This window comes from Ipomoea nil, unplaced genomic scaffold (genome assembly GCF_001879475.1).
Source record: "Ipomoea nil cultivar Tokyo-kokei standard unplaced genomic scaffold, Asagao_1.1 scaffold2926, whole genome shotgun sequence".
Taxonomy (NCBI): Eukaryota; Viridiplantae; Streptophyta; class Magnoliopsida; order Solanales; family Convolvulaceae; genus Ipomoea; species Ipomoea nil.
Genome location: NW_017619354.1, coordinates 3,778,509 through 3,920,184, shown reverse-complemented (window position 1 = coordinate 3,920,184; position 141,676 = coordinate 3,778,509). Strand labels below are relative to the sequence as shown.

At 33.3% G+C, this 141,676-nt stretch overlaps 16 protein-coding genes across 33 annotated transcripts in view; 8 read left to right on the top strand and 8 right to left on the bottom strand.

Moving 5' to 3' along the window:
- LOC109162048 overlaps window positions 1–5,890 on the bottom strand; it is a 6,335-nt gene extending 445 nt beyond the window's left edge. Inside the window, exons 1-5 of one of the 2 annotated variants that reach the window (XM_019310693.1) lie at window positions 5,344–5,890; window positions 4,460–4,513; window positions 3,100–3,337; window positions 2,114–2,909; window positions 1–1,921 (exon numbers count right to left, since the gene is read on the bottom strand). The exon at window positions 1–1,921 is cut by the window's left edge and continues 445 nt beyond it. In XM_019310693.1, coding sequence (XP_019166238.1) covers window positions 1–1,921; window positions 2,114–2,909; window positions 3,100–3,333 — 2,951 coding nt within the window. In that variant the 5' untranslated portion in view covers window positions 3,334–3,337; window positions 4,460–4,513; window positions 5,344–5,890. The remainder of the gene's footprint in view (window positions 1,922–2,113; window positions 2,910–3,099; window positions 3,338–4,459; window positions 4,514–5,343) is intronic. The other variant, XM_019310692.1, reaches the window with a different exon arrangement.
- Window positions 5,891–24,470: 18,580 nt separating this feature from the next.
- LOC109162072 (cell division topological specificity factor homolog, chloroplastic-like) lies at window positions 24,471–27,907 on the top strand. 2 transcript variants are annotated; one of them, XM_019310731.1, is made up of 2 exons: window positions 24,471–24,730; window positions 27,026–27,907. In XM_019310731.1, exons 1-2 carry the CDS (start codon window positions 24,626–24,628, stop codon window positions 27,632–27,634), a joined length of 714 nt encoding a protein of 237 aa, XP_019166276.1. In that variant the 5' UTR covers window positions 24,471–24,625; the 3' UTR covers window positions 27,635–27,907. The 2 variants fall into 2 exon arrangements, with proteins under 2 accessions (XP_019166276.1, XP_019166277.1); XM_019310732.1 differs by having other exon boundaries at window positions 24,471–24,732; window positions 27,052–27,907.
- Window positions 27,908–30,991: 3,084 nt separating this feature from the next.
- On the top strand, window positions 30,992–33,100 carry LOC109162073 (eukaryotic translation initiation factor 5A-2-like). Its single transcript, XM_019310733.1, has 5 exons — window positions 30,992–31,220; window positions 31,997–32,119; window positions 32,244–32,300; window positions 32,416–32,490; window positions 32,737–33,100. The coding sequence occupies exons 1-5, from the start codon at window positions 31,098–31,100 to the stop codon at window positions 32,839–32,841; spliced, it is 483 nt and encodes a 160-aa protein (XP_019166278.1). The 5' UTR covers window positions 30,992–31,097; the 3' UTR covers window positions 32,842–33,100.
- An 860-nt stretch (window positions 33,101–33,960) lies between these two features.
- Window positions 33,961–37,853, bottom strand: LOC109162071 (glutamate 5-kinase). Of its 3 annotated transcripts, none has more exons than XM_019310728.1 (12): window positions 37,743–37,853; window positions 37,026–37,256; window positions 36,718–36,815; window positions 36,463–36,505; window positions 36,235–36,296; window positions 36,041–36,097; window positions 35,547–35,582; window positions 35,401–35,478; window positions 34,933–34,999; window positions 34,636–34,698; window positions 34,372–34,472; window positions 33,961–34,259 (listed from the first exon to the last, which is right to left on the bottom strand). In XM_019310728.1, the coding sequence occupies exons 1-12, from the start codon at window positions 37,786–37,788 to the stop codon at window positions 34,164–34,166; spliced, it is 978 nt and encodes a 325-aa protein (XP_019166273.1). In that variant the 5' UTR covers window positions 37,789–37,853; the 3' UTR covers window positions 33,961–34,163. The 3 variants fall into 3 exon arrangements, with proteins under 3 accessions (XP_019166273.1, XP_019166274.1, XP_019166275.1); XM_019310729.1 differs by having other exon boundaries at window positions 37,026–37,146; window positions 37,743–37,849; XM_019310730.1 differs by lacking the exon at window positions 33,961–34,259 and having other exon boundaries at window positions 34,423–34,517.
- Window positions 37,854–44,132: 6,279 nt separating this feature from the next.
- LOC109161579 lies at window positions 44,133–47,502 on the bottom strand. 8 transcript variants are annotated; one of them, XM_019310033.1, is made up of 12 exons: window positions 47,383–47,502; window positions 46,659–46,662; window positions 46,551–46,607; window positions 46,145–46,461; window positions 45,985–46,068; window positions 45,784–45,870; window positions 45,545–45,680; window positions 45,293–45,455; window positions 45,075–45,203; window positions 44,765–44,959; window positions 44,550–44,672; window positions 44,133–44,421 (listed from the first exon to the last, which is right to left on the bottom strand). In XM_019310033.1, exons 4-12 carry the CDS (start codon window positions 46,383–46,385, stop codon window positions 44,314–44,316), a joined length of 1,266 nt encoding a protein of 421 aa, XP_019165578.1. In that variant the 5' UTR covers window positions 46,386–46,461; window positions 46,551–46,607; window positions 46,659–46,662; window positions 47,383–47,502; the 3' UTR covers window positions 44,133–44,313. The 8 variants fall into 8 exon arrangements, with proteins under 8 accessions (XP_019165578.1, XP_019165580.1, XP_019165581.1 ...); XM_019310035.1 differs by lacking the exon at window positions 46,659–46,662 and having other exon boundaries at window positions 46,551–46,606; window positions 47,383–47,497; XM_019310036.1 differs by lacking the exon at window positions 46,659–46,662 and having other exon boundaries at window positions 46,145–46,455; window positions 46,551–46,606; window positions 47,383–47,497.
- Window positions 47,503–63,192: 15,690 nt separating this feature from the next.
- LOC109161838 (probable protein S-acyltransferase 22) lies at window positions 63,193–68,887 on the top strand. Of its 2 annotated transcripts, none has more exons than XM_019310372.1 (9): window positions 63,193–63,755; window positions 63,873–63,986; window positions 64,865–65,242; window positions 65,476–65,544; window positions 65,677–65,748; window positions 66,490–66,618; window positions 66,774–66,854; window positions 66,937–67,119; window positions 67,766–68,887. In XM_019310372.1, the coding sequence occupies exons 1-9, from the start codon at window positions 63,714–63,716 to the stop codon at window positions 68,501–68,503; spliced, it is 1,806 nt and encodes a 601-aa protein (XP_019165917.1). In that variant the 5' UTR covers window positions 63,193–63,713; the 3' UTR covers window positions 68,504–68,887. The 2 variants fall into 2 exon arrangements, with proteins under 2 accessions (XP_019165917.1, XP_019165918.1); XM_019310373.1 differs by having other exon boundaries at window positions 63,195–63,755; window positions 67,769–68,887.
- Window positions 68,888–70,350: 1,463 nt separating this feature from the next.
- Window positions 70,351–73,451, top strand: LOC109161840 (26S proteasome non-ATPase regulatory subunit 11 homolog). Of its 2 annotated transcripts, none has more exons than XM_019310374.1 (2): window positions 70,351–70,533; window positions 72,024–73,451. In XM_019310374.1, exon 2 carries the CDS (start codon window positions 72,049–72,051, stop codon window positions 73,318–73,320), a length of 1,272 nt encoding a protein of 423 aa, XP_019165919.1. In that variant the 5' UTR covers window positions 70,351–70,533; window positions 72,024–72,048; the 3' UTR covers window positions 73,321–73,451. The 2 variants fall into 2 exon arrangements, with proteins under 2 accessions (XP_019165919.1, XP_019165920.1); XM_019310375.1 differs by having other exon boundaries at window positions 70,388–70,533; window positions 72,019–73,451.
- A 532-nt stretch (window positions 73,452–73,983) lies between these two features.
- Window positions 73,984–78,848, top strand: LOC109161841 (serine/threonine-protein kinase STY17-like). The gene is made up of 11 exons (XM_019310376.1): window positions 73,984–74,392; window positions 75,595–75,669; window positions 76,193–76,309; window positions 76,569–76,663; window positions 77,068–77,188; window positions 77,252–77,331; window positions 77,435–77,494; window positions 77,770–77,891; window positions 77,994–78,079; window positions 78,163–78,278; window positions 78,504–78,848. Exons 1-11 carry the CDS (start codon window positions 74,099–74,101, stop codon window positions 78,592–78,594), a joined length of 1,257 nt encoding a protein of 418 aa, XP_019165921.1. The 5' UTR covers window positions 73,984–74,098; the 3' UTR covers window positions 78,595–78,848.
- Window positions 78,849–78,935: 87 nt separating this feature from the next.
- Window positions 78,936–80,917, bottom strand: LOC109161844 (transmembrane emp24 domain-containing protein p24delta9). The gene is made up of 4 exons (XM_019310379.1): window positions 80,632–80,917; window positions 80,103–80,312; window positions 79,413–79,489; window positions 78,936–79,324 (listed from the first exon to the last, which is right to left on the bottom strand). Exons 1-4 carry the CDS (start codon window positions 80,839–80,841, stop codon window positions 79,180–79,182), a joined length of 642 nt encoding a protein of 213 aa, XP_019165924.1. The 5' UTR covers window positions 80,842–80,917; the 3' UTR covers window positions 78,936–79,179.
- Window positions 80,918–82,140: 1,223 nt separating this feature from the next.
- LOC109161846 lies at window positions 82,141–85,324 on the bottom strand. 3 transcript variants are annotated; one of them, XR_002050964.1, is made up of 4 exons: window positions 84,956–85,324; window positions 82,949–83,022; window positions 82,326–82,540; window positions 82,141–82,279 (listed from the first exon to the last, which is right to left on the bottom strand). XR_002050964.1 is itself a non-coding variant. In XM_019310381.1 (3 exons), the coding sequence occupies exons 1-3, from the start codon at window positions 85,214–85,216 to the stop codon at window positions 82,471–82,473; spliced, it is 405 nt and encodes a 134-aa protein (XP_019165926.1). In that variant the 5' UTR covers window positions 85,217–85,324; the 3' UTR covers window positions 82,141–82,470. The 3 variants fall into 3 exon arrangements, 1 of the variants encoding a protein (XP_019165926.1); XR_002050965.1 differs by having other exon boundaries at window positions 82,332–82,540; XM_019310381.1 differs by having other exon boundaries at window positions 82,141–82,540.
- Window positions 85,325–85,452: 128 nt separating this feature from the next.
- On the top strand, window positions 85,453–88,155 carry LOC109161845. Its single transcript, XM_019310380.1, has 4 exons — window positions 85,453–85,637; window positions 85,776–85,898; window positions 87,489–87,591; window positions 87,681–88,155. The coding sequence occupies exons 1-4, from the start codon at window positions 85,543–85,545 to the stop codon at window positions 87,921–87,923; spliced, it is 564 nt and encodes a 187-aa protein (XP_019165925.1). The 5' UTR covers window positions 85,453–85,542; the 3' UTR covers window positions 87,924–88,155.
- Window positions 88,156–88,561: 406 nt separating this feature from the next.
- LOC109161842 (mitochondrial uncoupling protein 3) lies at window positions 88,562–91,068 on the bottom strand. The gene is made up of 2 exons (XM_019310378.1): window positions 90,610–91,068; window positions 88,562–89,241 (listed from the first exon to the last, which is right to left on the bottom strand). Exons 1-2 carry the CDS (start codon window positions 90,985–90,987, stop codon window positions 88,699–88,701), a joined length of 921 nt encoding a protein of 306 aa, XP_019165923.1. The 5' UTR covers window positions 90,988–91,068; the 3' UTR covers window positions 88,562–88,698.
- Window positions 91,069–101,027: 9,959 nt separating this feature from the next.
- LOC109162178 (NAC transcription factor 29-like) lies at window positions 101,028–102,420 on the top strand. The gene is made up of 3 exons (XM_019310910.1): window positions 101,028–101,373; window positions 101,466–101,746; window positions 101,845–102,420. The coding sequence occupies exons 1-3, from the start codon at window positions 101,205–101,207 to the stop codon at window positions 102,241–102,243; spliced, it is 849 nt and encodes a 282-aa protein (XP_019166455.1). The 5' UTR covers window positions 101,028–101,204; the 3' UTR covers window positions 102,244–102,420.
- A 12,833-nt stretch (window positions 102,421–115,253) lies between these two features.
- Window positions 115,254–116,167, top strand: LOC109162068 (photosynthetic NDH subunit of lumenal location 2, chloroplastic). The gene is made up of 2 exons (XM_019310725.1): window positions 115,254–115,878; window positions 115,986–116,167. Exons 1-2 carry the CDS (start codon window positions 115,381–115,383, stop codon window positions 116,082–116,084), a joined length of 597 nt encoding a protein of 198 aa, XP_019166270.1. The 5' UTR covers window positions 115,254–115,380; the 3' UTR covers window positions 116,085–116,167.
- A 51-nt stretch (window positions 116,168–116,218) lies between these two features.
- LOC109162069 (casparian strip membrane protein 2-like) lies at window positions 116,219–117,620 on the bottom strand. The gene is made up of 3 exons (XM_019310726.1): window positions 116,917–117,620; window positions 116,640–116,763; window positions 116,219–116,530 (listed from the first exon to the last, which is right to left on the bottom strand). The coding sequence occupies exons 1-3, from the start codon at window positions 117,144–117,146 to the stop codon at window positions 116,312–116,314; spliced, it is 573 nt and encodes a 190-aa protein (XP_019166271.1). The 5' UTR covers window positions 117,147–117,620; the 3' UTR covers window positions 116,219–116,311.
- Window positions 117,621–123,738: 6,118 nt separating this feature from the next.
- On the bottom strand, window positions 123,739–127,595 carry LOC109162067 (KH domain-containing protein At4g18375). 3 transcript variants are annotated; one of them, XM_019310722.1, is made up of 8 exons: window positions 127,421–127,595; window positions 126,246–126,835; window positions 125,724–126,119; window positions 125,375–125,629; window positions 124,753–125,010; window positions 124,505–124,569; window positions 124,284–124,356; window positions 123,739–124,092 (listed from the first exon to the last, which is right to left on the bottom strand). In XM_019310722.1, exons 2-7 carry the CDS (start codon window positions 126,822–126,824, stop codon window positions 124,308–124,310), a joined length of 1,602 nt encoding a protein of 533 aa, XP_019166267.1. In that variant the 5' UTR covers window positions 126,825–126,835; window positions 127,421–127,595; the 3' UTR covers window positions 123,739–124,092; window positions 124,284–124,307. The 3 variants fall into 3 exon arrangements, with proteins under 3 accessions (XP_019166267.1, XP_019166268.1, XP_019166269.1); XM_019310723.1 differs by having other exon boundaries at window positions 127,443–127,579; XM_019310724.1 differs by lacking the exon at window positions 124,284–124,356.
- Between the last annotated feature and the right edge of the window lie 14,081 nt (window positions 127,596–141,676).

Here is a 141,676-nt window from a genome sequence, read left to right as displayed (position 1 = left end):
GGTGGTTCAGTTTCAACAACCATAATTCGTCGTCTTCCCCTAGCACTCAGACTTCTGGTCCCATTTCTTCTGGTGAATCCACACGTCTGAGGACTCATCAGCCTTCCGAATGTCTGGAAGTCTTCAGACACTTCGTGCCTCGACAAGGAAGTCAAACTAGGTAGGATGTCCCTTTGAAAGTCCCTCCGTTGCCTTCCCCTCCTTGCCTGGCCCCTTCGGGTTCGAGTTGGTGCCAAATGCTCACCTGCATCTTCCATGTTTAGATCTTCAGGAATAAAAGGCTTGGGCATGTATTCTTCCTCCTTAGTCTCTGTTAGTTGCAATGTCATCGCCTCAAAATAATCTATTCCCTCGTAGGAAAAATGCTGCTCATTAAGCACACCACCCTTGCCTCTAATTTCTTTGCCTGAATTCAGCTTGAGTTCATCGGCAAGAGAAGAGACTACATCAACGAACCACGAAAGTGTTTCTGCAAAAGGATCTTCAGATGGATTCTCTGTCGGAATGCACTGACCAGATGACATGGCAACTATTGTTTCAGCTGCAGTCCAGGTTACTTCATCGTCTGCCTTCTCAGTTTTGTGCTCAGGCAATTGCAAAGATGTCTCGTGTTGGTTATTTTCTTGTATGGGCGGATTATCTTCCTCCGAGTCCAAAACAACAGGAGCTTCCAAATCTATGTCCAATATGACCCTTGTCTTTACATTATCGCTTGCGACCGATGGTCCTAATGCATCATCTTCCTCGGTAATACATGAGTTTAAATCAAAATGATTTCGCATGCCAGCAGGTTCTGAATCCAACCCTTTCCCTGCAAAAAGTGGTTCTGGGACTGCCATTTCGTCAGACTCATCATCAATTGAAAGGTCACAAGCCACATTGATATCAATCATGCCCTTCTTTTCATTTCGGAGGAGCTCTCCTTCAGCTGAGGAACAAATGGTTGCTGAAGTAGAAATACGCGAAGATGACTCATGTTTGGAAGCAAAAGGAATTTCAAGAATCGGAACCCCTAGAATTTTTTTAGCACGTGGAGTCTCTCCCACTTCCTTGGCCTCCATAGTTCTCTCACTCTGACAGGAGGCCTCATTGGCATGCTTTGAATTGTTACTCTGGCAAAAAGGTGGATTCGGAGAGGATTGAATGAAGCCAAAATCAGAGTTTGGTATCCTACCCGTGTTTTTACAAACCGGCTTATCTTTAAGCCAACACAATATTGATGCACTCTCTCCAAGCTTATCTTTATTGTCAACCAACTCTTCATCTTCCTTACCGATGGCCTCATTCAAATCAAAACCTTTTGTGGACTTTGAATCCATAAAATTGGAGCTTACAAGAAGCTTCTCATCATGCCAATGGTTAGTAGAGCGTGCAGATGACATATAATCACCCCTACTATTCTTCATATTGTTTAAAAAATTTGAAGGTAAGCAAGTAGATTGATCCCTCAACCTAGAAGATCCATGGGCGAACCCATTCCTGAGCAGAACATCACTGCTCAAACCTGGATTCACCTCCCTAGAACTGCCATTGATGTTGTCCCCAATGGATGTGTGGGTGTTTTCAGAAAGCCGCATTTCCAAGGATGTTGATGAGTTCAGACAAGGGTTTTTATGAAATGATGATGCCACTTTCTGAGTGACACTACTCGTTGACTTTCCCCAAGCTGATACAGAATGTGAGCATGAATTAGCAAGTGGTTCCACACAACTGTTATTGGAGTTGTCATGATTTTTCTCAAAGGTTGGTAAACCACAACCTGTCTTCCCTCTCCACATGTCACCCCTAATACCATGAGTTGGATGAATTCCAGGATGTTGCTGAGCTCTGCCTTGTATACCTTCAGCTGGATGGCAATGCATGTATGACTTATTTTTTTCAAGACCCTCCAGTGCTTGACTTTGGTTTTTCTTAACGTGACCTGCAAAATGAACAAAGACCCCATACATACTGTAATACACTAATACCAAGGACCCGAAAAAGAAGCTATAGTTTTAGCATAGTACTATTCTATGTGAAGAGATGAAAATTTATTTTTGACTGCTTTGTTGTGTACATATTTCATAAAGTTCCCCATTTGATCAGAGAAAGGCATCGTAATAAAAGGTATTACCTGCTTCATATGTGTATGGGAGCAATCCTCTCTGTTTTCCCTGGCTCTCTGCAGATAGATTACTTAAAAATCCGTTACCATAATGACAGTTCTGGATCCCTTCTCTTGATGAAGCCAATAACGGATTTGATTTACCAATAAAACTTGAGCTTTTAGCCTCTGTGTGATTAGTGTCATGGCTAAAAAAACTAACAGGTGATTGAGTGGTTGCTTCATCAAGCTGGGCAGGTTCATTGAGATCAGCCAACTTATTTCCACTTCTTAGACATAAATTGGATGTTAAAGCATCTTTTCGGCAATCAGTTGCTCCATGGCCATCAAGAAACAACTTCACACTACTCTCATGAGTATTCTTAGAGTTTCCAGGATGAAAAGATTCTTTGGAATCATGCAAGTGTTCTCCCTCTTCAGTATCAACGTACTTGTATGCTGGGAGCTCAAGATCAAACAACTTTTTACACACCTTTGATGGTCTAGAATCCAACACTTCACCGTGTTTTGATGAACACCCGTTTTGCAATGGAATTCGACCAGACTGTATGTCATTTCCCTTTGTACAGCTTAGGGGAGAGTTAACAATGTCAGTGCTAGACGCAGCTGGCCTAGCATATCCGGAATTTACGAAAGGAAAGCAAGTGTTTTGCCATTTCCAAGCATATTCTGATGGCATTTGTGAACCTAGGATGCTAGATGAAGATGATGGCTCCATTGGCATCCAATGTTTATTAAGTTCCCTTCTTTTAGCATCTTCCATCATGTCCCTTTGGATTCTGTAAAGTCTATGGAGTTCTGAAACCTGGGAGCAGAATCTCGAATAATTAAGTTTATCCAGCAAAAGTCCTTAGACACAAGGAAAAAGACTTCTAAAAAGGAAGCGCTCATTAGATAATAATGAGACAGATACCAGCATGACAACCAAAAGCTAGATCAAATAATAACAGTTATTAAAATAAATAAATAAACAGAGGAAACAACTGGAAATATACTTGATTCTTGAAAACAGCCTCATGTTCAATCATTTTCTGCTTTACTGAATCCTTCTCATAATCAGAATTTGCATCTGTTATGGTCCTTGGCATGAAACCATTACAATATTGCCCATTTATTAAGGTTCTATCGCTGTAATAAAATGGCCAATTATTGCTGCTAGCATTCCCGTTGAGGTCTCTCATGTGGTGATAAACTGGAAAGTGGTCCTTATTCTGCACTTGGATTCCCATACTCCTGCATGAATCAAAACCAAAATGAAGTACTCCGTACTTTTTTTTTTTTTTAATCTCGACTGATCTGTAATGAAGACTAGTTAGTTTGATTACTTGAAAATAATAAGCAAAGAGAAGACAAGGCATTCCTAGGATAATTCTTGTATGACATCAATATCTATTGGCAGCGACCACAGAAAACCATTACTGTTGTTAATTTTATCACAACTTTGGGAGAAAGGAACATAAAGAACACAACTACATTGGTATATTATATTATAAGAAAGTAAAAAAGTAGGTTATTTAACAATTATGTGTACCATAGTTAGATTAAAATACGGTAACTTGGAATTATAGGAAATGAAAAGCTCCTATATACTTACTTTTATATTGAGTCTCCCTTATTTGTTAGAGGAAAGTAGAGATGAAAGAACAATAATCCAAAAACAGTCGAAGATAAATCAAACACAAGTGAGAAAAAGAATAAAACAGAATTAAGCAACAAAACACACCCCTTGCCGGCTAATAGTGGACTTCATAGATGCAGAAGCAACATCAAAAAAGAATAAAGAAAAAACATATGATCCAAGACCTTGCTCAACAAAATGAGAAAGAAGAATGCCCTGTTTACTCCCCCGACCTCCCTCCCAAAAATAATATCTTATTGAATGAAGTATAACCCGCATCTAACAAAGTAAATCCTAATGGTATGAACCTAATTATTTGCACATTTTCCTCAAAAGAAGAGCACTTCATGTAGACTCCGAATTTCACTAAGCCAATCTGTAGCACAGAAATCACTCTATGAATTGATAATTTATGTTATCAATTCATGCATTTTCCTTTACAAGAATCCAAGGACCTACTATACCAAGTTACCAACACATCATCCTCAAGTTATCATCAGACCTTGGTTAAGACAATCATAAACATCCACAGGAATTCGGAGTTATCTTGCTTTGTTAAAGCATTAATCACCACATAACAACAATTATTACCACTTCAACTAAACAAGTTCAAAGATAAGTATAGTCCTACTCTTCATTGATTAGGAATTAAACTTATCCATACACCATCAAATAGAATAATAGACTTTAGCTTTTATTCTCTCAGTTGATAAGTACCATCAAATAGTTATAATCACCTAAGGTAGATAAGGCAGCAATCTGCAGATAACCGTTGCAGCAAAAATAAATCTCTGTTGTTTCTCACGAAGAAGTAAGGACTCATTAATACTTAAATCCAAGGTTCTCCCTATAAAAATAAATGCAGGTCACCTTCAATGGTTTGAAAATGTAGTATAGATTTGGCGGCATTTTCCATTGCTAGACATTTCATAGGAAGGTGGGCATGAAAAATCAAACTACCAAGATAACTGGGATAAAGTCCAAATGTTAAATCCAATTGAGAGCTTCGAAGAGGCTCCTTTATTGGAAATAAGCACCTTAATTTGACCAAAACCACTTGCTCTTATAGGTAATATAATCAGTGTAACCAGCAATAATCAAAACCATAGAATAACAATAAAATAAACAACCAAATAGCGTTATTCATAGTTAGAAGCACCATTACACAGGTTGCTTACTACAGTTAAAATGATAAAATCCTTTATGAGGAAGGAAATTCTATTAAAAGAAAAAACACTTCCTCTTCAGGGATAAGTCCATTAAATAAAGGCTTAAAAGATCCCAAGTAGTAAACACCACTTAGCAAATCCAAGAATTGGTCACATCTGCAGATATACATTACCAGTAAGTAAACTACAGTATATAAATACAGGAAATGGACCACCAGTTTACCTCCTCAAAATTTATATGATAAAATAATCTCAAACTACCAAGATTAAGCAAAGCATTAATTAGAAAAAATACAAAAATAAATAAACAGTTCTGAATATAATAACTTAAAGAACCACAGAATTATCAATTGATGCCAATTATATAAACAAGAATTCCCTGTTCAGTATGTAATAGTCAAATTAAATAAATCTACAGATTAAGAAAATGACCCACAAATATATAAGTTTACCTTAAACTCACATCTTGAAACCATCTCTGCTCATGACCCTCCTCCAATGGATTAAAACATTGAATAGAGAATGGAGAATTCAGAGCCCCATACGGGCACTAGGCAGGACAAAAAACGAACAGAGAAGAAAAGGCAAAATAGAAAAACAAAAATATACGGATTACATAAAAATAAATAAAAGTAAAAGAGCAAAAGCAGAAAATTTTTAATAATTAGGGAATAAAAACAAGGAAAGGAGAAAGTGGGTTGTTTGGTAACACCATTGAAGAGCTCAGATCCTCATGGAGAAAAGAAAAAAAAAAAAAAAAACTGAAGAAAAGAATTAGAGATTTCGATCTGATGGGACCGGTGTCTCACTCTCTCTCTCCCTCTCTAAACCAATGCTCTTCCCTTTTTAGAGAGAGAAAGAGAAGAGAGTGAGGGATCCCATATTAAGAAGAAAACCTTTCGCACAAACAAACGACCTTCTAAGAACCTCTTTTATTCTATGCTTCCTTCTCTGATGTCAATCTTTCTCAGCAACTATACACTTCACCTCTGAGCTATGAAACAAGATTTTTCCTCTGCTATTCTATATAACTAACGTCACATAAAAGTATTAATACCTGGATGGATTAGAGAATGTTGATAAAATTAAATTTATTTATGATATTTTAATATTAAAATTATATTTTATTCATTTATTTAGAAAGTATTGATAAAAATTATAATTTTGACTTTTTAAATGAGAATCATGTTTTATTTACTTGATTGAGATAATGAGTAAAGATTAAAACTTGTGATATTTTAATACGAAAATCATGTTCTATAGCACGGAATAAATCGCATTAAAAAACTATAATCGGATAAGATAATTCAAATTACCTATAGGTTATAGTTATCTAACTCAAATTACTGAGATCGAAAGACTAATTTGTTAAAAGTTGAATTTTAAAATTTTACAACTACAAAATTAATAATTCAAGAAAGTTGACTGGAGTTGCCCTAATATGCCTTTATTTTATATTATATTATATTATATTATATTATATATATATATATATATATATATATATATATATATATATATATATGACTATAACATTAACGTGTTTGCGCAATTATTAATTGTGTAGGTAATTTATTTTCGTTTTTTCTTTTTGTCTTTTTTTTTCAGTCGATCAATATAGAATAGAATATATTATGTAACGTAACTATATATATATTTTATAAATAGCAAAATAGCATTTGTTCTTTACACTGATTACACATGTCATACATCATGAAACTTAATGGCTTTTGACCGAAATAAATAAATGAAAATAATTTTGAACTTTTTAGATTGAAAATTCAACTCCTATATCAATGGGTGAAATTCATCATTGCTGGTATGATTTACATATATTTATGAATGTTTAAACTTTTAATTTACTGCTTTCATTCTTTAGAAATTCATTTTTTTTAAGTTTTGAAAATATAAATCATGTGTAATTTAATGCAATAAACGTTACCTATATAAAAAATGTTATCAAATTTTATTTGTTAGACATAATTGTAAATAATTTACAAGAAATTTAAAAATAATATAAAGAATCAGAATACTTATGTGCATCGTTTGATACGATTATACAAAAAGCTAATACAAATATTGTTTGTATATTTAAAATATAATTATCACATAACAATATGTTCACTTCAGGAAAAAAATTGGTTTGAACAATGAAAAGTAACAAGGGATTTGTCTAGCTTCTACCTACCTTTCGTGCAGATATTGTTATTGAAAAATTAAAATATTCATATCATATAATATTAGCTTTCTTAATATTCCCCATGTCTCATTTTATTTGTCCTACTTATTATTTATTGATCAAACTAATTATTTCTTTTTTTAGTATTTTATACTTATTTTTGAATTTGATTTTTTGTGTTTAATAATACTTTTAGTGTAGTTTCTAAATATATAAATTTTGTATACTAATACTAAACTTAATATTATGAAAAATTAGCCATAGAGGTGAAACTTTGGAAGAATGACTAGGAATCGAATCTCACCAGCGGCAGTGTGAGAGCAACCTCTCAAAGTGAGGGGGGTTCCTTGTGCGCAATGAGCACCGGTCTAGCCTCTGCGGTTTATGTTCAGTTGAGTTACCATGATTTACATCCTTCCAAATACTCTGTCGGGTCGAGGTGTGAGGGACCCTTAAGGTTGGGGTTCAGCCTTTTGGAAGAATATTATGAAAAATTAAATTAAAAACAATTTCAGTCAAACCTCATTAACCGAACCGGGCACATAAATTGGGACGGAGGGAATATATAAATAATAAGAAAACAACGTTTTTAGTCCATGAATTTTTTCACTTTTAAAAATATGGTTCATATGAATTGATTTAAACATATTTACTCTCTTAATTATTTATTATGTTTCACTTTCAATTTCTAATGTTATATAATTATCAAACCCTATTAGCAATCTCTTTTTTATGATATTATTTTTTTCATTTAGAATAAATTTGTATGGTTAAAGTTTCATCATGTCACCATGAATGTAATTTTAAAAAAGTGATAACTTCATATGTTAATGAAATTTGATAATTATATAATGATATGGACTACAAATGCAACATTATGAATAATATAATAAGGGGCTAGTTTTACTTTTTTTTTTTTTTTGAATGCTACTAGCTCTATTAGATTGTAGTATCTGTTCATATACTTTCTCAACCTATTGAAACACAAAGAGCCAATAACACCTCCACTGAGGCTTGAACTCACAACCTTCCAAATGAAAGTCCAACCCGGATACCATTAGACCACATAGTCCTAGTGGGCTAGTTTTACTTAAATTAACTTACATTGATTAAATATTTAAAAGTAAAACAATTTAGGAGCGAACAATATTATCTTTTTCTAACCAATAATAATAATAATAATAATAATAATAATAATAATAATAATAATAATAATAATAATAATAATAATAAGCGTTTGGTTGGAGGGAGTTTAAATTCACTTCCCACTTAATTTCAAAGGTCATAAAATTCCTTAGTTTGGTTGGAATGAATTGCAATTCTCTCGTTTTTATGGAATTAAAATCTCATGTCCCCCTGGTATTTTAATTTATGGGATTTTAGGAAGAAAAAAAGTTAGTGATGAGACAAAATTATCTCTCATTTTTTAAACTTAAAATTAATACCACAACAATAATTGGCATTTTGGACTTTATACTACTTATTCCCTTTCAATTCCCATGTATATGAAACACTGGAATTAAAATTCCCAGTAATTATATTCTCGTAAACCAAACACTGGTATTTAAATTCTCATTTTATTTCCAGTAATTCATCCCCATAGAATTGTAATTCATTTCCCACGTAATTCCCCCTTTCAACCACACGCCCGGTAATAATACGGAGTATAATTAACACTAATAATACGGAGTATAATTAACAATGAATGTATGTTGTAGCTATCAATATCTATGCGTATTGATTGTACACGCCTTCATTATAGTCCTAACAACAAACACGTACACCCAACTTGACAACATTGTAAGCTAGTTGTTAATTATGAATATTAGTATTATAATCTTCCCATTAGTGGGGCTTAATTATATTAATTATCTCTCTTTTCCTTGCAGGCATACTTTATATTGATTCTTCTTTTGCTTTTAAATTAACACCCAAAAAAGGTCAAAGACATTCAATTTCAACATTAATTTTCTTAAAACTTTTTACAAAAATTTAAGATTCTTTTAAGATGAGGGAAAACAACCGTCACTATTCGATTGTATAAGTACACTAAGGGTGTGTTTGGAAACCTGGAAAATGAGTTCTGGAAATCATTTTCCAAGTTTCCATTGTTTGGATGTGTCTGGAAAATCAAGTCAACGGAAATCATTTTCCGTTGACTTTGGAAAATAGGCTCATTTTGGAGGAAAATGACTTCCCCTTTTTTTGAGGGGAAGTCATTTTCCAACTTTTACACCAACATCACACCACCACCAACATCATCAACACCATACCACCGCAACCACTACCACCACCAACACCATCAACACCATATCACCACCACCACCACCATACCACCGCAACCATTGTCGCCGCCACCACCACCGCCACCACCACTACCACCACCGCTGCCGCCACCACCACCACTATACCATCGCAACCACTGTCGCCGCCACCACCACCACCATCACACCACCACTACCACCACCGCCGCCGCCACCACCACCATACCATCGACGCCGCCACCGTTGCCGCCATACCACCGTCACCGCCACCACCACCACCACCATACCACCGCAACCACCGTTACCACCACACCACCACCATCACACTGCCGCCGCCGCCGCCGCCACCACGACCACGACCATACCACCGCAGCCGCCACCACCACCATACCACCGCAACCACCGTCGCCGCCACCACCACCACCATCACCATACCACCGCAACCACCGTCGCCGCCACCACACCACCACTGCCACTGCCGTCATACCACCACCAGTTGTTATTATTATTATTATTGTTATTATTATTATTATTATTATTATTATTATTATTACTATTACTATTATTATTATATAACAAATAACACAACTACCACTACACCACCACCACCATAATATTTTTGATATATTATTAGTTTTTTTATTATATTTAAAATTATTATTATATTATTATATTATTATATTATTATATTATTATATATTATTATACATGTTGTAATATTCGAAATAAAATAATTAAAATGTTTAATTATACAATTCTACTCATTTTCCAGAAAATGAACCAAACACACAAAAACAGTTTTCCAGAATGCAACCAAACACTGGAAAGGAAAATGTTTTCCGGAAAATGACTCATTTTCCAGAAAACATTTTCCAGAAGTCATTTTCCTGCTTTCCAAACGGACCCTAAATGAATCTCGTATTGTGACTTTAGTTTCCTTATTGCATGTATTGTGGTCCACACAACTAAACACATAAAGTACATCATTCTAATTTATTAAAATATATTATTATAACACATAAAGTACATGTTTCTAACTCATAAAATACATTATATATCTTACATCATAAATTTTATTATTCTAATATATTTTTTTTTTTTTGGTAGGGAGAAGGGGCCAAAGGCCCCCGAGTAGGAAAAAGAAAAAAATTAAGCTACTCTTAGCATTGTCACACCGTTCACGTCTAACACGTATTCAATTTGGGAAGGAACTTCGAACTTAAAATATTTCATATGGAAAGTAACTTCGCCTAATATGTTTAAAACTCGGATCTTATTATTATCTTGGAAATTCCTTTTTTCTTTGGGGGGGGGGGGGGGTAATGGTGAACTGGTGAAGAGCAAATTGTAAGTAAAATTGGAATTAAGGTAGATTTAGGGGAGGGTGGAAGGATTTATGATGGTAATTATTATTGTGTAAAGGTTTCTTCCAAAAAAAAATAAAATTTATTGTGTAAAGGGTGAGTGATTGGTTGATGTGTCTTGATTTCTTATACATAATAAAAATATTACATATATTCCTATTTTATATTTTAAATTTTATTTTAACACTTAAAATATTAATGTAGACACTTTAATAAGAGTCTACAAAAAAATAATTATCAGAACCCCTCATCAGCGAGTAAATTTGAGAGAGTAAAATTTGGAAATACATGTAATAGAACTCTATACAGAAAATATAAGTTGAGAGGCAGGTACTTGTGACATTGTAGCGTACAAACTTCGAAGCATGTGTGGGTATGATAGATACGATCATATCATCATAGAGGAAATTTCAATTTTGGTCCTATGACTATAGGGGTCTGGTTAATTTCAGTCTCTGACTTTTAAAAGTGTCAATTTAGTACCTTGACTATGCAATTTTTATCAACTTTGGTTACTCCGACCAAATTTCACCGGAAAATATTAATGGTTAAAAAATTGAGGGTATTTTAGTCTTTTTGCATGTATTGTTTCTTTCTCCCCATTTCTTTCCAATATCCGGCCTTCAACCGCATATTCTTTTAGCCCTCTTCTGACAACCCATCAGGACATTCATCTTTCCAAAAAAATGCTAATGACTATAGATTCTTTAACACAGTTAAGAAATGCTCATGTGCTGCTCTCCATCCTCTCTTGCAACTTCCTTTTAGTCTTCTCAATAGCTTCTTCTAAACTCTGCATCTGGCATATGAGTGTGCATTTCAGTGCTGTTCGCCTGTTCAACTTTTTTTTTCTGGGTTTAAATTTTGGATAATAAATGACATTGATGAAATAACTAAGGGCATATTTGTCTTTTTCCTAATACTCAATTAGTTATGATAGTTATCCTTGTAATAAAAGGTAGTGTTGACTGCTTAACTGTTTTTCAATTCAATTCAAGCTTCATTTTTTCTTTCCCTGTTCTGTAAACATGAGCACTACTGTACTGAAATTCCAGATTCATCTTTTATGCTTCCAGTGTGTGTTCTAGTATTGTTCTTGCATATTTCATCATGGTATCAGAGCGGAATCGCACCTACGCTGCTGCTGTGATGATGGAGGAGGCTGAAAACAATAATCCAACGGAGAATACGGCAGGATCTTCGAATCAAGCTACCACGAACCCTAATCAGCGAGTGGAAGAGTTTGACGATCCGTTGTATCTCCACACAACGGAGAATCTGAACTTGAATCTGGTCTCTCCGCTTCTAACCGAGCTCAACTACACTTCCTGGAGCAGATCGATGAGGATCGCTCTGGAAGTGAAAAATAAATTCGGATTCGCCATTGATGCCATTCCGATTCCAAATGAAACTGATCCTAGGATTGCATCGTGGAGGAGATGCAACCGCATCGTTTCTTCCTGGATCCTTCGATCGATTAGCCCTGGAATCGCAGACAGTGTTATGTATTTTGATAAAGCCTCCGATATTTGGAAAGCTCTTGAGAAGAGGTATTCTCAATCGGATCCTCATAAAATAGCTGAGATCCATAATGAGATATTCAAGCTTGTTCAAGGGAGCATGACAGTGAACGAATACTTCACAAAAAGCAATGCTCTATGGCAGCAAATGAATTCTCTAAGGCCTCTGTTGTTGTGCGAATGTGTACCGAGATGCTCGTGCACACTTGTTAGCCGGATGCAAAAGCAAAGAAATGAAGATCAAGTAATAAGATTCTTGGAGGGACTGAACGAAGAATATGAGACTATCAAGTCCGGAGTTCTAGTGATGGATCCCATCCCGGAAGTAGAGAAGGTTCTTAATATGGCTCTCAAAGTGGAGAGGAAGATTAGAGGAACTATTAGTCAAAGAAGCAGTGAGTTTGTCCAGGCTTGTGCTGTTCAGAATGATGCAGAGCAGGAACAGCCACTTGTAGCAGCTGCTAATCTCAACAATAAGAAGAAGTTCAATGCAAATGGAGGGAAAAGTGTGCCTAAATGTACCTTCTGTGGTATGAATGGTCACACGATCGAGAAATGTTACAAAAAGCATGGATATCCTCCCGGATGGATAGCAGGCTATAAGACTAAGAATAAGCAGTACCAAGGCATACAGCAGACTTCAAATGCCTCAGTGAATCAAGTTGGGGAAACAGGTATATCTGCTGATCAGTTTCAAAAATTGTTGTTCCTTTTGCAGAATCAAAACAAAGAAAATCAGTCTCCAAGTAGTGCTGTTGTAACAGTGACTAGTCCTGGAATCAGATCAGATTTCAGAAGCTCTGAGGGAATACATGGAGAAGGTAGCTTTACTTATAATCCCTCTGTTAGTGCTGTTTTGAATTCCCATACCATTTGGATATTAGATTCAGGTGCCACTGATCACATCACTTGCTCTTTAGACTACCTTGAAAAATATCATAGAATCCATGGATTGACTGTCAAGCTCCCAAATGGTGGGACAGTGAGGGTTACTCATATAGGAGAAATCAGGCTTGATGAAAATATAATACTGCAGAATGTGTTGTTCATTCCATCATTTGCCTTTAACATTATTTCTGCTAGTAAACTGACTAAAGAGTCCAATTGTAAGCTTGTTATGGGGGCTGATTCATGTGCGATTCAGGGAACTCATGGAGTAATGGATGGTTTTGCTAAGCAAAAGGATGGTCTGTATCTGCTAGAAGATCCTCCCATAAAAAGGAAAAATGAGACTGTAAGCAGAAGTGATGATATTCATTGCAATAGTGTAACAGTTGAGATATGGCATAGTAGACTAGGTCACTATCCTGTCAGCAAAATACCTTTTTTGAATGGAATAAAGTCTGTTGCTATCAATAAAAATGTTGATTTTGTTTGTGATGCTTGTCATTTTGGTAAACATAAGAGGTCTAATTTCCCTGTTAGTACTTCTAGAGCTGAGAAAAGCTTTGATTTGTTGCACATGGATGTGTGGGGTCCTTTTAATGTGGCATCTTTGAAAGGAGAGCATTATTTTCTCACCATAGTTGATGATTTTAGTAGATTCACCTGGCTGCATTTGATGAAAAATAAGTCAGAAGTTAAAGCTAAATTCCAAGGTTTTTATAACTATGTGTCTACTCAGTTTGCAACCAAAATCAAGACGGTGAGAACAGATAATGGGACTGAGTTTTTTATGGGAGCTTTTCTAGATGAAAAAGGAATTGTTCATCAGAAATCATGTTCCTATACCCCACAACAGAATGGGATAGCAGAGAGGAAACATCAACATATCTTAAACATAGCTAGAACCTTGAAATTTCATGCAGGGTTGCCTATTGAATTCTGGGGACACTGTGTGCTACATGCTACTTTTCTCATTAATAGACTACCTTCTGAGGTCCTTAGTGGGAGGACTCCTTTTGAGATGTTGACTGGAAAATGTGTGGATTATGGGCAGATGAGATCATTTGGTTGCTTATGTTTTGGGGCAACCATTTCACAAGGAAGAAATAAGATGCAGACTAGGGCAAGGAAGTGTATATTTTTGGGCTATCCGGCAAATGTAAAGGGTTATATCTTGTTTGACATTATTGATAAAGTTGCTTTCATATCAAGGGATGTTAATTTCTTTGAAAGAACATATCCTTTCAAAAAACATGATTTAGGAGCTGACTTGGAAAGTGGTGACAGTCATGTTCTCAACCCCTCATTACCCTTAATCCCCACAAATTCAGAAATCATTTTTGAATACAATGAGAACAGAAATCCAGAGGTTGATGTTGATCAGGTTATTGCCAGACAGACTGTACACTCCACTGAGCAGATTGATGAGCCAGTTCTTGAATCTGTTGAGTTGAGTAATGCAGGCCATAATGAGTTGATTGTTGACCATCATTCTCCACAGAATCCAGAAAACCATATGCATCTCAGAAGATCCACCAGACAAAGACAAGCATCCACTAAGTTGCAGGATTATTATTGTCATAACATGGTGGGAAACAGCTCAGGTATGAGGACCTCCCCCTATCCCATAAGTAAGTTCATTTCTTATGACACATTACCATCTGATTATAAAGCCTGCATTGCCTCTATTACCACCACACATGAACCACAGTCTTATAGTGAAGCTGTGCAGTTTGAACCTTGGAAGCAAGCTATGAATTCTGAAATAGAGGCATTGGTTAACAATAATACCTGGATTTTGGTAGATCTACCTCAAGGCAAAACACCAATTGGTTGTAGATGGGTTTATAAAGTAAAACACAAAGCTGATGGGTCAATTGAGAGGTACAAGGCAAGATTAGTTGCAAAAGGTTACACTCAACAGTTGGGAGTGGACTATTTTGAGACCTTTTCTCCTGTAGCTAGGATGACAACCATCAAAACCTTCCTAGCCATAGCAGTAGCCAAAGATTGGGATGTTCAGCAGCTTGACATCAACAATGCTTTTTTACATGGGGATCTAGATGAGGAAGTCTATATGGTTCTCCCTCCAGGATTTAGAAGTGATAAGCCTAATCAAGTCTGTAAGTTGTTGAGGTCTTTATATGGTTTAAGACAGGCTAGTAGACAATGGAATGCTAAACTCACAAAGGTATTGCAAAACTATGGTTTCCAACAATCCACTGCTGATCCATCACTGTTTACCAAATCTACAACTGATTCTTACCTTGCTTTGCTTGTATATGTAGATGATATCCTTGTGGCAGGTACAAACTCTAACCAGATCCAGGAATTGAAGCATTTGTTGAACACATCTTTTAAGATGAAGGATCTGGGAAAACTGAATTATTTCCTGGGGATTGAAGCTTTGAGAACTCCAGATGGCCTCACTCTGTGCCAAAGAAAGTATGCCTTAGAAATTCTTGAGGAAAGTGGTTTTTTGGATGCCAAACCTGCTAAGACTCCATGCATCACAGGACAGAAGCTTACCAGTCTTGAAGGGAAGTTGCTTGACAATCCTGAGAATTACAGGAAGTTGATTGGAAAGCTCTTGTATTTAACCAATACAAGACCTGATATCACCTTTGCTGTCCAACAGTTAAGCCAGTTTGTAGATGCACCAAGAAATCTTCATTTGGTTGCAGCTCACAGGGTATTGAGATACATTAAGGGATCACCAGGCAAGGGATTGTTCTATGCTTCCAAGTCCCAAATCAAACTCCAAGGTTTTTCTGATTCAGATTGGGCTACTTGTGCTGATACTAGGAAGTCCATCACTGGGTTCTGCATTTATCTTGGGAATTCCCTCATCTCCTGGAAAGCCAAGAAACAAGCTACTATATCAAGATCTTCTTCTGAAGCTGAATATAGAGCCCTTGCCTCCACAGTGTGTGAAATTCAGTGGCTCATCTATTTACTAGCAGATTTGAGAGCACCTTCAACTAGTCATGTTACTGTTTTTTGTGACAATCGATCTGCTATTGCTATAGGGGAGAACCATGTGTTTCATGAGCGTACGAAACACATCGAAATCGATTGTCATGTGGTAAAACAAAAGGTTAATGAAGGGGTGATTAAGTTGATGAATATCCCTTCAAATTAGCAGGTGGCAGATGGTTTTACTAAGGCCTTACCCAAGCCTTTGTTTGATATTTTCCATGATAAGCTTGGCCTTCATGACATTCACGCTCCAGCTTACGGGGGGGGGGGGGTGATGAAATAACTAAGGGCATACTTGTCTTTTTCCTAATACTCAGTTAGTTATGATAGTTATCCTTGTAATAAAAGGCAGTGTTGACTGCTTAACTGTTTTTCAATTCAATTCAAGCTTCATTTTTTCTTTCCCTGTTCTGTAAACATGAGCACTACTGTACTGAAATTCCAGATTCATCTTTTATGCTTCCAGTGTGTGTTCTAGTATTGTTCTTGCATATTTCATCAGACATATTTACAGAAAAATTTGGAGACAGTTGTTTACCTGCTGCCTGGCAAACCTGTTATGAATGAATAGCCCGCTAAACAGATCAAAGTTATCTTTTACAGTGCTCTCCTTCACCCGAAGGCCATGAGGTTGGGTTGAATCTGGAACTGCCACTCCTCTACAGATCAGACAGAATCACAGAAAACAGTGTTAATTTAATTTAATTTAAGAAACAAACAGCGACCAAAATTGGGTATGTGACAGAATTAGTTGATTCCGGCGGTGGCAGCCGGGACGGTGGAGATTGAAGGCCGGATATCGGAAAGAAATGGGGAGAAAAAAACAATACATGCAAAAAGACTAAAAATACCCCCAATTTTTTACCATTAATATTTTCTGACGAAACTTGATTAGTTCAAACCGATTAATCCGACAACCCGACGGAGTTAGCACAAAATCGAACAAGCTGGCCCGATTGACATCCCTAATCATATATACCTACGTGGGTGCCTCTACAACGCATTAAAGCCTTCTAGGCCCCACCCTCCAAATATACTTTAAGAGTGTTTTTTTTTAAATAAACAAAAAAAATATTACTCCGTATTTAAAGTTTCGGAGTTTCAGGAAATAGTTGTGATATACATACTTATGGTCATTTATTAATTAAAATTACAATGTAATTTTTTTTTTGAAAATTAATGTATTATTTATTTAGTACACACTTTTATATAATAAAGATGAGTTTCTCTAGTCATTAAAAAATATTATTTATTCCTACAATTGACACCAAATGTGACAAAATATTACATCACGAACATGCATACAATTGGTGCATAAGGAGTGATTACTTATGAATGATAAATGTGTGTAGCATAATTTGTATTTTGAAGAAAATTTTATTATATGTCTCTACTTTTATTAATTTATATGTATTAGCTTTCCATATCAAGTATAAGCCTTGTGGTCGAGCGGCATAATTGTAGCTTCTAGCACGAAAAAAACTCTGATCAGATCTCGAGGAATCAGGCTTAGCAGTCAAAAAGAGGCCCACAGATCCCAGTGTGGTGGTGAAATGTGATATATATAGGGCTTGTTTGGTTAATGGCGGATTTGCCATTTTCAGCGTTTTGACTTCGGCCAAAACACTGAAAATATTGTTTGACAAATGGCGGTTTGGAGCGGCGGATTTGCTCCAAACCGCCAAGTTACAACACGCTGCTATTAGCAACGTGTTGCTATGGCGTTTTGGGGAAAGACCTTTCTTTCCCCAAAACGCCCCTATATTATATATATATATATATATATATAGAGAGAGAGAGAGAGAGGCGGGTGGGTTCAGGTGCGGCAGTGTCTTACGGTGCGGCGATTTCTTACGGTGCGGCAACACCAATAGTTCACCAAATATGCATCATCAACGTTAGGAAATACACCACACAAAACAGAGTAAACAGAGTCCTGCATCACCAAACACACACCATTAGGTGGGAGTAAAAACACCATACACTGTTCGGAAATACACCATTGGGGGTGGTGAGTTATATGGTGTATTTTTTTGAGTCTGTGGTGTATTTTGTGATGTTTTATTACATTTCATTGTGGTGTGTTTTTATTACACTGTTGGTGCATATTGTTAACACTGTTGGTATATTCTAGAATTCCGCCGCACCGCCGCACGGTAAGACCCCGCCGCATATGAACTTTATTCTATATATATATATATATATATATATATATATATATATATATATATATATATATATATATATATATATATATATATATATTTACTGCAATTTAATGCAATAAACGTTATCAAATTTTATTTGTTAGACATAAGAATAAATAATTTACAAGAAATTTAAAAATAATATAAATAATCAGAATACTTATGTGCATCGTTTGATACAATTATACAAAAAGCTAATACAAATATTGTTTGTATATTTAAATTTAAAATATAATTATCACATAACAACATATGCTGTTCGCTTCAGGAAAAAATTTTGTTTGAACAAATGAAAAGTAACAAGGGATTTGTCTAGATTCTACCTACCTTTCGTGCAGATATTGTTATTCAAAATTTAAAGATATTCATATCATATAATATTAGCTTTCGTAATACAAATAATAAGAAAACAACATTTTTAGCTCATGAATTTTTTTCACTTTTAAAAATATAATTCATGTTAATTGATTTAAACATATTTAGTCTCTTAATTGTTTATTATGTTTCACTTTCAATTTTTAATGTTATATAATTATCAAACCCTATCAGCAATCTCTTTTTTATGATGTTACTTTTTTCATTTAGAATAAATTTGTTTGGTTAAAGTTTCATCATGTCACCATGAACGTAATTTTTAATAGTGAATATTGGTTATAATAAATTATAAGTACCAGGACTATGTGGTCTAATGGTATCCGGGTTGAACTTTCAATTGGAAGATTATGAGTTCAAGCCTCTGTGGAGGCGTTATTGGTTCTTTGTGTTTCAGTAGGTTGAGAAAGTATATGAACAGATACTACAATGTAATAGAGCCAGTAACTTTCAAAAAAATTATAAAAGTAACTTCATATGTTAATGAAATTTGATAATTATATAACTATATGGACTACAAATGCAACAGTATGAATAACAAGGAGCTAATTTTACTTAAGTTAACTTACATTGATCAAATATTCAAAAGTAAAACAATTCAGGAACAAACAATATTGTTTTAATAATAATAATAATACGGAGTATAATTAACAATGAATGTATGCTGTAGCTATCAATATCTATGCGTATTGGTTGTACACGCCTTCATTATAGTCCTAACAACAAACACGTACACCCAACTTGACAACATTGTAAGCTAGTTGTTAATTATGAATATTGGTATTATAATCTTCCTTATGGAGAAAATTGAACTCGGAGTATGTAATTATATACGGGTCAATAATCTCCATAAAAAAGGATGAATGTGAAAGGAGGATGATTGCACGGAATCAATACATAAGAAATAAATAGGTAGGACACAAGATATTAACGTGGAAACCAATTAATACGGTGAAAACCACGAGCCTTTTGGGGCTAAGCCAAGCCGAAATCCACTAAGTTGTAGGTGTAGTACATGTACCATGAAATAGAAGGAAGAAGGCAAATTATGTTGTGCATCCGTATGCACCATGCATGGTGCATACGGATGCAAAAACGACGTCGTTTTAATAAAACGCACGTCTCCCCTTAAAAAAAAATCAGGTTCGATTCCCAGCAACAACATATGAACTAAAATTCCATAATCGATGAACTATAATTCCATAATCTAATCTATGAACTAAAAATTTCAGAATGAATGAACTAAAATTCCATAATCTATAAACTAAAATTTCAGAATCGATGAACTACAATTCAATAATCGATGAACTATAATTCCATAATCAATGAACTATAATTCCATAATCTATGAACTAAAATTCCAGAATGAATGAACAATATAATGTTGTTGCTGAGAATCGAACCTGAATTTTTTTTAAAGGGGAGACGCGCGTATGTTAATAAAACGGCGTCGTTTTGGCATCCGTATGCACCATGCATGGTGCATACGGATGCACAACATAACGATTGAAGGAAGAAGGTATAATATATCTAGGGAAGTTTAATATTTGAGACTGGTGTGAATTCCCTTTTCTGTAGCTAGCTCGGAGCCTTTATATAATATTATTTGTGTAGTTGCAACCTCCCCATTAAGGCCACGTAATGTTCCTATTTTCTTGGCCTGACTCTTTCTCCTCTGACTGCATCTTCCCTCCTAAATCATAATAACAATAATATAGCAATATTATATTATTCCATCATCAATAATAATAATAATAATAATAATAATAATAATAATAATAATAATAATAAGTCAAATGCCATTTTTACTCTCATATTTAACCGCCCTAACACTTATTTAACGGAGAAGGGGGAAAATAACCACTTCAAAAACAATTAAGGGGAATAAAGTGGTTACATAAACAACACATGGGGGAAATATATTATATGTAAACAACACAGGGGGGAAATGTGTCATTTTCCCATTAAATAATTGCTCAAAGTTACTAAACATGCCACATGGAAAGTTAAATAAATAAATTAAAACGAACCACCAACACAAAATATGGCACAAGGAAAGTGAAAAATGATGACCATCCATGTCTAGTCTAGTTAAGAAAAGTTGTTAAAATTTGTTGTGAATTCGTGATCCACACATTTTTTGACACACATATAATATTTTCATTGATTACTAGTCATATGAAAATGTGGTACCTATCACCATCAACTTCTTAAGTAATCCAAATCTCCAAAGACTTTTCTCATATGGTGCATTGTTTTTTTTATTTATTTTTTAAATATACATATATCTCAAATATATATTTTTAAATAAGTCTTAAATATACAATACATTTAAAAAAATTATTTAAAGTAATATTGCTACAACACTATAGGGTTCAAATCCTACACTAGAATTGAGAGATTTTAAATGATCATAGGAGACGAATACTCTTATGCACACACATAGTGTATAGGTAGGGGTGGGAACTTGGGGATTGGTAGAGCGATGAGCAATTTGGACAGGTGTTCTTACTGTATTGTAGTGTAAGATGAGATACATAATATATAATATTTTTAAGAATTGTCTTCTGTAAAATAGTTTCACACAAGTTCAACCGGAATCTAATTTAATTATGTGAATGGAGGAGGGGTAAACCCGAGATCAATATCTGATCCTAACTGAGCTGACGCCACTCAGAGTTCCCAATTCATCACTGCGGAGCATTTTCTGGATAGCCGTAGGAGGACTATCAAACCACGTAATCGTCATATTCTCGAATCTAATTTAATTAATTATGCATTTGGTATGTCTAAAAAAAAAAGAATATAAGAGCAAATTAAATCTGGTCCCCTATTGAATTGCATAGTCATTTCACGAGAAATGCGAGGCATTTTTCTAACTTGTTGAAGGTGTTGGTTAACTAGCGCCACTCGTGCAAGGGGCCTCTCCCTAATTAATACTATGTATCTATCAAACAAATTAATTGGCCTGAGGCCTGACAACTTCAACTCAACATTTATGCTCTCATGCTACATTTTTGTCTGTGCCATTATTTTATAATGTCACGCCATAATATGAACACTCGAGATGAAGTTCAAAGAGACAATAACATTTTTACGTGTTGAATAAGCAATTAATGAAAAGTTACTTATCAATACTAGATAACAGACTTTAAAAGGCACTTAATCTTATCATCATCTAAGAATCACAATGAATTCTTAAGATCATAAGATACCGTTGTACCATAAGATATTTGACAAAGCATATTTAAGTGTAACTTTCTATAAAATGACTTTTCTCCTCTCATTTTTTCCTTTTATGTAACTTATGTTCATCATGTTTACATAAATGGTCTCACCTCACTTACTTGCAATAAATATTAAAAAAATCTAATCAAATAGTGTCACGTCAAAAATAAAAATTAAGAAGAATGTGTAGCATTATTCATTAAAGTTTAATGGATGAAATTTTTTATTTAAAACTTGCTTCTTGAGAGAGTGTGGTTTGATTACTGCCACAAATATTAAAAATTTTGATTTTGATTTAACTCTTTGTGCTCATAAATGTATAATTTAATGTTAAATCTTATAACTTAATTTCTGGGAGGAGTTAATTACCAATTTGGTCCCTCGACTATGAAGATTTCACTACTTTGGTCCTCGACTTTTAAAATTGACCAATTGTATCCTCGACTATGTCTTTTTTACCCGAAATTGTCGTAACTGTTAGACATCCGTTAACTCGGTCATCACATTCATCATTTTCTTTGAAAGTTAATTACTGAAATGGTCCATTGACTATACTGAAATTACCAATTTAGTTCCGAATTAACGGATTTCTAACGATCAGGACCATTTTGGATAAAAAAAAACATAATCAAAGATTAAATTAAAAAATTTTAAAAATTGATGACCAAATTAGTGAAATTCTCATAATCATAAGACCAAATCGGTAATTAGCTCTTTCTGGAAGTGATATACACAAAACTCCGGAACCCCAAAAGCTTTCCCTTTCAAATCTCAAGGACGGAGGGGAGCCTATCAAAAATTGAGAAAATGCACTTGAATTGTATGTATGTGCAAGTTAGTAGGGTTTCACATCTATGACGGACGCAGGATCTATCCATGAAGATGTAGTGGGTCCCGCCTCCCTCCCTCCATCTCCAACACACTAAAACCCATCTGTCCCCTTCCTGTTCCTCGGATCTCTGCACTTCCACTCCCTTCCCAATTATGTCATCTCTGTACTTTATTATGCTATCATAATCTATCCCCCTTTTTGTCATTTTACTCCCTATTCCAACCTTAACTGGGCTGAGTAAGCCCAACAATTAAGCCCCCTCTCTCTCGGCAAATTATGCTGTGAAACCGTGTCCACCTTGTAAGGTGGGCACGACTTTAAAACTATTATAATTGTGAATATAGAGTTAAAAAATTATGAACACAGAGTTCTATAATTGTGAATATGAAGTTCAAAAACTATGAATATAAAATTTTATAATTATGAACATAGAGTTTTGTAATTATAAATATAGAGTTCAATAATTATGAATATGAAGTTCAAAATTATAAACATAGAGTTTTATAATTATAAACATAGAGTTCAGTAATTATGAACATGGAACCGTGTCCACCTTACAAGTGGACACAGTTCCACAACATAACAATTGCTCTCTCTCTCTCCATGCATTTTCATTCATTATTATCCATATTTCAAGGTCGTATATGTTCTATATTTTATCTATCTGTTGCAGCTTAAAGAATTAATACCTCACCACCGATGTTCGATCCTTAATTCAAGTGAAGAGTTTAATTTGCTGAAATGAAAATTTTTATAATGAGGAATTCTCAGATGGCATGTAATGATCTCTCCCATGTGGGAGGTCATGAGATCGAGTCTCAATGGGCATTGTTGACTCTGTGTGTAGTAATAGAGTTGTTGTTGACTCTTTGTGGTTTATTAGGTTGAGAAAGTATATTTGAATAGATACTACAATGTAATAGAGTCAACAACGTTAAAAAAAAAAAGATAAAATAGTGTAATTGGATATTAATGTATGTTATTATTGTTAATAAGATGCTAACTACACTTTTACATGTATTTATTCTTCCAAAAAGGTTGAACCCTAACCCTAAGTGTCTCCACATCCCGACCCGACACTTTTACATGTATTTATTTCATATGTGGATTGTGGTGGTGATCTGATTTAATGGATTTGAAATTTTTAAAGTAAACAATACAAAAGAAAAGAAAATCAAAATAACGAATGTGGTTGTATCCATTCAATAATTTCGCAACTATAAAATTCTCTTGCGTTCAAATCTAAAAGCTGAAAAATGACAGTCCTCATTTTAGAAGGATTTATCTCATAAAAGGTCCAAATATGGACACAAAACAACCATGATTATAAATTTATAATGCTACTGTAAGAAACATAACAGTTGTGATTGTCTATGTTTGATCTTTTTTACTTGTTTAATTGTTTTATAAATTTAAGATTAAAATTTGTTTAATTTATCAAACAAAACCACATCTTAAATAAATACCAGGTTAGATAGTGTCACATCAACATTACCTAATTGAATGGGTAATATTAGGAATTTAGGATTCAATTACATTATTTTATCAATTTAGGATGCCTCGTTAAAACTTTGTTCAGTTAAATTATCCAATTATACTATTTATTCGATTTAGGGACAAATTTAATTTTTTGTTCCCTAAATTATGCAACGTAATACGAATATGGAAACGACGCCGCTATGAAATTCACGACAAATGAATTTAGCCCTAAAATATGTGGTCAAAATCTAAAAGAAGAAATTCGAAACGACGTCGTAGGCCGGGAGTTAACGGGAGCAGGGCTCTACGGCCTCTGCTTTGAACTGCGAACTCTCTCACTCCAAGCTTCAACTAATGGCAGGCACCTGAAAGCTCCATTTCAAACCCTATCCTTCTTCACTGAACAAGAGATCCGATTTTGAAAAATGGAGATATCCGTAGGGTTGCGGGTCTCCGCCGCAATGACTCCATTTCCAAATAACCGTCTTCGCCGGAGCTCACAGCATTTTCATCTTCTTCCTCCTTCCAAGGTTTGTCTCTGACCCTTTTTATCCTTTGAGGTTTCAACTCAACTTCTTTTTCATTTTTCGGTTCCACGTTTCCTGTATTTTCTCTAATGCGAGTTATTTTAGCTTTATCTGTGAATTATTTGAGCTTTTCTTCAATTATATCTATGGTTTTGTCTGTTTAGAGGACGTTATTGGGATGCTTATGTTAAGCTTAGGTCAGTTTTATATTTTCTGACCAGTCCGAGACTTGAATTTGCATGCAACTGTTCCTGCCCTCTGGAATGATCACGATTTCTATCTCTAATACTTTTTCCCCTTAACTACTTGGAAGGAATTGTAAATTCAATGGAAGAAGGAATGAAAATATCGTTTCTTAAGATATAGTTAAATTCGATTATCAATTTCCTTCCAAGGTTCACACTGTTCCAATTTGCTGCAATTCCAGTATCAAACACAGCCTAAAAGTATGGAGGCAATGGTTTTGAGACTCGTAGTTTCTGTTGTTCATTTCTCATAAAAAAAGCAATTTATACAGTAGTTTCCCTGTCTCATTTTTTAGTCCACTCACTTAGCATTGCCTTCCATAGGACTAACTTATGCTTTTACTCCTTTTTCTTTCTGCCAAGTGCCACTAGAAGCATTGCTTTCCTCAATTAGTGTGCCCACTATAGACAACACTAAATGTAGTTCAGAGACTTGTGCAAAAAGTACAATACAGTTAGATATAGTTATAAAATTGTGATGTGAGTATTGTCTAATATAGGGATATAGTTGTGATGTGTGTTAGACATATACAAAATTATATACATGAATTTTACATGTAAAGGATAATGAAATCTAACCTTCATAGCTCAAGCAATATAGAATCTAATACGTCCACCATAGTTGATATCTTTGTGTTTGTGTTGCCTTTGGAATGGTAGGACTGCAGGGAGAGAGATGTTTTGTCCCACACTTAACTCAGAACTTTAGATGGCTTATTTTGCATTAACTAAGCAGTGAGAGACTGAGAGTACCAAGGAACTATATATGCTGTATCCCATTAATCTAGGCATGTATTTGGTAAACTAAATACAAAGTAACATTTAGTTATTCAGTCTGGCCAAACCTCTTAACAAGCATAGTTATTGCACCAAAAATCCTCTTAATTAATATATTATACAGGAAAATCTTACAATGTGAGCATTTTCTTGATCATATCCTAGTTAGTAGCATAATTTTTTGGTTCACCACGTCTCATGACTTTCACTTGGGCATAATTTCTCGTCTGTTTGCCAAATGGTGACCATTTGATGCTAAACCTGTTTATCTAAAGAGGATATGTTTTTCCAGATATATCGAAAAACATATCTCTACCTTGTAAAGACATGAAATGCATCTTAATGTGGAGGTTGGTAAGTTGAAGGTCAATTGAGACAAGGTTGGACAACTGTAGCAGCAATTTGTGCTTGCCAACTATATGCCGTAGTAATGCTTTTGTAAGGGAATCATTAAAGCAGAAGCTTTTTAAAAATGTAATGAATCCCATTTTTTTTGAAGATTCTTAGACATGTTTCCCTTATTAATAAAAGCTTTATGCTTGATTCTCTAGGTTAGTATACACACTGTGTGAACTCTACATTTAGGTCATGGAATGTGAGATTACCTTGGGACTTGGGTAATACTGTAATAGTATTACCTTCTTAGAGGTAATGTGAGATTATGAGGATGTAAGATTACCTTGTATGTTTAGTTGAGATTGTGTATATGTAATATTAACATGTTTAGTTGGGGTTATGTTTAATGTGGCTGTAATTTAAGATTATTGAGGTAATTACATAACTTAACTAAACAGATTATATAACATTACTATATTCATACTACCTAGGTTATATGAATATGGTAATGTTATATACTCCGTAACATTATTGAGGTAATCACATTACCTCAAATCTGATGTGGGGATAATCACATAATTTGAACTAAACAAGTTATATAACATTATCATACTCACACTATTTAGGTAATGTTAGATAACTTTAACTAAATCCCTCCTAAGGTTAACCTTAGTAAGAACTTTGTTCTCTATGCACTATAATATTTGCATCGTTTCTTCTATTCTTACATTTTTGGCTATTGCAGGAATGCATAAAACTTACTAACTTGTGACCTATTAGCACCAAATTGCTTTGTGTGAAACTATTGTTTAATTTGTTAATGCATGTTATGCTGACTTAATAATCCAAATTTTGTGTAGTGCGAGCATGCTTTAAGACTCAGTTGACATGTTTATGTTGCTATCATAGCTGACCCTTCACGATTCTGCTGCATTTGCAGATAGATTATAGTGTTTTCCTTAATGGTGGATATAGTGCTTCTGAGGTTGTGCCTATAAGGTCTCGTTCAGCACGTGATGGCCATAGTATGCACTGCTACTCTGAAAAACCGCTGGGGGAATATAGAATTTCCCCAAGTTCGTTGAGCCAGGAGTTTGATGACTTCTTCCTTAATGCCATAAATTTGAGCTTTCTTGAACGCTTAAACTTGGCTTGGAAGATAATGTTTCCATCATCACTGTCAAGGAGAAAGTCTAATGCAAACATTGCCAAGCAACGCCTGAAGATGATCCTATTCTCTGATCGTTGTGCAGTCAGTGATGAGGCGAAGCAGAAGATAGTAAGCAATGTCGTTAGCACTCTCTCAGATTATGTGGAGATAGAATCTCAGGATAAAGTTCAGCTGAATGTGTCTAGAGATCCAGAACTTGGGACAATCTACTCTGTAATGGTGCCAGTTCGCCGGGTGCGATCAGAATACCAAGAAGACGATCCATCCGGGACAATAACGAATACTGAGTACAAAGATAATGGAGAAAACTCCAGTTCTGTTGATGTCAGGTTTGATTTCTACATTCCAACTGATAATTCCAGTCATTTTAGTACATGACATTTCTACGTGCATGTGCCCGAACCTGAAGAGGTGAAAAGGATAAAAGAGCTGAACTTGCATGGGAACTATTCATTTTCCTAACGTTAGGTGCTGCTTTTTTACGGATGGATTGCTAGCTTTGTATATATCTTAATACTCCTATTCTGGTGTTGAAGAATTTGCTAATCGCTGATGACTGGTTTTCCACACTTTTTGCTTACATTATCCTGGCATATTATTCTAAGTGTTTCCACTTGCCTAATGGAGTCACTTTGTGTTCTTTTTGGAATATATTCTTGACTATTCTAGATATGTGAAATTTTCACAACCTCACAGGTACCCTTGAATATATTTTTTTTAGTAAAAAAAAAACATAAATTTATTTTATTTTTGATACTTATACTATGAAATATCAAAAGATGCAGGAGCACAGGTTATCTGTTTTTTTTAACGTGAAAAATGCTTCGTTTTATTTCCCAGTTTTGATAACAGGATGTTTGCATCATAGGGGTATATTAGAATGTGTTTCCGATTAATTGATTGATTCTTTAGGTTTATGTAAATCATATACTAGATATATTTGCCTTTTCGAAAGAAGTATATATTCCATAGAGATAAGAAAATTTTATTATAATAATGGATAATGATGAGATAAATGACAGTGATTGGCGGCGACGCCTGTGAATTGTGATGGCTCTCTATCAGACGTGATAAAGAAATTTGCGGTCCAAATTCAATGACATTTTTTTTTCTTTTTCATTTTCTTTGCCATCACTTTCGAGCCATCCAAACACAACATAAGCACGCCAATAAGTACTTTGCTTCTAGGATGGAAAAACTACTACTTATACGTCGAAAGGTTCTTAACGTGAATGGTTAAAATCACTTTCCTAGTTTCCTCCAAGCATTTTCCCAAGAATGAAAGGATGACTTCACGTATCCCTCTTAAAAAAGAATAATTGTACACTACTTTTCATCTAAAGTACTTATGCTTAAAAAAATTCCATATTCAGACATTTATCACTTATAGTCTAATATTTCATTTATAGAGACATAATAAGAGTTAATACCATATGAGGTCCTCCGAGTATAGTGGTTTTGTCACGTTTAGTCCTAAACTTTCAAATTAACCATCTGTGGTCCTTCAACTTTCAAATTTAACCATTCGCGGTCCAAGTTAACCACTCATGGTCCTTTAAGTTTTGAAATTTAACCAGCTATGGTCCTCTTGAAAGGACCATGGTTGGTTAAAATTTAATAGTTTAAGGACCATGGGTGGTTAACTTGGACCACGAATGGTTAAATTTGAAAGTCGAAGGACCACAGATGGTCAATTTGAAAGTTTAAGACTACATGTGGCAAAACTACTATACTCGGAGGACCTCATATGGTATTAACTCGACATAATAATATTCATTTTTTTAATGGATTTTTATATCCACAACAATTACTACGTATAAGTAGGGGTGTAAACAAATCAAATAAAAAAAAATCGACTCGTGAGTCGAATTAGAATACGAATTCGAATACGAATCCGAATTCGAATACTTTTTTCGATTCGAATATTTTTCGAATACGAATACGAATTAGAGTGTATTTGATTCAAATAGTTTTCGAATATTTTATGCTATTTAAATATAAATTTTTATTACATTTTATCTTAATTTATTAGAAAATTTTGTAAAAAAAATTAAGTTAGGCATTTCAAATTCGAATATTCAACCAAGTGGCTTGTAGTCCACTGGTATCGGATTGCTCCCCTAAGTGGGAGGTGTAAGGTTCGAACCTCAATTGAGGCAATAGTGTGTATATGTAGGGTATCCCCCTTCTTTATAATAAAAAAAAAATTCGAATATTCAAGTCGAATCGAATATATTCGAATACAAATCAAATTTGATATTCAAATATTTTACGAATATTCGAATCGAATATTGAGATATTTGACTCGATTCGATTCGTTTACACCCCTACGTATAAGATATATAAGGCCATTATAGTTTTAAACGAAAAAAATGCTACTCTCTTAAACTAAAATAACTGCATATTGTGACATTGATTAAAAAAAAAAAACATGCTTCCAGTAAAAATCAAATTTATAATTTTATGATTACGAAGTCAGTAGTCTTAGATTAAATACTTATGAGGGGCGCTGAATGGTGCAATATATCCCCCATTCACATCGAGGAGAACTGCCCCTACCGTTGCCTTACCAGAGTCGTGGAGGAATCCGTCATCTACCCGGCAAATTCTTGGCGGTGGTACGGCGGTTGTAGCAGTAGCGGGCTAGCGGCAGTGGTGGTTCTCTGGCTGCACTTGGGTGTTCGGCTACTGATGTGGCGTCGGCGGTGGGTCGCGCATGACGCCATGCATGTATGGTTGCTGCAGCCACCACTAGTAATTTCCTCGGTTGCGACAGGAATGCATCCCATACCGCTCCGTTTCGTGCTCTCCAAATGTGATATAGAATTGATGCTGCATGTAATATTTCATTAAAGTCTAGAACATTTAGTAGCTCAGTAAACCAAATGTGAAAAATGTTTGTCACAATATTAGGAATTGGAAGGTTGGATTGCTCCCATATGGCCTTTGCAAAGTCACACAACACCAAAGCATGCATAGTGTCCTCTTGAGAGATCTCACACATGGCACAATTTGAATCCATATCCACCATTTTTATAAGCAAGTTTATAGTGGTAGGGAGGATATCACTAATACCTTTCCATATAAATGTTTTCCATTTGGGGGATTTTGAGACTCCATAGGGTGAACCATTTATTAAAAGCCTATCACTGTTTTCATAATTTTTTGTGATGCGCCAATAACTATTTTTTATTGGTATCATCATATTCTGGAGAAACAGGTATCTTTAAGATATTATTTACATCTGTAGGTTGAAATAAATCTGAGGATTGAATGATCCTAAGAATCAGTCTTTTGATTAATTAAAAAATATGAGATTCTAATTTCATAAAAATAAAAAAATTTTAAAATTTCTTTCAATCAAATGAAGAAATTTATTTACATTCAAAATTATGTGAAAATTAAGTGGGAATAGATCGTAATTCTCATCGACCAAACTTACCGTTAATTGAAATTGTTAGAAAAAACAGAGTATCAAATATCAAATCTTGTTGTAACCTTTTGAAATAAACGTGAAACACGCACTTATCGATCTCCTTAAACGACGGCGTTTGAAGATAAGTACTGAGCACAGTGATAAACACTGCGTCGTTTCTACGCTAAACCGCCCAAATAAATAAATATATAATAAATGTTTATATGGGCCTTTGGCCCTTCCCACTACAAAACAATAAAAAAAAAAAAAAAAAAATAAATGTTTATATTTTTCCCAAACACGACATTATCGGCTATTTATACGTGGGCACGCGCTCGATCGCAATCTATCCCGTCTCTATCCCTTCGCGCTCTTTCTCTCTAGCAAAACTCGCCGGATTGACTCTGGGAGACGACAACGACCACCATGTCGGACGAGGAGCACCATTTTGAGTCCAAGGCCGATGCCGGAGCTTCGAAGACTTACCCTCAGCAGGCCGGTACTATCCGTAAGAATGGTTACATTGTCATCAAAAACCGTCCTTGCAAGGTCTCCCTCTCCCTCTAGCTCCCTCTCTTTCGAATGAATGTTATTAATCTTTTAATCGACTTGTTTTCGTTTATGAATGGTGTTAGTTATGCTAGTTATGTATACTAGATTATATATAAGCTCCTTTAGGTTGGGAGAATTTTAATGGAATTGCTTCTGCATTTTAACCTTATTTCTTCAAGATCAAGAAATTGAGCCTGCCTTGTTTCTCTAGTAGCTGGGTGAATATCAAAAGTTGGATAGTTTAGTCAATTGCGAAGGCGATTGCTACGGAGTATATATGTTTAGTGCTTTTGCCGTTTGTTCTTGCTGTTTAGTAGCATCTGCATAGTTGAGGTTTGAATATTAAATGCAGTAGTAGATTGTGACGGTGTATATTTAAGGCTGATCACTTGCTATGATGTTAATTGGACCTATCTGGAATTTGGGTCTGCTTTATAAGTATTGGAATTTGTTAAAATTGTTCCAGGGCTTAGCTTGTGAACATTGCAACTTTTGCTGCTTACTTTCCTCCAAAGAATTCCTCATGGATAGATGAAAAATCATTATGCTAACTAATTCTGTGCTTTACGGGTTGCTTGATTAACAGTGCGGTTGTATATTTAAGTGTTGAGTGCAGAGTGCATATTGTTTCTGATCTTGATGGGTTTCTTTTGTTCTATTTGGTTTTATCCCTTGCATTTTGACTTGTATATATAGTTCCACAATGTAAGATATCTATTCAATAATTACTTGATTTTAGTTCTGTCCTAATATTTGGCACTTTGGGGGTATAGGTTGTGGAAGTTTCAACATCCAAGACTGGCAAGCACGGGCATGCTAAATGCCACTTTGTTGCTATTGACATTTTCACTTCAAAGAAGCTTGAAGATATTGTTCCATCTTCACACAACTGTGATGTATGCCATCTGCTTTTTGTTGTCTTTTGAGTATGCTGTTTTCCTTTGAGATATTCAGACTTGTTGCAGTCTGTTTTCCTGACACCCTATTATTTTCTATTCTAATTGTATTTCCTAATTGCAGGTTCCCCATGTTAACCGCACAGATTACCAGCTCATTGACATCTCTGAAGATGGATTTGTATGTTGCAACTCCCTTGCTAAGTTCATTATGCCGGTTTAATGAATGTCCCTTGCTAAGTTCATTATGCTGTTTTTATGAATGTAATATATTATTAATCTGGAAACTATTGCAGGTGAGTCTGCTAACTGAGAATGGCAACACTAAGGATGACCTCAAGCTTCCAACTGACGAAAATTTGCTTACACAGGTCAGTGTATTTTACTTTTTTACTTTTAGCAACTGGGCACATGAAGTTTCCTAATTTGGATCATATATGCTCCAGGAGTTTTCCTAGTCTGTCTAACATACTTGCCACTATGTTTTCTAAACATATTGTCAGTTTTATCACACACACACACACACACACACATATATATATAAACTTGAAGACTTGTTTTTATGCATCTAATTCATTGTACTGCACTTAATTCATGTTTTCCCTGAATTATGGCAGATCAAGGATGGATTTGCTGAAGGCAAGGACCTAGTTGTGAGTGTGATGTCTGCCATGGGAGAGGAGCAGATCTGTGCTTTGAAGGACATTGGGCCCAAGAGTTAGATTATTTCAGTGTCAATTTTAGACTCTGAACCAAGTTGTTGCAAAATTTGTTCTGCCAAATTCCTCTTTATTTGAATAACTCCAAAAATAGTTAGGCAAGTTTGGAATGTCGTTCTGTGTTCTGTCTGGTTTTTAACTCATTGTATTTCGCTTTCAATTCAGTCATTTACAATTTGGTCCTAACTGCAACAATTATCTGTATACATCCAGTGACTTCACATGTTAAATTTATAAAGTTTGATTAATTATATTTTTAAAATATGTTTGGTTTTTCATTTTCTTTTCTTTCATTATTAATGATTATAGTGTTTGGAAAATGGTTGAGACTTGGTCAAACAACTAAAATTAGTATTTGATAAAAATAGCTTATTGACATAGTTAATTGGTCCAATTGTTGATTTTCAAAATGCTATCTTGATCTGCGTTTCTCAACTTATTGTATTTTTCGTTTTAACACTTGATCGGAATTTTGAACATACCTTTAAATGTTCTCTTGTGCATAATTAAACAAGACAAAGCAATATGTTTTTCTGAGAGTTTAAAGGTTTTGTTAGAAACCTTGAAATACCATTGAAAATGGTAAGCTAGGGAAGTATGCTTACTTTAAGATTTTCGTAAATAAAACATTCCTTGGATTTCCACAAATATTTCATGGAATCCCAACTTTCAAAAACTCATAATAAAATGTTAAAAAAAAAAAAACTCGTAATAAAATAAGTTCAGTATGGAGAAAAAAATCAATATGAAAGCAAAACAATTTCACACCCTTAGGGATCCAATTGAATTATCATCTCATTGTCTTAATTTTTGTTAAAAAGAAACAACACAAATAACATAATGAGCAAACACTTAATACAATTTATATTACTAACACAATTTTAGTTCCAATTAAGGAATAACATCATTGACTTTTATTAAATTTTAGAGTTATGTTCAAACTTATAAAAAGAATTCATGTGATAATTAAAATTGTAACATAAAATTTTTATTAAATTTAAGTGTAATATTAATAATTAGAGTTACGAGTTGCGTATTACTCGCACCCGCAAAATCCCTATCCCATTACCATTCCTACTCTCTACCTTAACTATAGTGTTAGATTTTATAGTCGTGCACCTATAATGAGAATGCTATCAAACTAATGAGATCAAAATAACAATTAACTCTTTGAAATATTAAAAGATTTCAAATTTGTAGACATCATATCCTGAAGGGGAAAGGAATGATATATCCAAGCAACTTCTTCATCTTCAGTCCTATGGTATAAAGGAATCGATCCCACTCCCTCACATTTCACAACTTGTTTTCCACCTTTAGGTCTTCTATCTTACAAGTCGAATTGCTGTTCCGCGCCAATCATTAGGAATTTCGCCTCTCAGGCTTCCATCAAGGGCCCGGACTGAGTGTTCAGTTCCCACCTGCATAATCCATCCAATTTTCCGAGAACTCAAACGCCTACTTCAAGTAAAACAATGAAAGGGAGTTCGATCATTTCCTCGTTGTTATGTCAAAGCAAAACCTGTTTTTTACCTTCACAATGTATACATCGATTCCCAGTCTTGCAATCATTGCAGCTTCAGATATTTTGGTAACCATACCACCAGTTGTATCATGGGAAGCCACAGTGAATTCTGACACGAGCAGAATAAATCTCACATGTTAATCTCAGTTGTTGACTATCATCGAGAGAGAAGAAAGAAGAATAACGAGGAACAAATCATCTATAAAGTTCATCGTTTTTTGTCTGTTTCTACTAGTAAATCTCAACTTATATACGAAGGCCATTTCACTAACCTGGTTTGCCTGTGCCTTGTAAGGTTGGCTTCACTACAGACCAGCTCCCATCTTCACGCACGGCTGTAACAGACAAAAAACGCAGATGTATAAAGTTTACGCTCAAATTGAGTGAGTCTAAGAAGAGTGGATGGAGTACTTCAAATAATTGAATGACACTATTATTTGGGTATCGTTATGTGACAAGACTAAACCAAAGTTTTAAAAAATAACTCAGAAATCGTGAAAATATTTTGTTTAAATTAGCCGAGGAAAGTTTACTTCAATCAACCATACATCTCAGATTTAAATGCTCACCTATTTCTTGGAGAAGTACAGCGTTGGGTTCTGTAGGTGGGCGGTCATATACACCATAAACATCTGTCTATAGAATAAACATATAGGATAACACATGTAACAAAATATTTGCCTCATACAAGATGCTTAAAGAAAAAAATATTTGCATGAAAATATAGAAGCAGAACAAACGGGACATTAGGAGAAGGATTTGTGAGATTTTATATGATTATCCTACATATAATACACACACATCTTCATATAATAGCAATTTCCTTGTTTAACCATAAGGTTACAAGTTCGACTCCTAGCGGGAGTGACCTATTGGTTTTCTTGGTTTGAGCCGGTCAGCTATGGGCAACCTAGACTGGTTTACCCCCCCTTGTGGTCCGCTAGGGTCACAAGGCGGGATTTACTCAGTGCACACCCTCAGATAGTGGCTGCGGGTTTTCCTCATCATTCAAAAAAAAAAAAAAACAGCGAGGATACAAGGAAAACGACATATTCTGGCTTCAATTTTGCTGCCAAATGGCTTATGATCACATCTCCACTCAGTATAGTGCATTCCTGAAAATGTAAATACATACATCATAGTCCATACCATGTAAGTTGACAAATTAATACGTTGACCAAACCTGTGAGCTATCTAGTACTGCATCTCCATGCAAAACCTGAAATTTCAGTGAACAAATATCTTACTTATCATATTAGATGGGAACATATCAAAAGCTAAATCAAATTATAATGAGAACTCCCCAGAATATCTGTCAGCCTGCATATTGAATCATTTTGGATGTGATAACTATTACTGGTTATATGAGAATCAATTATCTAAATAAGTTCTCAAATCTTAAAATCAGATAAGTTAGAATCACACAAAAGAATACAAATCTAATTAGCTAATTTCATTCAGATTAGCATTTAGCACGAGTCGTTCACACCAAATATCTCTATAATCTTGAGTCCTCTGCAGATAAGGTAAGAGGCTAACCACGAGCCGTTGGTTCCCCCCGCCCCCACTTTTTTACCTTTAAAAATTATATACTTCAATTGACGGATGGGGGCAGTTTTGTAGCATATGAAATTTAAATTTATAATGAAGTTGCTCATTTAATGAATAGAAACTTACAGGGATGAGACCGGCATCAATAGCATTAACCACCATAGACACGTCGGCTGCATCCATCTGTAGAGATGCATAGTTCTCAGGTATTAACTAATTCATGGAAACAAACTTTAACCGACAAATAAATTAAACAGCTAAAGAGATAATAAAAGATGATCATATGTTTAACAAATACAATCATCTGGTTGCCTTCTGACATTTCTTTGACAAGTTGACCAACCACAAGAGAACGGTGACATTCCAATCGAAGGAATACCCTCTGTAAGAAAACAAAACCATTAGTTAAGAGATGCACTTGGTGGCAAAGAATAGTCGAGGATAAATTCTTTAAAGTGTGAACTAAAACACGAGGGTTTCAGCAAATTAGTAGATAGTCGAGGATAAATTGTTTAGTTGATTAGCTTAAACAAAACTAGCACGGGTACCTCTTGCTAGAGCTCTGACAATTTCAAGATTGAGGGATGTAACCTGACATCGGGAAAAGAAAAACACGAGAAAAATCAGACTCAACTTTCTGAACCTTGATGAATTTTTGTAAAGCTTTGTATGCGACTTTTTAAGAGAAGATAGGGAGGTAACTTGCTCCAAGATTAAACAATATGACATACATACGAGGCTACACCTACAACAGAGTCAAAAGGTAGACACCAGATTAAAGGGAATATCATAATTAATCTTACAGATATACGTGTAGCAACAAAACCAGCCTTGACAAGAGGTTGGCTCAACCCACCCTTATGAACACCAGATTTGCTAGCTTGGAAGTGTCCAAAAGAACCTGAAAGCACCACCATAAGTAGAGATATATACAACTGAAAACTGATGGTATTATCATAGAACCAATATTAGCCATCTATATATATGATCTTCTTTTTCAATCCAGCTTTATTTCCATTTGGAAGACTAAAGATATTGGGATAATTAAGTTCCACAGGAAAAATGTCTGAGGATACATATTTCAAGAAAGAGACAACCAAACACTACCAACCTGCCCCGTGAACAACAATAAAACTCTTGGAACCAACAACCGGTTGATCACTAAAATCACTGTTAACTGTTGGAGGTTCAGAGAATCCAAGCCTTTTACTCCAGTCCATTCCAGCAACTTTCTGAGAAGCAGAACCAAACATCAAACTTTGCCGGAGCTGTGATGAAACTATCATAAGGTTCTCCTCGTCTATGGTTTCTAATTCATTTTTACATGTAATGGCCGCTCCTCCTGAGATTACAAAAGATAAACACCTAATGAATTTATTTTTTTTTTTTATATTACCAAGTACCAGAATATATCAATCAACTAGAACCAAGTTATTCTTTTGTGTCAATTACACAATAAATATGCAAGAAATATACTGTAGAACGGAAACTTTATTGTTTCAAGATTCACACAGAGTAGCAATTGAGTAAAAGATTGCATTTTTATAAAGCATACCATTATGTTAATCCACTGTACACATTCTATCTTTTCTTTTTCTTTTTCAACAATCTTTATGGAGCTACATTTAATTTAGAGGTGCAACAAGAGAAACCCAGATATCGAAATGACAATCCACGAGAACAATTAAAAAAGAAAACCTGAAATACAAACAAATTGAAAAGGAAAATCCCATCTCTAGATTGGAATCGGATTCAGTTGATTGAATGCATAGAAAGAAGTAGAAATTTGATGGGATAAATTGAGAAAATGGGAGTGAAGATTGCTGACCGAGTTTGACGATGCAGCGGATGGGTTTGGTATTCTGTTGCTCCATATTGAACTTGTGTTGACACTGTTAGCGTTGGCTGCTCAAGGGGATCGAGTAACAAATACAAGGATGCTCTTCTTTATAGAAGAACGGTATTCTACCTAAATAATGTAATAAACATATTCTTATGTATGCATTGTAATAATAATAATAATAGAATTAATAGTAATAAAAATATATATATTTTTATGTCTGATTTTTTTTTTGGGGTGCTATTTACAATGTTAAATGCAGTATTTTTTTTTATATGTAAAAAGACACTGTTTAGTGCAACAAATATTATCTATTTTTATTTTTGAGATAGCTTCGCCAACATCATCTTAAAGGATAGGAACGGAGCCAGAAATTTTGTTGAGAGGGAGTGAAGAAGTATAGACAGATTCATCAATTTTTTCGAGTGAAGGCGAAACATTAAAACAAAAGAGATAATTAAAAAAAAAATTACCCAAAAAATATAGTCATAAATATTATTGGATATGGGCGAAAAATAAAACACATCAAAATTTGCATAAGGATTTGAACTCTAAACCTTCAAGATAATCAAATATATGCTCTACCAACTAATCAATCTCACTTCTTATTAATATTTATCCGTTTCTTTATACTAATACTAAACTTGTACTATATATACATATATACATACAACAATTATATATGGAGTGGAAGTGAAGGGGGAAGGGGGGCAGCCAGACGTTATGCCATGGAACCGTGTTCACCATTCATGGTGAACACGGTTCTAACGGTGTTACTACACCGTTATCTTTTTTTTTTTTCTTTTTTTTTTAATTAATTGCGTGACTTTTCTTCTTTATTTTCACATTTTGCAGTTTCACTTTAATTTGAGGTGAACAAGGATTTCGGACATTCATAAATTATGAATTCATGCCTGCACATTCACTTTGGAACCATGCCTACACATTCCCGTCCGAAATCACGGACATTCATAAATTATGAATCCATGGCTGCACATTCACTTTGGAACCATGCCTACACATTCACTTTGGAACCATGAGATTATGAATTTTCTGTTATAAGATTATGAATTTTCTGTTATGAGATTATGAATTTTCAGTTATGAGATTATGAATTTTCTGTTATGCGATTATGAATTTTCTGTTATGAGATTATGAATTTTCATTACATTCATAATTTCGGACATTCATAAATTATGAATTCATACCTGCACATTCACTTTGGAACCATGCCTACATATTCCCGTCCGAAATCACGGACATTCATAAATTATGAATCCATGCCTGCACATTCACTTTGGAACCATGCCTACACATTCACTTTGGAACCATGAGATTATGAATTTTCTGTTATAAGATTATGAATTTTCTGTTATGAGATTATGAATTTTCAGTTGTGAGATTATGAATTTTCTGTTATGCGATTATGAATTTTCTGTTATGAGATTATGAATTTTCATTACATTCATAATTTCGGACATTCATAAATTATGAATTCATACCTGCACATTCACTTTGGAACCATGCCTACATATTCCCGTCCGAAATCACGGACATTCATAAATTATGAATCCATGCCTGCACATTCACTTTGGAACCATGCCTACACATTCACTTTGGAACCATGAGATTATGAATTTTCTGTTATAAGATTATGAATTTTCTGTTATGAGATTATGAATTTTCAGTTGTGAGATTATGAATTTTCTGTTATGCGATTATGAATTTTCTGTTATGAGATTATGAATTTTCATAAAATTCATAATCTCATAACAGAAAATTCATAATTTGATCAAACGCGCGCCGTTAACTCCACATCCGCGATTTTTTTTTTTTGGCCTAAAAACGACGTCGTTTTGCCTTGTGTTCACCATTCTCGGTGAACACGATTCCATGGCATAATTTGCGGGGGGCAGCTGCCCCCTTTGCCTCCGTCCATGCTGAAGGAATATCATAAGATCTTCAGGAGGTTCAATGATGATTGTAGTACCCTACTCTGAGATTGACTCAAGTTAATCAGGTAATATTGTTTCATTCTCTCAACGTGTGGGAGAATCAAATAACATTAAACCCCTTATCTAGATATTTACAACTGGCGATTGCTCTGTCACTTGTGTTGTCAATGCCACGGCTTTTGAATCTATCTCAATATTCACCTTGTCAATCCCCTGTTCTTTGATGAACCATAAACTCTCTTAAGTTCCACAGTTTAGCAGAGAAACTGTCAATATGCCTCACCCATTACTAACCCCATAATCCAATGACTGACGTCATTCCACGGAGTCCCCTCACACTATTATTGACATTGCTCATATTAATTATTTTTTGGGACTTTTATTTCAATGTATATTTGGCTTCAGATTCTAGCTTATATAGTTATATTAATTATTATACATTTTGGGACTTCTTGGAGTCGTTTACTAAATTGGAAAAATGGAGAATTTTCTGGAAAAATGGAGAATTGGAGAAGTGAAAAAATGAAAAATGGAGAACTTGTTTACTAAATTTATGTTTCCAATTTTTATCTCATCTCCATTCTTCTACTTCCTATACAATTTTGGAGAAAGAAAAAAACACATTTTCCAAATGGAGAGATGGAAACGCGTGAACAATACTAAAGCCCGAGGTCTTGGTATCGAATCCTGCGCGCAACAAATATGTTTGATATTTAAAACTCAAAGCTACCTTTTCACTTCCACTTTTGTTGCTTCCTGTGCGTGCCCCTTTATTATTATTATTATTATTATTATTATCTTTTTCTTTTTCTCTTTCTTTTTCCATTTTCCTCCTTATATACACAAATTTGCTGTTATTATTATTAAATTATTAAATTATTACTATTATTATTATTATTATTATTATTATTATTATTATTATTATTATTATTATCTTGGTTGTAGAAATGTACAAATACTATATGGGATGATTATTTTTAATAAAATAGAAAATTAGAAAAATAAAAAATTGGAGGAATGGAGAAATAGAAAAATGGAAGAATGGAGAAGGAAAACTAGAGAAATAGAAGAATGGAAAACTGGAAATGGAAAAACAGAGAAATAAAGTAAACGACCCCCTTGTATTTCATATTTCCGTGCATGTGAATGGCTTGGCAGCTATTATAAATCTATAACAATTAATATTTTGTTAGGAATTGATTTGTACGCGACAAATTTATCTATCTTAGAAGTTTACGTGTATTATGTTAAATAGTTTAGGTATATTATGTTACAAAATTTATGTATATTATATTAGGAGTTTACGTATACTCTACTATATAATCATGTAAATGCAAAATATACCTGCATGGGTAGCTCATTATGCGCAGCAACGTTATGTGTAATGTTATTCATTTTTTAGTTCATTCATTCTAGATGTGTAGCTATAAAGTTATGAATGTGTAGTTATGCAATTCTGGATTTATAGTTATGAAGTTATGGATATGTAGTTATGCAATTCTTGATGTATAGTTGTGAAGTTATGAATATGTAGTTATGCAATTCTGGATGTATAGTTACGAAATTATGGATGTGTAGTTATGTAATTCTGGATGTATAGTTATGAAATTATGGATGTGATGAAATCATGGATGTGTAGTTATGCAATTCTATTTTTTTTTTTTTTTAAATTAGACGTCAAAACGACGTCGTTTTTGCATCCGGATGCACAGCATAACGATCTAACGCGGTAGTAGCATCAGAAATAAAATCCCATTTTAATAGCAAATTATATCATGCACCGCGCGTCAGACACTATAGTGTGTCTAAACCGACACTGTCTGTCGTTTTATTAATGAAAAGAAACAGAATCTTCGCAAAAAATAACTCTGTTCTTCAGTTTCATTTTGTATACACTGCAGTTTCAGTTCAACACAACTACAGTTTCATTTCGATATAACTACAGTTTCATTCAATATTTATACACTAAAATATGTGAAAATGTCTATAATTTCATTAAAACACAACTACATGATCATTTCAATTAATTACAGCTTCATTATACAATATACACTCAAATATATGAAATGTTATTCAGTTTCATTTTATATATACTGTAGTTTCATTTCACCACAACTACAGTATCATTTTTATATAACTATAGTTTCATTTGATAATATACAAATAATACGTGAGACAGTGTCGGTTTAGACACACTGTAGTGTCTGACAATCACACACCGTGGATCGTGGTGCATGATATAACAATCGTTATGCGTTGGACCCGTGTCCAGCATGCATGCTGGACACGAGTAACAGTGCCGTTAGGCACTGTTATCTCCTTTTTTTTTTTTTTTCTTTTTTTCTTTTTTTTTTTCTTTTTAAATTTCAGACCCCTTCGTTATAGGATATATGTTCATAATTAAAATTACTATATGTTAATAACTGTATATTCATAACTCCATAACTGTACGTTCATAACTCTATAACTGTACATTCATAACTCCATAATTGTACATTCGTAACTCCATAATTGTACATTCATAATTTTCGAAGCTCTATGTTCACAATTTTAGAGCTCTATGTTCATAATTTTATCACTATATGTTCATAATTGTAAGTTCATAATGTTAGAGCTATTTGTTCATAATTCGATCAATAACTGTACATTCATAATTCCATAACTGTAGATTCATAATCTCATAACGGTAGATTCATAACTTCATAACTGTAGATTCATAACTCTATAACTGTACATTCATAATCTTCAAAGCTCTATATTCACAATTTTAAAGCTCCATGGTCATAATTTTATCATTATATGTTCATAATTGTAAGTTCATAATGTTAGAGCTCTGTGTTCATAATTTCATAATTGTACATTCATAACGGCATAACTGTACATTCATAATAAAAAAAAATAAAAAAAAATAAAAAAAATAACGCCGTTAACGGCAAAACGCGCGCAAATTTTTTTTTTTTTTAACTAAATGACGCGTTTTTTTTGAAAAATTCGTTTTGGGTCCTAGTCCACTGAATTATGGACACGGGTCCAGGGCATAATTTGCCATGATATAACAACCCCATTTTAATCCTATCAGACTATCAGTGTATTAGGCCCAAATTCATCTTGCCCACTAAAAGCCGGCCGAGTTCCCTGACCAAGCCCAACATTAGCCAGCCCATCACCCTCGAACCCATCCTCGCCGATCTCCACCACCTTCCACCGCCGTAACTCCCTCCTCCCCGGCCTTTCCCCTATGTTTCTCCCCCTCCAACAGAGATCTTTCTTTAATTTTTCATCATAACCCCCCGATGGGATGCGCCACGACGACGCCCCTGCCATGATGTTCAACAGATTGTGTGAGGAAGAGAGTGCGAAAGAGAGAGAGAGAGAGAGAGAGGGTGAGCATGCCCTTTATGTAGTTAGCTTAGGGTGGTTATAACAATGAATAAAAAAATGAGAAGAAAAATCACATATTTAGATGGAAAGGCACGAATATCGGATTCAGTTAATTGAATGCATAGAAAGAATGTACAAAAAAAAAAAAAAAATGTACAAATTTGATAGGATAAATTGAAAAAAAAAAATGAGAATGCATAACATGATAATAATTAATTTATGATAGTTGCCGACCTACGTGTATATCGAATTCTTATTTTAGTTATGATTTTATTGATTTCCTGTTAAAGTTTATTAATAAATATTCTATTAAGACAATTAAAACAAATATTGTGACAATTTAACTAATCATTATATTAATTTTATCTCAAATATTGAATACTTCCACTTTTCATTATAAATAAAATAATTAATTTATGATATCTACCAAATTGTATATTTTTTTTTCATCCAAAATATATAAATTATAAATTTGATGGGTTAAAATAATATTTTCAAATTATTTTTATTAATAAATATTTATATTTAAAGTTTAAATGTTTTTTATATTGAGACCATATCTGCACACACTACACGGAAAAATGCCTAGTAATATTTTGCAAAAGGTGAATACGTACACAAAATAATTTTAAAAGAAAAATAATAATACATTAACTAATGAAAGATTTTTTTTTTTTATGTAACGAATAATACGTTTCATTGTCATTTTTCTAATTTAGAAAAATATTTTAAATTTTAGAAAATAAGTTAGACATGCTCTTCCCTTTGAAAAAATAAAACACAAATAGTGGATTGGTGATTAACCTCCAATCTCTTTGACTTTTGCTCTTACTATAGTCTCTGACTTTCCTTGTTTAAATTTTAATTTGAAACAATTATTGTTGCTAAAAAGTCAAAATCTCTTACTATGTTACATCTTTCTTTTGCTATTTTGAATCATGAATGTTAGGAAAATGATATAATTTGCAAGGAAATATGGAGATGAAATAGATTTTCAAGTGGGGTTATCATATATTGTTGCAGTCAAAAGACAAAAACACAATTATACAAACACTTAATAATAATTGCATTGCAGAATTGGGCTAAACAATATAATCATCTTATTAATCATCATCTCCAATAGACCACCACATCTGGAATTCCACAACTGATCAAGAAATTTCTTGTGGCTTAAGAATTCAATAATAAACCCTAAATTCTCTTCCACCTGATCTGAGTTGAAGTTATACAGGTATTACAAATTGAGGTATCTGCCCATGATTTACAAAATCAATCTTGTTCAGTCGAATGTTGCACACAACTTTCTCTGGCAGTTCCTCCGCCTTCTGAGCCTACATTAATTGTCCAAAACAAAAATGCAAAGTATAAATCTAATCTTATGTTTTAATTTCTCTTAGCTTCATAGAACAATATAATATTGCCTAATTAATGTTTATGAGCGAAGAAATGAAGTATATACCTGGATTGTTAATCCTAAGTCAAGTATCCCGTGTTTCAACCTCTCCCGGAATGCATCAAGCCCTTTCCGAGAAATGTAGCTGAAATGATGAACATCCAGGTCGATTTCAAAATAGTTTGGACCCTGAGAATAAGATCATTATATTGCAAAGTTCATTTTAGTACAACACATTGTGATAATGAATGCTCATCGTGTTCTAATTGAAATATGTGTACCTTATAGAAAGCGTGCTGGGGACGTGAAAGTACTGGCTTATTGTTGTAGGCATGCAAAAGCTTTTTCTCTGCAGAATTCAAGCGGAGTTCTTCATGATTCACGACCCCGACCAAAATTTTTAGTCTCTCCCGGTATGGCACCGCTGATTCTTTTGCAAAACCCTTGACGGTTTCCACCTCATCCATCACAAGTCTCTGAAGAAAACATCAGTAAAGACACGGTTCAGAGATAAATAGGGCAAAGAAAGAAAAAGAATTAACATCACATATTGCAGTTCATAGAAAATGATAATGCCAATGTTAAAAGAACCTTTATGCTGTCTTGAAATTGTGGCGAAGTCTCTTTATCGAAGTTCTCTGATAATTGGAAATACAATACGAGGCTCGTTCCTTCCCCATCCCCGTCTCCAAGGAACAGGGAAGCGGGATATGTTGGTAGCTGATAAAATTAATCAATAAACATTACTTGACTAGTCTTAGAAACCAGTTTATTTGATTTAAACCGATTATAAATTCAGATAACCATGCCTGTATATTAATGATGAGAAGCGGTGGAAGTTTATCATGTGGCTCTACAGTAGGCAATTGAAGATGCTGAGCAATGTGAGATATCTTCTTGGAGCAAGCGAATAGATCAACACCGAAAGGAACATAAGGGCAACAGTTGGGCGCAGGACTTTTCCTCTTATCTCTGCATCGAGAAATAGAAATGTTACATTGTTAGTGACACGACACTCCCAAATGAAAGTTAAGCAGCAAAAGATGAAGATAATTGCGTACCTGAAATAAGTCTCTCCCCGGAGCTTAAAGACAGAAGGCGAAACCGGAATCCAACTCCCTTGACCTAGTTTCTCGTCCTTGGAACATGGAATGATCTGTCCTGCCCTTGGACGACACAACAATCTTTTAGATGTACCTGTTTTTATACCCGTTCTTTTAGTGTTTTGAAAAGCACCCGATACCAATTGCAGAGGGAGGATTGAAGAATCAAGTATATATTCCTCGGAATCTCTACTTACAAAGTTCAGTGATTCTATCGCCCTCGCACATAGCCATTTGGTTTGCTAATACACTCCCGGCTGTGTTGCCCAACGAAAGACAAAAGTCTGGTACAAACATCACAGCAATTTGAAAACGCAACTCGATATTATCATGGCACAATGGAACCAAAACCAGGGAACATTTATGTTCTATATGTATATAAATATATGATTATATACCTCCATGAACACTGCAATAGTCTTCATCTGAATCAGACTCGAGGAAACTATTCGAATCGAACCAGGCTTCCTCTTGACATACCCCTGCAACGAAGAAATCAATTTTAGGTATATGCTTCAAAATTTATCAGCCTGCAATAATCTCGAGAATTATATATACCGCTAGAATCAAGTTGGCTGAGGTTAGCTCGTCTCCGGTTTGTCACCATCCATTCTTCATTCTCGATCGAGACAAACTCATCTGCATCGAAATCTCTCCCGTAATTCCCCACACCAGAAAACTGTTCTATTGGTGCAACAGACACACTGCAAGGCCTCTTCCTGCGAAACCTTCGACACTTTGGGAAGGGCACTCTGTGTGATTTGATCTTCTTGGTTGGGTTTGAAACACAGCCGCCCATGTTTCCTAGGAATCCCCAAACACCAAAAAAAAAAAAAAACTGTCAGATCACTGGAGCATCCCACAAATGCCTACACCTCAACATTTTCACACACAAAAGATGAAATTTGATGTTTTCCTTAATTATGTGTCTTGATTACAATTATCAACACAAATCATTAGTTACCTTGATGTCATAAAAGGAGGTTGAGATGCTGAGATCAACACATCACAGCAGCTCTTCTGCAACAATCAAGGGTGATTCAAGAAAAGCCAAAGAAATTTGGAACAACCAAATTCTCAGTATTCACAAACTGGCACATGATAATTTTAGACTCCCAAAGTCCAAAGCCTACTTTAATTGAATAAAACTGAATTAAAAGAAAACAAAAAGAAAAACAACCAAAAAAGCATACAGTAAAAATCAAATGAATAGCCTGAGTTGTAAGACTTTGGGGCTCTCATGAACAGAGGGGATGGAGAAATATCTCAATATTAAAAAGGAAAAAAAAAAAAAAAAAAAAAAAAGACTTTTAAAGTCTTAGTTAAATTAATACTACAGAACAAATAGTCAAACAACATGAAAAAAAAAAGGTTAGAAACATGGCCATCAATAGTTTACTCATGAGTCTGAATCAGAAAAACCAGAACCAACAAGAATGACAGAATCTAACTAAAACATTTTACCTAGAACTCCAGCCTCAGATCAAAGAATCAGATTCAGACACACATTTCTGGGAATGTTAACAAATAGAACTATCTGTGAGGGCAACACACCAGAACAGAAGTTAAGTTCAGCTGTCACTTTTACCATGCAGTGACAGACAGCCTAGAAGCCAAGGTCAAATCATAATCAATGCTAGCTATGTTGGGGTATGAACAGAGCCACAAAGGTGGAGACTTTATGGCAGAAAACCAATCACAGAATGAGAACCAAAGCAAATGATAAAACCCCAGCAAAAACAAACTCCATAAACAAGTTAATAACAGGTGAAAGAAGAAGAAGAAGAAAGAGATACCTGAGAAGAGAAATGGACCACGGTGAGCTGAGCTGTATAATGAATGGTTCAAGAGTTTAGTGTTGTTGTCTGGTTTTTGTAAGCGTGCAAAATTACAAAGTCAAGAGTTTCAGCCAAACCCAAAGAAGCCTAATGTATGTATATATACTCCTACCAAAAAATCAATCATTAGCTCAGTTGGTTCTTGAGTGTCATATTACGGATAAGATACTGTAATTCTTACCGAATAAGTAATTGTAACTCTGGGAGGATGTTTATCCTGTTAGAGAGACTCGATCGTTAGTTATTATTTTCAAACTTCACCTTTGTGATCAACTGAACTGTCTATACGGATATAATTTTTTATTTCATAATTTTGTAGGTTAGAGTGTGGATGAGAGATATAGCCTTTAGTGACAAAGAATGGAAAATTTTTATATTAAAGTGTTGGGTTGTTAGTGTTGGAGATTGGCAAGGGTGACACATCATCTTTAAACATTGTGTTTGTACTGATTACAATAATGATATAGTAATACTAATAATTTATAGCATCCACTTTCCTTGTAAAAAAATTAGATTTAAGATGACCGAGATCTCGGCATTTCACAAGCATGCCGCACGTGTCATGCATTTAATGCAAATAAAAATTAGAGAAGCCAAAATGGGAAAAAATGGTGGTGTATCGGAGTAATACCGTGTTACAGTAATATTCACGTATGGTAATTGCATGAATATTTTCATGATTTTTTTTATCAAATATTTATTAAAGCATTTACATCACTAATTTTATTTTTTAACGGTTTTTAAAGAATAAAAAACTATATGTATTGTTTTTGACCAAATGGGAAGTGTGATTTTTTGGATATTTTACTTTACAAGTTTAAGATCTTTGTGGAGTTCATGACGAAGAGTGGAATGGGAAAGAGACACGAAAAATTCGCGTGAAGAGCACTGTCCGCGCCCAGCATGGCGCGTGCATGGACGCGCCATTTGGGCTCGTTTACTCAGGCGGTTTCCTCTTTTTTTTTTTTTTTTTTTTTTTTTTTTTTTTTGGGTTTTGTTTTGGGTTGTTTTTTGTTTTTGTTTTTTTTGCTTTTTCCTTTATTTTTTTTCTCCTCGATCCCATTTTCTCTTTTCTTGTTGACACGGTAAAAAACCATCTAAAATGCTTTACTATTGAGGATGTTTTTAGAGCTTCACATATTTTTTACAATACATGTTATCAAAGTCCAAATTAGCAAGTTAAAAGGTGAAGGATGATGTCATATGGATGAAATTTTTTTGCCAAAATGAAAAAATTCCTTATAACTTTTTAGTATATGATGTGACAGTATATGATTCATATTAAACTACAGAGTAATAAATGTATTCATTTTTAATGTAGAGTAGGATTGATTAATTCGATCATGGTAATTGATGAATATATTATTTTTATATCAGATAATGAAGAAAATTATGGTCCATGTAGCAATATATCCACACGTGAAAAGTGAACGTATATTTATTGTCCATGAATTGTGTATAACTAGGACTCCATTTTTACAAACATAGATCATTAAACCCCAACCAGGTTAGCTAGTCTGTTGACATGATACAGTAATTGCAAAGTTACAAAATTGACCATCAATAGGAGCGGCCTATTGACCTTATTGATTTCAGCCGGTCAACTTCAATGACGACTAGAGTCACAAGACGGAATTTATCTGCACACTTTCGGATAGTGATTACAGATTTTCGTCATCACTAAAAGAATATAATATTGTTACACAATTATTAAGTGATGTTTATAGAAATAGACAACCAAAAATTAAAATAACTAAGCATACACAATTCAATATATTAAAGTGTACCTATAACTTCTAAAATTTTAAGTGTAATGGATAGACAAGATAGACCACCTAAAGACCCACCATTAAGATAAACCCAACAGATTAATGATTGCTCCATTTGGTGAAGGCTACTATACAGCAAGCAAACAACAAGTCTTGCTTTCGAAATTATTTAAAATTTAATGAGGATTAGGCAGTGCAATCAATATTTTAAGTTTAATTTATTAGGTTGGTGGGATTGTTCATTGTTATGGCAAAACACCCACTTTTGAATCATTAATTAGGAGGTGAGGTTTGGTTTCATACTTTGATTATTTGAGGCCTGTCGTTACATTCACCTTTTTGTTGAGTGGTCGTGCCCCTGCCCCAGATGTTGCGCCGCAATATGGACCCTAATTAGAGTAAATACCGGCGGAGGTCCTCCGACTTTAGTGGCACTGCCACTTTTAGTCCTCAACTTTTAAATCTACCACTTTTAGTCCTTTTACTTTTTGTTTCTAGCCATCTATGATCCTTTCGTTAAACTTGACCATCTAATGCCGTTTTCTAAAAGGTAATTCAGTCTTTTCATAATTAATTTATTAATTATTATGTTTAATTTCCTCATCATAATAGTCAAACAATGATTTCCCAGCTATGAACGTGTACAAAACCAGCTCGTGAATCAAAATGGCGTACAAAAGCTGGTACGAAGGTTGTGCCAAAACGACGTCGGGATATCTCGGTATGACTCGGAAAACATAATAATTAATAAATTAATTATGAAAGGACTGAATTATCATTGAGAAAATGGCATAGATGGTCAAGTTTAACAGAAGGACCATAGATGGCTAGAAACAAAAAGTAAAAGGACTAAGAGTGGTTGATTTAAAAGTTGAGGACTAAAAGTGGCAGTGTCACCAAAGTCAGGGGACCTCCGCTGGTATTTACTCACCCTAATTATATAATTTTTTTTTAACATTTATATACCAACCAATTGAGAAAAGAAAATTATATTCTTGGCATTTTCTCTCCTCTTTGAAGAAATAGTTGAAGAATTAGGTACAAAGTGATTGTATATTTAGGCCATGTTTGGCTATCAACCAATTTTTACTTATTTGACAATTATTAATTGTTTAATTTAATTAAAAAATTAACTTTAAAATGCTAAAATTTAAAAAACTGCTCAAAACAATCTTTTCAATTAATTTTTTAAGAAAAGAAATTATACCAAACAGCTAATAGCCAATTTACCAAACACCTTCCTACAATACGCTAATGTTATCAACTAGTTATACTCTCTAAACAACTCAAACAGCTAACGGCCATTTACCAAACAGGGCCTTATACTTTTTTTTTTTTTTTTTTTTGGTTCCATACAAGTATCAATATCTTATATAATATGATCAATCCAATTGAGTTTTGATTGTCTAGTCATGAAAAATGATACTATATACATATAGATTTAAATTTTTGATCTCATATTTAAAATTAAACTCAAACACATTCAACCAAATCAATGTCTCATTGTATTGACTTAATGTGAAGATAAGTACTTGATTAGATCAGTATATATATATGAGGAAAATATTTTTCACCTCCCCAAGTACTATACTTTATTAATCATTCGCGTATTTAAAAATAAATAAAAATAAAATCATGGACTACTACCACACTCAATGACACGCTAGGGAGTAATGAATTGAGAACAGTAATCGTAAGAGTTTCTAGAATCATCTTATTTATAATGCTGAGAATTATAATTATATTTATTGTATATATTAAATGTGTGTGTATATATATATTGATCACTTTAAAAGGTATCTAATTACGTGAAAGCAAAAGAAACTTATATACTAATGCAAAACTCTACATGATATATATTATACCTCTAAATTATATACTAGCTAGCAAGGAGTAGGTTGGGTGACTTTAGATTAAGATAATGACAGTAACTTTAATTAAGCTTGATGACGTAGTGTTAATTGGATCTAGCTATCAATCATGGCCATCCTTTTGTATATGGGTATACTTAGAGATATCAAACCACAAACTTCAGGTACGTGTGTGTGTGTGTATATATATATATATATATATATATATATATATATGTATTAGTCAATTGTTCAAATTACGTATCAACCATATACTTAAACAGTTTAATATTATTCTTGCCAACTACCATGGTACATGTAGTGTTATAACATCCTGCTTACCATTCCGAATATGTGGTCATACGTTTGAACTCCATTGGTGGTGGAGATTTAGATTATATTCTTTAAAAAAAGAAAATAATGTTTTAATTTTTATGTTAGGAGACCAAAGGAAACCAAACAGATTTTTTTTTTAAAAAAAAAAATCCTAAAAGACTTAAAATATAATTGTTCGATCTCATAATAATTTAATTTTGAGATTACAATGCAAGTTCAAGAATTTTTATTTTTATAATAAAAATATTGTAACACTTGAATCTATTGAGCATATAATATAGTAATTATATGTATGTAATCCAGTTATTACTACTTTAGATTTTTAGTTGAGAGAGAGTCAGTATCTTTTAATTGGATTTTTAATTAGGTGAGATGAAAAATATATACCGTACTATTCAATTGAATGATAATGCTGAAATTTTATATAGTTAAAACTTTAGTTACGAAGTTTGAATTGTTTGGTTTTCTTTTTCTTCTTTCTTCATCTTACTGATACAGAATTCAATTTGTATCTGAAAATTTAGACTAACAATACAATATTCATTTTTGTGGTACGGTAGGTATTGCCGTAGTAAGGCAAGTAATCAATTTTGTTTTCTTTCAAAAATGGAAATCTTTAACTGGAATGAAAAATAAATAAAAATCGATATATACGGGTTCAAATGCGGAATTGCGGACAATGCTTTCCGTGCGAATTCATCATAGGTATTCAAAAATACACCATACAGTATTTAAAAATGCATGCATAATAATGAAATGCGCAAATACACTTATACAACAAAAAATGCACCACACCTAATGATGCATTTTTAAACACTTTGTGGTCCGTTTATGCGTACCTAATGATGAGTGGCCGCACAGGAGCCTAACCTGTATATATTATGTGTGCGTTATGTTACTATAGTGTACAATTCAAACTAAATTCAGAGTAACCTCACAAGATCAAGCTAAAGAGACTAAAATTTTCTTCGAAAAATTCTTCACCATGACATGGCAATATAAGGTTTTTTTTTTTTTTTTTTTTTTTTTTTTTTTTTTAGTGTGAAGTTTGATAATCCTTGATAACCAATGAATACAACTAGTTTATTGTCACATAAATGGTGAAAATTTTTAATCCATATAGTTTTATCCCACTTCACAATAATGAAAAAAACTACAATCAGTTACTCTGGATTAATGAAAAATCTACATAGGTTAGAGACTGGGTAATAAAGAATAATACTTTTATAAGTCTCTAACATAATAATTTATTAAAAAAAGAAAAAGAAATGTGTATAGGATGGGAGTCAAAGATTTTGCATTGGTATTTCTAAATTAATTGCGGTTTTGGTGGCATACAACCAAAAATATTCTTGAATTCGATCGGTCCACACGGCACAATGGATGAGAAGACCACCCACTCCACCTAAAATATTCATGCTGCGAATCTCAATGTATGTCTAACCGTGAACCTCCAAATGCAGAGCCTAATGGAAGACATCTAATAAATGTCCTTGTCCCTTAAATAATAATATGTCTGATTATTTAAGGAAATGCATCTATAAAGATTTACAATATTCAACCAAGAATATTTTTTGAAAATAATGTGTAACAACTTATTAGTAGTTAAGTAGAACCATTCAATTAACATCCATTTTATATTGTATATCATATCCATGGATGTGACTACGTATATAATATCAAATTTGCAATAGTGCAGATAATATTAAGTGTACGTAATGGTTATGTATATATGTCTAATTGTATTGAATATCATTAGTACCAACGTTAAATAATACCTGTTACAATAAAAAAAAAAATTACAATTACTATTAGAGTATTCATAACATTGTTTTTCTTGAGTTAAAAAAAAAAAAAAAAAAAGAGATTAGTTAGTGCGCGTCGCACACACTAGCAATGACCAGCTGACACGTTAATAATTTTTTTTTTTTTTTTTTTTTTTTGAAAACGTTAATAAAATATTTGTTTTTAAATGTTGTTGCTTTTTTCTTTTTTTTCCTCATTTGTCCTCCCTTATCTTTTTTTTTTTTTTTTTTTTTTTAGAACAAAAAACTAACACGACTGAGATATATAGTTCTTAATACAATAATTAACACTAGTATCAATCAATATATCTTTTTTTGAATGATACACTCTATTATCATGTAGTATCTATTCATACATACTTTCTCAACTCACAAAAATCAAAGCCCCACACTGAGAAACCTCTCATTTGAGAAGCCATAATTATACCGCTTGAACACAATACCTTGGTATCAATCAATATATCTAATTATACTAAATATTATTATAAACTTTTTACAGAATAACATATACGGAGTAGCATTTTGAAATATAGTTGAGTAACAATCTCTGACTCATTTGGTATAGTGTCTTGTCTTGTAGATGTTGGAAATTGTGACTAAATCATACTTCTCGTTTTGCCCATTCAAATTGTTCTCCCACGGCTAGACATCTTTATTCATTTGTTTATCTATTTATTCTATACTCTGATCTCTCTCTCTCTCTCATGTTTCTGGTTCAATTAATAATGTTTAATTAAAATTATTTATAATTTAATTTTTTATAACATTAAATTTAATATTAATATATAAAATTTATATATTTATTTATTTATTATTAAAAGTACTATTAAATTTTAAAATTTTAATTTAAGAATAATAAGAAAAATATTAAAAAGATTAAACAAATAAAAAATATTAATTTAATCAATGAATAATTCAGAAAATTATTGTTACTTAACAGTCACTAGATAAATCCACTGCTCAAGCAAAAACCTTAATATGCATTGGGTGCACCAAAACTGTAGCTTTCATTTTAATTTAATTGATCAATTAGAATTTAAACTAAATGTATATTTTTACATAAAAATAAAAATTTTAATGCACAAAAGACAAATGTTTTGCGATTTTCACTTTAAATATACACAAACGTATGACTTTGTAACATTATTGTGTTTGTTTCACATAATAGATAGGGAATTGAATGTAATAGCATTCAATGGAATATCTCTATTATGTCCTTTGGTTCATTTCTAAAACTATGAAATAGAATTCGATAGATTTGGTTATTCATTTTGTAATGAGAATAATCATTTTCAACCATTTTCATATTGTATTACGTTATTCTAATCCTACAATACTCTCTCACTTTCAAAAGTGAATCATATTTTCACATTATTAAATTTGACATTCATTTTTTTTTTTACATCCTTACAATCCGTTATCACTTCTCAAAAGTTTACCCACTTATACACAATAATATAATAAAATAATATAATAACAAAAATAATAATAAAGACAAAAGGTTGTTGCATGGGCAAAAACCTTTTATAAAATTTTGTAAACTTTCAACACTTGAAAACTTGTAAAGACTTGCAAACCACATGGAATTATAAAACATAATAACAACCACAACAACAACGTAACAATAAATCAATAATAATAATAATTTCACCTAAGACTATTGTTATCCTTAAAATACTTTATCACTTCCAAAAGTGAATTATGCTTTTACATTCATACAATTGACAGCTTTTGTATTTGTTGCAAGCTTGCAACACACCGTGTGTGTGTTTAATTTACTATTTTGAGCAAAGATATTTTTATTATTTAACTATATATTCATTTTTTTATTCTTTAATCAACTAAACATTTAAATATAATTTGTAATGTAATTCCTTAAACCAACCAAATAATAAAATAATATCTTTATTTTATTCACTCTCTATTTCATTCCTTATGTAATTATTATATTCCTATTCTTTTTGTTTTTTATTTTGTGAGCCAAACGCTATATAATACAAATAAGCACGGTTGGTGTACAATACATTTCGCGTATTGCCGGTATAGAATATTAAGAATATAATAGAGACTTCTTTGGCATGAGATTAAGAAATTGATACATAATGAAAGTAATTATCGTACTTTGTATGGAGGATATTTAATCTCAGTTTGTTAATTGTTCTGGATGGGTCATTTTCATCATCATTGTATTAGACAATTTTTAATTATTAAGTAATATTATAATACATAATATAGTATATAGTCATTATCTCACTTTGTTTTCAAGGAGGTTATATGCATGAGCTGTAATTGGCTGGAATCTTTGAATTTTCTAACATTATATTCTTATATTATTTGACTGCACAGAAACATAGTGTTATGGATCAATCGTTAATTCATTATTACATAAACCATGATCAACACAGTTGTATAGACCATAAAAAAAGAGATATATTAAAAGTACATTATTTTTGTACGTAAAATATATTTTTAAACGTATATTATTTGAGTATTGAAAGTATATTATTTTATATATATCATCAAATAATATATCTTCAGCGCACAAATAATTTATTTTTAGTATATTAAAAATGTACCTGATATTTATAGTTCACACAATTATGTGAATCATGGTCGACATAATAATTTGCCGTTATGGATCATACGTTTGGGCTGTCATATTTTATTATAGACGTCGATTTTCTTATTCAACGCCAGTGCCTTGAAATGTGGATAGTTATGCTGTGCATCCGTATGCACCATGCATTGTGCATACGGATGCCAAAACGACGTCGTTTTATTAAAAAACGCGCGTTTCCTCTTTAAAAAAATTCAGGTTCGATTCCCAGCAACAACATTATATTGTTCATTCATTCTGGAATTTTAGTTCGTAGATTATGGAATTATAGTTCATTGATTATGGAATTATAGTTCATCGATTATGGAATTGTAGTTCATCGATTCTGAAATTTTAGTTTATAGATTATGGAATTTTAGTTCATTCATTCTGGAATTTTTAGTTCATAGATTAGATTATGGAATTATAGTTCATCGATTATGCAATTATAGTTCATCGATTATGCAATTATAGTTCATCGATTATGAAATTATAGTTCATCGATTATGGAATTTTAGTTCATATGTTGTTGCTGGGAATCGAACCTGATTTTTTCTTTTAAGGGGAGACGCGCGTTTTATTAAAACGACGTCGTTTTTGCATCCGTATGCACCATGCATGGTGCATACGGATGCACAGCATAATTTGCCTTGAAATGCACGGTTAGCGGGTTGGGCCAAGTTTTCTGGGCTGTCATCTTCAATTTGTTCAGAAAAGTTGAGAATCTCAGTGTCTCGCATCTATAGTGTTTAGGCAAAATATTAATTTCAAATTGTTGGAAAATATTAGCCGAAAGTTGTTAATGTGGGCGTGAATTTAGTGACAGCATAGCAAAAAAAAAAAAAAAAAAAAAAAAAATCTGGGCAAGAGTTTGGTGACTTTTCCCTCTCATTCGAGCTTTGTCGTACATAATTTTTTTGGTATATTTACTTCTTTGTAGATTATTACGTAAGAGTGAGTTTACCTAACATATATTCTTGAATAATAATTGTGAATTTTTCTGTTATTTAAAAAGTCAATGACTTTTGAATTGAAGTATGTAAAGTCTAGTTCAAGATTCTTGAATTTGTGGTATGATATGATGATAATGAGCCACAGACATAAAAGAGGACTAACTAAAAGAGTTTGAAATATAAACCTTATAAACGGGACATTGAAATTGCTTTTTTGGTTTAGGGAATGAGGTCTAGATATGTGCTCAACAAATTTCTTGTTAAATGCCATTGTCAAATTGCCATCTTGCCAAATATTGTCTCAATTATTTACAATTGGAAAGTGTACAATAACCATTATTTTGTGTGTTCATGGCAATGTTAAGCATTTTTTGTGGTAAGTTAATGCATAATTAAATACAATACATTTGGGAGTCGCGTAAAGACATTAACAATACAAGCTTGTTAAGCAAATTTTAAAAATGTAATTTTTACCATAAAATTAGGTAGTATCTACTAATGTTTATTTTATTGACATGAAAAAATTGAAATAATCCTGTCTTCAGGTTGTTGTAATGTATGTGTTACGATTTTGGTTTGAGATGTAAAGGTTAATTGTATTGGTGTTTAGGTGTCAAGTATATGAACTTAATTGAGATAATAGTAGGACAAAGAACTTAGTTATCTATCAAAGTTATATATTCAGTATAAACATATTTGAGATATTAGATGGGCAGGCCTAAGCAACCAACTTGGGGTCGTTTTCTTAAAAATAATTGATATTGGCTTCTTTCCAAATTATTTATCTAACATAATAACTCTTGTGGTATGATATAATGATAATGAGCCACTGTCATAGAGAATGACCAACTAAGAGAGTTTGAAATATAAACCTTATAAACATGTTCGGAAGTTGCATAGAGACATTATCAATACAAACTTGTTAATATCTATAATGAAGCTAAGCAAACTTCTGTGCTAACTAGATCACCTAATTTGGTCAAAAATTAGAGTAGTAATTTTTATAAATTTTTTGAGTCACATCGTGTTTGCCATTTCTTAACCACATACTCAATGAGAGTTGTGCGGTCTTATTTCATATAATTTGGCATTTCTCCTATGTTATATATATATACCAAAGTATTTTAATTTAATAACAATTTATTAGGAAAAAAAACCCATAGTATACACTAGTTAGTTATTGATTAAAGAGTTAATTCCAACAAAAATCCCTTTATCGTTTGACAATTTCAAATTTAGTCTCAAATTATCGTTTTTGTCATTTAACATCAAAAAATATTAATTTTTGGACACTTTTAGTCCTTCACATGACTTTTCCTATTCTAATAAGGAATTTTTTGTCTATTCATGTTTTTCTTTTGTTATTTTTTTTCCAGTTTCATTCGATTTAATTAGCTTAGAATTTTATGTAACCTTTGATTTTTAGTAACCATATCTTTCAATCGATTTTTATTAAAGTCTTAAACCGATTGAAATAGGAAAAATAACAAAAGAAAAATATGAACAGACAAAAATGCCTTTATTAAAAGTGTGAAAAGTCATGAGAATGACTAAAAATTTCTAAAAACTAATAGTCTGGGATGTTAAATGACAAAAAGATAGTTTGAGACTATATTTGAAATTGTCACAAAAAATAAGGGACCTCTAGTGGATTTAACTCTTGATTAAAGCAATATTATGCCTATTTTTTAGTGAGGTTATTGAAAATGACTTTATAGTTCATTTTTATTTATAATAATTATGTGATTAAATATTTGACTCCGCTAAAATAACACAATTTCATCAATTATTATCTTATTAAATTATTTTTTTTAAAATAATATTTAAAATACTTACCCATAGTATTTTCTAAAACATAAAATCAATTTTTTAATTTAATTGGTAACCTTTTCAAATAAACTTAATTAGTAGTTACTAATATGTATTTTACTATTATAAATAAATAAATATATATACACACACAATACACATACACAAATAATGGGTCGGACGAGATTCTAGACGAATTTTGTATATAGGACTCGAATCCAACCCTACCCGACACGAGTTTAATTTTGGGACTAGTAGGCCGGGCGGGTGGCCAGGGTGGAAGTAAAATTGAATGTTTGTTGAAAGCTGCATTATAAGTAGTCATTATTGTTGTTGCATGCCACCAACCATTGCCATCTTTATTTATTGCTCATCATTTAAGCTAAGGGAGGGGACTCGACATGCATTTAATGCATTGGCCCCATGCACAATCAAATTAAATATCACACATTATTACATACGATGTAGACAAGAATTGAAGAATCTGTGAAGATATGAACATCAGATGCTTGACCGACCTGGCCTGGCTTGCATCTTCAACTCCCCATCACATCAATTTTCTTCCATATTTGGGTAGTGTTTTAGTATGTTTATATAAATTGAAATTTATTTAATGAAGATGATTTGTGTTTAGTGATAATTTATAGCGTATAGTATATTATTTGTAAGTGATACGTTTTTTTATATATAGGTGTTCTAAGTAGATCAATGACAATTTGACGAATAAAGCGATATTTATATAAAATAATGCTTTAGCATACCGTTTGGTATAGAGATTGAGATTTAATTTAAAAAATACATTATTTAATTTGATATAAGATCCAAAGTAATTACGCTAAAGATCATGAAAATAGTCTTTATGCTTATCCCAAAATAAACCAAATGTGAAATGCTAAACTCTTAATCCACAAGTAGTTTGAATAATAGGTTAGTTGGTGAGTGGGTGAGTTCACGGGATACATTCATACATCCAAATTTCAATCAACTCACAAAAACAAATAAAAATGAAAAGGCTGGCTAGTCACGGGTGATATATGTATATTCCCAATTATAGATCTCCTATTTTCCTGTATTAATATTAAATAATTATATTTTTTTATATCGAATTACGAATGTTTTTTTTTTTTTTTTGAAAACGAATTACGAATGTCTTTAATCAGTTTGTTTGAGATTAATACTATCTTATTTGTTTGTGTCAGTTCATTAGTTTTAAGGTAATCGTATTTCTAGAGCTTGAATCTAATGTCACTACGGAGTATTTAATTTTACTTGTTTATATTTAAGCATTTTATATTTTTAACTGTCGCCAAATCTTAGAATTGAAGGTAGAGACCATAGACGTAGAGTAATGCGATGCTTTCCAACCCCTAAATATATGTATTATAAAAGCAAAATACTTCTAAAAAAAGTAGGGGTCAAATTATAATAATGAAATGGTTAGTTTGCTTCTAATACAAGTAATTTAAAGTGCATCCAATAATCATGATTATTGATTAATTATTAAGGAAGCAGATCGGATAATTTTTTATAGCTTATTTGTCATTTTAGTATTTTTATTTGCTCATTTTAGTACTTGGTCACGTTACAAATCCATGCATGCAACACTTCAAATTTCTTTCCTCCATAAGTTTATAATTAGATTAATTCTCAATAAAATCTACACTATAATATACTGTAAAAGTAAATCAGATTAGCCCGTAGTTGCACAAAATTTTCTTAGTATAATTTACTTTTTTGGGTGTAGTTTGTGAGTTATTGCATAAGATAAAAGTTCATCAAATGCACCCCTTTAATTAGTGATGGTAAGTTTTCCTCCTCACAAATAAATAAATAAATTATCTTCATTCAAACTACAATGGTTTTTGAAATAAATTTTGGGTTGATAGGTGTAGTAATTAGCAATTAGATTGGAGTAAAAAATGTTTGGAGAGGTGGCAACATTAACTAAATTGATCATATTGTTGGGTAAGTAACTACATACAATATTCTAAGTTTAATTTCTGGTGGGAGTGATCTATTGATGACATTATTGGTTTGAGTCAGTTAATTATATACAACCTAGATTGGTTTACATTCTTATGATCATAATACAAGATTTATCGAGTGCACACCCTCGAGTAGCGATTGTAAATTTTCTTCATCACTTTAAAAAAATTGCTTGGAAAATAATTGAAGTAATGAACACTTTTAATTGATTTTCCAAACGGATAATTTTTATTTATTTATAAGTTTGAATCTTAAATTTAAGGAGTTGACCCGCGGAAAGAGTAAATCACAATTAATATGTGTCTTAACGAGTCAATTTGACTTGCAATTCTAAAATATTTGAACACTATAGTCTAATACCGACGCACAGTTAAATCAAATTGCAAACAAAACAAATTTTGTAAATTTATTTTGAATTAGTTGATGATCAATTGTCTTTAAACTTCATTTATTTACTAAGATGGAGCATATCAAGGACGATAAATCCGACGAGAAAGTGAAAAAATAGCTGTGTAGCGTAATGATATTTTGACATGTTTAATTAAGAGTAAATACCCAAAATGGTCCCTCGACTATAGCTAAATTCACAAATTGATCATCGATTTTCAATTTCAACCAATTAAGTCCTTAACTTTGTAATTTTAACAAAATTTGATCATCTGTCTATTTGACCGTTTGTTGACTGTGATTTTTGAAGATATATATGTAATTTCATGGTCCATCGTCGGTTTTTTAAGGTTCCGGTTGCCTTTTCAGACCGTACTGTTACATTCGAATTCACTGCCGAAAGCAATTTACCAAATCCGATCGCTTTTCTTCATCCTCCATTTGGATTCAATGTAGTTGAGTTCGTACCAGAGCGAAGAAGACGACGTGTTTCCGAACCGGTGCAACGTCATCCTGGAGGCCTCCACGTGCTTCGACGAGAGCTGAAGGTTCTTTTGGAGATCGTCGATCACGGTCAACAAACGGTCAAATAGATGGAGGATTAAATTATGTCAAAATTGCAAAGTTAAGGATTTAGTTGGTTGAAATTAAAAGTCGAGGATCAATTTGTGAATTTAGCTATAGTCGAATGACTATTTTGAGTATTTACTCTTTAATTAATGACTTTTTGGTCGTCCCTAGTCTATGTTTTTGTCATTCCACTGCTTTCTAGCATCGACAGATTAAGTTCTCATATTTCATTTTGGCTTTTATTTTAGAAGAACTAGCATTTCATGCACGAAAATTAATGTCTAAGAGTAAAACATTGATAAATATAAATAATTTAAAATTATAATTTAAATTATATACACAATATAATTTAAATTATATACACAAATAATATACGGAGTATATGTTTTATACACACATATATACTTTACCATTTATAGAAATTTAATTATAATTGAAATAATTTAATTATATAATAATTTTAATAAAATGATAATTACTCCGTAAATAATAGGAAAAAGATATGATAGATATATGTGTATGATAATGAAGATAGTGTCATCAAATTAAAAGTAACTAAGTTATAACGGTGTAAAAGTAGTTTTGTCTAACAATAATGTATTAAGGATAATTTTGTTTAATAACATTTATAATGTTTTTTGAGACTAACATACAAAAAGAGTGACATAAATCAAGGATATAATGTTTTTTGAGACTTAATATGTTTTTAGATAATGATATATTACTTTCATAAAATAAAATTTTGCCACATATTTTTCATGTTATATTTTACATGTCTAATTCAATTATAGTACGGATCGAGATCATCATTGATATAATGTTCATTATTAGTATACTGAATATTTATTTTTAAAGTATACTACCAATAAATGGACTTTTAACACATTAAAATGAATATTTATCCGTGATTCACATTGCAATATAAACCATTAGAATCACATTAGAAGTGTGATTTTCTCCCTTATGGTCCATAGTAACAACTAACAATTGATAGACTAAAAGTGTAATTTTCTCCTTTTTAATTGATAAATAACCACATGAAGTGAGATTACATTAAAATCAATTGTTATACAATAGACCAATGTGTGTGGACCATGATCGTCGAATGAAATAGGCGGTGTACATCGTACAGATTTACCCTCATGTAAACATCATTAAGTTGGTGTGATGTAATTATTGTAGTCCACATCAATAATTTAAGAGCTTCCAACCGAGTTTTAAAATTTGCAACATTGTTTGACATTAAAATCTCAACAATAAACTATTTCGACCATATTAAATATTGTAAAACCAATTTACAAATAATTAATGATGGAAAAGGTTAATAAAAATATACTTTCTCTGTTCATTTTACATGTCTTGTTTATTATTCATTGATAAAATCAATTATTTTTTTCATTGTTTATTTTTTGTAATAATTTTTAATTTTTTTCTTTAATAATACTTTTAATGTAATTTCTAAATATATAAATTTTGTATATTAATACTAAATTTAATATTAAGTAAATTTGAATTAAAAATAACTTCAGTTAATTGAATCAGACAAATAATGGACGGAGAAAAGTAATTGTTTCTATATATTAACTGTAGTATTTAATAGATTAAAAGTAAAATTAATTAATTTTGAAAAATATAATTTGGACAAGGACAAAAGAAATGAATATATATAGACAAGCCTTCCGGTGGCCGTCTCTTTCCCCTCTCAGCTAAAAAACAGATACAGATCAGCAATGTTTGCCTTCATTGCTTCCTTCATGAGATTTCTCAAGAAAACCAAAAATTTCTTTAAGTAATAATAAATGAAAAAGAAGCCCGATAGCCATTTCACCTCAAAGGCGGTTCCTTTCTTCTCTTTCTCTTCACCTTCACTGTAAAAATGGGTTAGTGAAAAGCTACATGCCTACATAGCTCAATACCCTTTTTCCTTCACTGTCAGCTGTGCATTTATCTTCTTTTGTATTAATGCTGTTCTTTCAGTTGTTCTTTTTTTTTTTTTCACTTCTTGATAAGACGGTAAGACCCCATGAAAGATGAGCATGGGGTTTTTTTTGTTTGGTTGCTGGAACAGTAACTTATCTGGATATTCCCGGAAAATGAGGGAAAAGGGAAGAAAATAGCGAGGAAAAAGTAGAAAACCCTTGAAAGTCCACATTTTAAGGCCATTTTGCTTCTTATAGTTGCCTGTTACTGTACTTTTTCTTGCCAAGAGAATCTTGAATCATAAGATAATGAGGAAGCACGGATGGCAGCTTCCCTACCATCCTCTCCAGGTCGATCTCTTTCTGTGCTTATCTTTTAATTTTTATTTTTTTTTCGTATATTGGTTTTATTGTTTTAAAGTTTGAATTTTGCTTCGGTGTTTTGAGTTTAGATATGTATGTTTGCAGGTGGTAGCTGTTGCTGTGTTTCTGGCATTAGGATTTGCTTTCTATGTGTTCTTTGCGCCTTTTGTAGGGAATAAATTGTTTCAGTACATTGTAATGGGGCTATATTCACCACTTGTGAGTCCTTTTTCCTCTTTATTTTATTTTCATGTTTGCATTAGTATGAGACTGTTAAGTGCTGAGATCTGTTCTTAAAGTTGTTCTTACTCCCTGATTGAATCACTTTGTTGTTTTGATCTTTCTCTGAACTGTGCTGTACAATTATTTTCTGCTTGCCAGTCCCCTGATTCCCCCCTGCTTCCTTTATTTTGTTGGGAGGTTTTGGGATTTATAATGTTCAGAAGATCAGTTTGAGTTAGAGTTATTGAGCTTCAACTTTGACTAATTTGTGTATGCCGGGGCCAAATGCACACCCTCTAAACTTCAATGTCATTAACTGAAAGGTTGGTTATGGCCCTCATTGCCTTGATTTGATAATTGATTAGTTTGGGAAGTGGTAATTTTCAAAATTTCTGATCTGGGCAATTCCGGCTTTGGAATATGGATCTTGGCATCCCTTTCTAGCAAACGCTAAATCCCAATGTTACTACTAGGCTAGGTGCTGGTTGGATATTTGTGAAAGACAGGAAGGAATTTGAAACCTTCAGGGCTTAATGAGTAATTGAATCTGATCTTCTCCTAGAGAGCAATGACCGATACTTGTATTCTTGCATAGAACTAGCTGATGTAGATTGACTTGTGGATTTATAAAGAGTATAATGTAGTAATGACTAAGGAACATGGATTTCATGTGCAAAACTGGGACATTTTTGGAAAACCTAATAGTTCACTAAGGCCTATGCCTATGTATTTATTATTAATATATTCATACGAATCTATTCAGCATATGCTAAATGTCACATCATAAACACTTTGGTTGTTTCAAAGAATTTTCCCATATTTATATGTCCAATTTAAGTAGTTAACTTTCTGACATTCCTATATTTCTTTCCCAGATTGTATGTGTTATTGGCTTGTATATTTGGTGTGCTGCTTCTGATCCTGCTGATTCCGGAGTTTTCAAGTCAAAAAAGTATATTCGTGTTGCAGACAATATTAAATCTGCCCAGGCTAAAGAATCTAAACTAGGCGGAGACTCAGTACAAGATGCTAATATAACTTTTGACAATAACAGTAAGGATCCCCACGCAGCCACACATCTTGCTGCTCAAACCAAAAAGAAAATCGAGACTTCTCATCAAGCATCATGTTTTTCTGCATTGTTACCTTTACTACCCTGTGCTTTTCTGTGCAACTGTTCTGATCAACGTGAAGAGTCCTCTGAACAGACAAGTGAAGATGGCATGTTCTATTGCAGTTTATGTGAAGTAGAGGTAAGTGTTTATTTTTCGATTTATTTGTACCATTTTCTCTAGCTTAGTGACAACTGACACATATATAAATGTTATCCAAACTATAGAAGCATGAAATAAAATGAACAACTGTTCTAGAATACCATATTTCTGCAGTGTGACCCTGATACACCTACTTTTTATCGCTAGTTATGGGGATTGTTGCAATATATTACCACCTAAACCTAATCAATCACGATATTATCACCATGCAGGTGTTCAAATACAGCAAGCACTGTAGAGTATGTGACAAATGTGTTGACCGCTTTGATCACCATTGCAGGGTATTTGAGATTCTATGATTTGGAGTTCAAATTTTGCTTGTTGAAGCACGTGCATGTTCAGATGTACATCTATATGCATGAATTTACAGATGTGTGAGAATACTAATTCTTGTCCTCACTTTTGTTTTATAGTGGCTAAATAATTGTGTAGGCAAAAGGAACTATCGGAAATTCTTTACCCTCATGGTTTCTGCTCTCCTACTGGTATGTGTAGACCTTGCTTGCTTTATGCCATTACAATGAATCTGCAGTGTCTTCGTATTGTCTTTAGACTCATCCAAGATTATATAGGATCAATTCTTTAGGTTGCATTTGTATTTTGGTTAAGTGTGTATGAATTATTGAATTCATATGCAGGTAAACAAGAATACCATCTAAGTTCACAGTTAATCCCCTACTTTAATGTCCGTTCTCCTGCCTATCCTTCCATCTATTAGATTTTTCTGAGATAAAAACACAATAGTGAAGTCCAACTCAGAACAAGCAATTTTCATGACATTATTTTTTGTTTTGGGTAAAATGTCAATATGGCCCCGGTTCTTTAGATGAAGGAAACATAGGGCTTTTTATTCCTTACCCACAAAGATAAAATCTTTCCCTTTATTGAAATCGAAATCAGCAAAGAAGAGACGAGTGAGGGACAGTGGCGGTGGTGTTGAACATGGGGTTTTCTCCTCGGTTTTTCAGCCAGTTTTGTTTTCATTCATTCTTTCTAATACCTCCACCCTAAATGTGTTTGAAGAAAAAGGTTTAGGGATTTGAGGTTCCAAAAAAAGGTCTTGGCAATTTTCTTCTTTCTGACCTTTAAATTTCATGAATGGGGATTTGAGGCGTGAAGAAAAGGGGTTGGCAAAATCGATATTTTAGCCTCTTTTTTTTTTTTTTTTATTTAATCAAATGTTGACAGGTTTTTATTGTTTCTGCACCTTGGACTGGGGATTGCAGCTTATACTTCAGTGGTCAACAGGGATCCTTGTTCTAATCTGCTGCTTTATAGAGAAGAAGAGATTCAATGCCGAAATCACCTCAAAACTAGGAAGCAGCTTCTCTGTGGTTCCATTTGTTATGGTTGTGGTGAGTGTTCTTTCACTTCTTTGAAGTCATTGTCATTACATGTTGGTTTGTGGAAAACGTTACAAGGCATTAGATGAGTAAAAGAGATAGGAGAAACTCATTTGCCTTATCTTCCTCGTTCATTGCGTTACTAAGGAAAAATATGCATATGACAGGCGGTCTGCACCGTATTGGCGATGATAGCAACATTGCCACTTGCTCAACTTTTCTTCTTTCACATGATTCTTATCAAGAAGGTCTGCTTTTCATCATGTGAAGCTTCTAAACCAGTGAACCTCCTTGGCTTCCAACTAACAATGTTATACTTGGAAGTGACAGGGAATTAGCACATACGATTATATCATGGCCCTGAGGGAGCAAGAGCAACAAGGCGTTGAAGGTCAGCAAAGTCCCCAAATGTCGACAGTTAGTTCCATTACTGGGCTAAGCAGTGCAAGCTCCCTTAATACTTTTCATCGGGCTGCTTGGTGCACACCCCCGCCTCTCTTTCTCGAGGATCAGGTACTTTACCACTTTTCTCTGATATGTATATGTATCACTGTTGCAAAAATCGGTCTAGGCGCTAGGCGCCCCTAGACCGTGGCAAGTTTCCCCCTAGGCGCTCGCCTAAGCGATCGGACGCCTAGGCGTCCGCCTAGCGCCTAACTCGGCCGGCTTGGCCGCCTAGGCAAACCGCCTAGCATCTAACTTAGCCAAGTTAACTCGCGCCCATTTCGGTCGAGTTAACCCGATCAGCTCAGCCTTGCTAATTTTTTTTCATTATATATATATATATATATATATATATATATATATATATATATAATATGACATATATACACCCGTAGAATAGTTTGATACTTTGAATCTTTGATGATTGAAGTATTTGAGTATTTTTAATTTTTAATATTGTTTTGATGTTATGACTTATGAACTATCATTATTTCATTTATTTGGATGTGTTATTTGATTGAATGTTGAAAACAACCTCATTAAAATTGTCAAACTGTAAGTCTGCCACTATTTTTTTGGCTCCCGCCCAGCGTCGCCTAGACCGTCTAGGCGCTAGGCGCTATCCGGGGGCCCGACTAGCGCCTACTACAACCATGATATATATATATATATATATGTTTCACTAACTTAATAAATGACATTGTTACTGTTTCAGCAGTTTGATGTAGTTCCTCCTGACAATGTATCTGTCAGTTCACTCGGGAGAAAGACTATGGCTGAGGAGGCGGTGAAGAAAAAGAACCCTGCAGCTGTGAAGATCAGTCCATGGACATTAGCAAGGATGAACGCCGAGGATGTTTCAAAGGCTGCTGCCGAGGCACGGAAGAAGTCGAAAATTCTGCAGCCTGTTGTGAGACAGCAAACCCCTCATGCCCTCCCTGAAGCTAACAGTAGTTTTGGAAGTAGTGGCCGTCAAATCGCCCTTAGGCCTGACAATAACAAGCGGCGACCTAGTAAGCGTGGTGTTCGACTACCTGCAGAGCTACCATTTGAAAATTTGAGTGAACTATTGAATGAAAGTGGTCAAAGAAACAGAGGCCTTGTGATCACTGAGCCATCAAGAAGTGCTTTCCACCCGAGCCAAGCAAAGTCCAGCTCGAGAGGTGTTGTTGTTTCTTCCCCCGAGAGCAGTTTGGACTCTCCTGATATTCACCCTCTCCGGGTCTCGGGAGCTGAAGATGGTCTATCAACATCCGGATTTACTTTACAGAAGGAAATCCCGTTGTCAAGCTCAACTAGCGATGGATATGATGCGTCTGGGGGTGAAGATAGCGACCGAGTTCCTACCAGATTCGTGCAAAGATCAGCACAGTGGAGTGACCCGAAAGAGAGGGACATTAGATTGATTGTGCCATCTTCTTCATCAAGCCAGGCTAACAGCAGAAGGCTTTGAACACCTTATAAGTTCCCTTAACTAATCATTTTGCTCTTGCAAGTACTTTGAGATGAGATGAGATTTGTTCATTTGTTGGCCAAGTTCTTGTAAAGTTGCATGCTTTATCTTGGCCTGTTCTGTTTAATATGGAAGGTCTAATGTTTTGGACTTCAGAGAAAGAGAATGAATGTCTGCTGATCTGTTATCACCATCTTACAAGCTTCCTTCTGCAACCCCTTTGGTTAACTCAATTGTAAATGGAGGATGTGGATTCACTAGTCATGTTTCTTTTGATGAGATGGTGTGGGAGTTAACAATTTTTTTTATCTTTTTTTTTTTTTTATTTTTAAAAACAAGGAACAAAGATTATTGAGTTCAGAATGCATGATTTGATTCGGATGAGACTCAAACTTCAAACTTTTCTTGTGAAAAATAATAGTTATTAGAGCACAAAGTACTTAATAAAATCTAATATTTTAAGTACTTTGGTAGTCTAGTAAAATATGGTTGAGATTCTATAACCAAAAACTCCTAGCAAAGTCTTGGACCATGCTAAAGGGATTAGCATTTTTTGGAGCATGTGATTATAAATAATTTGTATTTGATTAATAATTAGATTTGAGGTTAATTTAAGATAATTAATAAATAAAATGTTATTATGATTATGATTATTATTATTATTATTATTTGGTGACGAGGGAAACCAATGAATAAAACACTAGATGGTGCATGGAATTTTGATGTACATATTTTAAGTAAATATTTGGTTCCAATAACAATATTCCAAAGTCTTGAAGAAAATTAACAAACTTATCAACACAACAAATCCTCTATCAAATCTGTGTTACATTTTCGTAATCCATCCTTTTGTCTTCTACCAGTTTTTGATAGGATTATTATTTGATGCACCGCCGGTATATAGCATCTATATACCGACGGTGAATAAAAAGACACCACCTTATTTAAAAATAAAATCAACATTAATTAAGTTATTGTTTGCAAAATTTATATGCCTTTATAAATTATTGTGTGTTTAATAAAGAAACTCTTTATTTTTTATTAACAAAATAAAAATACTTAATTTGAGGTCCAACATTCATGATTCTGGTTTCAAATCTAAGTATTTTTATTTTGTTAATAAAAAATAAAAAGTTTCCTTATTAAAAATATAATAATTTAGAAAGGAATATAAATTTTACAAATAAGGACTTGGCTAATGTTGATTTTATTTTTAAATGAGGTGGTGTCTTTTCATTCACCACTGGTGTATAGCATCTATACAACGACAGTGCTTAAATATTAATCCTTTTTTATAACCCAAACCTATATACGGAGTAATAAAAATATGTCTTCGACAAAAAAAAAAAATTGAATATATACAATATAATTCTTGTATTAAAAAGTCACACGAATTTGATTCAAATTTAGTTCTTTCTAATATCCTCTTGTCGTTGCACACCATAGAATCCGTCTTCTAAAAATGCATTAATGATAAATCATTCAAAATTCATTCTATCACCAGAAACCTGCCTTCTAAAAATGCGTTAATGATAAATCATTCAAAATTCATTCTATCACCCGACCACTAATGCCAAATTGTCACGGAAATTTTAAGAAGGGCCAAGCACCTTGTGCTGATGACAACTTTGTGACTCTCCTTGAAGGAATTCCATATGATTGAACTCCGTTGGTGGGGTATACTACCTTCTACTAGAGTTAATAATTAAAAAAAAAAAAAGACAAAAAGAGGTTGTTTCAAAAAAACAAAAAGATGTAATTAAAAAAAAAAAAAATCTAACTGGAATTTTACTTTTTTTTAGGTAACTTGGCAAATGGGATACCTTTCTTCCTGCACTCCTACAAGTATACGGACGACCCGACCCGCCACGGATCTCATGCTCACATAATCACACTTGATTAGCCCCATTCTCTCTCAATCACTTATTAGAAATCGAATCCAACTTTCTCTACTTCTCTCCCTGCCCTAGTCAAAGGGTTTACGAGGTTGCAATTTAGAGTTTGGACTGCTAATAAAGTTTCAATACAGCGTAAGATTTCTCAAGTGTACTCTCGTTTCCCATTTATAGTGATTAAATTTATCATTCATATCGTTTATTAACTTAGAATTCTGAGTTTATTTGGTTATTGTAATATTTACTAGCCAATTTTATTTGAAGCTGGATATACTATAATTCATGTAAAAAAAAGAAACCCGTTCGATCTATGGTATTTAGAGATCTGTTTTTCTTGAACTCAGAATAGCTATTTCATAGTACTGTGGAATCTGTTGGCCATTGTGTTACTTGTCTGATTTGCAAGGCCGCATGGCTGCAAAATTTTGGAGTTAAGATTTTGTTGTGTAAATTGTATGTCCTTAACAAGGTTATGAATGGTGTAAATGTTTCCTGTTCCTTAGTCTATAAGGTTATGAATGGTGTAAATGTTTCCTGTTCCTTAGTCTATACCATTCTAGCAGTGGACCTTCAGTCCAGTCAATTTATTGTTTAGCTTGGTTGTGAATAGGGACTTTATGTTGGGCATGTTGTGAAGACTTATGGCATTCATAAAATGCTTGCTTTTCATTTACCTAGTAAACCTTTTTTTCTTGATGTATATGTTTAGCTATATAATGAATTAAGACATAGTTATTGATACGAATCGTATGATCTTGTATCAAGGGTCATAGCAGATACTTTCATGGGTTAACCCCATTAAAGCACCAATTGATAGATCATTTATCAAGGTAGTACTATTTCAAGTGAGTGTCGACTCCGAGAAGAAGAACTAGAGAGGGAGAATCAAGAATGAAGAGGGAAAGAAAACAGATTATCAAGGGAGAAAGGGGGATAGTGAAAGAATAGAGAGAGGGTAGGGAGACAGAATTGAGAGATTATAGAGACATAATAGAGAGAAAGAATATGGCAAGGAAAGATAATTCCTTTATAGTCTAATTGATCCTTTTGTTTGTACAACATGAGTACATGACTGTTTATACTAAATTACTAATGCAGCTAATAACTAAGCTACCAAAATTATACTAACAAAATAAGGTAATGATATCATAACTCCCTCTTGATTTGACTCTCTATAATCAGCTTTTATCATGGCGTATCAGTTGTGCACTGAATATCAATAACAAGAATAATGCTTTTATGCTAGCAATAGTAGTGATGGTGGAGAAGATGATGTAGACAAATCTGATTATAGCACTAACAGTATCAGTAATGTTGATCACAGACCCCCTCCCCCATTCCCTTCTAGATTTGTTAGCATTTGAACTGTTTTATTTACTCTTGTTTTCTGTGCCATTATAGCACTAACTTTCCTCTGAGATACCCTTCAAGAAAATTGAACTCTTGCCCTGCATTATTGGGACCGTTAGATGCCATTGATATGAAAAATAAAATTTGAGAATTCATTTGTATGTAATATGTCTACCTTGGTGTAGTTTTCCAAACACCTCCGAATATACATTTGTACTAAAGTATGGTGGCTACTTGCATATTCTCTTATAAAGTGTTTTTACTTTGAAGTGCAGGACTTGTAATCTGAAATTGTTGGACATGGCTTCATCATACCTTCCTGCAACAACAGATTCACTTGCTCAGGCTTCTGAGGCTAAAAGTCCATCTGAGGCTCTCTCTATCCTTTACAGCATCCTCAATAACCCTTCGTCTTCTTCTGATGCTTTAAGGATAAAAGAACAGGCAATCTCCAATCTCTCTGACCTGCTAAGGCAGGAGAATAGGGCAGAGGAACTTAAAAACCTTCTGACCCAATTGCGACCCTTCTTTTCTTTGATACCAAAGGCAAAAACAGCAAAAATTGTTCGAGTTGTTGTTGATGCATTGTCAAAAATACCAGGTACATCTGATCTTCAGATTGCCCTTTGCAAAGACATAGTGCAGTGGACCCGAGCTGAGAAGCGAACTTTCCTCCGCCAAAGGATTGAGGCTAGACTTGCTGCTCTTTTGATGGAAAGCAAGGAGTATGGTGAGGCATTGACACTCCTTTCAGGGCTGATTAAGGAGGTAAGAAGATTGGATGACAAGCTGTTGCTTGTGGAGATTGACTTGCTAGAGAGCAAGCTTCATTTTGCGTTGAGAAACCTTCCCAAAGCAAAAGCTGCGCTGACAGCTGCCCGTACAGCAGCCAATGCTATATATGTGCCTCCAGGTCAGCAGGGCTCTATTGATTTGCAGAGTGGGATCCTTCATGCTGAGGAGAAAGATTATAAAACTGCTTACAGCTATTTTTATGAAGCATTTGAAGCGTTTAATGCTCTTGAAGATTCACAGGCCATATATAGCCTCAAATATATGTTGCTTTGCAAGATCATGGTGAGCCAGGCTGACGATGTAGCAAGCATAATATCATCGCCTAAGGTTGGATTGCAGTATCAGGGACCAGAACTGGATGCTATGAAAGCTGTTGCTGATGCTCACTCAAAACGCTCATTGAAGCTATTTGAGATTGCTCTTCGAGATTTCAAGACACAGCTAGATGAAGATCCCATTGTCCACAGGCACCTTTCTTCCCTCTATGACACTTTGTTAGAGCAAAATCTTTGCAGGTTGATTGAGCCTTTCTCGAAGGTTGAAATCGGTCATATTGCTGAGTTGATTGAGTTGCCCGCTGACCATGTTGAGAAGAAGCTATCCCAGATGATTTTGGATAAGAAGTTTGCTGGAACTCTCGACCAAGGTGCAGGATGCCTCGTAATTTTCGATGATCCCAAGACAGATGCCATATATCCAGCTACATTGGAAACCATCTCAAACATGGGGAAGGTTGTTGACAGTCTTTTCATAAGATCTGCCAAAATAATGGCTTGAGTTTCAGATTGCAACTTATGAGTTGATTTCATATTTCCTTTTTGATTTAGTTGACTTTTAAGGGAACCAGAACCATTCTGTATTTGAATTTAAGGTTTCTGTTTACTATAAAGATTTGTGGCTTTTGAAAATTTTGGGTGAATTCAAGTTGGAATTTGCATTCTTCACCATTAGGTTTTACTGAACCACTGCAACGACATTATTGTGTATTTGTTGCTGTTATTATTGACAACCATTTTGCAAAGTATTTTTGCTACTAAAAGATCTGGTCTTTAAATTTATAATTGAAAAAAAATTGTATGCATTCAAATTTTATATTTAACAATTAAATAATCCATAAGAAAACAATGCTATTGATTTGTGGACTTGAGATTTACTTCATCTAATGATTCTTAGGCAAGGGCGCTGTGAGTTTAAAATTAGCTTAGAATGTATAAAAAATTTTATACTCCGTAATAATTGAGCAATGGAATATATTAATATTACTCCGTGTATATATATAACTATATAAGTGACAAGTGTGGTAAATTGGAATGGGGCTAAAGCGAAACATGAAATGGAAGTTAGGAGTGAGTGATATTCAAATACATCAAACATCGTGGCCTGGCCTGGCCTGGGTTTAGACATTACGGAGTATTAAATTAAATTAAATTATGATAGTCCTAAAGAAGGAATAACAGAATGAAAGCTGGGCACGTGCGTATAGACACGCATACAAAAGCCAACGAACTCTTAATAGAAAGCAAGCTCACAGAGCGGAAGCCAGTCTGCGATCGAAATGAGCGGAAGTACAGGCCAATCTAGCGGTGGGGGAAAGCCAGGATCGGCGGCGGAGAAAAGGAAAGGGAAGTCGAAACCGAGCCGGACGTCGATGATACTCTGGCACGCCCACCAGAACGACGCCAAGGCAGTACATAAGCTGCTAGAGGAAGATAGGACGCTAGTTCAAGCCAGAGATTACGACCACCGTACTCCTCTCCACGTCGCTGCTCTCCACGGCTGGATCGACGTCGCCAAATGTTTGATTGAGCACGGCGCCAACGTCAATGCCCAAGATCGTTGGAAAAATACGGTATACTTTTTCGTATTCATTCTACGTGTAATTAAATATGTTAGTTTGTCCTTTAACCAATTTATTCCATCATATCATTGTGATGTAAATTAAATTATCCTGCATGTAATAATCAAGAGCAACATAACGCCCTTCTACGTATATATCTGTTCATCGTATTTGTATTCGACGTGTTTCTCGAAATTATGAATATATAATATTTTTCGCTTAATAAATTTGCTTGAAATGGAATGAATAATATCATGACAATTGACAAACATGGAGCACAATGATGGTGAATATGAAGTATATTCTATATTTCTATTCCGATGGATATTCTTCTTAAAGCATATCTTGTTCCCTTGCCGCTAGATGTATTATGTGCAGTGGAAAACTCGTATACATTGTGAATTTAATTTGGAGGTATTATTCAAAACTTTAGGGAGTAAAATGATGTTAAGTTAACTATATTTTTTTTTTCTGTTATGATAAACCAAAAATCGAGTTGAATTATTTTGAAGAATATGTATATCTATAATGTCCTTCACAGGTTGTCATTTCCTCAAAATTCTCCTACTTTAATATTTCTTCTTTGTTTCACTAGGAATGTGAACTAGTGGGATTGCAACCTCTGTCTTAATGTTTTCTTTAATTTTTAGGTTTCCTATTTCCTTCTTCCTTTAATTTTCTTACATTTATCTCTTGTTGACACAGAAATTAAAAGCTTAATCTTTTACCACTTCCTAAAACAAAATGTATTATAATGTTTCGTTTTGGCATTTTGTTTTGGGAGTTCAAATTCAACCAGACCAGTGACCTGAAGTTCACAGAAACTAAAGACATCATCTTTTTCCACTTCCAAAAACAAAATGTACTATAATATTTTGCTTCGAGAGTTGGAACATTAATCTGCATGTCTACTGACATTAAGTTAGATGGTTTATTCTCTGTATTTTGACTATTTCCCTACTTTGATGATGACTAGTGAGGTTGCATTATTAGAGTGTCCATTTTCTTAGGAATGGCTGAATCTACAATATGATCCATTTTTTGGTTTGTAATTTTTAAAATTTTGGATTTTGAGTTATTTCCTGTTGAGGAGGGCCTCCCAAGAACATGGGACATCTGTCTATAAACTTGCATGTACACTCTTCTACCTCTATTTACGTTTTATTACAAAGCATATACTCTTGGATATGTCTGAATGGTGTTCATGATGACAGCCTCTGGCTGATGCTGAAGGATCTAGAAAGCTTCGCATGATTGAATTATTGAAGTCCTATGGTGGTCAATCTTATGTAAGTTCCATTCCTTGACATATTTCAGAAGAACTTCAATAAATTTTCTATGATTGAGTTATTAATTGAAATGAATGCATTATATTTTATGAATTTTAGATGATGCTACTAACTGCTTGCTTTTCTTTTACTACATTGTTTTTGTGCCCTTGTTCTTACTAGTCTCCATGTGAATGACTTCAGAGTTCTGTTTTTTTTTTTTTTTTCCTTCCACCAATTTTATTGGCAATTCGTTTTGTAACAACTTCCATATGATTTTCATTTGATAACATATTCCTGATTGTGTTTCACTTTCTCTCGTCTTTTATAGCTGGTTCTGAAGCATACTCAATATGTTTTTTTATTTGATATCATATTTGTGATTTTCTTGCGCTGATTATACTTTCTTTTCCTAATCCTGCCCTTATGTTTTTGGTGTTGTATTCCTAAGTATGCAAATGCACCCTGAGATATATGTTTTCTGGTTCCTCTGTGTGTGTGTGGATTGTGTTCTAACTTCTAAGTTTTGGTGGTAATATTTTAGGGACAAAGTGGAAGCCATCTTGAACCAAGACCTGTTCCACCACCTCTGCCAAATAAATGTGATTGGGAGGTTGATCCTTTAGAGTTGGACTTCACAAACTCAGTTGTTATTGGGAAGGTACGAAAATACTTTACGAAGCTAATTAATGCCAAGTGGAATTTTCATGTTTGTTTCAATTTTCACTTCCTCTTTGCTTCAGTCCTCCATGTCTTTTTTCCTACACATATCATGTCTCTCTATTTTATTTTATTTTTTATTATGTAATTGTATCTAATGCTTGATGAAAGTTGTTGGCATTATCATGATCTGTGCTGTATATTAGTTGTTTTATGTCTCTGCAAATTTATAGTGTACTAATAGCAGCTGATACAAACAGGGGTCATTTGGTGAGATAGTAAAAGCTTATTGGCGTGGAACTCCTGTTGCTATCAAACGCATTCTTCCAAATCTTTCAGATGATCGCATGGTGATGTAATTTACCTTTTTGGGATGACTACATTCATTTACAGCCAATAAACTTCCAATTGAAGCATAAAGAATATCTGGAATCTGGAACATTGGTTTCAATTTTCCCTATTATTAGTGCAAAATGATTAGGATTTGGAGCCAGACTGGTTGCTATGGTTATCTTTTGATGCTTTCAATAGGGCCTTTTTCTTTATGGGATTTTCTTTCTTGGTTCTGGGTTTGAATGTGTGAAACATCCCCCCCCCCTCCCTCCAAAGTGGAAGTCACAGAATTCCATGTATTATTCAAAGTGACTGCTGACCTTGAGTTTGCTAGAAATGAATGCTACCTTTAATACATCATAGAAATCTACAGTCATTGCTATAAAGATTTACATGAACTGAGACCTAATGTTTGCTTTGGTACAGTCAAGATTTCAGGCATGAGGTTAATTTGTTGGTGAAACTTCGTCATCCAAATGTGGTGCAATTTCTTGGAGCTGTTACTGACAAAAAGCCTTTGATGTTAATTACAGAGTATTTAAGAGGGGTAAGCGATTAGCATCTTTTCGTTCTACTGTAAAACCTTCCCTCAATTTATATGCTGTCACAGGGTGATCTTCATCAGTATCTGAAGGAAAAAGGTGCACTTAGTCCACCATTGGCTATCAATTTCGCAATGGACATTGCTAGGTAGTTGCAGTTCAATTTATTGTTTACAATATCCTCTTTGTTAACTTTTCGGATCCAACTATAAACTACTTTTTCAACACCATTGGCATATTTTTGTGGGCAGAGGCATGGCTTATCTTCACACTGAGCCAAATGTTATTATTCACAGAGATCTAAAGCCCAGGCAAGTTTACATCTTTGCATTGCATGAATGGACCCATGGATATCTGTTAGACATTGCAACTCTGATGTTGAATTTTATTACTGAGGGCTTATGGAATATTTGGGATTTAACAGTTTAGTAGAATCAAGTAGAACAATATAATCCAAGTATGTTATAAGGGCTTGCTTGCCTCAAGTAGATTGTGGTTGATGCTCATTTGAGTTAAGGATACACAAACTGTTATGATGCATTTACCATTCAAATAATTGTAATGCTGGGTATGGGGGTTCTTCCAGGAATGTCCTTCTTGTCAGTTCCAGTGCAGAGCATCTTAAAGTTGGAGATTTTGGATTAAGCAAGCTCATTCGTGTTCAAAATTCTCATGATGTATACAAAATGACAGGCGAAACTGGGAGCTGTAAGTAGTAGTTTTCTCTCTTTTCAGGCAACCAAGTTAAGTTGCACATGCTTCTAAAGTGTTACAATTTTTATTAAATTCTTTTGTAACGTGGCCAAAAAGATCGTTACATGGCACCCGAAGTTTTCAAGCACAAGAAATATGACAAAAAGGTGGATGTTTTCTCCTTTGCGATGATAGTATATGAGGTATCTTAGGACTTTCAACAGCGTGATTAACTTGAAAGGGAGATGAAACAAAAATCTCACAAGTGAATTACGAACTAGTGCAGATGCTAGAAGGTGATCCACCATTGTCTCACTATGAAGCGTATGAAGCAGCTAAACATTTAGCAGAAGGTCATAGACCTGTGTTCCGGGCCAAAGGATTTGTACCTGAACTGAAAGAGTAAGTTAACTATATTTTCAACTGTCAAAAACATTCATCTCTGAATTTATTCTCTCCACTTACCACTAAAGCTCAGTTGCACAGCCACACGATTAATTAACTTTGAAGCTCTCACGTCTGTTGTGAAATGAAATTTGTTGTTTTAGGCAGATTTTGTGAACAGTAAGAACAAAATTAGGAACTTTACGAAATTCCTTATTCTGTTGTTTATTTGGAAACTTGTAGGCTGGTTGATCAGTGCTGGGCAATGGATATTAGCAAGAGACCTTCTTTCATAGACATATTGAAGAGACTTGAAAAAACCACAGTTAAATGAACATTTACTCCACAGGTCTACATTCATTCATTTAATTTTATATTTCATATATACTTTATTCAAATGTGCAGGCAGTCATTCAACCACTTGAGCTAGCATACTTCATGTCTTAGGTAGCCCCCACCTTCACCTGTAACTATATTGTATTTGTATTTTCACATTGTGATAGAACCAATAAATTTCTATAGAATAATGTTTCCATCCTAATATATCTCAAGTTTATCAAATATTCAAACCACAATAGCTGTTCCTGTGTTCCATGAGCTGAACAAAACCAAAACCAAAGCCAAAGAAAAGTTGATCTTGGAACAAAAAAGAAGCTATAGAACCAAAAGCAGACATAAATAAGTAATACACCAGATAATTAGTAAGTGTTTGCAATTGCTGAAACTGTTTTAATTGATTTAAGTGGAGGCAATAGGGGGAAATTGGAGTAAGTATTCAAGCCCTAGGACTATCAAAGCTATTGCCACCAATCCATCTATCTTGACATTGACTAAAAATGTATCTTTTCCTTCAGCGTATTGATCTAAGATTGTACATCAACAAGGGCAAAGGCTACAAAGATTAACTCAGGGGAAGACATTAGATAAGCTTCTTCTTTTCGAAAAAGGTCTTCAAATGCCATAGCTGAATCCCAGCTACGGACAAACAAACAAGAACAGACACAAAGGTCAGCAAATTCATTTTGGAGTGAGTAGATCTATTAAGCTCCTGCATTTCTTCTTCTCTGCAAAGTGCATTTTTTGAGAAATATTAATAGTGGAAGAAACCATACAAATGGACATCACATATTTGCATGTGTTATAATAAGTCACCTTTCACGAAGATAAAACATCTCATCATGGATGGATTGGACAGTTTCATACATCTTCTTCAGTTCCATTTCCATTACCTAAATCAGAAGCAATAAGCAAGCATAAAAAATATTAGGAGCAGGTAGCATGACAAAAAGGACACATAAAGGGAGACCTTCAACTGACTTATTAATCTTTGGTTCAATAATCCATTATCACTTGAACACTGAATGAGGCATTACAACATACACTGAGACATACTTGTGATGCATTATGGTTTCGATAACCAGATTCAAGACATAATAATGAAATTGCATAAACAGTTGATAAAGTTCCAACTTTATTTAAATGATCTCATTCTCCTTAGCTTAATGATCACTTGTACAACATTATCCTCAATCATTTTCTGTTCAGAAACAAGTCCCCCTATATCAAGATGTAATTTCCCATTTCCCATTTCCCAGCAGAGAATTTCACAACTGGAATGCATATAACTATATAAGTATATATAACCACCAGTTATTGTGAAAGTAGAACTCTCATCACAAGTACTTGTCAAACACAAAGAATATAGATAGTCATATGCCAACATGAAAATTAGTTTGTGAGTCTCATGTGTGTCAGAAAAAGAATTGAGATATAGAGATGAATAATTTCATGGCAAGGATAGAGATGTGCATAGGTAAGAGCATAGAGGAAAAGCGGGTTTACTTCAACAGAGCCTTTCTTGGCAACATTTGTCCAGTCCTTAGCAGCAATACCAGTCTTCCAATCGAAGTCAATAGTAATGGTGATTGGAGGCTTATGATCTGCTGCAAAGAAACAAGCCATGTAATCCCCGGCTTCTGCTGTCTGAAATGCAAACTGTCCATCCGGCACATTGTCCGCATTGTGATAGCTATTCCCATATGTGGAAGTCACCTAACACGCACAAACCAAACATCAATCAATCAACACTCCCTCGATTGCTCAATATCAGACAGAACATTCTGGATTACTAATCCTAACAACATCTTCATTCTTAAAGAAGGAAGGATCAAGCAATTTAATCGGTTAGATCAAGCAACGGTTTTATACTAAGAATGCCCAAATGTAACCCCCAAATCCGGCAAGAATATTAGCATTTCAACACCAAATAATAATCCTTTCAAAAAAAAAAAAAAAACACCAAATAATAATAAAGGGAAACAGATTAAAAACAAAAAGCGAAAATTGGCGAAAATTGGCGAAATTAACTCACTCGAGCGGTGATTTTGTGAGTATCGGGTAAAGGGTATCCTTCATTAGGGTTGACTACGTGGTACTTGCCAACCGTCATGGAGTTGCTTTTGATATCCTCAGCTATGCATTTGGATTTACCGGATTCCAGATCGAATCGGAGCGATTGGATTTGGGTGAAGAAAAGCCCTAAGATCAGAACCAAAGCGAAAGCGCTGATATTTGTTCTCATTTTTCGGGGAGATCTTTCCGGTGAAATTTTACTTTAGAAAACAAAGACGAGACGGAACGGAAGACAGGAAAATGAAGATATCAAATCACCAAAATTTGACTTAACCCCCTGTACTGTTCATATTTTTGTTCAAAATCCCAAAATGCCCCCCATGTACTGTTTTTGTTGAATAATTTATAGGGTAAATATATTCATGTTTTATCCAATGCCTTCTAAATTTAGTATGATCGTATTTAGTTGTGTGGTTTTATGATCATGTGTTGAATTTGGAATGGTCCTAGATCAAGTTTCTAGAGCTGAAAACATGAGTTTCAATGCTTAGTTGTTAAGTGAAACCGGTCAATAAACTGTAGTAAAAGATAGCGAAAATATTTAATATAGTCAATTAGTCTTATTTTCGTGCTATATTTGGATTTTTGTCTAAATTTTTAACTCTAAACTTTGAAGAGTTGTTTTTATTTTTGGTTCTCTGACTATTAGATTATTTTTACATTTGGTTCTCAAGTTTTATTTGTGTTACATTTAGTGTATGGCTTTTATTTTTTGTCGTATGTAGTCCCTCTGAACAAGTTTTGATAGAAAATGACTAAAATTCATTGTATGTTTCAACTCAAAATCATACCAGCTTAAATATCTCAATGCTTTTTTGTATAAATGTATGATAAATGTGATGCATTTTGATTATTTTCTACCAAAAATTTGGTTGAAAGAGCCAAATGTAACCAAAATAAAAAATAAAAAATCTTGTACTAAATGTGGTAAAAATACTACTTTAAAAACTAAATATGAAAGTGATATAATTGTTGTGAGACTAAGATTTCTCCATGTCCATTGTTTGAAATTCAAAGTGGAAGTTGGTGAGTTGCAACTAATTTGTAATTTCCCTATCAGCTACACGTCATACTTGATGATAATATTAACTTTCAACTATACTTATGTTGATGATGACATTATGAGTGAATTAATGACTTCTTTTAACAAATTTATTTGTTGACTTTTTTGTCCATATATATGTCCATTGTTCCCCCCTTAGTTTGATTTGTTCAGAAGAGTGATGTTGGTTGTTTTGTTTAGAAGAGTGATCATGACACTTTTTGACAAATCACACAATTTTCTCTAGTCAACATGAATAAACTCTTTGTAAAAAGCATTAAGTAACCAAAACTGATTGTGCTATTTTTGTACATCTCAAAAGTTCAATCATGTAAGCTATCTGATTAAATTAAGAATTGATTTGAAACTTTTAAGAGTGTAAACTTAAAACTATCTAATTGTATATTTGTATATTAATGCCCGAAATGAAATGAAACATCAATCCTTCTTGCATTGCAAAGATGTAATCTTTTCTACCTTGGAAGTCAAACAAGTCTAATGCTTTTGTTAGAGGATCAATCCATCAAACAATTCATTCCTCTTGAAAGACACTCAACTCAAACTCTCAAAGCCATATAGTTATTGCGGAATATATTCCTAAAAAAAGGGGGGGACGAGAACTACATTCTCGAGCTGTTAATGGTTCAACCGGCAGCTTCAACAAAGAAGAATGAAGCCCTGCATATTTACTAATCCCCCATTCATCGTGCTTCAACAATTGCTGGCGATTGAATTTGATCAGCGGGTGGAACGTCTCTACTGTTCAGGGTCTTGCCTAATCCCACTGCAACAGAAGAAGTGTGGCAATTTGACTCGGCCACAAGCCCTACAGAATTACACAAGTATATTTAACAATCAGATTCGCCATGTATATAGAAACAAACTACCAGGCCCGATGATCGAAATCCAGAGAGAAAAAGCCTAGTGTGAGGGATGAATTGAAGTTGGAGAGTAAACACACTTCTACATCCCTTCTGTCACTAGAAACGGTATTCAACTTCAGCACAATTATTAAGTTAAAAAGTATGAGTAAGACAAGTGACTCTGAAGCAACCATGAAAAAGATACACCAGAAGTTAAGAAATAGAACTGCTGCACATATTATCTTGCAAAGACTTACAGTTTGCAGATAAAACAGGGGTTCAAAGTTTATGTTCTATGGACTTTTTAAAAAAAAAAAAAAATTAAATCTGAAAGAGACTGTAATTTTCACTACAACTCTAGAAACACTTACTTGCAGCGGATAATCACTGGTTGAGGTTTCAGAGCCTTGGGTCCATTTCGTATCCCTCTCTTGTGACGAGAAACCTGCATTATTGAATGTATACCACCAAATAAATGTAAACTGAAATAAGAGAGAGAAGTCTGTTTTTGACCCTAGACTGTCAGAACATTGTCACTTTTGAAACTACACTGAAAGCTCCGTTACTAGCCCATCTATTACCAAATAAAGGACAGTTATGGTCATTGGTTAAGTGAATGCATCACAAGCTGCTCCAACATGGAGGCTAGCAGTTATTTTCTTTATATCTCAAAAAAAAAAAATCAATAATAACTAACAATGTTGCAAAACACGTTAGGCGCCCCCTAGGCGCCGTTTTTTTTTTTTTTTAAATAAAAAAAATTAAAAATTAACAATGATCAAAATTCACTTATAAAACATAAAGTTCCCATTATTTCTTACAAACTATTTATGTAAGTGGTTGTAAAATTGTTCAAAAGATTGTTTAAACCATCTAAATATATAAAAACTAAAGTTAAGAGCTAAAGAAGCATTTTTTTTAGAAATTAGTGGGGGCGGTTTGCGGTGTATAGATTTCGAAAAAATACGCGATATGAAAAAAAAAAATTGTCCAAAATGGACAACCGAGTCAAAAGTTATGCCTCGGCAAAGTTTTAAACCCTAAACCTAAAAAAAAAAAATTAATCGGCCGAACCGGCCGGCCGCGGAGGAGGCCGATTCCGGCCTTCCTCGCGGCGGCCGGGGCCGCCTAGCGCCTAGGCGCCGATTATTGCAACATTGATAACTAATATATAAAGCAAAAAACAAACATGCAACAGGCTTCACGTTTGACTTCTTGACCGAAATAATCAATAGTCACAACACCATCCCAAATCCCATTACTTCAATAGTACCAACATAGTTTTGTCCTTCCAGAATTTTTAAAAATAAAAGCCTATTCCACTATCTGTATGAACACTACAGCATTGGGTCACAAGATCCATCACCCAACGCTGCTACCATTCACCACTACCACTACAAGACATTCTTACACCTACAACCACCTTCTTCATGTTCCACCTTGCGATATCAGACTGCCACTAGGTCACCATGGCCCAACCAGAGCACCATTGACTTAAAACAAGATCAAACACGTGGGCATTCCAAGGTTCAATTAGTTTCACATTTTCCAACCAAATAAACAAAAAATGCTAAGGATCAGTCTGAAAAAGACAATCAATTAGGATTAATGACTAGTGAGATAGAGATCAGAGGAGCATTAGGCCATTGGCAGTAGCAACTTGGAGAGTTGAAGTCAGCAGAAATGACAGGAGAAATAAAGAGAAAGAAAGAAAAACCTGTGCTTCTAAAGAGTTGCAGTTGGAAGAAGGAAATAATCCATTGATGGGGAAATTTTGATAAATTAGGAAGAAATTACCCGAAATGTCTTTAGTACCCTTAAACTTTGATTTATTTTAATCACATGAAGTCTAGTGCCACTTTAGCATCCAATTCTAACCTAAACTCTAACGTGAGGACCAAAAGTGTCAAGTTTCTGGTAGTCTAGCAACTACTAAAAGGAGTTTAAAAAGTTTGAGGTCTCGCAATGCACTCCAATAGTCTGGGACTTTATCAGAAATATAAGCAGTATAAAACTTTTGCAATGGTAGAGATGGGCTCCCTGGCATGGAATCCATTAATACTGTGAATATCAAACCAACTTAAATAAGTAATCAAGACTGAGGTAAAAAAGAAACTTGTTTAAATTTTAATAAAACAAGAGAATCCAATTTCTGTTACCACACACAAATAATTACAGTGAACTAGAGACACTTATTTTAATCAACTATTGCATTACCATTTACCACACAGTTATAAATTATTAGATCAACTCATTACTTCATTAGTTAAAAATCTGAACTTGAAATATCATTAAGCATACTCAATGATCAAAAATAAAAATCCATCTCTTAACAAAACATCAAAACATTAAGGTCGGGAAGGTGTTAGGGGAAATACCTTCTTCTTAGGGACTGCCGTGAGCTCCATAGACCCATTGATGAAGGTGATATCTCCTGCGTCACCTTTGATGCTTTCATCAAATTCAGGCAGAACCAAAGGCGGTGCTGTAGGGGCCGGGCCGCCGATGGCACTGTCCAGTGGAGCAGGCTGCGCAATGGCATGAGCAAGTCTACGCAAGCTGGAAGGGAATCCCATATTGGAGACGGCGCCGGCGCCGGCGCCGCCGCAGCTCTTTAGCATTGCTGCCCTCAAAGCCATTACCGGTTGCTCGCTCTTCAACTCTACACTCTTCACAAAGAGACGATAATACGAAATGTTGATTTTTCGGAGAGATTAGGGTTTAACAGATGCGAAAACGAATTGTAATTTTTTATTTTTTAAATATTATTTAAAAAAAAAAAAAAGAAAAAAAAAAGGAGAGAAAATGAAAGCATGAAATGGACCAGATATTTGGGCTCGGATCTCGGCCCAATGCCTTAAACCCTCCTCTTCCCTTTCATCTTCCCGGCAGAAACTCCCCAATTTCCTTCACTTGCAGCTGAACCAGAAGAAAGCGACGTCGTATTACCGAGGCCGCTTCAGCCATGTCGTTCATGAAAGGCGATCTGCTATCGAGAACCCGAAAGCTCGTCAAAGGCTTTGCCAAAGCTGAGCCCGTCTGGCTTAAAGCTATGGAAAAGTATGTAGTTCTTCCCTGTTTTACTGCAAGTTCCGGCGGGGCTTAATTTTCTTGATTTCTCGGAATAATTTCCTTTCCAGATAATTTTCTGGTAGGAAACAAATTTTTGAATGATTGTGCTTTAACTTCGCAATTTAGGGCACCGCCGGCTACATTTCCTCGCGCCGAGAGAAAACTTAACCCGATTACTCTTCCGGAGGATGTTTATGTAAAGAAGTTCTTTCGGAAGCATCCCGATTCTAAACACGAGGATCCAATCAAGTATGGTGTCCACTCTTTATGCTTTTTATTTTTATTATTGCATTGCAAAGTGTTCTCCTAGTTCCTTATTCCACAGATATCTGTGGATCTATGGGATAAAATTTTGATTTGAATTTTGCATAATCTCTGCACTGTTGAAATCTAGCAGAGTGTCAACACTGTAGTGTGTGAATTGCTTCCTAGATGGTTAAGGCTGCTAGTTGATGAATTTAGTAGACAATCAGTATTTTCTGGTGTAGAGATATATTCTAAAATACTGTAGCCTCTTGAATGCAGCCCAACCTAGGCACAACTAGATTAATCCAGATGCGAATGCTAGTAAAAAATTACTGTAGGGTCGAAACTGTGTCTGTGGGACTGGAGGTCTGTTCTTTTCTGGATCCTCCATTAGTGGCCTATGTTATGCCTCATCGTTGAAACTGTTCTGAGGATTAGTAGTGTTAACCGGCATCAACCTGCTAACTTGTTCTTTTCAGTTCGTCCTTTGCTGCACCTAAGTCCTGAACTGCTCCTTGGGGTCCTTGATGGATCCAACTACTCTCACCACCTCAGTTTTCCAATAAGAACTACTTCATTTCTCCTTTTTCATGCACCATTAGCAGCATCTGTTAACAACCTCACCCTCTGTTGTTTCCTAAGGCTTAACATCAACTTACTGTGAAATTAAATGATCTCAAAATCAAAATAGAACATTACTATTATTATTATTTTAAATGATAATGTAATCTTTCCAACACAATTTTCAATTGTTATACCATGGACCAGGATCCACCTTGTATTGTGTACCCTAGTCTACAAATTATGTGTCCACAATTTAACATATTATGTGCTAAATAAATTGAAGACTCATAATATGTTAACTGCACATTATATATATGCCGTCAACGTATTATGTGCCTTCAATTTATTTACAGGCTGTAACTACAGATACATAATTTGAATGTCATTTTGGACCAAGGTTCCACAATGCATTATGCAATTTTTTTTTAACCTGGTACATTTCTGTTGGGTTCTTGGTAGAAGAGTATTTAATCATCCCAATATGTATTAATAATAAAATAGAAGGAAGATAACAGGATGAATATGGACATAAAGATGGAGCAAAGAGGTAGAGGTAGAGCATTGCCACTACCAGGAACTTGACATGATTGGGTCACTACAGAGACATATTAATCCCCATACAAGTTTTTCGGTAATGTTTTTCCCATGGATCAGTTTTTTATGATGTGGCATATTCTAGACCACAGTATGAAGTGGTCTAGAAGGTGGAGATGAATGAATGAAAGATGATGATTAGATGCATACAAGGATTGAAAGCATATATCGTGATGGGAAGATATCAGAAGGCATACTATTACAGAATAAAAGAGAAAATGTGGGGCTTATATATGAAATGAAATACATACTGTAGACTAGTTCCCGCATGTCTTGCTACATTATACATCTGTAGAGTAGCAGAACTCAAATCCCTTATTGGAGTATACATGTTATGTTATTAAAATTGGTCCATAACTGCGCAGGTTTTGTTTGGACTAAAAGGTTGCTCGCTTAATATATGTTGTGTATTTAATTATTTTGATGTTTTAATAGGATTCGTGGATTCGATCCACCTCCAGCACGTTTGTTTGGCTGGCGAGTGCTTGAGTTGAAGGAGCAGGGCCTCAATGAAGACGATGCTATGGCTGTGGCTGATGTATGTGTTCTTTCTTTGAGATTAGATTTCCCGGGACTTGTAGTATTATTTGATTTCTCTCATTAAGCTCATATGTTTTGTGATTGTAGATGGAATATCGCTCAGAAAGAAAGGCCAAAAAGATGGCTTATTCTCGACTAAAGAAAATTGCACGCCTTCAAGGGAAGGAACCACCTCCCAACCCTTATCCTAAAGCAATCGAGGAGATACAAGAAGAAGAAAAGCCATATGTCCGTGACCGTTTCTACAACCCAGACATCCTAAGAATTGTGGACAAACTAAAACAAGATAGGGCAACTGAGATGCAAGAGAGACGCAATAGTGGTTGGTAAAGGTGCATGCCATATTTAACATAGCTGTTCTTTTACTTTTTGAAGCTGATGGTTGTGTTATTCAATGGGGAAAAAAATGGATATCTTTATCGGATTTTTTTGAAGTAGTTACCCACACCACATGATTGTTGTTGAAAGTTTGCATCATGAATAATTGTAATTCCAATCTAAGGACCCAGTCCATTGGTGCTGAATATTGCAGCTGTAATCTATCATTGCTCTTCTTTCCTAATTTCTCTACTAATATTTATTTACTCATCAACGAACCAGAGTTGAGTTACAATTGCATTAGCAGTTAGCTTACCAAATGTCTCATTAGATGCTTCTTTTAGAAAATTGTACACATTAACGCTTATATCGGTAAATAACTCATATCGAGTATAGTTTGAGATGCATTTGACTATTTTCCCATCTTTTGAATCTGTCTATCAAAATTAATACACTAATACCACGTGGGTTCATCGTGCATGCATGGGAAAGGTGCAGTTTAGATACTGCTCCCAACTTTTTCAGAATTAATTCTACAGTTGATCTTTACATCAACAAATTTATCAAATCTTTATGCTAAGTGCATTAAAATCTTACATCAAATTCCTTTTTAAAAAAAAAAAAAATTATGAATCATAATATACCCATCATTAGATTTTGAAAAATCATTATATCTCTAACATAAATTTTGGATGAATTCATTATTCATTGCATCAGTGCCTAGCTCACATTCATTCATAGTATACCAAAATTTATCATTAATCCTTAAAATCTGGATTTAATGATGTTAGAAGGAAGAGAGACCAGCAATTTGCCGGAGTTTCTCATACGAAACCCAGAACACAAATTGCCAAGGCCCCAGCCTTGCCCAGGTTGGGAAGAATCCCTTCCACAATGCTCCCAAACCTTCAACTCTAACAGTCTTCACAAGACAATGATATGAGTTTTTATACTTGCTCTTGCCTTCTTCCTCAGCGGCTTGGTTCATCATTCTCGTCTTGATTACGTCTGCTGGGCAACTCAATGTGGTCGCTGCTAGACCCGACATGATGGAAGATAGTGTGTGCGCATAAATATTATCGTCAGCTATGTGGTTTTGGATAACAAAACGCTTGGCATGATCGTAGCAAGCTAGTTCTCCCATGTTAACTAAGAATGCTCTCTGGGCATTTGGGACAACCCCTTTCCAAAGTCCTCCAAAGCCTTCTGTACGTATAATCTTGTTGAAAGCATCAAATGGCCCATGATACCTAGGCTGGAGACCTTGGCTAACCATCCGACTATCTGCTTGCATCCTTACTTTAACAAGATCAGCAGGGCTTGCCACTACCTGTATTATAAGGAGGAAGCATAAAACCTTTTTAAAATATGATCCAATAGAGATATTTAGACTTCCAAGACAAGATGTTGCTAATAATAAAAGAATATAATGCAAGCACAGTGCCGTAGCCAATAAAATAACACACTGTGCTCGTACAACTGCAGCCGTAGATTGGTTTCAAGGTTATCATAGTAAACTATGATATAATTTGTGGAGTCTCGGTAATAGCCTAAACAAAATTAGTTGACACATTCTTCAATCTTCATAAAGTTATGCAACAAGATCTATCAACCTTGCCATCTAAATGTGAAATTCCTTCTTAAAATTAAGAGAAAGAAAAAGGAAAAGTTCCCCGATAAATGCATAATTAAACAAATACTGGAGTGTAGAAAAGGTTTTAACAGAAGCAAAATGTAAGAAAGGAACTGTCCAATCCCAATTTGGTCCCTATTCACCTATTTGGAGCACATTCCTTAGAATTGTTCTTACTCTTAATTAGGGGCTGAAAACATTTATGACACCAAACTGCATGAGATGTAATTTTTAAATTTGACCAGATGTTAATCCTATCTGTAGATGTTTCTAAACCAACCAAAGTATATTAAATGACACCAAAAGGCATTCCTTTTCCCTAGATGTGAAAAAACCTGAGTAAACATCAGGAAGTAACAATGGCTATTGGCTCTTATATACATTCCTAGTAATTTCCACAATAATAAGGTAGATATATACCACTTCTTACAATAGAAATCTTGAATATCATATCTAATACCTCATTTGGGGTTGGAATAGGTTATCATTCTAGTGATCTCAAAGAATAAAGTGGTTTTATAGTGTTCCCTAGGATAATTCCTGGTTCCTCAGTGCTTCCTAAGCTCAAAACATAGGAGCTTTTATGGTAGATTGAATTATCTACAACTCTAGTACTCTACTAGTGCATTTGCATGTACAATTTGATCTTCTTTCTTACTATTTCAACTTTTGGGAAACTCCATCTATGGGATTGCCAGTTTCTAACCAATGGACTCTAATGCACAACCAAATTCTTACAGTAATCAAATTCTCATTCATTGACTTAGAACAGAGTAACAGACATCACTAAATCGAGCATCCAACCATGCAGACATTCAGTAGAACACATGAACAGTGTTTATTTGCAAGTTCAACTCTAAATATAAAATTAAATTTACAAAAAATAGAAATTCTTAAACAAAAATTAAATGCTTGTATGCTATCACAAGAACATAAGTGCATAACAGCATTATGATCAACGAGAAAAAACAGAAGAAAAAAAAATCCAATAAAATTCACTAGAAAATTTAACAAATGTAATTTAGTGATATCATGAAATAAGGGAATTTCTAAGGATTGATGTACCTGTGCAATAACACCTGAAATGCCGCCGATAACAGCTTTGCTAGGCAGAGAAAGTGGCCGATCAGAAGGCACCAAAACGTTCCTCAAATACTCGTATCCGACAATTCTGATCGGCGTATAGAAGATATGCCGTATAATCGCCGGCGACAAGCCCTTGTATAGCCCGGAAAAGCCGTTATTCAGGACAATTTCCGACACGACGCGGACGGCGGAGGTAGGGCGGGCTGACGAGAGAGACTCTCCGTGGAGCTGAAGCCGAGTCTTGATTAGGTCAATTGGAAACGTTGCCGATTCCGCCGCCGCCGCCGACAGTGACGTCAGCGCGACCTTCGTCGCGGGTTGCACTTTCTGCTCATGGCTTGCGCCGCCGGATCTCATTGAGCTCTCGAGCTCGGAGCAACGAGAAAACGGCTGAGAGTCAACGAGGCTGTGAGCATCAGAACGACGTCATAACAGATCTATTTTTTAGGAAATTATACGTTTGCCCCCATATTTTTAAATTGTGTCGAATTGGTTCCAAAATGAATTTTGTTAAATACTTTCAAATATTGGGCAATCGATTACTACTTTTCTTTTATTGGAATAATTTTGAAAATGTTATTATAATCGAGACCAAAATTAACCTTTTTTTTAAAAAAAAATGTCAGAAAAATTAGTTTAAAATACGGAGTAACACGTTAAGTGATATGCATTTTTAATTTGGGTCAGATCAAAGTGAATTTGAATTTCCTTAAATGATGTTTAAATTAATATATTATACACTTAAAATAAATAATGGGTAAGTGAAAAAAATTAATTCTTGCAATGTATCAATTGAGTTAAGAAAAAAATTGAAATTTAAAAGGCTTTTAAATTGTATTTGCTCCACAATAGAAGTGTGTGCGTCCGTGTGTGTATAAGCTTTTGAATGAATTTGAAACGTATAGACTTTTGTAGGGGTACAAATCAAAATTAAAAAATGAGATCTGAAATCTTGAAAATTTTGTACGTATGTAACTTCTTTTGTCTCTCTTATAAATACTTAAAATAAAGCTTATTAGTTTTTTGCCAATATCTATAAAAAAATTTCGTGCTCGAAACATTTTTTAGTAATTCATTATATCATGGGGAACAGAATTTTCAATGCTTCTAACGTGATGAAGCGAATTAATTTTTTTAAAAAATGTGATTCATACGCTTTGGATTAACCATATTTTGAAACTTCCAAGCAAGACCACCTGATTCCTTTCCTTTCTCCATTCCAATAAATTTTGAATTTCAAATTTGTGAAAAATTCCTATAATATTCAATTGGTGCACCATGACCCAAATCCCACAACTGCCTTTGCTAGTTAAGTAGAGCTAATATTAGGAAGTAATGAGATATTTAATGGAGGGACATATTTAATGGAGGGACATGATCTTCTTATAAAAGACAAGGACTGATATGTATGAGTCGTCTATCAGGGTTTATCAAGGGTTAAGGGTTTTAGTAAAAATCATATAATATTAGTTTTATAATTATTGAAAAATTTTAAGAATAAAATTAATTTTATAATTATTGTAAATTTAAAAATTTAGTAACGGTTAAATATAAAATTCTCGTGCTTGTAATGCTTATGATTTTTCTATTCACATGTATTGACTTAATTGACGGTTGAATTGAAATTTATTACTTTTAAAAATTCATAAGTTGTGTCTATCCAAATTGAATTGAAACTCACTATTATAAATTTATATAATATGAAGATATTGACATTATTCAAAGTTTGCTACTTATTTACATGTCTGTATGTATATTTATAATATAAAAAGGGAAAATAACACTTTTTTCCTATGAGTTATATACTTATAGCACATTTTTTCTCTAAATTATTTAAGTGAATGTTTTTCCCCTAAAATGTTAAATGGACACATTTACCCTAAAAATAAATATTTCATTTATTTTTCTTTTCCAACAAATTATGATCACGATTTGGTTCAAACCGAACAGACATTATAGCAACCAACCCGAAATATTCCAATTACAAATTAGAAGAGAAATCTGATATTTAGAGTGTATTAAAATCGCAAATCGGAACGACCAGTTCATGTTTCAAACTGGAAAAAAAATTACATTTACTGTTGAATTTAGACTATTTCAAAAAAAAAAATTAAAATAAAGACCGGTTCAAAATTGTGAACTGGATCCGGAATCGCCGATTTACGGTTCAGGATCCTGTTTTTTCGATTCATAATTTTAATAAATTGAAATTCAAATATTGGGTTCTGATCTGAATCATAATCGGAAACTTTCAATTCGATTGCTATAGACTATAGTGTCCGGTTCAGTTCGAACCGAACCGTTGTCATCCATACTTATATGCAATATTATGTTGGAGAAGACAAATAAATAAAATATTTACTTTAAGGGTAAAAATGTCAAAAAGTGTTATAAGTATATAACTCGGGAGAAAAAGCGTCATTTTTCCTATAAAAAAAAAATAAATAATTGAACCCATTAAAATTTAATGAGACCACAACATTTATTATATAAAAACAAAAAGTCACACTTGCGTGAGACCGTCTCCCGAATCCTTATTTGTAAGACCGATCATATCAATATGGGAATGTATACTTATACTGAAATATGTCGTACTAATCAGAAATAAAGTTTTTGTTACTTATAAGAGATTGCATAATATTTTTGATGAAAGATGTAATACTTTTATATTTTGATGTAAAAGTATTACATTTTTTCATCAAAAGCATTATACTTTCCCTTACAAATAATGTTGACAAGTGTTTGTTATTTAAAAGAGAAAATGTAATACTTATAAGAAAAAATGCAATACCTTTAAGTCAAAGTGTAAAAATATTACATTTTCTTTAAAAATATTACATTTTTATATATAAGTAATAAACAATTTATTCCTAATTAGTATTATATTTTCATATTAACTCATCCATCGCACATATAGGACAATAAGACGGTATCACCCAACATTTTAACTTAAAAATGAATTTTTTTACATATAATTATTTTTGAGAAAAAAAAAACAACAACATATATTTGAAAGTTATCCACGTGACACTGCAGATAAACCCAACCTAACGTTATTGGCGAACAGGACAGATACCAATAAGTCTGAGTTGAAATATTGTACGGTATTTTTTTTTTTTTTTTTTAAATCATGGTTAAAAAAGAAACATAAAATATGTATAAAATAATAGTCCGTAAAAAAGTAATGTTCATTTTCGTTTGATGATGTGTGTCTGCTTGTATTTGGTCCAAACACTCAATCTGCTTAGTCATCCATTCTTGAAAATTATGGTGGGGGAAAAAGAAAGAAATCGACTATATTATCTGCGCATGCCAACAAAATTAATATTAAAACTCAGCACCCCTATCCTATTCACTACTTTCCAATTATCTATCTTTCAACTCTATCTTTAAAAAAGAATTATAAATGAGTTGCATTGCATGTTGTATATATGGTGCCGAATATTAAATTAAATGATATAAAGCAAAGTGTGTATCTAATCGCATATTTTGTAAAGTAAGTTACATTTTGATTCGTATCATTTGATTGAAAAATTTTAATTTTTACATAAATATTTGTGTAAAGTATAAACTACTCCACAATAACATTGATTTAATGCATACACACAAATAATGGAGCGTTATGTTGTGCAACCGTGTGCGTCATGCATGGTGTACACTGTTGTAAAAACGACGTCGTTTTGATGTTCAACTTAAAAAACAAAAATTCAGTTTCGATTGTTATTAACGGCGTTATATTGTGCATAATTTGAACTATACATCCATAACTTCATAACTATACATTCAGAATTGCATAACTACACATCCATGACTTCATAACTATACATTCAGAATTACATAACTACACATTCATAACTTCTATACATTCAGAATTGCCTAACTACACATCCATAACTTCATAACTATACATCTAGAATGTGAAATTATAAAATTATGAACATATATTTACGTAATTAACGTCAATCAAAAATAATTTTTTTTAAAAAGTAAAATGACGCTATTTTTGCAATTGTGTAAACCATGTATGATGCACACAGTTATAGAGCATAATTTGTCACAAATAATAAATACCATTTTTTTTTGTCATTAAAAAAAAAAATCAAATACATTGATAAGAACTAAGAAGTCTACCACACGAATGGCGGCAGCAAATGTTAAGGGGATAAATGAAGCGAATCAGGCGGCTGAGATTCACGGTATATTCTTCTTTATCACTTCATATTCTCATCGGATGCGCCAAAATTTCGTTGAATTCAAAACGCCACGTGTAGGCAGTAGGCAGGGGTTGATGTTAATCAGAAGTTGGGTGATGCCCCATACACGCGTCGTTTACAGATATTAAAAAATAATGGAATAAGGATCAAATAGGCCATTGAACTACACACGATAAAACAATTAGGCCATTGAACCTAAAAAACCAACAATTAGGTCCCTAAACTAATCAATTTCAAACAATTCTTCCAATTTGAAGGTTTCCAACAGGTCAACAGGTCATCTCCCAAATTAATTATTTTTTTAAAAAATAAATTTTAAAAATTAATTATTTTTAAATTAAAAAAATAAAAATAAAAAACTGGAATCCAGCCGGAGACGACCGTCTCCGGCCGGAACCAGTTTTTTTTTTTTTTTTTTTTTAATTTAAATAATTAATTTTTAAAATTTAAATTTTAAAAAATAATTAATTTAGAAGGATGACCTGTTGACCTGTTGGAAACCTTCAAATTGGAAGAATTGTTTGAAATTGATTAGTTTAGGGACCCAATTGTTAGTTTTTTAAGTTCAATGGTCTAATTGTTTTACCGTGTGCAGTTCGATGACCTATTTGACCCTTATTCCAAAAATAATTGGGTGATGTTGAGATCCAACGGCGGATCTGCTCCAATAACAGGCCCCACTGTTGACGTGGACGGATAAGAACCACGAAGCAAAAACTCACCTTTCATTTTTGTTTAATTTAATTATATAACTCTTTTCTTTTGGAATTCTTATCTTTTCTACCCCATTTTAGTATGTGACGTGTCGACTTTCCATGTGGGGAATGGCTGCTTTTGGAAGTTTGTGATTTACTTTCACACTTTCAGTACTATGATAAAGAAAGTAAAATATAGTCCGTATATAATTCCAACTCAATCAGCTATGTGCGACTACTCTAGATTTCCACTTTAAACCAATGTTGCAAAAATCCCGCATCGATTAATCGGCGCATAGGCATTAGGCGCTGACCGGCCGTCTAGCGTATCACTATAATCGGTGGTCTAGGCGGCTGGCCAGCTATGCCGTCTAGGCACTGATTAGATCGCCTAGTTGGCCAATTAACTATTGTTCCATTCTTTTTAAATGAGTTATTTCATTCAAAACGATATTATTTTGAGCGAAATAACCCTAAATTGTTCAAACTCTAGATATTTGTAGGTTAATATTTAATATTTTAGTATTAACTATTAAAGTATTAAATAGTTTATAATTATCATGTCTTAAAAAATTAAAAAAATTTAAATAATTTTTTTAAAAATAAAAAATACACGGACGTCTAGGCGCCGATTAATCCCCGCCTAGGCGCTAGGCACTCTCTGAGCGCCCGATGATCGCCTAGCAATTTTTTCAACCATGCTTTAAACCAAAATTTTAAATTAGAAAATATATGTATTTTGTAACAGTAGTAGTAAAAAACAGTAGTTAAAAAGGGAAGAAAAAAAAATTCAAAATTGTTCACCACATTTTCCATTTTTTTTTTTAAATATAACCCTTGATTCTAATAATATTTTTGTTATGAGATAATATTCTAATAAAAATTTTATGAGATCTGCAAAACAAAAAAATAAAATAAAATTGTAAGATGAATTTATTCAAAGCTGATTAATTGTTTAACTGTGAGGATGAATTTGATAAATGTATAATGTGTGACAGTTTGTGATTGATATCAAATTGTGAAATTTATATTGAAGTTAATTTGTGATTTATAATTTATCATGTGTGATAATATGTTTTTAGATTGATTAATTGAAATGAAATATGTTTATTGATTGTTTAGTCTTATAAATTAGAAAAAAAAAAAAAAAAAAAATTGGGTGACGAGAAAAATCCACTGCTATTACCTGATGATTTGCACGGGGTAAAATTCACTCTTATATAATAGCTCACAAATCACACGTGAGCGCTAAATCGTATTTGTAAGACCTTGTACAATTAGTTCAACTTGTTGAAAATAATTGTACTCGTGACTTTCAAATACGAAAATTATGTCTTAATTGATTGAGAAACAATATTTTTAATCGTACTTCGAATCAAGCGATCTTACAATGATTGTTGGTATATGAGAAAATGTATATAAGTAATATCTCGTAGTTTATCATAAGGACATAAACATTGTACTTTAGTTTGTAATTTTGTATTCGTACCGTTTTATCCAGCTAATGATATTTTATATTTTTGTCAATATTTTGACTATGGTTTGAATTGCTTTAATCTTTGCACCACCAATTATAATCCTTAATTAGTATGTCACAAATCAATGCAAATAAATTGTAATTGTATTGCAAAAATTGATTATATTAGTGAAAGTTTAATTTAATTTAAGTGTATGGGGATTATTGTAGTTTAGTAATTGATGGATTTAATTAACCCGGGGTGGACCCGAATCAATAAATCCGGATAAGAACGTAATATAAATAATGTATAAATGAATGAAACGATGTCGTAAGGCCGTGAGACCGTATATTGTATTAAATGCCGTAAATTGGCTATTACAATGTTTCTCGGGACAAATTGTGTGTAATAGATGTAGAATGTAGATAGAATGCCCTTTGTTAGGACAAGGAGGGGGGTTTTTATACAAGATAAACCCCCCAACCTCCCACATTCCTCCTCATAATTTTGGCCACCACTATTCATCCTCACTAAGAAAAATTCTCTCAAGCTCTCCTCAAGTCAACAAGAGCACCAATGATGGATTTAATTAACCCGGGGTGGACCCCAATCAATAAATCCGGATAAGAACGTAATATAAATAATGTATAAATGAACGAATTGAAACGATGTCGTAAGGCCGTGAGACCGTATATCAGTAATCATTATGTGAAAAGATAAATCGTAGTGAAGAGACATTATATAACACGTCTAACCAATAAAGTGTTAAGATTAAACTCATAACTTTTTAGTACAAAAATTATGCTTCATCCACTTAGTAACTCTTTGAATAAAAATATTATATTAATTTAAAAATTTTGAAATAATTGTAGTTTGTGTAAGAAAATGATACTACAAAAATATTATTTTTGAAAAATACAAGTAAAATCATCGAAAGGTTGAAGTTTAGTTTAAGTCGAGCGAAACAATCTTTCCTTAAAACGAATTACGACTTATGGTTTGAGAACTTAAACAATAAGCCCGTCAAACTAGAACACGGCTTTGAACATAAAAAGGAGGAAGATGAGCAGGGTTTTGAGAGATAAAGTTTATGGTGTGTTTGGTTTGCATACGAGAATCGGAATGGAAATCTGGCCTAATCGAGAGGTGACAAATGAGGAGGTATAAAATGGAACGATACTACATATTTTATGCTATTTTTCCAGTAGTTTGTTCCACTTGTGAATTGATTAGATTAATGTTATTTTGTTAATGGTCATCATATAATCAAGACGTTAAGGCTATAGTAGCTAGAGTAGAAAAAGCAACGTAACATAGTATACACACGTTATCCACTCCATGACTTCCAACCAATTAATTAAATACTAATGTTGTATGGGTTTTGTCTTTGCTTCACACCTAAGCTGTTTGTCAATTCTTACATCGTATTTGAGCTGAAAGAGCGCTAAATACTTTTTATTATCCATTTTGACGGTAGCTTGGAGTTGAGGTAATATGATATTTATCATGCGTTCATTCTTTTTTGTGATCATAAAATCAATTAATTTACATATTGAATATAAAGAGTTTTATTTATTTATTTTATTTTTGAATTCCTATAAATGTAATATGATATTCTACAAAGTATAAGATTTGAATCCTAATATATTTACAGAATATCCTAATAAATTTAGTAAACACGTTGTTTACTAGCTACCAAGTACCAACTGCTAGTCTAGCGTGCCGCCAAAAGCAATTTAATTAACGTTTGGGAGTTGGTTGGTCCAATAATTGAGTACGTATATGGATTTTTTTTTTTTTTTTTTTATGTATAATACTCTTTAATTTGTCCAAAGAAATGTACTATTGGATAAGCTTGCCATAATTATACACTCCCGTCAGCCGTGTGGATAAGCATTCTGCGGCGGGGTTGTGGGGCGGGGAGAGCCTCACCAATGTTCCGATGACCATAAATAATTAAAAGTTTTGAAAATATTTGTTAAAAAAACATTAGACAATTGTTATTGTTTACCTACGCCGAGACATGTAGAGATGATAAACCTAAATGTTCAATTTTTTTTTTTTTTTAAAAACAGATCTCAATATTCAGATTTTTAATTGTGGAAACGGGGTAATATTGATATAATTACTAGAAGGAAAAGGAAAAAAGATTAATGTCCTGTTTAGTAAAATAAGTAAGCTTATCAGTCAATTTTGACCACTATTATTAGCTGTTTGACTTAATTAAACAATCAATATGAGATGTTTAGTTTTTTTGTAACAATTTATTTTTTCAAAATGTTAAAATTTAAAAAATTGCTCAAAATAACTTTTTCGATCACATTTTTGCTTTGGGAAAGTAATTTTTCATGTAATCAGCTATCAACTAACAACTAATTTATACCAAACACTTTTTTACAATCAACTAGTGTTATCAACTAATCAAACCCACTAAATAATTAAGAGCGTAACAACTATTTACCAAACATTGCTTAATTTTGTTTTAGCGTATAACTTGAGAATGTATATTTAATTTTTTGTGCTTAAAATATCTTGTAGTTAAAGATAACAATGAAGAAATATCTAATAAAGCATCGGAGCTAGCTAGGTATAGTTGGCTATTAATGTAGAATGTTGTAACGCGGTTCCATAGGCGTGGAAAAGAATAAACCCAAAATTAAATACACTTCCAAAAGTTGAATGTTCTCATGCACCAAAACTCCTATAATTCTCTTTGCTTAACTGGCTAGCCAGCTAGCTTTAAGACCATATGCATATTTTCTTTTTTGACTTGGAATTTTTCAATCTATTTTTGGATATATATGAATTAAATTATCTTTGAATATAAAAGTTTGTTAAAGTAGCACTAGATGCAGGATAGCGCTAATCATAAGTGCGAATTGGTTCGTCAAAATTATATTTTGGCAATTTTCGTTCGAATTTCCTTGCAATATTAGCCATTATTATTATGTTTTTTTTTTTTTAAATATCCCATGATTATGCATCCCAATAATAATTTCCATACTATATTATTCACGGCCTCTAGTCGGGGGCGCTCTATAAGTGCACTCATCTAAGATGTGGCGTTGATACCAAATGATACGAGGTCAAGTTTTAATTATACTACAAAATCAAGTTAGGAGTTTGACCAACTTTGTAGAGAAACTTATTATTACTAATTGTAAACTAACGGAGTATGTATTCATCGTGTAGATGTAGTCATTGACTTGATGACAAAAGGTGGTGAAGCCCTTTCGGTGTCTAATCCACTTGTAAAGGTCTTAAATTCAACTCTTCGAACGGTGTTTGATTCAAGAGATATTTTGAGATAATATTCTATTCTCGTGAATCTCACCCAACCTAAGAATGTAAAAGAAAGGTGATTTCCATAAAATTATCAAAAATAAATTAAAAATAAAGTTTAGGAATCTCGCATTCTCTACAATAATCTCACATTCCTTTGAACTAAACAAGCGAATATGAAATTACTATATCCACATGGACCACATTCATAAAAACCTGGATGGTGTGGTTGAGTGGTAGGGACTCATCCCATCCTTAACCAAAGGTCAAGGGTTCTATCATTGACTTTGGAGCAGCCTTAACCAAAAGGGAATTAGTCAGTGTGTCCGACGGTAATTCTGGGTATACCCAAAAAATATGATAATGATAATTAAATGGTAATTATCATCATACGTGCTCCCAAAAAAAAAAAAAAAAAAAAAAAAAAAAAAAACAAAAGATGATGATGTATTCATCACTTTTCTAAATAATATTCATTAACACTTGGCAACCTTAAATAATGAGGGTTTCTCATATTGGCAAGATAAGAACTAGTACAAAGAATACTATTCTCTCCCTGTGTAAGGCAAAGCAAAGCTGCTTGCTAGTGATTGGTGGGAGGAAGAGTACTAAAGTGACTTTCCTAACCCCCATACATACTAGGAAAGCTAGAAATCAAATTCAAAAACAACCAATCAAATGTATATGATGTAATCATAAATCATACATGCAAGACGACAAGAAACCTTCGCAAATAAATTGGCCAGCGCTACCCTTGCAAACCTTTCAAACACCTCATTTTCCTTTCTCCTCCTATACAATCATCTCCCCTTCTCTTTCTCTCTTTCTTACCTATATACCACAAAACATATCCTCAAACCAACACAAATCTAGTTTAGTACAGCCAACACATACATATTTTGGATCCTTTAATTTCCGTACAAAAAATGATGGGCGGCAAACAAACTTCTGATCTTCCTCCTGGCTTTAGGTTTCACCCTACGGATGAAGAGCTCATCATGTATTACCTTCGTAACCAGGCCACTTCTATGCCGTGCCCTGTCTCCATTATCCCCGAAGTCGATATTTACAAGTTCGATCCTTGGGAATTGCCTGGTTAGTCTTATCAGTTTAGTATTTGTTTATTCGTGTTACAATAATAATTTATTAATTATATATATATATCTTGTTTAATTTGTTAATTGTAGAGAAAGCAGAATTCGGAGAGAAGGAGTGGTACTTCTTCACGCCTCGAGACCGGAAATACCCCAACGGAGTTCGTCCCAATAGGGCAGCCGTGTCGGGTTATTGGAAAGCCACAGGCACAGACAAGGCCATCTATAGTGGCTCTAAATACGTGGGTGTCAAAAAAGCTCTCGTGTTTTACAAGGGCAGGCCACCAAAGGGCATCAAGACTGATTGGATCATGCACGAATATCGCCTTAGCGAATCAAGATCATTACCCGCCAGGCAAAATGGGTCCATGAGGGTAAGCTACAAATTTAATTTGTCTCACACACATATATTATGCCTATCCTCCTTTCATTTAGTATTGTATATAATAAATTTTTATTGTAATTTTTTCAGCTGGACGATTGGGTTCTATGTCGAATTTACAAGAAGAAAAACTTGGGGAAAGCCAATTCAAATACGGGGATGATGATGATGATGAAGACAGAGGTGGAAGAGACAAACCCAGAAATTGCAAGTTGTTCAGAAGGTGGACCACAAGTACAAGGGATGAAATTGCCAAGGGCATGCTCATTAACCCACCTCCTGGAAATGGATTGTTTTGGGTCAATTTCACAACTCCTAGGCGACAACAACAATAACCCAGCAACATTTGACAACCAAAACCCCACACTAATGACCAATAACAATGGAATTGTCCCTTTTGGCCTTGGTGAAGTAGTCCCACACCAATACACCCAAAATAGCATCTTCAACCAGCCCATTTTCGTGAACCCAGCTTTCCAATTCCAGTGACGTCATTGAGAAGGGAAAAAACCAAAAAAGGAATGGAATGGGATTCCGATTATTCAAAGAATGAAAGTGAAAGACAGACATATAACCGCCAGCAATTGTAAAATATCTCAGCATTGGATGAACATGAAAGTGTCATACATTTGTCATGCTGCAATCAGCCAAAGTTTCTCCTGTAGAAAAAAAAAAAAAAACATAATGAAATTAAACCCAACCCCCCCCCCCCCCCCAGCCTCCCTAAAAAAAAAAAAATTAATATTCGTATTTCCCCCCACACGTGTTTGGGGATTAAATTAGTAGCTAGGACTATTTTGCTTTGTGATTATTGTAATAAGCCCACTTTCCATCAATATATATACATTAATTATTAAACTTATTTATTTTTCTTCGAGTTTTAAGCAAATAATATTATATATATATATATATATATATATATATATATATATATATATATATATATATGTATGTATATATAATTATCAAATTTCGGTATGAAACTATAAAATTAATAAGTTGCTTAATTGTTAATGCAACCCCAGCTAAAATGTCAAATATATTGTTGGGATTTAGGCTTGACTTGAAACATCAATTCACATTCAAAACATGCATGGTAATACAATTCTATGTGAATTTTATTTCAAGCCCGTCATTAGTTAATATATTCTACGTTTTTGAAATAAAAAGGTTCGAGAATTCTGATATTTAAAAATGCATAAGTGAATATTTTGTCACTCTTGAAATTTTACTCAACAAGAACATGATTAGTTTTGATGTGCGATCTTAATCAACTAATTGATGATATATGTGATCAAAAAAATCTTATTTAGTTTTTACTTTTTCCCTTTGTGCTCTGTTTGTTAATAAAATCCCCATTTTTTTTAAAGAAATAAAAAGGGTATTTACGAAATTAAAATGCAAATTGAAAAGGCGTTGCTTTTACAAAAACAAGCAAACCAAACTGCGAATACTTTTCATTTGTATAGGGTAAAATATAAAGAAAATAATGTAGAAACTTGCTGCCTCCTTTATATGACTCGATCTTGTGTGGCTGGCACGGCTGCGCGAAATGGTACTTAGCCTTAAACCAACATGCACATGCACATATATATGTCGGCAAACCTTGTTGACTAATGCATGCACGCAGTTTGTTTAGTACTACAATCCATCACATGTTTTTATTTAATTTTCCAAAAAAAATAATAAAATTCCATGAATTTTCTCACTGCATCCTTACCACTTTCCACAAGAATGGAAGACTTTATACTTTTTTTTTTTTTTTTTTTTTTGTTAAAAAAAATACATTATTTAATGTTTTTTTTTTTTTTTTTTTTTTTTTTTTTTGCTAAGGATGAAAAGTATGACTTGAACATTATTAAGGAAAATGGTAAGTCACGAGTGTGTGTGTGTGTGTGTATATATATATATATATATATATATATATATATATATATATGGATGAGATCTAGTGCGGAGAATCTCCCAGGTGATCTGAAACATGTCGTGAGATCTGAGCAGTTGATCAAATCTAGATCAACGGTTCAAATCAATATATGAAAATTAAAAAAAAAAAAATGCATCATGGAAGGCAGAAACTAAGTGTAAAAATGACGCACCTTAAGTGTTAGAATTGAATGGCGTACCTTAAGTGTTACAAAGACGCATCTTAAGTGGTAAAATCACGCACCTTAAGAAATGATGATCCTTAAGTGGAGAACTTATGTACTTTAAATGTTAAAATGCCGCATTAAAAGGACGCATCTTAATCTTTGAAAAGACGCAACTTAAACTTTAGAATGATGCACCCTAAGTTTCAACACTAATGCACCTTAAGTTGTCAAGTGTAGATTGTAGAACTAACGCACCTTAAGTGTTAAAACGACGCACTTTAAACATAGAAAATACGCACCTAAAGTTTCAACAATACGCAAAATTATCAAAATACCACTGCATTTTTGTTTAATCAGTGTTCAATCTGGACAGCTGATTTTGGCAAGATCAATATTTTGTCTCTATTATATATATATATATATATATATATATATATATATATATATATATGGACAACCCTCATGGGATTAATGTGGGAAGGAATTTGATGTAATTTTGGTGGAATATAATAGAAGGGTCGGTCATGGTGCATGCATGGATGGGCTTGAAAGTTGAAAGGTCCGATTAATAGAAGTTGACATATTTGGAGTGTTAAGATTTATCAGGTATTTTTCAGCTAACTCCGCCGCATTTGTGCAATAATACCAAGAAAAAAGTATTTTTTAAAGATAAGATTGAACTATTCTCATTTATTCAAATATGATAATCAAGTCTAATCTTGAGTTGATTTGTCTCTTTTTTCTTTTTTCTTTTTTTCGTTTGCTTCCTACTTTTATAATATTTGGTATATATATGTGTGTTATATTGTTAGGGTTAAATGCTTATTATTATGCTAAAAATTATTTGTGCCTTATTGCTATGATACCAATTATCAAATTAAATGTTTATCTGTATGTCAAAAGCTATAACTAATAGCAAAATATACAACTTTATTTTTCTTTACTTACGTAACAGTCAACACCTATATATATACAGGGACGGAGCCAGAAATTCGGTTGAGGGGGGGCGAAACAGTACAGACGGATTCAGAAAATTTTTCTAGAAAAGGCGAAACATTAAAACAAAAGAGATAATTTAAAAATAAATAAATAAACTACCTAAGAAATATAATTGTAAATATTGTTGGATATGGACGAAAAATAAAACACATCGAAACTTTATAAAAATATTCATAACAAAATATGAAACATAATTAATAAAATAATTTGAATAGAAAACACATTATAAATTACACATCTTATTATAGAGTGTGTGTGCAATATTAAAAAAACTATTAAAAAAAAATTGTAAAATTATCTTGATGATATAAGATTGGAACCCTTAACCCCATTATTACCAAAGTTGTGCTCTACCACCTACACTAACTCACTTAGTCACTTCTTGTTAATATTTTATATATTTTTTTATACTAATACTAAAACATGTACTATATACATATATACATACAAATACTATATATGGGGTGGGGTGAGGGGGGCCTCCGTCCCTCTATATATATATATATATATATATATATATATATATATATATATATATATATATATATTATGCAATAGACAGACGACATACATCAATAATTGCGATTTGTAATGAAGAACTACGTTATGGTTCTTCTTGTGAGACTACACATCTAATATATATGTAGGGTATTACCAATTACATTAGATAGTACGTATTGATATGATACATAAAATTTAGTAAAAAAAAAATATTAATAAGAAAATGATGTAAAAGTAATGGAATGTGATCAAGATTAATGGGATCGGATCAAACCTTTTTTTTTTTCTCTTTTTCTTTTGCTTTTGTTTTTGTTTTTGTTTTTGTTTTTGTTTTTTTTTTTTTTTTTTTTTTTTTTTTTTGTTTTGTGTGTTTAGGTATTATATAATTTCAAACATAAGATGATAAGAGAATAAACTTTTTGATTAGCCTTTTTCATCGGGAAGAAAAGAGAGTATAGATGAAAACAGAGGCAGCTTGAGAATAATTCCATAAGAATTAGAATAAAGAAAAATTTAAAAAGAAATATTATTCAATTTGTTTCATTAAAAATAAATGTACATACAGAAAATAATATTCATATTTAGGTTTATTAAATACATAAATATAGGCGCTTATATGATCAAAATGTCTAAAAGAAAATTGCCTCAATAGAAATAATTCATTTATGAGAAAATTAATAACCGTTATTCAAAAGTGTGCTAAATGCCTAAACCAATTTAAGTTACCATAACTAATCGACTCAAATCAATAAAGCCAATAAACATCGTCCTTAAAAAGTAGTTGAACTTGAAACATTGTGGTTACTAAACCAATTGCTCGATCAATTTGGCCGGGTTGCTAGCTACTCAATGGAAATAGTTAATACCAAAATAAATATGCTCCTAAATCTTTGCTAAAACTACATAGTATATTTTTCAAACTTTTGTTATTGTCAACTTACATATAACATATAAATGATTATCATTATATTCTTCCAAATTAAAAGGCTGAATCCCAACCCTAAGGACCCCCCACACGCCGGCCCGACAGAGCATTTGGGAGGATGATTATCATTATATTAATTAACTATCCGGATGTGACATTAAACTTCCAAATTCACTTCATCTACAATATAATGATATGGTGTCTATTACCAACACAAAGAATATAATAATTAATTAACAACATGAAACCCCAATAATTTGTTTTACTAATACAGATCAACTTTTGACTTTAAAAGTTAACTTTTCAATATCAACCAACAATTCAACAAATTAGACGACACATTCACATTTCGATGTCGAGGTTAATTAACAATGTTTTGAGTTGATTAGTATCATGTCTCAAAGAATGGGTTTAGTCTATTATTATTATTATTATTATTATTATTATTATTATTATTATTGTTGTTGTTGTTGTTGTTGTTGTTGTTGTTGTTATTCAATACATTAAACTTTAAACTCCCTTAATTATAATTATAACATAAAGTCTAATACTCAATCTTTAACAAAAGTAATTTCGAGTGTATCTTTGTTCCTAGTACTTTTGAGTAGAGTATTTAACTTCTTTTGTCTAAGATGTGCTTATTAAAAATATTGTAATTTATCTTTGTTAATTGTTTTGAGACCATTTTCAATAATTTAATTTTTAAAGCGAGAAATATTATATTCTTAGAGGGGGTTTGGTAGTTAGAAAAGTTTAAATTGTTTGACAATTTAAAAGTTTAGAATGTTGTTATTACTAGTTTAGAATGTTGTTACTCCTATATTTGGTGTTTTTTTTTTTTTTTTTTTTTTTTGGAGTGATGATAGAAACTTGCAGCCACTACTTCTGAGAGTGTGCATTGGATAAATTCTGTCTTGTAACCCTACTTTGTAAAAGACCACAAGAAGGGCTCTGTTTGGCAAACCTAGCTGAAAAGCTATAAGCTAGGAGCTGAAAGCTGAAAAGGAGCTGAAAACTGAAAAGTTATAAGTTCGGAGCTGAAAACTGAAGAGCTGTTAAGCTAGCTGTTATGATTGAAAATGTTTGGTAAAATTAGCTTTTTGATAAGCTGATAAATGTAGAAAGACTAAAAAGGACATCTTCATAAAATTTAAATTAGTTTGTTTACATATTAAAATTTAACATTTTAAAATAAAACTATTAGTATAATCATGATCTAGCATCTCATAACGAAGTAGCAATATTGTGCAAATCTCATAACAATAATAATAATAATAATAATAATAATAATAATAATAATAATAATAATAATCTCTTCAATAATAATAATAATAATAATAATAATAATAATAATAATAATAATAATATTTTCGCTGAAAGTTGCGGATAAAGGAGAAGAGAAAATGGTTTTAATTGGGAAGGGTAAATTATGTCATTCCTTTAAAATAATAAGGATAAAGATGGAAAAAAAGTTAAGGAAGCTAGGAGCTTATTTTGGGAACATTACCAAACAGAGCTTATAGCTTTTAGAAGCTTAAAATAAACTATAAGCTCCTAAATAAGCTCTGCCAAACAGAGCCAAGGTAAACTATCCTAAGTTGTTCATAACTTGTAACCGTATATGGTGTGCACTTTGACTTATGAAAATTTTGGTTTACATTCCTTGAAAACGAGAGTAAGAGGTTGGATTTTTTTTTTATTATTTTTTTTATTTTTGCTAAAAAAAAAAAAAAAAAAAGAGAGGTTGGATTCTATAGATAACTAGGAATTACTTTTTTTATAAAATTAATTAATGGAATAGCACCAAGAGGCCTCATAATTAAGGAAATGCTCCTATATATGTAAATTTGATTTTAGGATAATTGACAATAATGAATCTTAGATTAAAGCAACAATGTTTTTTTTTTAATAGTTTGTGTCCATTTGTTGATGCTTGTTTATTTAATATTTTTAATTTTTTGTTAAGTTAATACTTGCCACATATGCATATGTGAGTATTGGAGGGTAGAATTGAAAGTAATTGATGAAAAGTTTGAAGATAAAGAAATAAAGAATGTGACTTAAATTCAACGAATAGATTAAACTTAAAAGTTAATTAGCTAAAAGTATATATGTAACCCGTTCACAAGAAATATGCAATTGATATAAATTCGATCCACATAATTAAAAGGCGATGAATAGCCCAAAAAATTAAAGTAATGGCAAGTTCACAAGAAACATCATCTGTATTATTATTGATACTTTAATAATGACATTCGCTTCATTAATTCCCTCAAATAATAAATAGGCACACTCTAATCAAATATCATTTGTCTAATCAAATGTTTGACGAGCCCTTTCTTACGTGTATTTTCTTTTTTTTTTTTTTTTTAAAAAAAACATAAAACATAAACATTGTTTCATACATGATAACATAACTAATGTTTGCCTTGGCTAGCTTGCTTGCACATTTTTTGTGGCTTCATATATATCAGGCAAATTATTGTGTGCATGGAACACGGTCCAAAATGGCGTCATTTTGATGTTAACTTTTTTTTTTTTTCACACGCGTGTTAGAATAATGAATATTTTGAGATAAGATAATATATTTTATGAGTTAGAATAATGTATTTTGTATGTGTTAGAATAATGAAATTTCTAAGGTAAGATAATGTATTTTATGAGTTAGAATAATGTATTTTATGTGTTAGGATAATGAAATTTATGAGGTAAAATAATGTATTTTATGAGTTACAATAATATACTTTGTGTTAGAATAATATATTTTATGAATTACAATAATATATTTTATGTATTTTTGGACTGTGGTCCATGTAATGATGATGGTATATATATCAACGTACAGAAGTAAGAAATTGATTATATTGTTGGCCAAAAAGAGCAGTCCTGCAATAGACATATGTTATAATAAGAAAACCATTCAATAAAAAAGGTGAAGGTCAATGAGGCTTTATTATATATATATATATATATATATATATATATATATATATAGTCGCGTTTTGGTGCAAAAGTGCAAACTAATTAGCACGTGCTACATGTCCAGAGCTCGTACCACTTTTATTGTGAGACACGACGAATCGGTCTAGTGAAATTAACCTGTTTTAATAGTTCTAATCATTGCCGCTAAGCGTTAATTTCATTCCCTTTACAAAGTTTACTTTTATCCTTCATTTTAATTGGACCAAAGTAATTAAATGATTAATTCCCTCTAAATATCATATATTTGTCTATTCACGGACAAAACAACTTAAATAAACATTACGTGATAAGCATTAATCATTAGTTTTTGTGCATGCTGGTAGCTTTATATCCACATACACAAGTACAGAAAATATAGGGAATTTGCTAAAGCTAGTTCAGAAACATATATGGCCACTAATTGAAGTCAAATGTTCAATGAATCTGGCTAATATTACAAGGACGCATATTCTTCATTATGTTCCATAGAGTACATATGAGAATTTTTTTAATTACAATAACAAATTATATATACTGCATTTTCAAATATGCAATATTATCAAAGAAATATTTTACAAATCACCACCCATCAAATCCAAAAACACTACCGATTTTAACCGTATACAATAAAATTAACCCTTTGAACATCTAGCAGTGGTAAACAAATTGTTAATGTAACTATAAAATCTGTAAAAACTGTAAATTCAACTCGAACTAAACTTTTTTCTTTATTTCTTAAACACATAAAAAAATTATAAAATTATAAATTTGAACCAAAACTTAAGTGTCCCACATAGTCACATTATATTTTGAGTTAATCAGTTTGAGTAAAAAATAACGACACAAGTGTGAACTACATATGTTGGTCAAGTTGACTGGTCAAAGTATTTGGGGGTGAGTCAAGGAGTGTCGTCTTCCAAAATGGCGTTCACGCATCCTATCTACTTGGCTCGCTCGTGCATTCCAGCTAACGTGGAACATCTTCTTTTAACACGTACATAGTTTAGTAATTATCCCAAGCATTGTACAACCTACGTAAACTCTCATCCTTATCCGTCCATACATTTTTTGTTGTCCATTTCATTCTTTTCTATCATAACGTACGATATGATGGACTACCTCGGTAGCTCATCTTTATTCCTTCTTTCTTCTTGTAATGTCACATAAACTATTTCATTATAGGAGAAATGTACATATATTCCCCTTACAAGTATTATAAATAGTTTAACGGAAATAATAATTATCAAGTGTTATATATTATGATCTTAATGAGTCAATCTTTATTCTTCTTGCAAAAAGATTGAATCTCCAATCCTGACTCGACTTAATGGCTTAGTAAACAAGGTCAAATGTATGTGCATACAAATGATTTATTCACTTTAGACATAATCTTCACACTGTCACTGTCGAAGTTCAAACATTAATCTCTTCCCCCAAATACTGTCTACTGAATCACTGAGCTTAGCCCGTGCGGGCTGAGTCAATCTTTATTACGCAGTAAAAGTAACACACATAATTAATTGTTATCGTGAAAGTGGCATAAAAAAATTGTTCATTCGTACCCAAGTCGGGGCACTTTGCCCTTAGCAAGTTGAAATATTTTTAGGCAATAACATGATGTATTCAAAAAATTTCACATTATTACTTAAAATTTAAGTCAGAATAAAATTCTCAGAAATATTTAATATGATTAAAAATGAACTAAAAATCATCCTTGAGATATCGCATCACTAAAGAAAGTTTCATATTCTCATGAACCAAATAATCATTTTATGAATACAAATAGAAGGAATATAAGTAATAGTCATTCCAGAACCTTGATATTCACAAATTATTAGTCCCAAAAAGTAAAGGGATGTGGACGAATTATGTGTCAATGCAAAAACTTGCCACTGACGGATTTAAATTCTTCTTTAGCTGACCCTTCTTTAAATTTGTTCTTTTTTGGCCACTTTTCTTCAATGGTAAGGTTTAGGTTTTTTTTTTTTTTTTTTTTTTTTTTTTTTTTTTTTTTTTTTTTCAGAATAATAGTATATGCTTCCTTTTACTACATTAGCGACTGTTGAACAAGTTGTATGAAAGTAATTCTAAGAGAGGAATCTTTGATGTAGATCGATGGTGTGCTAAGCATGCAAAATGAATTGATCGAAGAACCAAAACTTTGAATTTGCTTCCAAGAATTTTGAGATGTGAACTCTCTACTAATTCAAATGAACAATTTGGAGTTAAGTGGATATAAATTATTCAGAGGGTGTATTTAATCTGAATTTTTATGAATCGTTAAAGGCTTTTAAAGTTTGATGGCATTTAATTTAAATTTTGAGTCTTTGAGAGTTCATTGAATTGGTACTTAATTCAGACTTTTGAAGAATTTTTAAAAGTCTGTTGGCATTCGATTTTGATTTATAGAAAGTCTTTAAAATTTTATTAGTACTCAAAAAATTATTAATTTTTAAAATCTATCAAATTACAATTATATAGTTATAGATTTTTTCTTTTCTAGTATATAAATAGTCAAAATCCATCCCTCATGTCCCATACTATTAAACTTTCTCTCTAGCTACTTGAACAAAGGAAACTTCCCATCTATTAAGTCCTTAATACGGAACACTTTTAATTAATTAATATGGATCAGTGAAGTCAACGGTAAAGACAAAAATTTCAACTCCAATTCGATATTTAAGTGTATTATAGAGAACTTTAAAGTGTTTGTAACGATTTCAAATTTAAAACTTAAGTCAACCTATTTAACTTTATATTTTTTTGAAAGTCAATCTTGCGATTGTATTAATGAATCAAAGCCGCAATAGCGTCAGGAGGGTGTGTGTCATGGTGCCCCATAGTTGTAGTCAATACCATGCAATCCGTGAGTAAACTTACTGATGTTTGTTCCGTTCAAGCAGCCAAGACAGTGCCTCCTTATACGCCCGCGCCCCCGCCATAAGTGGTGAGAAACAAACAGGTAATTTGTCATTTTTTACTGCTACAAATGAGCCGTCCTGCGCTACTAGTAATATACCGTACGTAGCCTCGCACGTGTCGTGACGGAAGCCCGCATCCACGTAACACCGTGGACCACCGCCATCCGGCTCGGCGGGTGGTGCCGACGCCGTTACCGGCCGGGTGTGACAGATCTGGGCCGCACCGTATGCTTGTAGCGCTGTGGCTGCTACTCTGCCAATTTCTGTAGGCCGCATCATAGACCCCTTCCAAACAGCTGAATTTTGGGTCCTCCAAATATAGTATAACACTGCTACCATCAATCGGGTTTGCTCCTCATAATATTATAGTAATCTTCGAATTAAATGAAAAGAATTGAGAAACTCTTTAAAGTTTATATCAACTACACATCATGTATAAGAAATTTAATTTAATTGCAACTTTATCTTCTTGGAGGGATAGAACGTTAGTGTTGACTAATATCTTAATAATAATTCGAGTATGTGATTTATTACACATACTCATACTCGGAATAAATATAAAATAACAATTGTACTGCATATTATTATTGACAATTTAAATGTTTAATAATTAATTGAATTGGAAGTTTATAACATATCATTTAAATATTTAATTACACAAGGTTATTAGACGATATACTTACGGGAAACATGCGAAATAACCAGAGGGGTAGCTTGGTCTTTTATATCAAAACTCTGTTGTAACGGCTTAGGCGCCAACTCGTCTTTTATATATCTTCTGTATCTTCATCGTTTCCAGATAATCAATATACATTCCCTTCTCCAAGTCTGAATTTGATGCCCGATTTTCTTTTTCCGTATATGCTTGCACTTGTTCAATTAATGGAATAATAAATTATGGGAAGAATGAAAAAATAAACTACAAACGAACTAATAAAATAAACATATAACATTAAACACATAAAATGACTGAAATTAAAGACAACAAATAAAATAAATATTGGTAAGTGTGTATTATGAAGTGTTTTTATGATTCTGAAGTGTGTGAGTAGATGAGTATTTGTGTTTATGATTCTGAAGTGTGTGGGTAGATGGAAATTAATAACTTTTGGTAATGTAAAACTGAAAAATATTGCCAATGTGAAAGTCATAAACATTAGTAGATTTTGTTGAAAACAATGCTTTATCAGAGCAAAAAAAAAATGCTTTATCATAGCAAAAAAAAAAAAAAAAAAAAAAAAGCTTTATCAGACCAACATTATCATAGGAGAATTTGGAGTTTATTCATGAATTTTTAGGTTTGATTGCTTACTTGGCGGAGAGAGAGGCAAGAACATGAACTGCTGTTCGCGTTTCACGCACAGTAAAACCATGTCGGAGGTGTGTAGTTTTTTTTGTTGTTTTGTGTTTGATCTGTATTCAAAATATTTATGTTTATTGTACGTACTGATTTGCTTCATTATTATTTGTTTTGGATTTGTTTTAAATCAAGTAAAGTCTTAGTTTCTTTTGTTTTTCCTGTGATACAGCTAATGTATGTGTGGAGGTGCATCCATTGGATTTCTTCACAAATTTTGGGAAAATCATATTTAATTGTTGGATACTGTTGGCCAAGAAAAGTTTGGTGTGTAGGTAAATGAAAATTAATAACTCTTGGTAAATGTGAAAGTGAAAAATATTGTTAATGTGAAAGTCATAAACCATTGGTAGATTTTTTTTTTAAAACAATGCTTTATCATAGAAAAAAATGCTTTATCAGAGCAACATTATCATAGGAGAATTTGGAGTTTATTCACAAATTTTTAGGTTTAATTGCTTACTTGGCGGAGAGAGAGGCAAGAACATGAACAATGACAACTTTATGCTTTGGCATTCAATGCTACTTGTCAATTCTCACCTGCCTAATAGACCTAGTTGATTACGATTGTTGTAGGCAGCAATCTGAAACTAAATTTGTAAATAGAGTAAATACTCAAAATGGTCCCTTGACTATAGCTAAATTTACAAATTGGTCATTGATTTTCAATTTTAACCAATTAAGTTTTTAACTTTGTAATTTTAACACAATTTGGTCCTCTGTCTATTTGACCGTTTGTTGACTGTGATTTTTGAGGATATATATGTAATTTCATGGTCCATCGTCGATTTTTTAAGGTTCTGGTTGCATTTCCAGACCGCATTGTTACATTTGAATCCACTGCCGAAAGCAATCTATCAAATCCGGTCGCCTTTCTTCATCCGCCCTTTAGATTCAATGTAGTTGAGTTCGTACCAGAGCGAAGAAGACGACGTGTTTCCGGACCAGTGCAACGTCATCTTGGAGGCCTCTACGTGCTCTGACGAGAGCTGAAGGTTCTTCTGGAGATCGTCGATCACGGTCAACAAATGGTCAAATAGATGGAGGATCAAATCGTGTCAAAATTACAAAATTAAGGACTTAATTTGTTGAAATTGAAAGTCGATGACCAATTTGTGAATTTAGCTATAGTCGAAGGACCATTTTAGTATTTACTCTTGTAAATATTACTGAATTAAACCTGTTATTCTGTTAAACTAAACTTTTATCTAATATTATATTTCATCAAATACTTTTACAACACACTTGTAAATCATTCATGAATGTCATATTATGAAAGAATTCAACCACCTAATAGCCCTGTTTGGTAAAATAGTTAGTTGATAGGTCAATTTTAACTTATTTAACTACTATTAGTTGTTTTTTACTTGGTTTAAAAATCAATACAAGTATTTGGTTAATTAGCTTTTGTACTCCAAAATGCTAATTCAAAAAGTTACTCAAAGTAACTTTTCCAATTAACTTTTTGAGAAAAAAATATACTAAACAGCTATCAGCTACCAACTAATTTACCAAACATATTTTTACAATCAGCTAATGTTATCAACCTAGTTATATCATCTAATTAACTCAATCAGCTACACAGTTAACAGTTATAAGTTAACATCCATTTACCAAACAGGGCCAATATGAATTGAATGACTACCATATGAACACCGCACACTTGATAACAAGTGAACTTCAATTCCCATCCAAACCAAAGAGGATAATGCATATATTGCCAAGTCACCAAAACCAAAGGTCCATTTTTTCTTTAAAAAAAAAAAAAAAAAAAAAACCCCATCCAATCAAAACTCAAAAAATGTTACCATTTTCTTTCACAAATCACAACCACCTGTTCTACTTCCTCCGATCCTCATCTACACAACCATGGCCACTACCCTCACAAGCTCCACAATTCCCTTCCACCCCCAAATCTCCATTAACAAAACCCATAATCCTCCTCGCCAATGCCGCTCATCATCACTCCCCAAAACCCAAGCCAAACTGCCCGAACAAAATCATCAAATTCAAAGTCGACGAAATCTGGTGACTACTCTTCTAGCCACTTCCCTGACACTAGGCCTTAATTTCACCCCACTGGCATTCGCCCAGAACTGGGGAACCCGGTCGTTTCTGAGGGAGAGATTCTTCGAGCCGGGGTTGTCGCCGGAAGACGCCGTGGCCAGGATTCGCCAGACCGCCGAGGGACTTCACGGCATTGAAACCATGCTGGAGAAGATGTCGTGGAAATATGTTTTGTTCTATTTGCGACAGAAATCCGCGTATCTTTCCCAGGACATGAAGACTGCAATGTACATGGTGCCTCAGACCAGACAAGCCTCCTACGTTGACACAGCCAATCAACTTGTCGATAACATTAACGAGGTAAGTAATTAATCTTTATTTTTATCAACTTAATTTTCACCAATTTAATTCATTGCAGCGCAGTTTAATTATTAACCCAGGCCAGTAATTCCTGTTTAATTTTTCAGTTTGATTTTTACGTTAGAACCCCAAAAGTGTTCGAGTCCATGGTGTATTACAAGAAGACCCTGAAATCAATTGATGATCTCGTCGCACTTCTAGCATAATATAATTCATGGTATATGTATCAATAGTGGCTGATGATTTCCCTCGTCACTCAAGAAAAAAAAAAAAAAGGTGTAAATGCTTTGGATGTAACACTTGTTTTTAGTACCATAAACAAAGTATTAATTTCCAGAATACACACAAGTAGCATAGCATAAGATGGAAGCTAAGCACACAATACAATGCAATATATTGATTGCCATTTTTGGATGGGAGTAGTAATAATTAATTAATGGCTCCTGGCTAGAGCTATGGCGGATAAAAGCACAAGAAGAAGGAGGGCGACGACGGCTCCGAAGGCTCCAATTAAGGAGCCGGAAGAGCTCTGGCAGAAATCTGGATACTGTTGGCATATTGAGAACCAGTTTGTGGATGAATTCCCATAATGTGCCAAGTAAACCATGGCCGCCGCCGCCGATGCCGCGCCGGTCAGAGCCCCCAGCATCACCTTCAATATGCAAATATATATTATGAGTAAGAGTGAGATTCAACATATATACATTTATTATAAATATTATATATATATATATATATATATATATATATATATGTTTTACCGTGTCCAAAAATATGAGCACGATTCTGCTCTTTCCAGCTCTTCTCCTCATAATGTGGATGATGGATAGCGGGAGGGAGAATACAAGGTACACACAAACAACTGCGCTCAGTATCACGAACATCCTTTCATTTTGTCACAAACCAAAACATAAGTTTAGTGAGACCATATATAATATATAAATATAAATGTGTAATCCAACTATCGACCAATATCATTCTAAAGCAGCATAGAGGACAAAATAGAGGAATTATTTGATGAGTTAGTTAGTACGTTACCTGAAAGTATCAATATCGTCGTACTGAGCTTCAAAGCGCACGAACTGTGTGACAAACGGGAGCTCTTGGCTGGTTGTTCCCATGGCGGCGGCGGCGGCCAAGGTTCCGACAATGGCAGCAATGCGCAGAATGAGATCAAACACATTGATTCCTCTGATTCCTCCTCCCCTTGCCGCTGCTGCTACCTTCGATGCTTCTCCGGCTTCCAGTGCGCTACCTGCCTTCATCATCTTCGACTAATTGCCTAGCTGCCTTTCTTAACTCTGATCTGTAATCAAACTTTTTCTTTCTCTATCTGTATCTGCAACTGCAATGCACATGTTCCTGGCATTCGCGATTCCAGAATTTATACTAAATCGCGCTTCGATTATCCTATGATAGATTAATCGCGAATAGGAAGTGATTCGGGTGAGGAGATTAGGTTTTGCGCGCATTATATATAATATTATTCCTGCATATTCTTAATCGTCTTACCTGCTCTATCATCTCCATACTACATTTTATTTATTTTATAGTAACGGAAACATGAAATGTTGCGCCTTCCAACTCCAACACAAAACCATGCCAGGACAGGGCAGGGCTACATACAGTTAGGTGAAGGTTTAGTTGCAATAATGGATTAGGTAATGAGATAATAATGGAAGTGTGTTTACACATTGTAAAATTTTTCATATTTTTAATGTACTATTTCAATATTTGGTCTTTGTCAAAATCCACATACGTGCTTATTTTCCATATTTTAAATCTAGAAATTCAGTATTTTATTAGAGCATTTCGAATTGTTGTGATTTTTTAAGAGTTTTTGCAAGTGTGAATAGAAAATAGAAGATGGGAGGACCCAAAAAAAAAAAAAAAAAAAAAAAGGCTATTACTCCAAAGGCAAGGTGCGCTACAAGTGCTAATAAAAACCATTGCGGGGCGGGGGGTCAAAAATCACACATATTAATGATCTCAGCCATAGCTCGGTAGTGCAAAGGTCCAAGTAAGGTAAAACTTAACAAAGTTGAGAATCACAAGGTTGGGTTTGGTCTCTACTGATAATACAGTTTGAAATTGGAGCTCGTGAACACTCAAAGTTAGGATTTTTCAGTCATGTGTAACTTTTGTCGCAAAAAAAAAAAAAAAAAATACAAACAGAAAGAACAATAATAAAAGCATAAAATTTAATGATTCATTAATTATTATCCCTTTAGATATTATAAACTATAAAGCATGTAATCAATGATTATAATTTTTTTTAATACATGAGAAAAACAGTAAACTCCAAAAGATTACATAGATTTAGGGTTAACACCTTTGAGGAAACTGAGAATAAACCTATGAAGAGTTCATCCAATATAATTCAAAGCACACACGCATTGACGACTTCCCTACAGATATAATTGATGTAGAACACCCACTCTAGCTATGATACAAGAAATTCAACAATAAAAATAAAATAAAATAATAAAATACAAAAGAGAAATCGACCTGCCTTAGTTAATTATGTTATTAATCATTAAATTAAATGTTTAGGAAAATGAAGTTCATGTAAACAGAATTGAATAATTTTTTTTAAAGAAAATACTTAAGCAAAGTGCTTACCATATCACAGGAGATCACTTGTAATTCATTCGTGAAACTCGTTGAAATATAGACATCAGAAATCCAACATGCAAATACAAGGTTGAAATGTAACCAATGACAACTTGCCGAATCACAAATTAACAACTACTAAGCTAAGGTTATAGGATGACCTCGACTCAAAGCCAATTCTCCTCTAATCTCATCCAGATAATGAAGAAATGACATGAAATCCCTTAATTTCTTTCGGCAAGTCATCCTTGGCTACACCTCACACCTCCATAATCACATGCCAGACCTAAGATGAGGCATCATCACAATGAATTCGAGTTGCCAAGGCAATAGCAAGATATATATACATGTTTGGTAGAATAGTAGCACTTTCTATTTATAGAAGGAGATCAGATTTGACCATATCTCTAAAGTTTGTAGAATCACTGGCGAAATGGCTATTCATATCTGTGATCTGATAATCTATCTGATAAAGTTATTAGGTTCACATGTTTGAAGATTTATACTATGTTATATATGCAGTCATACATAGCATGTGAGAGTCAGAATTTTTTGGCCACCTCTGCAAAAAGGATGAGTGTCAAGTCATTATCTCTTTCTGATACAGCTTCTGGCATTGATAAGAAAATGTTTTCCAAGATTCAATATTTTATCACTTGGCAATTTAAAAATTCTGGATAAAGTGATTATGAGGCGGTTGAAAAGGTGCAACTTGATCCACACCGCGTGTTTTTGGGTGTTTGAAATTTCCAAAACCAGCCCACAATGCTGCAATCCAGCAACTTCTTATCCAGAATCATCTGGGATAGCTTCTTCTCAACATGGTCAGCGGGCAACTCAATCAACTCAGCAGTATGACGGATTTCAACCTTCGAGAAAGGCTCAATCAACCTGCAAAGATTTTGCTCCAACAAAGTGTCATAGGGGAAGAAAGGTGTCTGTGGACAATGGGATCTTCATCTAGCTGTGTCTTGAAATCTCGAAGAGCAATCTCAAATAGCTTCAATGAGCGTTTTGAGGGGGTCTAAGGTTGAGTGGTCTGTGATCAACATTACTGATACTGTTAGTGCTATAATCAGATTTGTCTAAAAACATCATCTTCTCCACCATCACTACTATTGCTAGCATAAAAGCATTATTCTTGTTATTGCCATTTTCAATCAACTATCGGGCAAATTATGCTGTGCATCCGTATGCACCATGCATGGTGCATACGGATGCAAAAACTACGTCGTTTTAATAAAACGCGCGTCTCCCCTTAAAAAAAAAAAAATCAAGTTCGATTCCCAGCAACAACATATGAACTAAAATTTCATAATCAATGAACTATAATTCCATAATCGATGAACTATAATTCCATAATCTAATCTATGAACTAAAAATTTCAAAATGAATGAACTAAAATTCCATAATCTATAAACTAAAATTTCAGAATCGATGAACTACAATTCCATAATCGATGAACTATAATTCCATAATCAATGAACTATAATTCCATAATCTATTGAACTAAAATTCCAGAATGAATGAACAATATAATGTTGTTGTTGGGAATCGAACCTGAATTTTTTTAAGGGGAGACGCGCGTTTTTTAATAAAACGACGTCGTTGCATGGTGCATACGGATGCACAACATAACTATTGCAAGTATCCCGTGCACAACTGATACGCCATGATAAAAGCTGATTATAGAGAATCAAATCAAGAGGGAGTTATGATATCATTACCTTATTTTGTTAGTATAATTTTGGTAGCTTAGTTATAAGCTGCATTAGTAATTTAGTATAGACAGTCAAGTACTCATGTTGTACAAACAAAAGGATCAATTAGACTATAACAGGGCGTTTGGTTGGAGGGTGGGAATTATGTGGGAAAGGAATTGTAATTCCATGGGAGTTGAATTACTGGGAATAAAGTGGGAATTTAAATTCCAGTGTTTGGTTGATAGGAATAGAATTACTGGGAATTTCAATTCCAATGTTTGGTATACATGGGAATTGAAAGGGAATAAGTAGTATAAAGTCAAAAATGTCCATTATTATTGTTAGACATTAATTTTAGGTTAAAAAAGGAATGGGTAATTTTGTCTCATCACTATCTTTTTTTTCCAGGAATTAAAATTCCAAGGGGGGACATGGGATTTTAATTTCATGAAAATGAGGGAATTGCAATTCCATGGAATTGTAATTCCCTCCAACCAAACTACGAAATTTAATGGCCTTCGGAATTAAGTAGGAATTAAGTGGAGGGGAATTTAAAATCCCTCCAACCAAACGCGCTGTAAAGGAATTATCTTTCCTTACCATATTCTTTCTCTCTATTATGTCTCTATAATCTCTCAATTCTGTCTCCCTACCCTCTCTCTACTTTTTCTATGAAAGGATCCATACAAAACATTCAAGAGATTAAAAAATGGACAAAAAATGTTACAAAGAATTATACTAATGAGACATTTTTAGACATCATATCTTCAAAATAATCCAAAAAGGTTACAAAAAATGTTAACGAATAATAAAAATCCAAGTTTCATATCAATCAAGTCAGATTAAAAACATGATTTTTTAGAAACCCTAACATAAAAGAACAAAATTCAGTAGCCAGAACAAAATTCAGTAGCCACATAAGCTGATTAAAGACAGAAGTTTTATTACCTGAGTGTCGAAACCCGGAAACCAGACCCGAGAGGTAGAGGACGAGCAAGTGAGCAACGATACTTCTGGGCGGCGACACGAGCTTGAGTTATACTATCGGAGTATTTTTATAATTTTTCAATTAGGAATTGTATTGTATTATGAAATTTTAATGTAGAATTATAGTATGCATAAGAAAGTAAGAAACAATATATCCTATTAGGTATTAAACAAGTTAAAGTTCAGAATTTTGTTTTATGGTAAGTATAAACTTGTTTATAACTTAAGACCCCATTGTTATTGTTATATAATATAAAATGAAAGTATGTTTCTATTTAAAATACCTAATGAATTGATAAGATTACAACAAATAGATAATATGAAACAATATATTAAAACATTCTATCTTTAATCTATTTCATAACATATTTTAAAATACACAAAAATTAAATACAAACTATGATAAAATATTTGTTATAAGTTTCCATAATTTATATACTAATAAAATAAGGGTGTGTTTGGTTCGCACATGAGAATTGGAATCGGTATGTAAATCAAATACTTAGTAAATGGTAATGAGTTTTAGTAAATGTATTTTGCATGTTTGGTAATTGGTAATAGGGTGGAACTGGAATCAATGTTAAAAACAAAAAAAAAAAATCAAAATAATTGATCTTAATATAATGACATCCAAAGCATCGATATGAACAAAAAAAAAAATCAAAACAAAAATCTAAAAGTACTAATCTAAACTTAAAAATTAAATAAATTACTAATAAGATGGAATGGTACCTCTTTTAAATTAGGGGATGAGATTTTTAATTGATGGATAATCAAATTTCATAGTTGTATTTTAAAAGGTTGTCAACCAAACACTATGATTTTTATTCTTATTCATAGTCTATAAACCCATGAACCAAACACACCCAAAAATTACTTAATAGAAAATTAATTTATAATCTAGACACATGTAATTAACATATTATGTGTCTTCAATTTATTTATAGACACATAATATGTTAATTGAATGTTATGAATTGAATATTTATTTAGTTTTTTGTTTAATGAATTGAATGGTAGGCTTTATTTCTTTATTTATTTATTTTTATAATTTTACTTCAAATTTTGTTTTTTTTTTTTTTTCAAAAAAAATAAATAAATATGTGTATGTGTGTTTAGCGATTTTAAACTGATTTCGTGCAATATCGTATGAACATGATATAAAACCTGTTAACAAAACATGTATATCGTATCAATCCGTATAATCGGTTCGCAAATCGTGTTCATATTCGTATTAAGAATTTCAACCCTTAACGTGTCGCGTATGTCTTTAGCCTTATAATGTTCATGTCTTTATTATGTCGACCCGTAAACAAACTTAGTATACACGAATTGTTAGATCTACACTATACACCCACGCAAATTATGTCGTGCAATCGTGTGCACCATGCATGGTGCACATGGTTGCAAAAACGGCATCGTTTTGATTAAAAACGACACGTTCGACTTGGAAAAAAAATTCATTTTCAATTGCTGTTAACGGCGTTATGTTGTGCTATATATCCAGAATTAGTGAACTATATGTCCACAGAGGTTACTGATACTCTGTTTTGACTTATGATAGTTTGATGCGTCTGTGTATTCAAAATGAATGAACTATATATTCAGAATTAGTGAACTATATATCCAGAATTAATGAATTATATATCCAGAATGAGTGAACTATGTATCCAGAATTAATAAACTATATATCCAGAATTAGTTAACTATATATCCAAAATTAGTGAACTATATATCCACACCGAAAATTGTGGAAATTCCGTCGAGTGGAGTTTAAAAAAAAAAAAAATGATTGGTGGAGTTAAACAGTGCCACTAACTGTACCGTTACTCCACCATAGTAAAACGACGTTGTTCGCACGGTGCACACATAACGATTGATACACCCACACTCAGGCTTTCAATCACTGAATTGTGTCCCGGAGGCAACTTGCACTATGTAGGTAGAGAGTAAAGGCCTTGCTGGCTTTCTTCTAAGCATTTGTTTACAAAATGAAAGTTGTCTCAAAACACTAACACAACTGGTTAATCAATCTAATGAAATTAATAGTTTAATTTTACAATAACTGTAAGGCGTAGGATTTGATTCTTACCAAGAAAAAATATAAAGTTAACCCTATCATGTATAGTTGGACACCAGTGTCTAAGAAACTTGGACCGTTAAGACTCACTTTCAATCTGTAGCCCAACCAAAAGCACCAATATGCTCAAGAACATCCTGCATTTTGGCATTGGACTGCACTACTCCAGCCAAATTTCAATCACATTTACAAATTCGAGACAAGGGGGGGACTTTCTGTGTCCTAGGTAACCTATTTGTTGAGCTTCAAATGGAAACAAGATTCAATAGGATGTGTTGATTAATCAACATAGCCAAGCATTTGGGCCAGGAAGGAATGATAGGAATGGCAATTCAGGCAAAGTTACTATATAACTACATTTTCCGATATGAACCCTAGATCATCCACAAGCTGAGACCTAACCGTTCAAGTTCTTAACTGTAGACTTGCATGTTGTCTCAAAAATTCAGAAAAAATGCAATACGGGCACATCAATGCTTAATGGTGTAGTGAAATCTTGTTATATGATATCACAAAAAGAATTCCTCACGACTTGCATAAGATTCAAAAGAATTAAAAAAGACGATCAAAGTAGTGCTAAATTACACGTAAATGCTTTGGCACTGGTTTATGAAACCAAAGAACCTAAAGGTATCAGGTACAAGGCCACAAACAACCAGATAAAATGTTTCATTACAATATAAAAGTATAAAACTGGGCAAGATGACCACAACTCCTAAAAACCAACAATGCTATGGGCAAGACAACCACAACTTTCTGTATCCTGTTCATCTTCTGTTCTTAGGCTGCACCAAAAGGGGCATGGGCTGACTCAGGCATCATGGACCAGAGCTGTTTTGACGGAAAGGGAAAGGCAAAAGTAAAAGAAATTGCATTAGAGATCAATATAGGTTTGAGTCCAGATGAAAAACAGGAATAAATATCTTTAAAAAAACAAAATCATCTTTTTAAGAATTTTTTTTTTTTAAATGCAAACCCAAGCTGCTTATTCATTGGTAGATATGAACAAGAAAATGTTCTACCTGTAGCCCTCACACCCAAGAACTCTAGAAACCATTAGACTTGCCATAAGATACAGGGTTATGGCTAGCTAACCTGGTAAATGGGTATCAGGGTTGGGTGAGAAAATTATATTTCAAAAGATATAAAATCATCTTTAAGAACAGTCAAACTAAAGAAAAATAAAATTGAAAATTTGAAATAATGAAAGTTAAAAAAACAGCCCAAGCTCCAAAAGGTTTACCCTGCACTATTAGAACGGCTAGAGGAGTAAACTCCATAAGGTCCATAACTACTTCCGCCACCAATCTGAAAACAAGGACCATAGATCAGTTATTGTGGGAATGTGACGGCAAAATTGACTATGTAATTGAACTTCAGACATGAGAATTTCTGTTTGTCAAGCTCAAAGCCAGGAACAGTTTAAGGTTTGATCATAAATTGGACAGATAATCTGTAAGTATTAAATCAAACCAAAAAATTTATAAATACCTGTGAACCACCATAACTATCATTTGGAAGTGAATCCTCAAAATCACGTACACCAGAATACATTGGATGCCCATGGCTACGTGATTTATTATCACGATTGGAATACTTTGAACCTTCTGAGATGTTGGGAGGCACTCCACCATATGGAAGAACTGGTGAAATTGCAGCTAAAGTTCCTTCCATCTCAAAAACATTTGCCCTCAAGCGCAAAACTATTTGGAACAATGCAGTGCTAGCAACATTGAGCTCTCCAGTAATCTGAACAGCATTAGGAAAATCATAATGCAAAAATGAGTAAATGACCAGACCTTTTCTTGAAAATTGTGAAACTTTTCACATTTGAACTCATCCCAACCATCAGGCACAGGCAAGATTGGGCCATGGTCACTCAACTGGGCTATCATGCACATGGGCCAAACCACACTAAAAGATTGAATCCAACCAATTAGCTAGTCTAACCCATGGCCTTATAAACCCATATGTTCTCTCTTATTTTATAGATGTGGACTCTTAACAATAGAAAGCTAGATTAAAGAAGAGGGGAGAAGGGGGAGGGGGGGGGGGGGGGGGGTGTTGAAGGAACAAAACAAATGCACACATGTAAGAACTCATAAGAAATTACCTGCACCATCTCATCATCTTCAGATGCAACTTTGGGTAGATTTTCCTTGGCTAGGATTCGAATACCCGCCCTCGTGGTATTTCTCATCTCACTAATGATGGAACCACCTTTCCCTATAAGGCATCCGACTCGTGAACTGGGTACAAGCAAGCGAGTTGTGATAACAGTATCACCTGATTCTTTCTCCGTTTTCTCACTGCACCGTGGTTGCAGGCGCATAGTCGCATCAATTGTTGGGGATGGATCTTCAAATGTCTGACACATAATAAATTCATAGTCTGGCACCAAGACAGGCTTGAGCCCTGAATTTTAGCCACTCAGAATAAACAATAAATTACAATGCACTCACCTCCTTAGCTGATACAAATATTATGCAGTCATCTCCTTCAGCAGCTGCACTGTCGACTTTAATTGATGCGCCTGATTCCTGTCTTAACTGTTTGATTATACTTCCACCTTTGCCAATGACAGCTCCAATGTTTTCGTTCGGGCAAACCAAACGGATGGAGAATTCCTTTGCAGAAGCCAACCTATTTCTACCATCACTTCTGTAAGACCCATAAGAACCCATTACAGAAGTCATACCCAAGCCATGGGCACCAGCATGTGGATACGTATGTCCACCACCAGATCTATAAATGCTAGCTGATGAAAGTAACAGGTGCTGGGATCGTGAAGGGTTATCATGAAGGCGTGATGCTACTTGATAAAGTGCCTTTTTCACAACTGCACCTTCCCCTGTTATCTGAAAAGAAACCACATTCCAATATATCTTTACCTCTCAAACCCCTCTATATTACCAAAATTAACCATCATGATCTCATATATCAAAATTAACTAATACAATGCAACATAAGATAGTCTAAATTACCATGATAAGCTCATCAGAACCAAGAGCGCAAGGGGGCAAATGTTCACTGCTTAAAACTCGAATCTGAGCACCAGTTTCACTGCGTAAATTTTGGATCACTTGTCCGCCTTTCCCAATAACACAACCTATCTGATCTGATGGCACAAGAAGCCGAACAACAATCTGCTGGGGTTCCCCCAGCTCATCTTCCATGCGTGCCTCTTCTGCAAATACTCTGTCATGAACCTTAAAGAGAGCATCCTGTGCTGGTGAAATTAGATCACCTGTTTCTTCATATTCATTAGTTTCTTCACTCGAACTATAAAGAGTAACCACACGCTCCTCACATCCAGGTATAGTCTCACTTATCCTAATTTTTGAATTGGTTTCAGCTCTCAACTGTTTAGCAATATCCCCACCCACACCAATTATGCTTCCAATTTTACCTAAGGGACACAAAAAACGGTAAACTGTATCCTCTGGTCCAATGGTATTTGAGTCTCTTTCATCAGTTGGATTCCTTCTTTTGCCTCCATCATTTCCTGGAAATTCTGAATCAGACTGCAACCTTTTCCCGAAGTTATTCATCTGGCCAGCCATATCAACCGGCACTGTAATTTATATCCATTCATAAATTCCAAATTAACACTTGTTATAGGTAACAGAATAACCAATGAGAAACGATAAATTACTTATTTAAACCATTTGGAATTTAAAATGCTCAGCAATTTTAAAATCATTAAAACAATTCTGGCATCTAAACCTATTTTAGTCTAAATGGTCCAGAATGATGAACTGGAGAAAAACTTGAACAAATATTTTCTCGGCAAAAAAGAATTTCAATCCTAAATCTTGCGACGGTTCAGTTGGCACTAAGTTCCGTTATCAAAACAAGTTCAGACAAGTATGCCCTCAACAAAATCAACCCAAACCTAAAACAAATTAACAAATTATCCAGAAACAAATAAATATACTCAACCAGAAGAACACGATCAGATGATATATACCACAAATTCGACAGTCTCAAACAACGTATTGCAACTATATAAGTATGCACATATAAACCTAAAACTTTCACAAAATTGAACAATTTTAGCAAAGCATTACTGTACCGAAAGTTGTACAGAAAAAAAAAAAAAAAAAAAAAAAAAAAAAAAAAAAAAAGAGAAACTACAGTTCAGAAGAGAAAAGAATACCAAAGGGGTTATCAGTTATCACCGTTATTTGATTTTCGTCAGAAACTCATCAGCCAAAATCGGAAAATTAGCAGTGTATTTTGTAGGGTTTCAAACTTGGAATATATAAATGGAAATGAACCCGACTGCTTTATTGGTCTATCTGTTGTGTTTTACTAATAAAACCTGGATTCATGTTGTTGTACTAATCTAGTTAGCCATTTTTCCAGAATAAAGTGATTTTTGTTTTTGCCCCACTACTGTTTCAAATGTACCAATCTACTTGCCTATTTGGTCCAACATTAATTATTACAAAAACATTTTGGATTAGATAACAACAACATTTCTTGTCAAATACGGAGTAAAAATTACTCCTTCCATCTCATTTTGTTTATCTGATTCCATTAACGAAACTTAATTGAAATTATTTTTAATTCAATTTTTCATAATATTAATTTAATATTAATATATAGAATTTATATATTTGAAAACTACATTGTAATATTAAATACAACAAATTAAATTTAAAAATTATTAAAGAAAATAAGCAAGGAAGAAATAATTTATTTGATTAATAAATAGTAAATAAGATAGCTAGAATGAAACTGATGGAATAATATTTTTAATAAATTATTCCCAAATGACTCTAACTATACAACTTTGACTTCCGTTTTTCAAATATTTATCATTTTTGTATTTAATTTACTGAATTCTTAAACCGGCAAGACTCTATTTTGAGGTAAACAATTTTTTGAAACATTGTCTAAGGGCATCTTTAATAGTGGGAATTTTGGTGTGGCTTTTGAAGAGTTTTAATGTGTGATTATAAAAGAGAAAATGAAAGGACGAGGTTAAAACAAAAATGTTAGCAAAATTCAAAAAAAAATAAAATTACACGCTCTAAACGCGCCCGATTGGGCGTAATGTACAGCCCACGCATAGCTTGCTGCTTTCTTCTTTTCTTTGTGGGACCCACACAAGGGGACAAAGCTGACAAAAAAAAAAAATTATTGCCGGAGAAAGAAATCTTCAAAATCCACCACTCCCATTTGTCAAAAGCTTAGCAAAGGAGATCTTACTGTTCCAAAAGTTATGAATGAACCCCCTATTGGGGTTGCTCGTGTAACATGTTTTCAAAAAAGAATCATGATTACCTCTCAACAATCATGTCAAGTCAGGTGTAAGGACCCTTGGATCGAGCGATTTCACTTTTGTGGACAAAATTTACAATAAGAATTACTTTGTAATTCAAGTATTGTTCCGTGAATGATTTATGTATTCTTGATTATATTCTTATTAACAAATATATAGACTATGGATTTATTCTTCTATGTTGCCTTGCACTCAATCCAATCCATCATTCTTCAGACTCCACTCTCCAGTGGAGTGTTAACAATGAAGAAGTAAAGAGAAGTTCAATACAATGAAGCTAAGTATTTGAATTCACCACTTTGCAAGAAGAATATGAAGGACGCAGGTGTTTAGATTAGTTCATATGATAATGACATTACATACTTCACATGAATGGTACTTTAGACTTTTTTGTATTTTTTGCCTTTTTTATATAATTAATTCCCTACCTAACTTTTGTAGAAACATCTAACTACATATCAAAATAAATTAAAGTTTAAACTCATTATTGTTGAACTAAAAGTTTTGAAATTTTGATACCTTTGTTATAGGTTAACTGTCAAGCGTCTTAGTGTATATGGCAATATGGAATCTATTGCATGCCCTTGGGGTGCAAATTAGATTGTGGAGTATGATTTACCGTGCTTATTATTGAACTTAATCAAAATTATGTATATACAGTTAACATATCATATATTTTTAATTAATATATTATGTATAATTGTACATTCAATTATAACTAATATACATAATCTATTAACTAAAAACACATAATATATTAATTGTATTTACATGTACCATGTTCCACAATAATCATGGTGGACATTGGTCCATGGACCATGATACGACTGCCTTTAAGGTTGGCCTATGATGACTTGACTTTATTGTGGCATTTCAATCCAGAAGATTAAGATGGTGTTTGGTTCATAGGTTTTAAGTCCTATTATTAGATTTAAATCCAATTGACATAAACAATAAAGCTAGTTTGTACTCTTTTCGTCTCATTTTATGTGTCAGGTTTAGTTAACGAGGATTTGACTGAAGTTATTTTTAATTCAATTTTTTATAATATTAAGTTAAGTATTACTCCGTAGTATACAAACTTTATATATTTAGAAAGTACACTAAAAATACTATTAAACACACAAAAAAAAAAATCAAATTAAAAAATAAGTAAAAATACTAAAGAAAATAAACAAAAAAAAAATTAATTTGACCAAAAAATAGTAAGTAAGATGGATAAAAGGGGACAGATAGGGTACTTATTATCCAATCATTATACCATAAACCATGGTCTACCTTGTAAGGTGGACCACTAACATAAGATACATTTTTAATATGTTAAAGATGCATTTTTAATATACGAAATGTTTATTTTTTGAAGGTAGGTTATTTGAGTATGGAAGGTTCTTTAGTTATTATATTATCAAATAATGAATTTTCAGTACATAAATAATATATCTTTAATATATTAAAAATGAATATTTATTATAATGTGGACCATGATCCAGGGTAGAGCCGTCAAAACGGTCTCGCGAGACGGGACGGGCCAAAACACACCAAAGCCCATCCTCGTAGCAGGACGGGCTAAAAAGCCTGCCTCTTAGCGAGCTTGGAATGTGGTCGGCCTGCCCCGCCATGCTAAAGCCCGCTGGCGGGGCGAGCTAGCCCGCCAATCAATTTTTTCACTGTGTTAATTTTTTAAAAAAAATCACTATACAATATCCTTAAAAAAAAAAAAATCACTGTACAGACGTACAGTACACTAACACAGTAACACTACCTAGTATTGTATTACCATAAATCTATAATCCTATAAGTTATAACACACTAACACAATTACATAAACCAAAATAATACAAAAAATAATATGTATTAAATACTAAATATATACGTATTAGCATGTCGCGGGCTAAACCCGTGACCCGCCTGGACCCATGACCCAAGCAGGGCGGGCTAAAAAGCCCGCCTCCTGGCGAATTAAAATTTGAAGAACCCGTCCTCTACTTACGGTGGTACGGGACGGGTCAACCCGGTGGATAAAACCCATTTTTGACGGCTCTAATCCAGGGTATAATTTGCGAAATATTTTCGCAATGCTTTCTACTACATAATCAGTTGGGCTTCATCTCCCAATAAAAGCGAGTCTGCAGTCTGAAACATCGCATCTTCTTAATGGGCCTAGATAGAATGGTGGACTTTTCCTGGCATATGTATTGATAAGATACAGACATATCCAAGGCCCAAATAAGAAGCCCATGGACGAAATACCGGCAAATTATGTTATGCACCATGCATGGTGCACACGGAATTGGACCCATAATTTCTATACTATAGATCCATAATTTCTATACTATAGATTTATAATTATTAAACTCTATATTCACAATTACAAAACTCTATGTTCATATTCTCAATTGTTGAACTCTGTATCCACAAATCACTGAATTATATGTTCATAATTTGATAATTGTACAGTATAGAAATTATGAATCTATAGTATAGAAATTATGGATCCAATTTCGTGCACCTTACATGGGCACACGGTTGCACAGTATAACTCAGCGAATTTAAAAGTCCAAAACTACAAAATCCTATCTAATTGGGCCTTGGCGGGTTGGGGGGGTGGGGGGGACACAAATTATGCTGTGCAACCGAATGCACCTTGCAAGGTGCATACGATTGCAAAACGGCGCCGTTTTGGTTAAAAAAACGCGCGTCTCACTAAAACAAGAAATCAGGTTCGATTCCCGGCAATAGCATTTTTATATATCCAGAAATTCATAACTATATAACCACAATTTCATAACTATATATCCACAATTTCATAACTATATATCCACAGTGAATGAATGAAGTAAAAATACACAATGAATGAATGAATGAAGTAAAAATCCACAATGAATGAACTAAATATCCACAATATATGATTGAACTAAATATCCACAATGAATGAACTAAATATCCATAAATTCATAACTATATAACCACAATTTCATAACTATATATCCACAATTTCATAACTATATATCCACAGTGAATGAATGAAGTAAAAATCCACAATGAATGAATGAATGAAGTAAATCCACAATGAATGAACTAAATATCCACAATATATGATTGAACTAAATATCCACAATATATGATTGAAATAAATATCCACAATATATGATTGAACTAAATATCCACAATGAATGAACTAAATATCCATAAATTCATAACTATATAACCACAATTTCATAACTATATATCCACAATTTCATAACTATATATCCACAATAATGCTATTATTGATAATCGAACCTGATTTTTTTTTTTAAAAGTGGGACGCGCGTTTTTAATCAAAACGACGTCGTTTTGAACCGTATGCACCATGCGCATGGTACATTCGGTTGTACAGCATAACTATTGGTGGGAGGGGTGGGGACCACTGAAATCATGCAGTGTAAGCATGAAAAGGGACATGCTTCACATGTTGCTCTTTTATTAAGAATTGCTAGACCTAGTAAACAAATCATTAATTCGAACACAAGATGTTAATGCTAGTCCATCATCCCCATTTAATGATTTTGTTTTTACTATTTTAAAAATTTTAAATTTTATTCGGTGATGTTGAAATTTTTTTTGGCTCAATAAAATTACTGAATCAAGTGTAATTGGACTAATTAATATGATGATTTGAGTCACTGTAAATTATTAATTAGTGGTTGTAAATTTTTCTCATTATAAAACAAAATTGTTAAAAAAAAAAAAAAGAAAGAAAAAAGAAAAAGAAAGGCTCTTCCTAAATTTACTAATGATAATATGTTAGACCAAAATTTTGATACTAGAAAATCTTATTTAGACCAAAAAATTTAAATCATTTTTTTTAATGATGCAATATGCGATAATTATATCGTTATGATGATTATTTTATATTCACTAACTACTCATTAGTTTGCTACTATTTTTTGGATTATAAAAGAAACTCAATCACAATCCAAGGGTGTGTACTTGGTAAACTTGACCTTTTGATCCTAACCAGCAAAGAATCACAAGGAAATAAAAGAGCTTAGGTTATCCAAAATTGATTGACTTTAACTAAGAAAGCTAACAGGTCACTTCCACCGAGAGTAAAAATTATAACTTTGTAATTACCAAATCAATAATTTGACCAATTACACTTTAATTATATAAAACCAGTACATAATAAAAATATTGGATCAAACATAGCAGTGTACTTTATATTTGAATTTGCAACGAACGTGAAAATAGAGTGTGGGGTTTCCTAGAAATTAAAGGAATTTTGAAAATTGGGAACACTTGTGTGGCTTAGGAGTTGACGAAGGGCAGTCCTACACAATAAATATCTGCGGTCTGCCCCTAAAACTTGGACTATATATGCGTGAGTGAGAAAAGCATGTGCCACAAGACACAACACAGATACTTGCATTATGAGAAGGGCCCTTGTCTCTCAAGGTACACTGTCACCCAAACGTTTTTTCATTTTCAACCCAACAGCCCTTCATTTCAAGTAAAAATTGGTGTGGAACATTTCAGTGAGTTCAAATGTGTCGAAACAGTGAATTAGGTGTAACAAGTTACCAGAAATTATAAACTATAATGTTAATAGACTCAAAGAGACCTGGTCCAGGCCAGAGGTTGGGGTTTGACCCTGAAACCTTTCATTTGAGGGGTTACAGCTATGCTGTTTGACCACAAGGCCTTTGACTATAATTATATAATCTTAGTATAACAAGTTTTAGTATGTAAGAATACTAGAATAGTAGTGTTTAGTCATCATAATGTAACTAGGATACTAGGAAAAATTATAGATAGGTGCATGGCTTACATGCTTATAAATAGTGACCATGTCTCAATGTTGTAATGCACATATTTCTAATGCTCTCAACTTTTAGCAATAATGTCAACTCGGATTCACAACATTTTCAAATTCTTTACTTTTATATTCCAAATTGTCTGATAATAGTCACTAAGGCTGAGATTATCTCAGCAAAGTCTCCGTTTGCAAGATGATATGATGTGTCACCCTAAAAAACATTGTTTGTTGGATTGGGTTGTTCATGTGGCTAGTAAATTTGTTAGACAGCTTAGGAGGAATAATGCGATGAAACCTTATTAGGCTTAGGATAAATAATAGGATGAAACCCTTATTAGGCTTAGGATGAATAATGGGATGAAACCCTTATTTTATCAGGGAATGAGTTTTTCAACTACCATCGATTTTGATTAGCTCGGGGTAATCAAAACTCATGATAGTGTTCTAAAAACCTGTCAACTAAACAATAACAATGACTTTGATACTATAGTTAAACCTGTCAATCAAAACACCCTAAATTCATTCACATCTTATATCCCATAATTCAAAACCTACACAACTACTATATTATTAATTAGCCTATAATATAACCGGCCTAATGGCTAGTTGGACATGCATATATTCCTATGATGTTGAGAATAGATGCGCAATAAGTTGTTTGGAACCAACCTACTGTTGTTAGGAATAAGAAAGGCAACCAATCAATAACACAAATGTTGGAACATGAATTACTGTTGTGTGACAGAAACTATATATTGCATCTGCTAGCTAGTACATTTTTGGGGTTTTGCACCTATTTACATGTGCTAGCTAGTCAGAATCACACAATTTATAGCATCTTTCTGTTTTTTTTTTCATTGTTTATTTTATTAAATTTAAAAAATATATACAAATGAAATATAGAGTGAATATCATATGGGATACTTCGAGTATGGTAGTTTTGTCATGTTTAATCATAAACTTTCAAATAGACCACCGGTGGTCTTTCGACTTTAAAATTGTTTCCATCCGTAGTCCAAGCCTATCACCCATGGTTCTTCAACTTTCAAAATTTAACCAATCGTGGTCCTCCTGGGAGGACCGTGGGTGGTTAAAATTTGATAGTTGAAGGACCATGTGTGGTTAACTTGAAACACGGATGGTAACAATTTGAAAGTTAAAGAACCACAAGTGACAATCCAATTTGAAATTTTAGGACTGAACTTGACAAAATCACTATATTCAGAGGATTGCAAATGGTATTAACCCTGAAATATACACATGTTGATGTGTCAATCTTAGTCCGGTGTATATTGTAATATGATTTCATGTTGGTTTCATCAAATTTGTGCATCAGATACATTGAAAGTTTGCGTTAAAATTTCACTAAACAAGAACCCATAAAATGTAATGAAGCTAACATTATTTTTTGATAAACTTGATATAGATACAATTTTTTTTTTTTATATATAAATCCGTCACTGAAGTTATTTTTAGGATCAAACGTTTACTACTAAGCAAAAAGTTATACATGACTTGATTCGACACTAATATTATATCAATAATGGTTAGGTTCGAGTATTTACCATTATAGTAAAAGTGATAACTAATAGCGAAATATATAATGGACAGAATATGTCAATATAGTCCTGATAAAAAAAAATTAAAAAGGGTAGAGTGTATATGTACGACTCAAAATCAATTAAACCAGTTTGCACGGTTATATATGGAGTTGTAGTATGAAATTGTCTTACAATTTTACCTCAATTCTAGTCTAGTATAGTTAAACAAGTAGGGTTACTTTTTGATATTGTGTTATTTACTGGCGTTTTCCCTTTTTGGATTAGGAATATTAATAATAATAACAATAATTGTGAGCGTGCAAGGGAGATATAACAAAAGCTTATTCTATGCATGTGAATACATGTGAGTATGGGCCCCTATACGACAAAAAGAGAAAAGACCCAATTTAATCGACCAATTTTCATGGGCTGGCCCTAACATGTCTGGGGTTGGATGTACCTAAGTCAAATTAATGTTGTCGTTCCCATTGCACAATCATAATTCCATGCACCATGGTCCACACATTTGTGTAAACTATAAATAAAAAATACAGTATATTTTTAATATATTAAAAGTAAATTATTTTTATACATAAAATACATGATTTTTTATATATATCAAATAATGTACTTTTAGTATATTAAAAAATATATATATTGCATTCATGGTCCACACAATTATGTGGACCATGGTCCACACAATAATTTGCGCCCATTGCATGCTTGACCTGAGATATACAAATCCTCGCACCAAACCATTTCGCAACGGTAAATAGTTGACTGTATTGATCTCGTGAAATATTATTCCTTACCTGATTTGTATTGATTAAATAAATTCTAATTAATTAAAAAACTTGTAGCTCAATATTAGCTCTTTGTGTGTTTATTGACACTTTTGAGTTAATTAATCATGGACAACTTAAGTTAATTTATCTCTTTATGACCATATCACTCATTTTCTAAAGTGAAAGAATATTGCCATGATAAACAAAGCTTTAGAGTATATTAATGTTTTGGTAATTGGGAGTTATTGTTAAGTGGGGGGAAAAAGTAAAAAATAAAATAATTATAATAATAATAAACAATATAAAAAATAAGATATTATTGAGCTTTAAATGGCTACCATATTTATTCAAACAAGAAGTAATTGCAACGTAACTAGTTTGGGGCAGTCATCCCATGTGCTTGTTCTTGAGATAGAAATAATGTTACTCTACAATGACCTGCTGTATAGTATTGTTGTCATTTCAGTAGGATGCATGCATAGCTTCTAAAGCTCCGGCCAGTTGGAAAGCACCTATCCTAAATTCCATTCCTGTGAGAAAAAAAAAAAAAAAAGTAATAAAGGAAGAAGAAGAGGAAGAAAGGAATGAAATCATCATCAATTTAATTTGAATCCATTGCCATATGGTCGTTCCAACTCACGTAAATATACGAGGTCCTTTATAATTTTCTTTATGTTTCATAATATGGGAAAAAAGAGGAATACTAAAGATTATATTAATAATTAATATTATTTTTTGGGATTAAATATGAGGGAAACCTTCAAAGAAACGCGAACATGCTAAGCTCATTTCTATTATATTATGTGCATGTCCCTATGCAAGTGATTCAACTTAACTTCACAAATAACAATATATGTTTGCTCATCAGCCAGTTAATATGATACTCGTTCACCAAGTTTCCTATCGAGCCTCTTGTTATGGTAGTCCTTTTTAGAAGATCATATATTCCTTTCTCAACCACCCTGCAGGTAGGGTGAATATAATGGGTAGGGGGTCAGGGGGAGGTCCAACCCACTAAAAACACTCAAATTGTGCTTGCTAATAATTAGGTCGTAATTGATGATTTTGTATTAATTAAAGATTACTTATATACGTAGCTTTGAAAACTTGAAAAATATTTTCTAGAAAATAATTTTTAAAAAATGACCTATTTTTTAAAAAATATTTAAATTTTTTAATGTTTGACTGAAGGTCAGAAAATTATCTTTTTCTGTTTGGTTCAAAGTTATTAAATAGCATTTTTCCTGTTTGGTCTATTTTCTTGAAAATTAACAAATTATTTTTTATATAATAATAATAATAATAATAATAATAATAATAATAAGTGGTTGTAGGGATGGCGGTTGTGATTGTATGGTGGTGATGATAGTGCGTAGTGGTAGTGGTAGACGGGTGGTGGTGGTCGTATTGATGGTAATAATAATTTGGAAATTAGTTTTAAAAGAGATGAGCGAGAAAATAAATAATTCAAAAAATGTCTTCCAACTAAAAATCTAGGAATACATTTTTCGCCAAATTGAGCATTTTTTTTTTTCCGTTGACCATAATGAAAATTTTCGTTTAACTTTATTTTCCTTGAATACTTAAACACGAAGAAAAATTCAAAAAATAACTTTCGGAAGTCATTTTTTGAGTTTCCAAATAGACCCTTAGAGTTTTAATATTATAATCATCTCAAATGTTTAGCTAAATTTCAAGTACAAAAGTTTTACTAATGCTGGTGAGTGGTGACAATGGTTTTTAGACTATTATTTTAGTAGGCAAATGAATTACTATAATATATAATGAGTCAATTAATAAAGTGATAGTGTATGATTAGCAATTTGTGTAATCTGAATTCGTTTACGGGTCGACACCATAACGACGCGAACACAATAAGGTTAAACACAGATATGACATGTTAATGTTAACGGGTTGACATTCTTAACACGAACACCAACATGATTTATAAACGGATTGACACGATAAACATGTTTTGTTAACAGGTTTCAATTCGGATCGTATTGACATAAAATGACACGAAACCCATTTAAACCCTCTAAAATTTTAATAGGTTCAACGGGACCAGATAAGACACAAAAAGGATCCTTAACAACCCATGACACGTACATTAAAGATAAATCACTATTTAGGGATGGCAAAATGTGCCCCGTACACGTTGGGAACGGGGACGGGGACGGAGATACCCCTCCCCGCCCCGTCCCGTCCCGTCCCTGAATAATTAATATATTTATATATATAATTAGAAATTAGATTATTAGAAGTTCTGCTTCTGCATGTCATACACGATACAGTCATACTTATATTTAAAATTTTCATATAAACAATAAGCATGCATAAATCATATATTGTGTACTGTATATTCAATATTGATTATTACTTACATACTGATATTGTGTATATATTCGAATATATTATATATTTTTTCAATTTTTTTTCCTTTTTTTTTAAAAAAAGTGTACTAATTTGACACTTTGACTATGCGTTGACCGGGGATGGGTATTATATTTCCCATCCCTGCCAAATTCTCCGCGGACAGGGGATGGGGAATTTTTTCAAATCCCCGCCGGGGACAAAGACGGGGTCGGGATAGCGAGACGGGGAGTATACTCCCCGCCCCCGCCCCGCTCCGTTGCCATCCCTACCACTATTGTAAAAATCGGTCTAGGCGGCCGCCTAGGCAGAGGCAAATTATTCCATAGGCACCCAACTCGACCGAGTCGGCGCGAGTTAGCGGCGAATTCAACCGAATTCGGCCTTGCTAATTTTTTTAAATTATATATATATATATATATATATATATATATATATATATATAAAATATGCCAATGACCTTGTGATCTAGTAGCACCAAGTGGCTCTTTCATATGGAAGGTCATGAGTTTGAACTTTAGTGGGGTCATATCTAGATTGAGAAAGTAGTTATGAACATATGCATTGTTTTTTTTAAGCTAGCCGCCTAGCTAGGGATAGTTATGCTGTGCATCCGTATGCACCATGACCATGCATGGTGCATACGGATGCCAAAACGACGTCGTTTTATTAAAAAACGCGCGTCTCTCCTTTAAAAAAAATTTAGGTTCGATTCCCAGCAACAACATTATATTGTTCATTCATTCTGGAATTTTAGTTCATAGATTATGGAATTATAGTTCATTGATTATGGAATTATAGTTTATCGATTATGGAATTGTAGTTCATCAATTCTGAAATTTTAGTTTATAGATTATGGAATTTTAGTTCATTTATTCTGGAATTTTTAATTCATAGATTAGATTATGGAATTATAGTTCATCGATTATGGAATTATAGGTAATCGATTATGGAATTTTAGTTCATATGTTGTTGCTGGGAATCGAACCTGATTTTTTTTTAAAGGGGAGACACGCGTTTTATTAAAACGACGTCGTTTTTGCATCCGTATGCACCATGCATGGTGCATACGGATGCACAGCATAATTTGCCCCTAGCTAGAGGCTAGTTCTACCCTAGATGTTGGTCGCTGGCATGTTACTAGATTTGGGCTGCAACGTTGGCCTTGTTTATAATTTTTGAATTAGGTTTACCCTAAATGTTGAATTAAGCGACACCTAAAACTCAATTTAGAAATTAAGAGCTTTATTTAATGTATCTAGTATGTGAGTTGGAGAACATATATTGGTCCAAAATCAATGAAGGGCCGAAGATGCATGTATGCAGTGGTGGCATATAATCTTTCCAGATCAAAAAGTGGTTGCTTAATAGGGCTGAATCAATTCACGTGTACTGGCGCAGCAATGATCTAGCTGTAAGCATTTTTACCCAAATGATTAGTGATTTTAAAATTGGTGTTTTTATATGTATGGCAGACAAGGAAAATTCTTCACTTTATGAATCGATGTTCATTGTCTTTGTCCACAATTAAAGTTGCACTATTTTGCCAAGCATTTTGTACTCAGATGTCATGTAGTGACCTCTCTCATGTGGGAGATCATGAGGTCGAGCCTCAGTGAGTACTATAATGTAATAGAGTCAGTAGCATTAAAAAAAAAAAACAGATTGTTGGCACCTCTTTTGAGTGAGTCAACTGGCCTCGAGATTTAAGAATCATTGACCATTGGTTAATGACGAATGAGTCCCTTCCGCTGAACCACACCCCAAGTTAAAAGTTGCACTATTTCAATTCCTCTATTTCAAAATTCTTTTGCGTAATTTAAGAAAAACGTTGATATAAAAAATTAGGGAGTAAAATTTTTGGACTTAAATTTACGACCACAAGATCAAGAACATATGCTGTACTGACCTAGCTAGTTGGGATGGAAGGTAGAACTTGCTTTCAAAGATCTTCTGCTAATAATGTTCCATTATTATAAGATCTTCCATTCTAAATAATTCATCGGCTAACTAAATTGGTTGTTGGTCGTGTAGGGGAGGTACAAAACTTTTGTAACACCATCTTCAAATATGGTGTAATTCACAAGCATGCTATATTAAATATGTTTGTACTTTATATATATTAAGCTCGAATGCTATACTAATTATGTTTTAATGTACAAATAAAAAAAGTGTGCAAGTTAGGTTATGCACACAATATTAATTACACTTGAATATATATTATTGATATTATATCGTAAAGTTAGTATAGAGTATATGCAAGTTACATTATTCACGCAGTACTAATTACACATTTACATTATCCTTATATGCATAACCCCAACCCGAACCACAGAGGCTAGACATTGCTCACTGCGCACAAAGAACCCCCTCACTTTGAGAGGTTGCTCTCACACTGCCGCTGGTGAGACTCGATCCCTGGCCATTCTTCCAAACTTTCACCTCTATAACCATTTGACCTGCCCATACTGTATCTATTATGTAATTATATATGCTCGCTGTAAGACTTTTCACATAGTATATTAACTCTTGTTGATGTCGTTGCGACTTGCTCACTTTGAGTAGTAATTCTGAGTTTCTCCTAAAAAAAATGCGTGTTCTATAAATATAATTGTTTATACACTATCTGATCTTAACATGGTTTATAAATCAATAAAAAAAATACACACATGTAAATTTGACGCCAAGTGACATATATTAATTTGTGATGTACAGACGAATGTGATCCGTTTAGAGTAATTACATAGTGATTTATACACTTTATCTGATCTCAATAAGTGGTACGTATATATAACGCAAAATGGTTTATACACTTTATCTGATCTTAACAAGTGGTATATATGACACCAAGTGATTTATACACTTTATCTGATCTTAACATGGTTTATAAATAAATAAATAAATAATCCCACATGCAAATGTGACACCAAGTGGCATACATTAATTTGTGATGTACAGACGAATTTAATCCATTTTGAGTAATTACATATAGTGAAAACTCAGTTTTGATAGTTTGCAACTCCTAGTTGATACACGTATACTAATTTAACTTTTGTTATCTTGAACTTGGTATTATATAATTGTGATTTCCTTTTCAAAATTAAAGAGGACAATGAAACCTGACAAAACGTCTACAGGAATGCATCTTTCATTAATTAAAATAGATTGCTTGAAAACTAATTATGATATTCCATATTGCCATGTGCAATTAATTCAACAATGAATTGATGTCCACTTACTTCCCCATTTTTCTTTTATGCATATTCTAGTATAATATTGTTCCAGATAATTCTCCAAAAAATAAAAACAAAACAAAAATGAAGAGTTTATGGCAATTCCATGTGGAATTCTTTCCACAATTTAGGAAAGATCAGAATTTTGACGTGTGCCCGGAAAAAAAAAATTGTATCACTTATCTCTAAACAAAAAATTTAGAAATTAGGTCAAAGAAAAATTGCGATTTTTTAAAATAAGGAATTATTATAAACTAAATGAGTAATTGAGTTTCTTTGACTTATATTGACATCAACTTCTGTTTGTGTAATATGGTAATGTTTTACTATATTATAAAATTAAATAGAGTTTTTTCTCAAAATGGTTCCTCGACTATCGCTTATTCTCAATTTTA

What these genes read in the sequence shown, in the direction of transcription:
- LOC109162069 (XM_019310726.1), bottom strand. Translation starts at nt 117,146, where the DNA reads ATGATGAAGGCAGGTAGCGCACTGGAAGCCGGAGAAGCATCGAAGGTA. An exon ending in GACGATATTGATACTTTCAG is followed by an intron (nt 116,764 to 116,916) that starts GTAACGTACTAA and finishes ACAAAATGAAAG; the next exon opens with GATGTTCGTGATACTGAGCG. An exon ending in TGCTCATATTTTTGGACACG is followed by an intron (nt 116,531 to 116,639) that starts GTAAAACATATA and finishes TGCATATTGAAG; the next exon opens with GTGATGCTGGGGGCTCTGAC.
- LOC109162073 (XM_019310733.1), top strand. Translation starts at nt 31,098, where the DNA reads ATGTCGGACGAGGAGCACCATTTTGAGTCCAAGGCCGATGCCGGAGCT. An exon ending in ACATCTCTGAAGATGGATTT is followed by an intron (nt 32,301 to 32,415) that starts GTATGTTGCAAC and finishes AAACTATTGCAG; the next exon opens with GTGAGTCTGCTAACTGAGAA. An exon ending in ACGAAAATTTGCTTACACAG is followed by an intron (nt 32,491 to 32,736) that starts GTCAGTGTATTT and finishes GAATTATGGCAG; the next exon opens with ATCAAGGATGGATTTGCTGA.
- LOC109161842 (XM_019310378.1), bottom strand. Translation starts at nt 90,987, where the DNA reads ATGAGATCCGGCGGCGCAAGCCATGAGCAGAAAGTGCAACCCGCGACG. An exon ending in TTTCAGGTGTTATTGCACAG is followed by an intron (nt 89,242 to 90,609) that starts GTACATCAATCC and finishes CTTATAATACAG; the next exon opens with GTAGTGGCAAGCCCTGCTGA.
- LOC109162067 (XM_019310722.1), bottom strand. Translation starts at nt 126,824, where the DNA reads ATGGCTGGCCAGATGAATAACTTCGGGAAAAGGTTGCAGTCTGATTCA. An exon ending in AAGATGATGAGATGGTGCAG is followed by an intron (nt 125,011 to 125,374) that starts GTAATTTCTTAT and finishes AATGCTGTTCAG; the next exon opens with ATTACTGGAGAGCTCAATGT. An exon ending in ATAGTTATGGTGGTTCACAG is followed by an intron (nt 124,570 to 124,752) that starts GTATTTATAAAT and finishes CCTTGTTTTCAG; the next exon opens with ATTGGTGGCGGAAGTAGTTA.
- LOC109162178 (XM_019310910.1), top strand. Translation starts at nt 101,205, where the DNA reads ATGATGGGCGGCAAACAAACTTCTGATCTTCCTCCTGGCTTTAGGTTT. An exon ending in CGATCCTTGGGAATTGCCTG is followed by an intron (nt 101,374 to 101,465) that starts GTTAGTCTTATC and finishes TGTTAATTGTAG; the next exon opens with AGAAAGCAGAATTCGGAGAG. An exon ending in GGCAAAATGGGTCCATGAGG is followed by an intron (nt 101,747 to 101,844) that starts GTAAGCTACAAA and finishes TAATTTTTTCAG; the next exon opens with CTGGACGATTGGGTTCTATG.
- LOC109161845 (XM_019310380.1), top strand. Translation starts at nt 85,543, where the DNA reads ATGTCGTTCATGAAAGGCGATCTGCTATCGAGAACCCGAAAGCTCGTC. An exon ending in TGGCTTAAAGCTATGGAAAA is followed by an intron (nt 85,638 to 85,775) that starts GTATGTAGTTCT and finishes TTCGCAATTTAG; the next exon opens with GGCACCGCCGGCTACATTTC. An exon ending in ATGCTATGGCTGTGGCTGAT is followed by an intron (nt 87,592 to 87,680) that starts GTATGTGTTCTT and finishes TTGTGATTGTAG; the next exon opens with ATGGAATATCGCTCAGAAAG.
- LOC109161846 (XM_019310381.1), bottom strand. Translation starts at nt 85,216, where the DNA reads ATGGCTTTGAGGGCAGCAATGCTAAAGAGCTGCGGCGGCGCCGGCGCC. An exon ending in CGGCAGTCCCTAAGAAGAAG is followed by an intron (nt 83,023 to 84,955) that starts GTATTTCCCCTA and finishes TCAATAATGCAG; the next exon opens with GTTTCTCGTCACAAGAGAGG. An exon ending in CCAGTGATTATCCGCTGCAA is followed by an intron (nt 82,541 to 82,948) that starts GTAAGTGTTTCT and finishes GTAATTCTGTAG; the next exon opens with GGCTTGTGGCCGAGTCAAAT.
- LOC109162068 (XM_019310725.1), top strand. Translation starts at nt 115,381, where the DNA reads ATGGCCACTACCCTCACAAGCTCCACAATTCCCTTCCACCCCCAAATC. An exon ending in TTGTCGATAACATTAACGAG is followed by an intron (nt 115,879 to 115,985) that starts GTAAGTAATTAA and finishes TTAATTTTTCAG; the next exon opens with TTTGATTTTTACGTTAGAAC.
- LOC109162072 (XM_019310731.1), top strand. Translation starts at nt 24,626, where the DNA reads ATGGAGATATCCGTAGGGTTGCGGGTCTCCGCCGCAATGACTCCATTT. An exon ending in ATCTTCTTCCTCCTTCCAAG is followed by an intron (nt 24,731 to 27,025) that starts GTTTGTCTCTGA and finishes CTGCATTTGCAG; the next exon opens with ATAGATTATAGTGTTTTCCT.
- LOC109161840 (XM_019310374.1), top strand. Translation starts at nt 72,049, where the DNA reads ATGGCTTCATCATACCTTCCTGCAACAACAGATTCACTTGCTCAGGCT.
- LOC109161841 (XM_019310376.1), top strand. Translation starts at nt 74,099, where the DNA reads ATGAGCGGAAGTACAGGCCAATCTAGCGGTGGGGGAAAGCCAGGATCG. An exon ending in AAGATCGTTGGAAAAATACG is followed by an intron (nt 74,393 to 75,594) that starts GTATACTTTTTC and finishes TCATGATGACAG; the next exon opens with CCTCTGGCTGATGCTGAAGG. An exon ending in TTCGCAATGGACATTGCTAG is followed by an intron (nt 77,332 to 77,434) that starts GTAGTTGCAGTT and finishes TTTTGTGGGCAG; the next exon opens with AGGCATGGCTTATCTTCACA.
- LOC109162071 (XM_019310728.1), bottom strand. Translation starts at nt 37,788, where the DNA reads ATGGAGCAACAGAATACCAAACCCATCCGCTGCATCGTCAAACTCG. An exon ending in CCGCTGCATCGTCAAACTCG is followed by an intron (nt 37,257 to 37,742) that starts GTCAGCAATCTT and finishes TTGTAATCTCAG; the next exon opens with GAGGAGCGGCCATTACATGT. An exon ending in TATTGTTGTTCACGGGGCAG is followed by an intron (nt 36,816 to 37,025) that starts GTTGGTAGTGTT and finishes TGGTGCTTTCAG; the next exon opens with GTTCTTTTGGACACTTCCAA.
- LOC109161844 (XM_019310379.1), bottom strand. Translation starts at nt 80,841, where the DNA reads ATGAGAACAAATATCAGCGCTTTCGCTTTGGTTCTGATCTTAGGGCTT. An exon ending in CCAAGAAAGGCTCTGTTGAA is followed by an intron (nt 79,490 to 80,102) that starts GTAAACCCGCTT and finishes CTTCTGATTTAG; the next exon opens with GTAATGGAAATGGAACTGAA. An exon ending in ATGTTTTATCTTCGTGAAAG is followed by an intron (nt 79,325 to 79,412) that starts GTGACTTATTAT and finishes TGCACTTTGCAG; the next exon opens with AGAAGAAGAAATGCAGGAGC.
- LOC109161579 (XM_019310033.1), bottom strand. Translation starts at nt 46,385, where the DNA reads ATGGGCGGCTGTGTTTCAAACCCAACCAAGAAGATCAAATCACACAGA. An exon ending in CGATAGAATCACTGAACTTT is followed by an intron (nt 45,681 to 45,783) that starts GTAAGTAGAGAT and finishes GTATAAAAACAG; the next exon opens with GTACATCTAAAAGATTGTTG. An exon ending in AATTTCAAGACAGCATAAAG is followed by an intron (nt 44,960 to 45,074) that starts GTTCTTTTAACA and finishes TGTTTTCTTCAG; the next exon opens with AGACTTGTGATGGATGAGGT.
- LOC109161838 (XM_019310372.1), top strand. Translation starts at nt 63,714, where the DNA reads ATGAGGAAGCACGGATGGCAGCTTCCCTACCATCCTCTCCAG. An exon ending in GCTTTGATCACCATTGCAGG is followed by an intron (nt 65,545 to 65,676) that starts GTATTTGAGATT and finishes TTTGTTTTATAG; the next exon opens with TGGCTAAATAATTGTGTAGG. An exon ending in CTCTCTTTCTCGAGGATCAG is followed by an intron (nt 67,120 to 67,765) that starts GTACTTTACCAC and finishes TTACTGTTTCAG; the next exon opens with CAGTTTGATGTAGTTCCTCC.